Here is a 144,179-nt window from a genome sequence, read left to right as displayed (position 1 = left end):
GCCCGGATACCCCCCAAAGCACGTTCAAGTACTGCACTTTCATAGTGGTAGACGGCCCAACCGCTTACAACATGATCCTCAGCCGACCGGCCCTGGTAGATTTCGGCGCAGTCACGTCCATACGACACTTGTGCTTAAAGTTCCCAACCCAGGAAGCTGGAATAGGGACGGTGAGAGGAAATCAGGGGGAGGTGAGGCAATGTTACAACGTTGCAACCCACCTGCCCGTACTGATGGTCCGGGAAACCATTGAGCAAGAAATGGCTGAAGAAGATGCGCTGGATCCCCGCGTGGGGTCCAAAAAAATTGTAGAACCAATGGAGGATGTCGAGGAGATATCAGTGTGCGACCTCGACTCCACCAAAGTACTCCGACTAGGAAAAAGCCTAGACCTGGAGGAAAAAGAAAAAATAATAAAAACACTGAAGGGCGCCATCGACATTTTTGCATGGCGCTAAGAAGACATGACTGCCATAAGTCCCCATGTCATCACCCACGTCCTCAACGTCAACCCGGACATGCCGCCAGTCCAGCAAAAGCGACACCCCCTCGATTCAGTAAAGGCCGAGGCCTTAGAGAAAGAGGTGGACAAGCTTTTAACAAACAGCATGATCCGCGACGTATACTATCCGGAATGGCTAGCCAATCCGGTCCTGGTGCCGAAGCCTAACGGAACTTGGCGAGTTTGTATAGATTTCACCGATCTAAACAAAGCTTGTCCGAAGGACTGTTTTCCTCTGCCCAAGATCGATCAGATTTTAGATGCCACTTCAGGATTCAAGCTGCTGTCCTTCATGGACGCCTACGCCGGGTACAACCAAATAAAGATGCACACGGCGGACCAAGAGTGCACTAGCTTCAAGACCGATAAGGGGGTATACTGCTACCTGGTCATGCCTTTCGGACTGAAGAAAGCTGGTGCGACCTACCAAAGAATGGTCAACCGGATGTTCAAAGGCCTCTTGGGGCGAAACATGAAGGTGTACGTGGACGACATGCTCGTCAAGTCTAAAGCATGCAGTAGCCATGCAGACGACTTGGAAGAGTGTTTTGAGGTAGTCCGGAGATACGGAATGAAGCTCAACCCAAAGAAATGCACCTTTGGGGTCAAATCAGGAAAGTTCTTGGGCTTCATCGTCAGCCAGAGGGGGATTGAGGCAAACCCTGAAAAAATTCAAGCTCTCCTGAGCATGCCATCCCCCAAGAAGCATAAAGATGTGCAGAGCCTAACTGGAAAGGTTGCTGCCCTGAGCCGTTTTATCTCCCGATCTACAGACAAGTGCATTCCCTTCTTCAACATATTGAAGAAGTGTCAAAAGTTTGAATGGTCGGACAAGTGCGAGGAGGCATTCAAAAAGTTGAAAGAACACATGGCCAAGCCTCCAATCCTGTCAAAACTCGTTCTTGGAGAGGACCTGTTCCTATATCTGGCCATCTCCGAGCACGCGGTCAGCGCTGCCCTAGTCCGGGAAGAAGAGAAAACTCAACATCCTGTTGGGTTTTATGCCCTAAATAAAACTCATTTCAATATAATCAGATTTGTTTATTAATATAGATCAGAAATAACATTTAATGTTGCATGGTTCACATGATTTATTTCATGATTATATGTACATAATGTATAAATTCATCTGAAACCCTTTTCACATACTTGATCCTGTTTATTGTGCCGTCAACACATTGGAAAGTAAACATGACTATGTGAATAAAGTTTCCTAGATTTATCAGACACAGGGTTTTACTGATATGATAATCTACAACAAGAGTTTACTTGCATTTGGAGAAGTGCTATGTTCTTTCCAGAGCATTGGTTAAAGTAAAGCTCAGGTTGGATGCATGGAGTATGCATCGGAAGGGACAGATATTGAACTTTGACTTAGATTTATTAAACTTACCGTAATATCTATTCAAGTCAATATCGCCTAGTTGATCCTAGATCAAATGATCTTAATCCTGATATGATTAGGCTCAATCTCGAGAGGCTATTCGTGTTCTTTGATTTGTTAGTTAAGCCTACTTTTAGGTCAGGGTGATACGTACATTTTGGGAACACGGTAGTGCAATTGAGTGGGAGCGCTATCATAAACATGGAATCTATAGCTTCTATTTGGCGAATAGTAAGCAAAGGATGATCTCCTTCGAGCTTGACCAAACGAACATAAATGGTGGAGTACTCATTTCACATAAGCTAAAATATCATTTATACGTGGTCAAGTGTTTTAAGGAATAAATACATTGTAGGGTGTAACGGTAATTTAATCCCTTTTACAGTGTAGATCATTCATATAGAGGATCATTGATCAAATTAGGATTATAACAATGGATAACTAATGATGTGTCTATATGGTGGAACATATAGAGCATTCTATATACTGAGAGTGCAGTTCTAAGTTCTATGCGTGGATTCAACGAAGAATTAATAAGTCAGTGAATTTTAGTCCTAAATTCTTGATCTACTTATTGGAAGCTCGGTTATATAGACCCATGGTCCCCCCACTAGTTGAGATAATATTGCTTGTAAGACTCATGTAATTGGTTTTGATTAATCAATTATAATTCTCAAATTAGACTATGTCTATTTGTGAATTTTTCACTAAGTAAGGGCGAAATTGTAAAGAAAGTGTTATTAGGGGCATATTTGTTAATTATGATACTTTGTATGGTTCAATTAATAAATATGATAAATGACAATATTATTTAATAATTATTTATAGTTATTAAATAGTTAGAATTCGCATTTAAATGGTTGAATTAGAAAATTGGCGTTTTTGAGAAAATCAGATGCAGAAAAGGTAAACCTGCAAAATGGCAAAAAGCAAGGCCCAATCCACTAAGTGTAGGGCCAGCCACTTTTGTAGGAAATTTAAACTTATTTTTTCATTATTTTAATGCCAAATAATTCAAACCTAACCCTAGTGGAATGCTATAAATAGATAGTGAAGGCTTCAGGAAAATTACACTTAAATTTTCTATTTTTCCTTCAGAGAAAAACCTGAGCCTTTCTCTCTCCCTATCTTTAGCTACCACTTCTTCTTTCTTCTTCCTTTGAATTTCGAAATCCTTAGTGATTAGAGTAGTGCCCACACACATCAAGTGATACCTCAATCATAGTGAGGAAGATCGTGAAGAAAGATCATCAGCAAATGAGTTTCAGCATCAAAGATTCAGAGAAAGAGATCCAGGTTCAGATATTGATAATGCTCTGCTACAGAAAGGAATCAAGGGCTAGATATCTGAACGGAAGGAGTCATATTATTCCGCTGCACCCAATGTAAGGTTTCTTTAACTTTATATGTGTTTATTTCATCGTTTTAGAAAGTTCATATTTAGGATGTTAATAAACGTACTTGTGAGTAGATCTAAGATCCTGGTAAAATAAATTCCAACAACTGGTATCAGAGCCAGGTTAATTGATTTATTTGCAAGAAATTTGGACTTTAAAACGATTGTTTGTATGTTCTTTGGATGGTATCATGTTGTATTGAGTGTTATTTGATGATTGATTGATGTTTGTGAAATTTTCGTGAACAATAATTGTGATTTCGTTTCTGGAATTATTTTTATTGGATAGTATGGAAAAAATTAAGCAAGTTAGCCTTTTACAGAACTCAATTTGGATTTTATTTGAATTAGTTATGATTTTTTGAAGATTTGACAAAATCGGAAATTTGTCTTGATAGTTTCCTGCGATCGCAGAACTGTCCGTACAGTTTCGGATTTTTTCCTTTTTCTTCAATTTTTCATATTTTTTCATGGAATTAACTTCCAATTTTTTGTATGGTTTTGTATATATACTATTACTATTCCTAATTCAATTCTAATTATCATTTTGAATTAATTTAATTTTTTTTTAAATTAATTCAAGATATTAGTGTAATTTGAATTCGAATAGAATTAGTATTTATCTTTTTGCTTAAAAATCTATCTTATTTTTAAATTTGATTATATTTTTTTTTTCAAATTTAAGGTCAGATTTTTTAGATATTTGTAATATCTTTTAAGATATTTATAATATCTTTTAAGATATTTAAGATATTTTAAAAAAATATCTTTTAAGATATTTATAAAATCTTTTAAGATATTTTAAAATATCTTATCTTTTAAGATATTTAAAAATATCTTATCTTTTAAGATTTTTTTTAAATCTTTTTAAGATATTTTGACCTTATTTAAATTTAAAATAGATATTTATAATCATGTAATTTTAAATAGATATAAGATAAAAAGTAGGTTTAATTTTAATTTTTTTTTATTTTCGAAATTTAATTTTAAATTCCGAAATTAATTTTTTTTAAATTATTTTTCGAATATTTTTTTTAATTTAATTATTTATTTATTCGAAATTATTTATTTAAAATTAAATAAATCCTACTTCCAACTATCCAGCTAACCCTGTTGCAGGAGTATGTGTTTTAGCTTGTTTGTAAGTTTTCAAAACCTATTATTACTTGATTGCAAATAGCCATGGTTACTTTTTGCCAGATCTAATGATCTGATGGCTCCCTTGGTCAAGTTAATAATTTGTAACAGGTAAATTTTACAATCTTCTTTCATCTGTGTATGACCTAGCAATGATAGGACCCATCCAAAGTGTGCCTGTGTGAGCCTATGTGTTTAATTTGATTATAGATACATATAGGTTGTTGTTGCTAAAATAAATTATCATAGTTCTTGATAGAATTTATTTAGGCCCATTTAGTTATTGGGCTTACTCAATGAATAACAGTTGTTCTTATTAAGGTTAAATTCCTCTCTTTTGGGCCTTGTGTGAGAGTTGGGAGCCATAGAAGTGGGTACGACATACTGAACCCAGCACCCCCTCACACAAACCACCCCAATTGTGAAGGCCCATTTGCCTGATTTGAATAACTATACTAGGTTAATTACACTAGTTTAACCTAATAAAAATTGATTAGCAACATAATTAATTTCATTTATTTTGAAATTAATTTAAGAAAAATATAGTTGAAAGAATTTTTTTTATTCTAAGCTAAACTATATGTATTTTCTTGTATTTAATTAAATATAGAATTATAACCATCTAGATTCTTTCTGGAGCTTAATTTAAATTTTTCATTAAATATTCCTATTTAAGTTGATATTTAGTTATTGTTGACCGAGGTTTTCGGCAACTAATAAAATACGAATATAATAGTGAGCTATAAGAAACCGAGATGAAGACTTTTTTACGTGGTTGGAGCGTTAATGAGCCTTAGTCCACGAGCCACTGATATTTATGGATGTCTTTAATACAGATCTTACACTTGGGAGAATATTTCTCTCTTTAATACAAAGAATGTTCTTGGTGAGTTTTTTCTCTGTTTGCTCTTAAGCAGCCAAGATTCTCCGACCCCATTAAATGAGCTTTGAGGGGGTATTTATAGTGTTTTAGAGGGGCAATCCCTAGAATTGTACTTACACATGTGTCTGTAAGTATCCATAAAGTTGGGCATTTCCGATGAATATACCATGGGTGATGCATGGTCAAATCCCTAGGTGCTGTAGGGTTTTTATGGAGAATGTCCTTTTTGTCTTATGATTGACGTGACTCTTCGCAGAGTAGCCGTCGCTAGACTTAAATGATCATTCTTGTAGCGCCGCTTGTTTGGGGGATGTGCCGTCAGACTTTATTGCGTGTACAGTCCCAACACGCTTCCTCCCATGCAGCATTAAATGCGACTTGATGTCTCGGGAGAGACCTGACACATCCCGGAGTACCTTTGAGCTATGTTCGCTTCCGGGAGTACCTTGTACTCCGGGTGCATCTTCCGGGACCCATTTGATTAACGCTTCCTGGTGTCATACAAGGACTTAGCAGTTCTCTCTCAAGTAATTTGATCCACGTGTCCCTCCCTGACTGGTCCACGTATATTGGGCGATTTTAGGAGCAACATTTACCCCCCAAGCCTTGTTTACTTAGTAAAAATAAACCAAGGCTTGTCCAAGTACCTCCAGTTGACTACTCGTTTCCCCAGCTCGAGTCTCGAGCGCGTGGGGGACACATTAAATGAGGTTATTTAATGCGATACTACGTTGTTCGTAGGAATGTTTCCAGCCGCCTCCTCGGTCTTACGATACGACGTGGGGCGCGTGAAGGTGTGCCTAATAATGGCATTAAATGCAGTGATTCACTTTTGCAGAGGTCGATTCGTTTTACGCCCCCTGATTGATGCGGCGCATTGATGGTGTCAGACGGATACTCAAACGTTTGCACCGCCTTGATGGCGGATTGATCTGGCCCGTTGATCTATTGGGAATTCGAATCGCGTGCTTCCCTAACCGTACGATTGGTAGGTGAAGGCGCCTGTTCCTCATGCATTTTTGCCTATAAAAGCCACCACCTTTCCTTCATTTTGGTTACTTTCCATTCCTTACCATTTTTGCTTGAATTTCTCAGAGAGAAAATTTCCTCAAAGTAGCACAAACCGCCTTAACACTTGAACATTTTCTGTAATCTTCCAGTGTTCGATTTCACCAGTGCTTCTCAACTCTTGCTCAATCATACCCAGTACCCCCAGTTCAACAATCAACTGTAAGTTCTTCGAATCTTTAGACTCTAGTATGCTTACATTTATTTTGTTTGTTTTCTGGGTTCGTACTCAGAGATTTCTGGAGTGTGAGTGTTTGAGCTCTTTGAGTTCTGCTCTTACGCTTCACTGTATTAGTTGTAGTCGTACAGTTTTGTTTGAAGAAGGCCGTGTATCCTTCGTTTAGCATTTGCTTTAGGGCATAGGAAGACCTTTTTCTTTTCCTTTTTGCAAAACCGCTTTTACTGTGATTTTACTGCACCCGATACTTGTTCAGGGATTCTCTTTCGAGTTTCCCAGGTGACACGTGTCCGGAGGGGGCCTCTTTCCAGCGGTTAGGGGACCCCCACTCCCTTTTTTCCTGGTTTAGGGTTTGATATGGGGCCTAACTGCTGGGTTTTTTCTTTTCGTTTTTCTCAGAGCATATCATGTCCGCTTCTGGCTCAAAGTCCTCGAAGAAGAAGGGGAAGAGTATTGCCACCCTGGAGGAGGTTTCTCTGGGACTGTTGCCCGGGGAAGGGTACAAGTCCCGCGCCACTGGCTGGGAGGCGGCCGAGCTTCGATCGACCCTGACCTGCCCTCACCAGCTGGAGAACATCATTAACGTGGCTGGAATCAAACCCTCTACCTCAGGGACCTTCCACCGGCCTCCTCGTGACTCGGAGACACCCAACCTCAACTATGATGGCTTCGGGGCTTGGAGTCAGACCCATCTGATGGCCGGCGCAATGCTCCCGCTCCAGGACTATTTTGTTGATTTTCTTGTTTTTGTCGGCCTTGCGCCATACCAACTTATTCCTCAAGCATACCGCCTGCTCTCAGGCTTATTTATTTTTATGCCGCACGCGCCGGGGGTCTCCCGGCCGGCGGAGATTTTATAATTTTACGAACTTGTATCCGTCCCCAAGAAAGGGGACAAACTTAAGGACGGTTTTTATGGGTTCCGGATCCACCCTGCTAACGAAGGGGTGGTTCCGTATAATAGGCAGACTCATGTTAAGGAGTATCGCCACCGATTTTTCTTCTCCTCCGGTTTTAGGGCCGTGGACCACCCGGAGCTGCTCACGGAGTGGGTGCGGATCCCACCTTACCAGCGGACGCTCACCACTCAGGCGTTCCTTCGAAGGGCCCAAGCCTTCGCCTCTTACGACCATGCCGATCTTGACGTCGGGGGCTTGGTCACCACGGAGAATTGCAGAAAGGCCAAACTTATCCTTTCTCACCAATCCGTGGATGACTCCAACCTTTCCAAGGTTATCTGCCCTAACGTGAGGGCGCCAGTCGCGGAGAAGGCCTTCCGGGATGAGCTTATTGCTACGGCAGAGAAGAAGTATCAAGATTATCTCTACGGAAGGCCCGGGAGAAGGCGTATTCCGGTGCCCGTGCCTCTGGGAGAGGGCTCCGTGTGGGGAGCCCGGTGGTGCGAAGGAGCCAAGCTATCGGCGGGAAGTCCGAAGCTAAATTTTTTGATAAGATACTTCAAGAAGAGATTGGAGGTCCTTCCGCCGGGGGACCCCTTCGTCTTGAAGGTTCTTCCGAGAACCAGACTTCCCGGCCCCAGCCTTCAATCCCCGAACCAAACTCGGGCGCTCCCGGTGCTAGCACTTCTGGTGCTGGTGGTAAGTCTCCTTTGATAATTCAATATGTCCCTTCTGTTGATGAATATACCAGTCGTAGGCCCATAGGGTTCGACGAGCGTCTCCGTAGGTTTAAAATGCCGTCGACCCGGTGGGGGGATCATTTGAAGGAGTTTTATTTTACAAACTTAGGAGATTACCTAGGTCGGTCCCGGATGGGCCCCGGCCCTCCGGAACCTATTCCCTTAGGTCCGTCGGCTTACATAGCATCCAGCTGGTTTCGGCCCTCGGACAGTTATCTTGGAGATGATGCTGCCAGCATTAAAGTTCAGGACTTTGCTAGGGCCGAACTAGGGAGTCCGGGTAGGAGTAGTTTATTTACTGCGCCTTTTGTAAGTAGTTTCTCACGGACTTCTAACACTTGCTTGCTTTATTGGAACAGGTACCTCCATGGATGCCATCCTGGAACGGCTGGCTGGGGTCCATACTCCGGTGGCTCCTCCGGCTTTCACCCCCTCTCCCCCGGCCCCTTCCTTGAAGGTTTCTTCCGGCGCTCCTCCCGAAACCATCGACTTGGTGGATGACGAGGAGGTGCTTCCGGGAGAAGGCCGAGGAAAGGATGGGACTTCTCGGAGGAAGCCGCCGAGGGTGCTGGAGACCCTCAAGCTCTCCCAGTGGTAGCAGAGGAGGACGAGGAGGAGTCAGAAGTGGCTCTGATCCGCAAGCGCAAGGGCAAGATGATTGCCCAAGACGAGCCGAAGAGGCCTCGGAGGGCCGACACTCCCGCTCATGGCCTAGACGGCGGGGTGTCTCCAATGGAGGAAAATCCTGCTCCTCCTCGCATTGAGCTTACCCCGATTCGGGGGATGAGGCGAGCGGGGAGCTTCGCATAGCCAAGCACAACTACGCTATGGACGAGTACTCCGGGGATATGCCGATGTGGAGGCCCTTAGGAGGATCCCGCGGGGCGGAGGTTGAGGCGAGCATTAACCATCCGGAATATCATGATCCGTGGAACCTCAACCTGGATCCTTTGGCAGACTGGTTCCGTCCCCTCCTTGGGCCCACTCTGGCTCCTTTTGCTGCGGAAATGACCGGTGAGTTCGCCTCTCAGCTTACACGCTGTGCGCCCAAGCGGTTTGCCACTTGTGCCTCTCTGAACTCTATCTTCCAAGTCCAGGACCTCAGCCATTCCCTCACAGTGGTAAGTACTTTGCAATTTCTTACGTTTCCTTTTTGGTGTTTGTATTTTGTTTTCTTCCTTTGAGGAATTTTCCCTTACATCCCATTATGGCTCAGCTTGCAGCTGAGGCCGGTCGCCTCTCCAAGAACATCATAAGCCATGGCTTCGCTCTGTCCGATTTTGGGGACATGAACGACGTCAAGAAGGTCCTTCAAGACCTTACTGCGGAGAGGCTGATCTACCAGGAGGCCGCCGAGCGCCAGGAGGCTGCGGCCAAGGCTAAGGAAGAGAGGGCCAAGGCCAGGGAGGAGGAGGCTATCCGGAGGGAGGCTCAGGCGGAGGACATGATCCAGGCCGAGGCCCAGCGGAGAGGCAGGATGGAGGCCCATCATCAGGAGGAGCTGAGGGCTCAACCGGGGGCGCCGAGAAGGCCAGGCGGGACCTTCGGGAGGCCAGGGAGGCTTTGGACGAAATGGCCGCCAAGGTGAAGTCTCTAGAGGAGACTCACCAGTCGGATATTGAATCCAAGGCCGCTCTGGCTGCGGAGTTGAAGGAGCTTCGGGACTACAAAGATCAGTCTATTAGGAAGGCCAAGAGGGCCGAGCTCCTTTCTCCCGTCTCCTGCGCCCGGTGCCCGAAGCGCTTTGATGATGGTGTCTACATGGCTTGGGCCACCAACGATCAGAGCATCAAGCTTTCTTTCTATCCCAAACCCGAGGACATGATTGCCAAATTTCGGGAGAAGAAGAAGAGACTTGATGCTGAGCTTGAGGCACGGATCGGACCTCGTCTTCCGCCACGGGCTGACTGAGCTGCCCTATTATTGACCCAGATTATACCCGTTCTTTTCATAACTCTTTTTTTCCTTTGTACATATTTGCTGCTGCCTTAGAACAGTTTACTTACAGGCGGCAGTCTTTATTTAAAGGGGAGACAATTTAAGGCCTGTCCCCGGGCCATTTATATGTGTATGACCTAACCTTCGGGTTAGGATATTTTATTATATATATATTTTTTTTTATATATATATGTGCGATCTTTTTTCCACACTTCATATATTTCAACCTGTCCTTTGGCTCAGGATTTCATACTTACGCCTTTTATTCTTTGCGCATGTTTATGACCTGCCCTTTGGGTCAGGATATTTTACTTAGCTTGACCTGCCCTTCGGGTCAGGATGTTTTACTTAGCTTGACCTGCCCTTTGGGTCAGGATATTTTACTTAGCTTGACCTGCCCTTTGGGTCAGGATATTTTACTTAGCTTAACCTGCCCTTTGGGTCAGGATGTTTTACTTAGCTTGACCTGCCCTTTGGGTCAGGATATTTTTCTTAGCTTGTTTTTGTTTGTCCGTGCGGTATACCCTAGTACCCCCCTGAGTGGCATAGAAACTTTGTTTTTAAGGCACTCAGTTTTATTTAATATAGAGGAGGCATACATTTGGACGGTACAAACCCTTTAAACAAAAGCTAAGTTTAATTCGCTACTGGTAGTATTTTCTGAGGTGATCGGCATTCCAGGCTCTTGGGACAGTAGTTCCGTCCATTCTTTTCAGTTTGTAAGTGCCAGAGCCGATTTCGTCCTCGATTTCATATGGTCCTTCCCAATTTGGTCCAAGTACCCCCACTCCGGGTTCTTGGGTGGCTGGGAAGACCCTTCTTAGGACCATGTCACCGATAGCGAATTTTCTGTTTTTAACCTTGGAGTTAAAATACTTGGTCACCTTCTTTTGATAAGCGGCCATCCGTATTTGGGACTCATCCCGGAGTTCTTCGACTTGATCCAGCGCTTCTTGGAGCAGGGCCTGATTGGTGGCCGGATCATAAGTCGTTCTCCTGTGGGATGGGAATAATGTTTCCACCGGGACCATTGCTTCACAACCGTATGCCATTGAGAACGGCGAGTGACCGGTTGTGGTTCTGGGGGTCGTCCGGTAGGCCCACAATACCCTTGGCAATTCTTCAGGCCAGTTATTTTTACAAGCCAGCAGCTTCTTTTTCAAGGTGACCTTTAGGATTTTATTGACTGCCTCCGCCTGGCCGTTTGTTTGAGGCCGGGCTACCGCGGAGAAGCTTTTCACTACTCCGTGTCGGTTGCAGAAGTCAGTAAATTCCTCGCAATCAAATTGCTTTCCATTGTCTGAGACTATTTTGTGAGGTAAGCCGTATCGACACACTATGTTTTTGACAACAAAGTCCAACGCCTTCTTAGCGGTTATTGTCTTCATAGGCTCAGCCTCTGTCCATTTGGTGAAGTAGTCTACTGCTACTATTGCATACTTTACTCCTCCTTTTCCCGTAGGTAGAGACCCGATGAGATCTATGCCCCAGACCGCGAAGGGCCAGGGGCTTGTCATCAGCGTGATCTCATTTGGAGGAGCTCTCGGTATGTTCGCGTACCTTTGGCACGAGTCACACTTTTGGACATAGTCTATACAATCTTTTTTCATTGTTGGCCAGAAGTATCCCTGCCTCAATATTTTCTTTGAGAGGCTGGGTCCTCCCGTATGATCTCCACAGAACCCTTCGTGGACCTCCAGCATGATTTGTCTAGCTTCAGGGTCCGATACACACCTTAAATAAGGCATGCTGAGTCCTCTCCGGTAGAGAATTTGGTCCATCATTACATAACGATGAGCCTGATACTGAATCTTTCGAGACAGTGCCCTCTCTTGGGGCAACTCACCTGTGGTTATGTATTTTACGATGGGGACCATCCAGCTGGGTTCTTGCCCAACCGTTTGTGTGGTCTCTTTTATTTTGATGCTTGGCTCTGCCAAGCGTTCCACGGGTACCACCCCCAGTTCTTCGATTTCACTATCCGAGGCTAACTTAGCCAGACAGTCCGCGTGAGCGTTCTTTTCTCGGGGGATTCTTTCTATTTTGTAGTCCGTGAACTCGTGGAGCAGTTCCCGGACTATTGTTACGTACGCGGCCATTCTTTCGCCGCGGGTTTGGTATTCTCCGGAAACTTGGTTTACGACCAGCTGGGAATCACTGTAGATTTCCACCCTCTTGGCTCCTACAGCTTTAGCCAATCTTAGCCCTGCTATTAGAGCCTCATATTCGGCTTCATTGTTCGAAGCTGTGAAGTTGAATCGGAGTCTGCTGGAGCCGCAACCCGGGGGGTGATATCATAGCTACTCCGGCTTCCGAACCGTTTTCGTTTGAAGCTCCATCCACGAATACTCTCCAAGTGGGGATGGGTGGCTGCAGAGTATTGGCTGTTGCCTCGGCTTCATTACATTCGGTGATGAAGTACGCCAAGGCTTGGCCTTTTACGAAATCCGGGCACGTAATGCAAGTCAAACCGACTCGGTTCCATTGCCCATTTGAGGAGTCTTCGGAGGCTTCGGGTTTACGGAGGACTTGCCGGAGTGGATGATTGGTCAAAACTCTGATTGGATGGGCTTGGAAGTAGGGTCTCAACTTCCGTGATGCCATCAGGAGGCAGAATACCAGTTTTTCGATGACCGGGTACCTCGTCTCGGCTCCTATCATGCGTTTACTAACATAGTACACGGGATGCTGGACCTTTTCTTCCTCCCGGACCAATGCAGCACTGACCGCATGTTCGGAGACCGCCAAGTAAAGGAACAAGTCTTCTCCAAGGACGGGCTTTGATAGGATAGGAGGTTTTGCCATATGGTCTTTTAACCTTTTGAATGCCTCCTCGCATTCGTCTGTCCATTCGAACTTTTGGCATTTCTTCAGTATGTTGAAGAAGGGTATGCACTTGTCCGTGGATCGTGAGATGAAACGGCTCAACGCGGCTACCTTTCCGGTCAAACTTTGCACGTCCTTATGCTTCCTGGGGGATGGCATGTCCAAGAGAGCTTGAATTTTCTCCGGGTTCGCCTCAATCCCTCTCCGTCGACTATGAAGCCCAGGAATTTTCCCGACTTGACTCCGAAGGTACACTTCTTCGGATTGAGCTTCATGCCGTATCTCCGAACGACTTCGAAACATTCTTCTAAGTCGTCTGCATGGCTATTGCATGCTTTGGATTTGACGAGCATGTCGTCTACATATACTTCCATGTTTCGTCCCAGGAGGCCTTTAAACATCCGGTTAACCATTCTTTGATAGGTCGCTCCGGCGTTTTCGATCCGAAAGGCATGACTAGATAACGGTATACCCCTATCGGTCCCGAAGCTAGTGCACTCTGGTCCGCCGTATGCATCTTTATTTGATTGTACCCCGCATAGGCATCCATGAAAGATAACGAGTTTGAATCCGGAGGTGGCGTCCACCATCCGGTCAATCTGGGCGGCGGAAAGCGATCCTTTGGGCGAGCTTTGTTTAGATCTGTGAAATCTATGCAAACCCGCCAAGTTCCGTTCGGCTTGGGCACCGTGACCGGATTGGCCAGCCATTCGGATAGTATACGTCGCGGATCATCTTTGTTGGACAAAAGTTTATCCACCTCTTTCTCTAAGGCCTCGGCTTTCGCCGAGTCGAGCGGGCGTCTCTTTTGTTGTATAGGGGGCATGTCCGGATTGACGTTGAGGACATGGGTGATGACATGAGGGCTGATGCCGGTCATATCCTCTTGGCGCCACGCAAAAACATCAATGGCGCCCTTCAGTGTTTTTATTATTTTATCCTTTTCCTCCGGATCTAGGCCTCTCCCTATCCGGAGTACTTTGGTGGAGTCGTCGTCGCACACTGGTATCTCTTCGACGTCCTCCATTGGTTCTACGACCCTTTCGGATCCTATACGAGGATCCAACTCGTCTTCTTCAGCCTTCTCTACTTCGGGGGCCCCGGACCATGAGCAACGGCAAATGGGTGGCAACGTTGTAACATTGCCCGGCCTCTCCTGGTTTCCCCTCACCGTTCCGACTCCGGCTTCCTGGGTAGGAAATTTTAGGCATAGGTGTCGGATAGAAGTTATTGCACCGAAGTCGACGAGGGCCGGTCGGCCTAAGATTGCGTTGTAGGCTGTTGGACAGTCTACCACCACGAAGGTGCAGTACTTAAACGTGCTCTGTGGAGTGTCCGGGCACAGGGTAGCGGGAGCCCGACTTTTCCCATCGGGATTAGAGTTGTCCCGTTAAACCCTGTGAGCTGCGATCCGCTAGGAGAGAGGTCCCGGTCGGTCAGTCCTATCGCGGTGAAGGCCTCTTTGAAGAGCAAGTTCACGGAACTTCCATTATCAATCAGGACCCTGGCCACCACTTTATTTGCAATGGGGGTCTCTATGACCAGCGGGTCGTGATGAGGAAAACGCACCGTCTTGGCGTCTTCTTCCGTGAACGTTATGGGTTGGTCCATTAGCCGAGGCCTTTGAGCTGGGAGTTGAGTGACCTCCCACACTTCACTGTGCCTTGCGGCCTCGGCATATCTCTTTCGCTCCTTCCGAGTGTTTCCTCCGATATGGGGACCTCCGGAGATCATGGCTACCCGTCCATTAGGCCGAGGCGGTAGTCGGGTATATCTTGGGTGTCACTGCGGGAGCAATGGAGGCAATACTCTGCTTGTACCCCCGGTGTCCCCGAAGGCATGCCCCCGCCACCCGCCCCGGTTAAGGTGGGGTAACCTATTTTTGATCCACTCATAGAGGTGGCCCAACCGGATCGGATTCTCAATCTCATCCTTGAGATTTTTACACTCGTTGGTCTTGTGACCGATGTCATTGTGATATTCGCACCTTTTGCTCGGATCTCTCCGAGAGCTGTCCCTGTACAAAGGCTGGGGTCTCCGGTAATGCGTATTCTGCCTTGTGGCAAAATAGACACGTTCCTGAGAGTCCGTGAGCTCTGTGTACTGGGTGTATTGGGGTGTGTACCCCTTCTTTTGGCGCTTCTCTCCCGTTCGGTGTCTTGCCCTTGGAGGACCTCTTGCTTCTAGACCCTTGAGTGGGGCTGTTAAGCTAGCGGTTGGGGCAGCTCGTGAAGGAGCCCGTCCATTCACCCCGGACGGATTGCCGTAATGGGAAGATGCGGGGCGAGCTTGCCCTTGGTTGTACCGGGAGTGGCAGAAAACTGTATGCCACTAACCGGAGGGGTCGCGGTCGGGACAGTACCCGAGGGCGATACTCCTGGCATGTATCCTGCCATCCCGGTTGGATAATAGCCTCCGTAAGCCACAATCTGGGCTTCTTCGAGGTTAATATATTTTTGGACTCGCTTCTGGAAGTCCTGAAGGCTAGCAGCGCCTTCTTGCTGTAATTCGTTCCAGAAGGGAGTCCCAGTACGGATTCCTGCTTGGAGAAGCGCAAGCTGTTGTCCGTCGTCAACCTTCTTGGTCCTCGAGGCTTCCTCTCGGAACCTCTTGATGTAATTTTTCAAAGTCTCGGTGGGTAGTTGCTTGATGTTAGTCAAGGCACTAACTTCCAAATTTACCTTCCTGGCGGCGACAAATTGCCTCCGGAAGTTGGTTTGGAGTTTGTTCCAACATCCCACCGATCCTGGTTCTAGTTTCTTGAACCACTCCTCCGCCGAGCCGCTCAGAGTGAGGGGGAAGCATAGGCACTTGGCGTCATTGTCGACCCGCATGATCGTCATGACTCGATTGAATCGTGACGGGTGATCGCCGGGGTCGGAGTTCCCGCATATGCCGCCATTTCGGGCATTTTGAAGTTTTAGGGAGCTCCGCCTCCGGGATATGCTTGGCGCGGGGCTCCGGTCCTCACCGTCCGAGTCGGAGTCATCTCCCTTCGGCCTTCGGGAGACTCGGGCAATATCTTTTCGAAGGCTGGCAAGCTCTGCCATAATCCCTTCGTTTACAGTACCCGAGGAGACTTCGGGTCCGTATCTTTTGATCAAGGTGATCCCGGAGGTCACCTTGATTCCCATTGATTTGATTTCTCAAATCAACGGGTGGACATTTCTGTCCTCCTCTTCCTCTACCCCCCGGTTCTTGGTGCACGGAAACGCTCTTTCGGTCCCCTCGATCCTGAGGGCCAAGACTCCCTCTTCGGGGCTTGCCCCTCTGCGGACCTTTCCCTTTAGGGAAATCTGAGCGGACCTTGCGCGGATCCTGCGCCTTTTTCTTCCGACCAGGGGCAGAAGTAGGGTTTTTCGTTTGGTTTTCCTCAGCAGGGTGCCTTATAGGGCTAGGTTCCCTGGGCCTTTGTTGCTGGGAATTGGGCGACGACGTAGCTGGCTCCTCATCGAGTCCAGCGGCCATTGCCTTGGGATGCACGTGAATGCCAGCGGCCTCCATGGCTTTTTGCATGGCTAGCATCACCTCGTGCATTTTTTGATTTTGCACTTTCTGAGCTTCGATCTCAGCTTCGTGATCGATGGCTTTTTGCCTGAGGAGCACCAGCTCTTGGTAGCTTCCATCATCGTAAGCGTATTCGTCGAGGTGTTCCTCATGGTTCTCATCTGGAATTTCTTCCTCGGACTCCTCTGCTGCCCTTGAAGCTACATCCTCTTCGTTGGGATCTTGAGCGTCTTCTAGAGGGCGAGGGTGACGTGTAGCTCTTGTCTCCACCATTGTTGTGAAGTTAAATGCTTGTTGCGAAGCAGCTTTCCTCAGCTCTCAATGAAAGCACCAAAATGTTGACCGAGGTTTTCGGCAACTAATAAAATACGAATATAATAGTGAGCTATAAGAAAGCGAGATGAAGACTTTTTTACGTGGTTGGGGCGTTAATGAGCCTTAGTCCACGAGCCACTGATATTTATGGATGTCTTTAATACAGATCTTACACTTGGGAGAATATTTCTCTCTTTAATACAAAGAATGTTCTTGGTGAGTTTTTTCTCTGTTTGCTCTTAAGCAGCCAAGATTCTCCGACCCCATTAAATGAGCTTTGAGGGGGTATTTATAGTGTTTTAGAGGGGCAATCCCTAGAATTGTACTTACACATGTGTCTGTAAGTATCCATAAAGTTGGGCATTTCCGATGAATATACCATGGGTGATGCATGGTCAAATCCCTAGGTGCTGTAGGGTTTTTATGGAGAATGTCCTTTTTGTCTTATGATTGACGTGACTCTTCGCAGAGTAGCCGTCGCTAGACTTAAATGATCATTACTGTAGCGCTGCTGTTTGGGGGATGTGCCGTCAGACTTTATTGCGTGTACAGTCCCAACACGCTTCCTCCCATGCAGCATTAAATGCGACTTGATGTCTCGGGAGAGACCTGACACATCCCGGAGTACCTTTGAGCTATGTTCGCTTCCGGGAGTACCTTGTACTCCGGGTGCATCTTCCGGGACCCATTTGATTAACGCTTCCTGGTGTCATACAAGGACTTAGCAGTTCTCTCTCAAGTAATTTGATCCACGTGTCCCTCCCTGACTGGTCCACGTATATTGGGCGATTTTAGGAGCAACAGTTATCTACAACTAACCAACTTAAATCTGAATATCTTTTGAATTTCAAATTTCAAAATTAAGTTGAGGAATTTTAGGCATTGGTTATTAAGATTCTTTAGATATTTTTTAAGTTAATATTTTTTCGAATATTAACTTAAAATAGAATATTTTCAAATTAAGTGGTTACAACTTAATTTTTGATATTTAATTAAATTTAAATTTGAAAATATTTAAGTTCTAGATTTTTTCTAATACAACTTAAATTAGATATTTTTTCAAATTTTGTGGAAAAGATACTTAGTCAAATAAGATATTTTCTAGATAGTTATTTCTAGACTACTTATTATTTCTAATATTAAATAGGAAAATATTATAAATTGTGAAATTAATTATTTATATAATTAATTTTGGTACAATTTATTTTAAGTATATTTTTCCTAGTATTAAACTAGAGATTAATAATTAAGCCTTCTCTACACTTAATTATTTATTTCTTGAATTTAATACATTTAATTAATTTGAAAATAAAATATCTAAGTTGATTTAATCATCATACTTAAATATTTCTTTTTCATGACATTTAATTATAAAGAAAATTATTTTTAGTTGAAATTTAATTTTTCAACTAAATTTAAATAATTTTCAAAATATATTTTTTCTTTATTTTATTAATCAATTTTTCGAAATTGCATTTCTTAAATGCTAGAATTTCGAATTTTATCTTGAAAAATAGATTAAGTTGTAAATTAATTATTTATTTTAATTAATTCTTGGATCAACTTAAATCAATGATTTTTTCATTTATTGATTAATTTAAAATAAATTGAATTAAAGTATATTATTAGAAATAGAATTAATTAGTCAAAGGAAAATCTAGATAGGTGATATTTTTGCTTGAAGTATTTTTCTAGTGTATTTAATTAAATAGAAAATTAATATTTAAGTTGATTTTCATCATCATACTTAAATATTTGTAATTTTTCTTATATATTTAATTAAATAGGAAAATTATATTTTTTGTTGTAAATTAATTTTATTAATTAATTTTGGGCCAACATTAAATTAGAATAATTTTTCCAGGATTTATTTTTTATTTTAATATGCATTTTTCGAAAATTGTATTCTTATATACTTTAATTTTTCGAAATGCAATATATATTTATAGAAAATTAAATTTGAGTTGTAAATTAATTTAAATTAATTTTGTAACAACTTAAATATTTTTTTTCTAAATATTTATTGGAAATTATTACTAAGATGGAAATAATTCATGTTATTTTCATATCCATCTAAGTAAAATTTATAAATATTAAATTAAAATTTATATTTAGAATTTTTCATTCTAAATTGAAGATTTTAATTAAATAAATATATATTTAAAATAAATAGAATAAATAAAGAGAATAAAAGAAAATACAACTCTTTTCAAATAATGAGCTTTATTATAAGATATTCGATCTCCATTGTTGGTCTTACAAAAGTTAAATTTTTTCAATATAACCTCGAGACGCTAGACTTCGTCCCCCTATGGATGGTTATTCGTTGAACGCATTTAACACCGTAAGATTTCATTTGATAAGTGTTTTGTAAGTTTTCGTCTCTATTAGACTCTCCCCTACGGTGACTACTTAGAGATAAACTTATGAAACATGAAACAATGGTGGAAGCTCATAAAATGAGAATAACCTTGACTCTCGCCTACCGGGACAACGTTGGATTCTTATTTTGATCGAATAAAAGGTTGCTAGAATGGTTTCTATTTTAGATGAGCTGACAACTCTATTCAATAAATGATGCTTTGACTCTCGCCTACCGGGACACTGTATCAGTTTATTGAAAACCTTGGAAATTATTTAGGATTGTATGTTTTAGTATTTTCACTAGTCATTCCTACTTGCTATATGTTTATAATTTCTGAATTGTGTATGAATTTATATTGAACCATGTTATTTTCTGTTATTAAGTTGTAGTTTAATTTCGAATCTTCATTGTTGGTCCAACATGTTTGTTTATCTAATGAGATAAATCCCTAGTGGATTTTTACCATTAGACATACATAATAGTGTAAGATCTCAAAAGATAAATATTGTATATGCGACATCTAGCTGTTCATCAATTGATGACACCTTAGACTAGTATTTTTACGATATGAAACAAGAAGATTGTATAAATAAGATTACTTTGACTTTCGCTAATCGAAGCATCGTTGGATTCTTATTTATAAACGAAATTATCCTAATTCCTCTTAGCTTATTCATTTTGAATTAGCTTCAAAACATATCATTGGATGAATGGTCTATAAATCATTTCATGTCATTCTATATTTTCTCTTAAGAAATTAAATGATGTATATGATTATAATCCCGAAATTCTATTCCCAATTGATATAAATCCTCAATCCTAGAAATCTCCTACTTGTATGGGCAAATCTGACTTAGAGTTTGTATTAGTAGTGGTGGTCCAAGAAAGAATTACTCATTATATTTGGTTGAATTTAAGTCTTTGACTTTAATTTTAGAATCCAAACAGAAATTTTCTTATATTTCTAATTCCAGATACAATACAGTTACACTTTCTCAAGTGTTTAATATCCATCTTTTATTAATGGATTCAAACTGTATGGAATATGAGTTAGGTATTCTGTGACCAGGATCCACTTGCACTATTCTAAGAACTCTTTGATGTAACTAAACCTATGTCATCAAAAGACACTACCACATTTTTTTTTAATCTATGGCATTTGTATCTTGTTCATAGTGAATTTGACATGATCAATCTCTGCAAAGAGATAATATGCCTATATCCACTGAAAGTAGTTCATCTCATTCGCAGATGGATGTACATTCAGGGGTGGATATGAGTTTTTCGTTGTATTCTTAAGACGATAACTCTAGATTATACCTTTTAGCAAAGAAATTTGAAATGTTTGAAAAATTTCATTAATTTCTAGCAATGGTTAAAACCATTAAGGTAAGTGGTTAAAGATCTTGCGAACTGATAGGGGTGGAGAAATAGTTAGTAGATATGCAGTTCAAAGATCATTAAATTGATTTTTGAATTATATCCAAACTTACCTCCCCAGAAATTTCGATTTGCATATTGAGTGATGATTAGTTACTAGTCGTTGCCTAAGTCCTTCTATGGTAATACAATTTCAGAATGATGTAATGGTTGTATACTTAATGTAAATCATTACTAGATTCATGGATGACCTAATCAAAATCTTAAGAAAGGCTAGAACTGTTAACCATGGTTTGTTAGCTTTTCTAAGTGATTAGGGGTGGACCATCCCATTGTCAATAGATAAGAAAGTGTTTGTTCAAACAAATACTACTTTTCTAAGAAAATGACTAAGTCTGAAAAACAAGTAGCAAATAAAGGAGATATTTATTCTTGATTCCAAAAGTGTTCTATCATCTTATATAACATATGATGATCCCAATCGCCTCTCGTTGTCTTGTCACAACCGAAGAGATCAATACCATTTAGTTTTCTTCGACATAATTCACGGTACCTTGTCGTAGTGGGAGAGTTTCTAGGAACTCACCTTCTTATGACTTGGGAGACACAAGTGATTAAAATCCATTGTGAGTTTAAACAAGTAATGGATTGTCAAGATAAGAAACTAAGAAGAAAGCCAATAGAACTATGGTTTAATCCATTCACATGGAATAACCTAAAGTTTTCTATTACAAGGACATAAAAGGAAATTTTCGTTAATAAGTCTATTCTATGGACTTAACAAAACTTCCTGTTCCTAGTATTATAGGTTTGAGATTATCTAAACCTATGGCTTGTGGTATACCAGGTAATTACTTACTCTAATGCAAGCAACTTACTTTAGTAAGATGCTGAAGCATTTTCTTTCTAATGGCAATCTATAGAAGCTTCACAACTTCTTAGGTATAGATTTTATTTATCTAAGGAAAAGTCTTAACTATTCCAGAAAAGATAAAGCCATGAAAGAATTTCTTACATCAACAAGGTGAGAGGTCTTAGATATGCTTTTGTATGCCTTAGACCGGACACCGTTGTTGAGTGGGAGTAATGAGTAGGTATCGATTAATCCGGGAGAAGAACATTGGAAGACAATCAAGTAAATCCTAAGATAAAGAAGAGGAACTATATGTTAGTCTATAAGGGTGTGTTTAAAACTCTTAGACTACACCATATCGATTTCGAAATTTGCCTACGTGCTAGTAAATATTTCGATAAGATGGTGGTTACTCCGGGGGGAATAGTGATTTTGGAGAAGTGTAAAAACCTATCTGAAGTCTCTAGGTCTACCGAGAGAGAGACCGAATGTTAAAGTCATGCAGAAAGGTACTTATTCAGTCTAAGGAAAGTTCTATACATCTTTGGCACCATTCCAAATTGCCTTAAACTACTAGTGTTAATTTCCTGATTAACCAAAAGTAGTTGCCAAAGATATAGAATCCAGTATCCCAAGAGAGTAAACATATAGAGAGGAATTTCACATTATCAATGATTTTGTGATTAAGGAAGAGTAATAGTGGAGAAAAGGTTGTGGTTAATTCAACCTTTCAGATCCTATTACGAGGAGTTTACTACTACTACACTTGATTTGCATATCAAGGTGTTGAGATTATTTGAAACGCACTTTTTGTTTTATATTAGTGCAAGTGGGAGTTTGTTGGGTTTTATGCCCTAAATAAAACTCATTTCAATATAATCAGATTTGTTTATTAATATAGATCAGAAATAACATTTAATGTTGCATGGTTCACATGATTTATTTCATGATTATATGTACATAATGTATAAATTCATACCGAAACCCTTTTCACATACTTGATCCTGTTTATTGTGCCGTCAACACATTGGAAAGTAAACATGACTATGTGAATAAAGTTTCCTAGATTTATCAGACACAGGGTTTTACTGATATGATAATCTACAACAAGAGTTTACTTGCATTTGGAGAAGTGCTATGTTCTTTCCAGAGCATTGGTTAAAGTAAAGCTCAGGTTGGATGCATGGAGTATGCATCGGAAGGGACAGATATTGAACTTTGACTTAGATTTATTAAACTTACCGTAATATCTATTCAAGTCAATATCGCCTAGTTGATCCTAGATCAAATGATCTTAATCCTGATATGATTAGGCTCAATCTCGAGAGGCTATTCGTGTTCTTTGATTTGTTAGTTAAGCCTACTTTTAGGTCAGGGTGATACGTACATTTTGGGAACACGGTAGTGCAATTGAGTGGGAGCGCTATCATAAACATGGAATCTATAGCTTCTATTTGGCGAATAGTAAGCAAAGGATGATCTCCTTCGAGCTTGACCAAACGAACATAAATGGTGGAGTACTCATTTCACATAAGCTGAAATATCATTTATACGTGGTCAAGTGTTTTAAGGAATAAATACATTGTAGGGTGTAACGGTAATTTAATCCCTTTTACAGTGTAGATCATTCATATAGAGGATCATTGATCAAATTAGGATTATAACAATGGATAACTAATGATGTGTCTATATGGTGGAACATATAGAGCATTCTATATACTGAGAGTGCAGTTCTAAGTTCTATGCGTGGATTCAACGAAGAATTAATAAGTCAGTGAATTTTAGTCCTAAATTCTTGATCTACTTATTGGAAGCTCGGTTATATAGACCCATGGTCCCCCCACTAGTTGAGATAATATTGCTTGTAAGACTCATGTAATTGGTTTTGATTAATCAATTATAATTCTCAAATTAGACTATGTCTATTTGTGAATTTTTCACTAAGTAAGGGCGAAATTGTAAAGAAAGTGTTATTAGGGGCATATTTGTTAATTATGATACTTTGTATGGTTCAATTAATAAATATGATAAATGACAATATTATTTAATAATTATTTATAGTTATTAAATAGTTAGAATTCGCATTTAAATGGTTGAATTAGAAAATTGGCGTTTTTGAGAAAATCAGATGCAGAAAAGGTAAACCTGCAAAATGGCAAAAAGCAAGGCCCAATCCACTAAGTGTAGGGCCAGCCACTTTTGTAGGAAATTTAAACTTATTTTTTCATTATTTTAATGCCAAATAATTCAAACCTAACCCTAGTGGAATGCTATAAATAGATAGTGAAGGCTTCAGGAAAATTACACTTAAATTTTCTATTTTTCCTTCAGAGAAAAACATGAGCCTTTCTCTCTCCCTATCTTTAGCTACCACTTCTTCTTTCTTCTTCCTTTGAATTTCGAAATCCTTAGTGATTAGAGTAGTGCCCACACACATCAAGTGATACCTCAATCATAGTGAGGAAGATCGTGAAGAAAGATCATCAGCAAATGAGTTTCAGCATCAAAGATTCAGAGAAAGAGATCCAGGTTCAGATATTGATAATGCTCTGCTACAGAAAGGAATCAAGGGCTAGATATCTGAACGGAAGGAGTCATATTATTCCGCTGCACCCAATGTAAGGTTTCTTTAACTTTATATGTGTTTATTTCATCGTTTTAGAAAGTTCATATTTAGGATGTTAATAAACATACTTGTGAGTAGATCTAAGATCCTGGTAAAATAAATTCCAACACATCCCGTGTACTATGTCACCAAGCGCATGATAGGAGCGGAGACGCGGTACCCCATCATCGAAAAACTAGTTTTCTGCCTCCTAATTGCCTCAAGAAAATTAAGGTCAAATTTCCAAGCACACCCGATCAAGGTATTGACCAATCACTCGCTCTGGAAAGTCCTGCAAAAGCCAGAAGCGTCCGGAAGGCTCCTCAAATGGGCAATGGAGTTAAGTCAATTCGACTTACACTACATACCCCGCATCTCCATAAAAGGGCAAGCCTTGGCAAACTTCATCACTGGATGTAATGAAGCTGAGGCAACCGCGAATGCGCCGATACCATCGGTCCCCACATGGAGAGTATTTGTGGACGGAGCCTCCAATGAAAACGGATCCGGAGCGGGGATTGCGATGATATCCCCGACCAGACTTTGACTCCAGGCAGCCCTACGGTTCGACTTCTCAACTTCAAACAACGAAGCCGAATATGAAGCCTTGATAGTAGGACTGAGATTAGCAAAGGTCGGGGGGCCAAAAGAGTAGAAGCGTACAACGACTCCCAACTGGTTGTAAACCAAATATCGGGAGAGTATCAAACACGCGGTGAACGAATGGCCGCATATGTAACAATAGTCCGGGAACTGCTCCACGAGTTCATGGACTACAAAGTAGAAAGAATTCCCCGGGAAAATAACGCTCACGCGGACTGTCTGGCTAAGTTAGCTTCAGATAGCGAAATCGAAGGACTGGGGGTAGTACCCGTGGAACGCTTGGCAGAGCCAAGCATCAAAATAAAAGAGGCCAGAATAACGGTTGGGCAAGAACCCAACTGGATGGTCCCCATCATAGAATACATAACAAAAGGTGAGTTGCCCCAAGAAAGGGCACTGTCTAGAAAGATCCAGTATCAGGCTCATCGTTATGTAATGATGGATAAAATTCTCTACTGAACAGGACTCAGCATGCCTTATTTAAGGTGTGTATCGAACCCTGAAGCTAGCCAAATTATGCTAGAGGTCCACGAATGGTTCTGTGGAGATCATACAGGAGGACCCAGTCTCTCAAAGAAAATATTGAGACAGGGATACTTCTGGCCAGCAATGAAAAAACATTGCATAGACTACGTCCAAAAATGTGATTCGTGCCAAAGGTTCGCAAACATACCGAGAGCTCCTCCTAATGAAATAACCCTGATGACTGGTCCCTGGCCCTTCGCGGTCTAGGGAATAGATCTTATTGGGTCCCTGCCAACAGGAAAGGGAGGAGTAAAGTATGCAATAGTAGCAGTAGACTACTTCACCAAATGGACGGACGCTGAGCCCATGAAGACTATAACTGCTAAAAAAGCACTAGACTTTGTTATCAAAAACAAAGTGTGTCGATATGGCTTGCCTCATAAAATAGTCTCTGACAATAGAAAGCAATTTGATTGCGAAGAGTTCACTGACTTCTGCAACCAACACGGAATAGTAAAAAGCTTCTCCGCGGTGGCAAGGCCGCAAACAAACAGACAAGCAGAAGCAGTCAATAAAATTCTAAAGGTCACCTTAAAGAAAAAGCTACTGGCCTGCAAAAACAACTGGCCCGAAGAGTTGCCAAGAGTGTTATGTGCCTACCGGACGACCCCCAGAACCACGACCAGCCACTCGCCTTTCTGATGGCGTACGATTGTGAAGTAATGGTCCCGGTAGAAACGTTATTCCCGTCCCACAGGAGAACGACTTACGATCCAGCTACAAACCAAGCTTTGCTACAAGAAGCGCTGGATCAAGTTGAAGAACTTCGGGACGAGTCACAAATACGGATGGCAGCTTATCAAAAGAAGGTGACCAAATATTTTAACTCCAAAGTTAAAAACAAAAAATTTGCTATTGGGGATATGGTCTTAAGAAGAGTCTTCCCAGCCACCCAAGAACCCGGAGTGGGGGTACTTGGGCCAAATTGGGAAGGACCATATGAAATCGAGGAAGAAATCGGTTTAGGCACTTATAAGCTAAAAAGGATGGATGGAACCATTGTGCCAAGGGCCTGGACCGCCGATCACCTCCAAAAATATTACCAATAGTCCAAAAGTGTAACTTAGGCTTTGTTTAAAGGGTTTGTACCGTCTAAGTGTATGCAGCCTCTAAAATTTTAAATAAAACTGAGTGCCTTAAAAACAAAGTTTTCATGCCACTCAGGGGGGTACTAAGGCATACCACACGGACAGACGAAAAATAGGCCAAAAGTAAAACATCCTGACCCAAAGGGCAGGTCCAAAAAAAAAGCATATGTATAAACATCCTGACCCAAAGGGCAGGTCCGAAAAGAAAAAAAAAAGCATATGTATAAACATCCTGACCCAAAGGGCAGGTCCAAAAAGAAAAAATATGTGCATCAAAAAGGATCATATATATATAGAATTCCTGGCCCTAAGGGCAGGTTTAAAAAAATAATAATAAATATATACAAAGGGCCCAGGGACAGGCCTTAACTATTGTTTCCCCTCAAAAAATAAAACAGCTATTTAAAAAAAAAAAAGAGAGAGAGAGATTGTCTTAAATAAAAGAAAATTAGCTGTAAACAAAAAATAAAAGAAAAGATAAGAAAAATCTGGGTTGTAATGGGTTGGATTCGGAACGGCCTAGTCAATTCGAGGAGGAAGGCGAGGACGAATGCGCGCCTCCAGCATGGCGTCAAGCTTCTTCTTCTTCTCCCAGAATTTGGCAATCATCTCCATAGGTTTTGGGTAGAAGTCGAGCTTGATACTCTGGCCATTTGTTGACCAGTCCATGTAGACCCCATCGTCGAACCGCTTGATGCAACGGCTGCAGGAGACAGGAGAAAGGAGCTCATCTTTCTTAGCCTTCTTCGAGGCTTGGTCTTTAAAGTCCTTAAGCTCCTTCAGCTCCACGGCCAAGTTAGCCCTGGACTCCAAGTCCGCCTGGTGCAATTCCTCTAAAGACTTCACCTTGGCAGTCATTTCGTCTAAGGCCTCCTTAGCCTCCCGGAGCTCGCGTTTGGCCTTGGCAACAGCCTCGCCCTCCGCCCTCAGTGCTTCTCGGTACTTGGCCTCCAGCCTATCCTTCCGAAGGACCTCCTCTCGGATCATCGCCTCCGCTTGGGCTTCCCTTTGCTTAGCCTCTTCCTCGAACTTGGCCTTAGCAAGGGCCTCCCGCCGCGCAGCCTCCTCTTGGAACGCCCGCCTTTCAGCAGACAAATCCTGCAGGATCTTCACGGCTTCGTCTATGCCCCCAAATTCGGACAAGACAAAGCCGTGATTAACTATGTTTTTGGAAAGGCAGCCGGCTTCTGCAGGAAGCTAGAAAAGGAAGCAAGAGTGAGTAAAGGCCTTAAGAAAAATAATGAGAATAGGAGTAAACGACGGAATACTTACCACGGTCAAGGAGTGGCTGAGATCCTGAACTTGAAAGACGGAGTTCAAGGATGCACAAGCAGCGAACCGCTTAGGCGCGCACCGGGTTAGCTAGGAGACGTACTCAGCGGTCATCTCCGCGGCAAAAGGAGCCAAAAACGCCTGAGGAAACGATTGAACCAGTCCTCAGGGGGTCCAGGTTTAGATCCCACGGGTTCTGTTAGTTCTAATCGTTAAGGGAATTTTGCATCTCCTCTCGCAAAATCCTCCTCAAGGCCTCCACCTCAGCATGCCCCCGAGAGTACTCGTTAAGGGCATAATTGTACTTGGCTATCCGAAGCTCCTGCCTGGCCTCATCTCTGGGAACCGGAATCAGCACAATGTTAGGAGGCAGTGTAAATTCCTCCACCTCGGGAGGGATCCCGGAATCATGGCTCGGGGCCGGAGTGTCCACCCTCCGCGGCCGTTTAGGTGTCTCCTCAGTTATCATCTTGCCTTTGCGTTTGCGCACCAGAGCAACCTCTTTCTCTTCTTCACTTTCTTCAACTTCCCCAAGAAGAGCCCATTGCTCTTCTTGACCTTCTTTAGCTTCCTCAGGAAGTACCTCCTCCTCATCCACTAAGTCAATAGTGTCTGGAGGGGCACTGGAAGAAGCCTTCATGGGGGTGACCATCTGGGAAGAAGTTGGAGGAAGGAAAGCATCAGGACTGTGGGCTCCGGCAAGGGTGGCCAAAATCGCCTCCATGGGATTAGCTGCTGCAACAAGAGAAAAGAGTTAAGTGTTAGAATATCTGTGAAAGCAGCAAACACTTAAAAAGAAATCAAGCCAGCCCTACCCTGACTCTCTAATTCGGCCCTAGCAAAGTTCCGAATCTTAATATTGGCTGCATCATCCCCGAGATAGCTATCCGAGGGACGGAACCAGCTAGAAGAAAGATAGGCCAAAGGATCCAAGGGAACGGGCACCTGAGGTCCAGAACCCATCCGGGACCAACCTAAATAATCTCCTAAGTTGGAGAAATAATAATCCTTTGCATGATCCCCCCACCGGGTCGAGGGCATCCTAAACCTAAGGAGACGTTCATCGAACCCTACAGGCCTAAGGCTAGCATATTCGCGAACAGGAGGGACGTAATGTATTATTAAAGGGGACTTACCAGAGCCGGAAATGCTGGCATCAGGAGCCCCCGTATTCGGCACCTGGACGGTAGGCCTCGGCCTGGGAGCCATCTTCTCAACCGGGCTCCCAATGCGAAGGGGTCTCCCGCCGCCGTCTGGCACCTCCTCTCAACCGGGCTCCCAACGCGAAGGGGCCTCCCAGCAACCGCCTGGGCCTTAGTGTAAGCCTTCTCCTGGGCCTTCCGGTAGAGGTACTCTCGGTTTTTCTCCTCCGCGGTGGCAATAATCTCATCCCGGAAGGTCTTCTCCGTGGCCGAAACCCTTACATTTGGGTAGATAACCTTGGAAAGGTTGGAGTCCTCCATCGACTGGTTCCCCAGGATCATCTTGGCCTTCCGACAATTCTCTGTCATGACCAACCCCCCGACGTTGAGATCCTGCCTATCATAAGTTGCGAAGGACTTGGCCCGCTGAAGGAAGAGCTGAGTAGGCGCGGTCCGCTCGTACGGAGGGATCCTAACCCACTCCGTAAGAAGCTCCGAGTGTTCCACAGCTCGGAACTCGGAGGAGAAGAAGAAGCGATGGCGATACTCCTTCACGTGTTTTTGCTGATTGAAAGGGACCACACCCTCATTCAAAGGGTGGGCCCGGAAGTCGTAAAAACCATCCTTAAGTTTGTCCCCCTTCTTGGGGACAGAAACAAGTTCATAAAAGTACAAAATCTCTGTCGGACTAGGAGAGCCCCATCCCCGGGCAGAGTAAAAAATAAATAAGCCTGAAAGTAGGCGGTAAGCTTGTGGAATAAGTTGGTATGGCGCAAGGCCGAAAAATGCAAGGAAATTAATGAAATAATCCTGAAGGGGAAGCATAGCCCCAGTCATCAAATGCGTCTGGCTCCAAGCTCCGAACGCTCCGTAATTGTGATTGGGCGTCTCCGCATCGCGGGGCGGCCGGTGGTATGTCCCGGAAGTCGCGGGCTTAATGCCAGCCACAACCACAATGTTCTACAGTTGGTGAGGGCAAGTCAAAGTAGAGTGAAGCTCGGCCGCTTCCCATCCCGTAGCACGAGGTTTGTACCCGTCCTGGGCGACGGGACCCACCATAACCTCCTCTAAAGTTGCCAAGCGTTTTCCTCCCTTCTTGGAAGATTTGGAACCGGATGTAGGCATGTTGGTTCTGAAAAAGAGTTAAAATTCCAGTAGTCAGGCCCCATACCAAACCCTATGTCCGAAAAAGGGAATGGGGGTCCCCTAATCGATGGAAAGAGGCCCCCTTCGGACGGTTGTCAACAAGAAAGCCTTAGAAGGATTTCCTGGACAAAAGTCGGGTGCAAGAATCTCACAGATAGTGACATTACACATAAGCAAAGAAAGGAAAAGAAAGAGAAAGGGCAGAAATCGAGAAAGACAAAGTCTTCTCTGTACCCTTGAAGGCCAGCACGTAAAGAACAAATGGGCCTTTACAAAAAATAATGTGCAAAATAAGAGTGGCCCAAACACCAGAGAAGAGAAATCTAAGCATATTACGCAAAAACTCAAGGCAAAAAATTCCCAGAAACTTCGAACATTAAACCCAGAAAAACAGATGAACAGTAAAGCATGCCATGAACACAAACAGTAAAGTGAGGGATGCGAAAAACTTACATAAAGTGTTAGAACTGGGAGTTGCTGTTGATCGACGAAGAAGTGTAGACTGACAGTAACGAACGAAGGGTAATGCGAAATCTGTAAGTGTTTGGAGGTCTTCTGGTCTAAGGGTTTCTTTCTCTCTGGAAAACTCGAAGAAATTTGGTGAAAGGATGAAAGTAACCAAATGAAGGAAAGATGGTGGCTTTTATAGGCCAAGGTGCATGTGGAACAGGCGCGATCACCTACCAATCGAAAGGCTGGGGAGGCGCACGATTCGAATTCCCAAGATCCGACGGCTAGATTGATTTGTAATTAAGGCGGTGGAAACGTTTGAGTATCCGTCTGACACCCATTAATGCGCCGTATCAATTAATGGGCATGAAACGAATAAACGCCTGCAAAAAGTGAATTGCTGCAGTAATGATGATCATTAAATACGCCTTCACGCGCCCGAAGCACGTGCCAGGATACCAAGGAGTCGACCGGAGGCATCTAAACAAGCCTTGTTCATTTTTTTTTTTAAAATAAACAAGGCTTGGGGGGTAAATGTTGCCCCAGATTTTTCCCAATATACGTGGACCAACCAGACAATGACACGTGGACCAAAAGATCTTAACATTTGAATTAATTGCTAAGTCTTTATGAAGAAGGGCAACATCCGGGACATGCCTCCCGGAGAAGGCATACGAAGTCCCCTATGCTCCTGGAGGTCTAAGTAGCATCAAAGCATCTCTGCGAGGTGTGAAGCTTCCCCTGAGAAGTCATCTCGCATTTAATGCCGCGTGGGAGGAAACGTGTTGTGATTGCCATACACAATAACGTCTGACGACAGAACCCCCTATCTGCACCTACAGGGCTATGATCACTTAAGTCTATTGACGGCTACACTGCGAAGGGTCACGTCAGTCAAAAGGCAATAAGAACATTCAACATAAAATCCCTAAAGCACCAAGGGATTTGACCATGCATTACCCATGGTATATTCATTGGGAACACCCAACTTTATTGATAGGTACAGAAATACATGTACTATAATTCTGGGAATCACCCCACCAAAAATACTATAAATACCCCCACAAAGCTCATTAATGGGGTAGAGAATTTTGGGTTGCATATAAGTGCAAGAAGAGAAAATACTCACCAAGAACATTCTCTGTATTAAATACACTCATAAATACACAGACTCATGGACTAAGGCTCATTAACGCCCCAACCACGTAAAAATCCTTCTCTTAATTTCTTACAGCTCTTTAATCTTTCATTATTTTATTGGCTATCGAAAACCTCGGTCAACATTTTGGTGCTTTCATTGAGAGCTGAAGAAAGCTTCTGTAAACACACCACATATTACAACAATGGTGGAGACTCGAAGCACTCGTCAACCTCGCCCTCTAGAAGATGCTCAAGATCCGAATGAGGAAGACGTAGCCTCAAGAGCAGTTGAGGGCTCCGAGGAAGAAGAAGGAATTCTTGATGATGATTACGAGGGAAACCTCGATGAGTACGCCTACGATGACGGTAGCTACTCAGAGTTGGTGCTTATAAGACAAAAGGCTATCGATCATGAAGCCGAGATCCCAGCCCAAAAAGCGCAAAACCAAAAAATGCAAGAGGTAATGCTGGCCATGCAAAAAGCCATGGAGGCGGCTGGCATCCACGTGCATCCCAAGGCAATGTCTGTTGGACTTGGCAAGGAACCAGAGGAATCCTCACCCAGTACCCAACATCAAAAGTCTAGGGAGCCAAGCCCTATAAGGTATCCCACTGAAGGGAACCAAAAGAAAAACCCTACCTCTACCCCTGGGAGAAAGAAAATGGCGCAGGATTCGCGAAAGAAAACGTGTTGGGACTGCCACACGCAATAACGTCTGACGACACAACCCCCGATCTGCACCTACAGGGCTATGATCACTTAAGTCTATTGACGGCTACACTGCGAGGTCACGTCAGTCAAAAGGCAATAAGGACATTCCACATAAAATCCCTATAGCACCTAGGGATTTTACAATGCATTACCCATGGTATATTCATTGGGAACACCCAACTTTATTGATAGTTACAGAAATACATGTACTATAATTCTGGGAATCACCCCACCAAAAACACTATAAATACCCCCTCAAAGCTCATTAATGGGGTAGAGAATTTTGGGTTGCATAAGTGCAAGAAGAGTAAATACTCACCAAGAACATTCTCTGTATTAAATACAGTCATAAATACACAGACTCGTGGACTAAGGCTCATTAACGCCCCACCACGTAAAAATCTTTCTCTTAATTTCTTACAGCTCTTTAATCTATTATTATTTTATTGGTTGCCGAAAACTTCGGTCAACAATAGTAATCTTATTTTAAATCTAAATAAGGTCAAATTACTTAAAATAGAATATTTTATAAAAGGAATTTAATATCTAATCTTAGATTTAAAAATAAGATAAAATAATCAAATTTTAAAAAATAAGAAAAGAAGTAAGCAAAAATAGATTTTTTACCTACTTTCAAATTCAAATTACACTAATATCTAAAATTAATATTTTTAAAAAAAAATTAATTTATTTCTGATAATTAGATTGGAAATATAAAAAGTAAAAAACAAAATACAAAACTACACAAAAAATCGGAAGTTAATTCCATGAAATAGCATGAAAAATCGAAGAAAAACGAAAAAATTGTGAGCTGTACGGATGGTGTGCTTCGCAGGTGCACATTCTTGGGCGCAAGGGGCTGCTTGGGCGCACAAAGGGTGCTGCCAGTAGCCAGCCACGCGCACAAGGGTGTGTCACCACCCCCGATTTTTTTAAAACTTCAAAAAATCATAACTAATTTAAATAAAATCGAAATTGAGTTCTGTAAAAAAGGAAATTGCTTAATTTTTTCCAAACTATCCAATAAAAATAATTCCAGAAACGAAGATTTAATTATTTTTCCAGAATTTCACAAACATTAATCAATCATCAATACAACACATAGATCAACATGAAACCATCCAAATCAACACATATCATCGTTTTAATTCATATTTCATGAAAGTAAATCATTACCATGGCTCTGATACCAGTTGTTGGAAATATTTTATGAGGATCTAGATTTACTACCAAGTATGTTTTATTAACATCCTAATATGAATTCTAAAACGATGAAATAAACACATAAGAGTTTAAGAAAACCTTACATTGGGTGCAGCGAAATATAATGACTCCTTCCATTCAGATCTCTAGCCCTTGATTCCTTTCTGTAGCAGAGCATTATCAAGATCTGAATCTGGATCTCCTTCTCTCCTTCTTTGATGTTGATTATCCACAGTCTTACATACTATGGTTGAGGTACCACTTGATGTGTGTGGGCACTACTCTATCACTCAAAGATTTCGAAATTGAAGAGAGGAAAAGAGAGAGAAAGTGGCGTGTAGAAAGTTTGCTCTGAAGGAATGAGATGCAAGTGTATTGTTTCCTGAAGCAAACACTTTCTATTTATAGAATGCCCTCTAGGTTTAGGTTAGAATTGTATGACATTAAAATAATGAAAAATTAAAATGGTAAAAGCCTATGCATAGTGGGCGGCCCAGATAAGGAAATTGGGCCTCACTTTGTAACTTTCCCATTTTGTTATTTTTCATTCCCATTTTCTCAAAAATGCCAATTTTCCAATTTAACCATTTAAATGCCAATTCTAATTATTTAATAACTAAAAAATAATTAACAAATAATATTGTCATTTAATATATTTATTAATTTAGACATATAAAGTCTCTTAATTAATAGATAAACCTAGAATCTCTTTTATTTACAATTTTGCCCTTGCTTAGTCAAAATTCATAAAGTAGAGATAGTCCAACTTTTAGAATTATAATTGATTAATCAAAATCAATTAACTGAGTCTTACAAGCAGTATGGTCTCAACTAGTATGAGGACCATGGGTCTATATTTCCGAGCTTCCAATAAGTCGAACCGAATTTACCAAGTAAATTCCCTAACTTATTAATTCCTTATTGAATCCACACTTCGAACTTGGCATTGCACTCTCAGCCATATAGAACGCTCTATATGTTCCAGCATATAGATACGTCATTAGTTATCCATTGTTATAATCCTAATGTGATCAATGACCCTCTAATAGATGATCTACATTGAATAGGCACTAAGTTACCGTTACACCTTCAATGTATTTTATCCTTAAAACACTTAGCTCCGTATAAATGATATTTTAGCAAAGTGAAATGAGATCTCCACCATTTATCTCTGTTTAGCCAAGCTCAAAGGATATCATCGTTTCACTTCTAAATTCCTATAGAAGTTATAGACTCCATATTTATGTTAGCGCTCCCACTTAATTATACTATCATGTTCCCAAAATGTACGTATCACCCTGACCCAAAAGTAGGCTTAACTAATAAATCAAAGAACATGTATAGTACTCTTGAGATCGAACCTAAACATATCAGGATTAAGATCATTTGATCTAGGATCAACGGGTGATATTGAATTGAATAGATATTACGGTAAATTTTAATATATCTAATCAAAGTTCAATATCGGTCCCTTCCGATGTATACTCCATACACCCGATACTGGTAAACTTTGCCAATGCCCTGGAAAGGACATAACACTTTTCCAAGGTGTAAGAATACCTTCGCTGAATATCATGTCAATCTAAATCCAGTGAACTGACAAATCAGGAAATAAAATTTCGAACATATAATTAAGATTATATTCCACTATGCTGACAAAACTATAATCATTAACAAATTCATATGTTCTGGACTAAAATAGAATTCATACATTATATATATAATCATGAAATAAATCATGTGAACCGTGCAACATAAAATGTTATTTTTGATCTTTATTAATAAGTAAATATAATTATATTGAAATGGGTTTCATTTAGGGCACAAAACCCAACATGGATTGAGGCTGTAGGCTCGACGATGAACGAGTGACTCGTTTTGACACAGACGGAGGGGGTGATGACATAGAAGGACTAGCCTTTTTAGACAGGGGAGGAGCCTTACCTTGAAACGTACGAGGTTTCTAAATGATTGGCGATGAATGCGGAGACGGAGTGGACTCAGGACTCGAATGGCGAGCAGAACCATCAACCTCCGATTGGTAAAGGACGATGTCACGACATGGATTAGACATATTAGTCTCGACTGTAGATTTGACTGCATGATCAACAGTAGTTGACACTGATGGAACGAACATGGCAACAGGGGGTACTGGAATGGGAGTGGTATTCTCCATTTTAGAGAGAGTTGTGAATGTTGCTGGACTTAGGGTTTCTGAGAGTAAAGTGAAAGAGTGAGACTATTCACTTTCCTTAGGCCTTAAGTATAGGCACCCTGACACCAGCTGACCAGGCAAAGAAAACTAATGATGATTTTTTTAAAAAAATTTGAACTTTGCCAAATAAAATGTACACGCCCAAAATGAAGAATTTCCACCACATAATACGGCACACAAAACGAAACAAACTCAAAGTCATTAGGTAAAGAGAGTAGTATTGTGACCTAAAAAATTTCAAATATGCCTACAATATTTGCACACAACCCACACTTGAAACATCAGATAGAACGATAGACACTTAAAGATACTCAAAATTTTAGAAAAAAAAACAGGTAACAACTGATCGTTGAACATGAATAAAGCCTCTGAGTATTAAAAAGATGTACACCCTAAGCAACTGATCATTTCAGCACACCCATCCACAATGATACTCATGGGATCACTAAGACATGAATCTCCATACGTGTGTGAGCAGTGATCTCATGTGGTCCAGAAAGAGGGGAGATCTTCTAGACCACTCTCTCAATGAAACACAAACTGATATGTGAATATCTAAGAATGTTGTTTTTTATTTTTTTTACTGTTTTAGATAAAGCCTTTTTTTTTAAAAAAAAAAAAAAAACACTCTGGCTCTTTCTCTAGTACCCAAACATGGCTTTCACTCTCTTCCAGAGATGTAGTCGTCCTCTTTGATCTCCAAGAACAAATATAGAAGGAGCATACTACTTATTAGTAAAAGGTTTAAGAGAGCTCTTCCCATTGCATCTGGAAAAGGTAGCCTTTTTATCTCGGGAAGATTCAAGCTTATTATCATTCGAAGTAGCTTATAGGAGATGGAGATAGAAATGACAACACACTGCTCAAGGCACTTTTGAAGTAGAATAATACTCATAGGCAAAAAAAATTGATCAGATGACACTGGGAACAAATTAGATAGTACAGAGACCAATACATATTCTTAAGTTAGTAAAAGTTTGAGTATCTAAAGCTTTAGTGAAAAGGTCTGCTAATTGATTAGTTGTGGGCACATGAGATATTGACAACATATTTGAATCAACTAGATCACGTATAAAGTGGTTCCTGATGTCAAATTGTTTAGTCCGTGAATGTTGCACAGGGTTTTTAGAGATGTTTATGGCACTTGTACTGTCACAAAAAATGGTCAGTGTGTGTTGTGGGTGTCCATAATCAGTGAGGATTTTGTTCAGCCAGATTAATTGAGTGTAGCAGCTACCAGCTGCAATATATTCTGCTTCCGCAGTAGAAAGTGAGATCGACTGTTGTTTTTTACTATACCACGAGACTAGATTATTCCCAATGTGAAAACATCCCCCTGACGTGCTTTTCCTATCATCTAGACATCCTGCCCAATCAGAATCACTATATCCTACCAAAGTGGTATTCGTATCACAACTATACCAAAGACCATAGTTAACTGTCCCAGCTAGACATTTGAAAATTCTTTTGACCGCAGAGAGATGGGACTGTTTAGGATTGGCTTGATACCTGGCACATAAGCCTACACTGAAGGATATATCAGGTCGACTAGCTGTGAGATACAGTAATCCACCTATCATACTTCTGTATAGAGTGGGGTCTACAGGGTCACCAGACTCATCTCGTGACAATTTGGTTGTGGTGCCTATTGGTGTATGTGCATGCTTGACCTGTGAAAACCCAAACTTATCTAATATAGACTTGACATATTTTGATTGTGATATGAATGTGCCATGATCTAGTTGTTTTATTTGAAGTCCTAGAAAGAAATTAAGGTCACCTATCAAACTCATTTCAAACTTACTAGTCATTAAGGTGACAAATGTATGTACTTCACTTTGACAAGTTGAGCCAAAAATGATGTCATCAACATATATTTGGACAACAAAAATTCCTTTTTCAATATGTTTAATGAATAGAGTGTTATCTGCAGTACCTCTGATGAAGCCATGAGAAATAAGAAATGAGGTGAGTCGATCATACCAAGCACGTGGAGCCTGTTTCATTCCATATAGGGCTTTATTGAGCTTGTACACATGGTGGGGATGGTGTGGATCTTCAAATCCCTGCGGTTGTTTGACATAGACTTCCTCTTAAATTACCCCATTGAGAAAAGCACTCTTGACATCCATTTGGAAGATTTTAATCTTCATGAAGCATGCAATGATGAGTAGCAGTCTTATAGACTCTAATCTGGCCACTGGTGCAAAGGTCTCATCAAAGTCGATTCCCTCTACCTGACTGTATCCTTGAGCCACAAGCCTAGCTTTATTTCGAGTCACTGTCCCAAATTCATCTGACTTGTTTTTAAAGAGCCATTTTGTTCCTATAACATTTGCACCATCTGGCCGAGAGACCATTATCCAGACACCAAGTCTTTTAAAGTTTCCCATTTCATCCTGCATCGCAGCCAACCAGAACTCATCCAATAGGGCATTTCTGACACTTTTGGGCTCAATTTGTGATAGATAGCATGCAAATGCTAACAGGTTCTGCAGTTTTCATCTAGTGACCATGGTATCATTTGGATCTCCTATGACTGTGGCCTGAGGATGAGCTTTCTAAACCCAGGAGGGCGGTCCATTTTTATACAATTTGGCTTGTTGGGGTTCTTTGGTCAGGGCACTCTTAACTTCATTTCCTCTACCTGGGTCACTGACATTTGCTTGATCGTCACCTGATACACCTGGTTTTGTGTTTAGAGACTCTGTAGGAGTGTCAGGATACACTTGAGTTGGTCTAGTGATGACTGGTCTAGGTCCAGAGAGGACAGGGGCATCATCCTCGACACACACTTCTTCATGTCCTTCTAAGTCATCAAATTTTACGTTCATTGATTCGACCGCAGAGAGAGTCCTTTTATTGTATACCCTGTACGCACGACTGTTGATGGAGTACCCAAGAAACGTTCCTTCATCACTTCTGGGATCAAACTTGGCTAAGTGATCTCGATCATTCAGAACATAACATGTACATCCAAAAATGTGCATGTGGCTAACATTTGGGGGTCTCCCTTTCCATAGCTCATAAGCAGTCTGAGAAATACTAGTGCGAAGATGAACTCTATTGCACACATAGCAGGCAATATTGACTGCTTCAGCCCAAAACCGTTTTGAAATATCCTTGGCTTGCAACATGACTCGAGCAATTTCTTGGAGAGTTTTGTTTTTCTGCTCAACAACTCCATTCTGCTGAGGAGTTTTTAGGGCTGAAAATTCATGAAGAATTCCCATTCCATTTCAGAACTCGGAGAATATGGAATTTTCGAATTCTTTTCCATGGTCACTCCTCAGCCTAAATACTTTTCCAACTTTGGAGTCTTTCTCAGTTTGCAGTCTCAATATCAGGGCAGAGAATGATCCGAATGTCTTAGACTTCTTGTTGAAAATTTATTTTACCAGGATCTTAGATCTACTCACAAGTATGTTGTTTAACACCCTAAATATGAACTTTCTAAAACGATAAATTAAACACATATAAAGTTAAGAAAACCTTACATTGATGCAGTGGAATTAATGTCTCCTTCCACTCAGATCTCTAACCCTTGTATCCTTTCTGTCGCAGAGTATTATCAAGATCTGAGCCCGAATGTCCTTCTTCTTTGAGTTTGATCCTTCACAGTCTTCCAATCTATGATTGAGTTAATGCCTGTTGTGTGTGGGCACTCACTCTTTCACTAGGGTCACGAAATATCGAAGAGGAAAAGAGAGAAGGGGTTTCGGCCAATAGAAGAAAATAGGGAAGGCTCAGTTTTTCTGAAGAGAGAAATTTCTGTCAGATAACTTATGAATTGTGTTGTTTTGACTGAGCCATCACTTTCTATTTATAGGCAACTACTAGGTTTAGGTTAGCAATTATTTGGCATTAAAATAATGAAAATATTAATTTGAAAATCCACAATTAGTGGCCGGCCATGGTGTTATAATGGGCCCCACTTGATTTTGCAGTTTTAACAAATTTTATTTCTATTTTCTCAATAACGCCAATTTTCCAATTCTAACCATTTAAATGCCAAAACTAATTATTTAATAACTAAAATAGATTATTAAATAATATTGTCATTTAATGTAATTATTAACTAGACATATAAAGTCCATTAATAAATAAATAAACCTAGAATCTCTTTTCTTTACAATTTCACCCCTGCTTAGTGAAAATTCATAAAATTAGACATAGTCTAACTTTAGAATGATAATTGACTAATCACGAATCAATTATTGAGTCTTACAAGCAGAATGTTCTCGACTAGAATGGGGACCATGGATCTATATGCTGAGCTTCCAATAAGTAAACCAAATTTACCAAGGAAATTTCTACTTATTAATTCTTCGTTGAATCCACTCTTAGAACTTAGAATTGCACTCTCAGACTTATATAGAGCATATTATATGCTCCACGATATCAATATGCTATCTCATTTAACCATTGTTATAATCTTATTGTGATTTAAAGATCCTCTATATAGATGATCTACATCGAGATGGGATTTCTTTACCGTTCTCACCCCTCAATGTATTTTGCCCCTTAAAACACTTAGCTACCTGTAAATGGTGTTTAGTGATCTAATAATTAGTCAGTTAAACAAGAGCTCATCCATTTACTTCTATTTGCTAAGCTCGAATGGAATCATCACTTGACTTCTATACACCAGTAGAAGCTATAGATTCCATATTTATGTTTAGCACTCCCACTCAATCATACTATCATGTTCCCAAAATATACGTATCACCCTGACCTAAAAGTAGGCTTAACTAATAAATCAAAGAACATGAATAGCACTCCTAAGTTGAGCCTAAGCATATCAGGATTTAGATTATTTTAATCTTAAGATCAACTACTGATATTGACTTGGAAACATATATATATAACGGTAAGTTTGTAATATCTTAACTTAGTTACAATATCGGTCCAGTCAATGTATACTCCATACATTCGAAACTAGTATACTTTACTAATGTCCTGGAAAGAACATAACACTTACTCCAAGTGTAAGTACACATCATCGTTGATTATCACATTAGTGTAAATCCAATAACACTGATGAAATAGGGACCAAGTCTTTTGATTCATATGATCACAATCACATTCCACTTTGTTGACGATACTGTAATTGTGAATAAACATATGATCTGGATTTAACTGATTTTGTGTGTGTGAATGTATTAAACATATTAAACCATTAGCATGTAAAATTCATGCAAACATCAATCACTTCAAATTTCTTATATTGATAACTAATCAGATTGATAACTAAGACAACACACCCATCAGATGAAATTAAGCACTGAGTTTTAGTTAAACTTACAGAGAGGTTGTCGTCAAACAATTGACCGATGCTGATGAGGTTGGCTTTGAGTCCTTTCACATATAGGACGTTCATTAACTGAGCCACTCCATTCACGTTCACATCACCTCTCCCAGCAATCTGCCCTTTGTTACCATCGCCAAATGTCACGATTCCCCTTTTTCGTCTTTGTAGTTAACTAGCACTTTCTTATTTCCAGTCATGTGACGAGAACATCCACTGTCAAGATACCACTGCCCTTCAACAAAGGCAGACAGAGATAGCTTTGCAACTAATCCAACACTTGGATTTGGTTTGGACTTCATTTTCCATTCTCGACAAGGTTTGCGTCCATGTGACTTATTTGGTTGAGGGAAACTATTTGGTCGATTGAACATTGCTTTCAAGTAATTCTGCAATTTGTAGCACTTGGGACGAATGTGACCTCTCCTATTGCAGAAATGACATGTAGGAATGAAATTGTCATTCTGTGGCAGAAATCCTACATCAATCCTCCTTCCTTCAAACTTGAGTTTAGTGGGTCCAATTGGAACTTGTCTCTTCTCATATGAGTCTGATTAGTTAATGGTGGTTGGGACGTCAAGTAACTCATCTTCCTTCTTTGTTGAATCGACATTTGAGGGAAGTGAATTCTCAACAAACAGGTCATTACCTTGTTTATACAGGATCTTATAGCCTAAGGAGGTTCGATCACCATAAGGCTTCTGAAGCTGTAGAGTTTGATTGATAGCTGTTGTGCCTGGGGGAATGAATTGTAGAGCTTGCTTGGTTCTAATTAGATCAGGAATGAGTTTATAGATTTCATTCTCCTTTTCATCAACAAGTCTGTTGAGGTTTTTGAATGTGTCCTCTAACTTTCCTTTTTCAGTCTCCACTTGCTCTAGAGAACTTTTTAGACCACGGATCTGTTTAGTCATGTACTCCCATTGTGTAAACATTTCTTCATAAGCATTTTGTCGACCTACGCTATCAGCTTCTGATGAAGCGGAGACTGCATCATCTTTAGACTCAACTGGGTGACGGCTTCGGGCCATGAATGCCAGTACCTGCTTATCCTCATCTGATCCTTCACTGGCAGTGGAGTTCTTTTCTTCTTCACTATCACTCCAGGTTGCTGCAAGGGCCTTCTTCTTTTTGAGTGTGTTAGCGCACTCAGCCTGGATGTGGCCATATCCATCACACTCTCTGCACTTAATTCCTCGACTATTTTGATCAGTAGAAGGTTTCCTTGTTTGAAATTTACACCTTTGTTTTTCTTGAGAGAATTTTCTTTATCAGCTGGGAAATTTCTTCTGTAGTTCTTTTTCAAGAATTTCGCATAGTTTCTTGTTACCAAGGCAACGGTTTCGTCAGCAATGCCATTCAATTCTTCTAGAACTGGTTTCTTGTTTTCTTGATGAATAAGTGCAATACTCGCATCAGATTTGTCCTTCACTACATCCTTCTGTTTCTTGGTTTTCTTCCACCTGGACAGTGACAGCTCATAATTTTGCAAGGACCCGATGAGCTCAATGTTCCATAATTTTGGACATGAATCTTCTGGGGAGAACACCAATAACTTTTCGAACCAATTTTGAATAAGTTTTCCCCAGAGCATAAGATTCATTGGAGATATCACACAATTTTGCATGAAAATCTGCTACGGACTGATCCTCCTCCATGGTCAGATTTTCAAAAGCCTTGGCCAAGGCACGCAATCTTGATTTCTTGACAGCATCAGTTCCGTCGTTTTTAATTTTCAGCTTCTCCCATGCTTCTTTTGCAATTTCACAATTGGCAATGACCTTCAACTAATTCGTGGAGACAACATTAAACAGAGCATGAAGGGCCTTCGAGTTGAAATTAGCTCTTTCCATTTCAACTGTGGTCCATTGGCTCATGGGTTTGGGGATAAAGATTTCATTCTCCATCATCGTTGGTTTCCACCATCCTTCTTCTATGGACATCCATACTCTTTCATCTATAGCTCTCAAGAAAGCACGCATCTTGGTCTTCCAGTATGGATAGTTGGCTCCTTCCAACATCGGAGGTCTCGAGGTTGATCCTCCTTCTCTAAACATTTCCATCCTGCACAGAGGAGCAGAGAACAAACACACAATTGTTCAGTAGTTCTTCGAGAGAGAACTCAGAGGTGGTTAGTGCAACAAAATCAATCCTCAAATACGAATCAAGAATCAAGGATCAAGAATCAGACAAGTATAGGATCTAACAAAAAATTTTAGAAAATTTCAGGCTCTGATACAAATTGAAAGTACAACTTGTTGATTTTAATGATTCAGATTACCTAGTTGATTATCTTTGAGTAGATTGATTTCAACATATGAATTTCAGACTTGAATTGAGAATAAAACAGTAAAACACACAACGATTTACAAGCTTCATCTGCACTGAGAACACATCTCAGCCGACTAGTGCTTGGGTTCCCCGAACCAGGGTAATCTCATCTACTAATTCTCAAGAGTTTCGTATTACAATTTCCAATTCTCTCTAAAGGAATTTAATACAAACTTTACAGCAAATAGTAATGAATTACCAACAGCAATCAAGAATCTTGATTGCAAGTGCACAATCCCTTGTGCAGCAACTGAGTTCGTCTTCGACACTTCTTCAACCTGAAATCCCTTCAGATCTAATGACGAAGTTGACACTGAACTCCCTTCAGTTTGAACTCAGTAACTTCAGGCTCTGATCTTTCCACCATAGATGACCATCTTTAAGCTATACAATTAGACCTGTAGAAGCAACAACAAGAACAACAAGATACAACACTAACACCCACGATGAAACTGAACTAACTAACAATATCAATTTTATGGATAATCTGTTTACAGAATGAAACCGATTATTTATACCCAACAGAACAATCCACCTGGCACTAACTAACTCCTAACGATAAGTCATAACAGACTCACACCAATTTAACATTACGCAAGTGTGCAGATAAAACAGACTAAAAATCCAGACATGACTAGATATTCTATTAAAATAATCTATCACAAAATAATGACACTTACAGCTTCATTAGGAGAAAACAAACTATGGATCAGATTCGCATCCCAATCTCCAAAATTAGATCGCAAAAGTTTTATCGTACTACCGATCCCAAATAAATTTTGAGGCAAGATTCAGAAACTAGCCCACTTGTTTTCATAAATGGCAATATCTCTATTATCCCCTACTCTCTAAAGTGTCCCCCATCAAATAATTCTTTACCCTACAAAATGTTGTTCCAAACTTAAGGGCCTCTTTCAGATTTTATTGCCTTAAAAAGTCTATAGCGATGATATAAACTTAAAATAATTACAAGTTAAAAATTTTAAATATAATTCCTTATAATTGTATAACTAATTAGTTAGACGCCAATTTTGGGATTATATAATAGTGTAAAGATCAAGAAAAGCTTTATACGATGTCCGTGAGTCCGTGACCACCGTTTCAGGAATGTAAGAGAACTTTTTACTCAAGACCATGACACAACAAAACAAACAAGAAAACATCATACTCACCCAATTTTAATAAAATATTATAAATAAAAATCAAAACAAACATTGCATTGGAGTTTTAAACATCTTGTGTTTTTTTTTTCCTCTCTTTTTCCTTTTACACATTTCACCATAAAACCCAAAATCCATCCAGGATTTTTTTGTAACGTAACGCCATTCACCGTAAAAATAAAAAATAAAAAAGTATTAAAATAATTATCACAGACTCGTAGAGTTTAGCCATGTGAGCCCGCCAAGCCAAAGACTCTCTTTCTCTCTCTCTTACACACACACACACACACTCTTTCTATCTCTCAATGTACATTGTCTCACTTCCACGCAGTATAAATATGGGACATAAACCACAAGCTTTTTCCACCACCACTGCTGTTTCTCTCCTCTTAGACAAGTGTTTTGGTTTTTTTGGGGTCCAAAGTCCAAAATGGGGCTGCGGGTCCAACAAGCCCTGTTTCTTCTGTTTCTTCTCAAGGTTATGGTATTGTTTGTGGAAGAAGCAAAAGCAGAGCATGTTTTCTACAACGTGAGTAGATATAATGGAAGAAAGCAATTGAATGGTTGTAATTTGTTTCAAGGAAAATGGGTTTTTGACCCTTCTTATCCTCTCTACGATTCCTCTTGTCCCTTTATAGATCCTGAGTTTGATTGCCAAAAGTATGGTAGACCAGATAAACAGTATCTTAAGTACGCCTGGAAACCTGACTCTTGTGACTTGCCCAGGTATTTTATTTTATATATCCTTATATAAACACACACACACACACACACTAAGATAGTCTATTTTGTTGCAAAAACAGGGGAACATGTTTTTTGAATTGAATGTATCTTCAGATAATGACAGCATTTGATTTGTTCATGTTCCTTAAAATTTGGTCACCTTTATCAAAACACATATCTTTTTAAGCTCATCAGATTAAAGATACAAACCAGGTGTAGTTAGACTAGATGAGATCAGCTCTGTATAATATGTTTTGTATATAATGTATTTGGTATTGAAATATTGGTAGGTTTGATGGGGTAAATTTTCTAACGAAGTGGAGAGGTAAGAAGATAATGTTTGTGGGTGACTCACTGAGTTTGAACATGTGGGAATCGTTGGTGTGTATTATTCACTCGTCGGTGCCGAATGTGAAGACAAATTTCGTGAGAAGGACTCCTCTATCGTATGTGACCTTCCAGGTACTCTTAACTCTACCCACCACTACACTTTTTTTTTTTCTTCTCTTCTGTTCATTGCATGACTATGTCTGTAGGGTTTGTCTCTTTAATTTTTATTATTATAAAATTTGTTTTTCTTTTTGGAAGCTTTTACCTTCTTCAAAGAAAAAGAAAAATGTGAAAGAAGAGCCACATGTTTTTTCCGAGCCCACATTCCCGAGACCCCTTCAAAAGGAATACAATGATAATTAAAATACTAGTAATAGTATTATAAACAATTTATATACATATATAGATGTCGGGCAATTCTGAATAGTTACCAAAATCAATTTATATGTCCTTTTCATAGTAGCCTCAAAATATATGAAAATTGAATTATCACCAATTTGATTGGTTAAATATTACGTATTGTGTGATATAAATTAAATGAACGAAAAACTATCTCTGTTTCCTTTTATCTTTTTTCTTCTTTTTAAAGTTCGAGTTCATAATACTTATGTTTCTGCCCTAAAGAAATTGATGGAAGCTAGTTGAAAGGTTTCTTTTACTAGGTCAGAAGAATAATATTGTAACTGTCAAAACTCAAAAGTAATAAACAATTTGACAATGATGTAGGAGGAAAATTAAAAGTTCAATTATTTCGATAAGCATGTATATTATCTTTCCTTTTTCATTCGAATTCTCGACCATCGTGTAAATTTTATACTGAATTTAGTTCTGACTCCATATTTTTTAATTATACTCTAATAGGATAAAATAAATTTTATTTTAATAAAAAACTGTAAAAAATCAATACAAATATATAAAAAAAAAAATATGAAAAGTATATAAAAATTAAATTAAATATATAAATAAAAATATAAAAACTTATTAATTATATTAATGAATGGCAAAAAAAAAATAAAAAAAATAATATTTATGTAGTGTAAAATTTTACTCATATTATATTTTGTATTAAATTTGACAATTTGACACAATTTTTAATATGTGTCAAATTTAAACCACATTATATACCTATTTAATGAAAAATATAAAAATTATACTATATTTGATAAAAAAAAATAACTTTGTGATAAATTTTTATTAAATTATAATATTATGCTCTAATACATAATTTTAATATTTAATATAAAATTAATAATTTTATTTAAAAAATAAAAATTAATAACCTTATTATCAATTTTATTATTATTTTAATATATAAAATATTAAAAAAAAATAATATAAATGTTATATTTTAGCTTTCCACTAGAGTCCATGTAGATGGACTAACACATACATATACCGCACATTTTAGTTGATTGCCTTTCTTTTTTCTTTTCTTTTTTTTTTATATATTATTATTATTATTATTATTATTATTATCTTTCTCTTTTTTCGGTGGGTGGAAATGGCAGTTTTGAATTAGAACACTACATCAAACCTTGCTCTAATATTAATTGTCTAAATTATGTTATATTTATTAAAATGTGGAAAAAATGTTAAAATAAATACCTCTATGATATAGTAGGGCAGGAAATATTAATGGGGCATCTAGGATGCACCAAAGAAATTAAAAACTAAAAATGTATTAGTGTACCTTTACACACATTTTTTTATATGATATGATAATACAAATTATAGTTATTTATCATATAAATTTTAATAATTTATATATTAAAAAAATAATGTTCAAACAATTTCTTTGACACTAGTGTGTATCATAAAATAGAGAAATACCTATTATAAATCATTTGAATATGTTTTCAGTATTGTAAGTTAATTCAAGTTCTTTTAAAAAACATCCTAATAACTACAAAACAATGTACACTAATAAGTAAAAAAATTATAATTGTAACTTATGCGGTGAAAATTCTGAAAAAAAAAAAAAAAAAGAGAGAGAAAAAAATGCATTGGGATACCTTGTTGAGGTGGTGCTCTTTTTTTTTTTTTTTGGTATAATTTTTCAACATTAATTATTCAAATTTCTTACTTTTCTGCTTTAACGTGGAACTTTTTCTTTTTATTTTTTTTTTGTTAAGCGTTTTTCTTTGGAAATTCATTCCTTGAGTTAACATTACGAAATGAATTGCCTTTAAGTGCCATAATTATATTAGATAGAATGTTGAAGAATATTTAATTCTAAAGTACACAATTTCTTAATTAAAAGTTTTAAAACCTACTACAGAGTTCTTATACAAATGTTTACTAATTTTGAAAAGAAAAATTCTTATACAAATTAAATAAGCCAAGTGAGCCTTTACCTCTTTTATTATATTTCATTAAAAAAAAGGTGAAATAGGAATAATTTTAACTTAAGGGGTTTCTTTAGGAATATCGTAAATTAACATTGCTCAATGTAACACATTTTCCTCTCGAGAAAAAAAAAAAAAATCAGAAAGAATATTGAGCTATGTTATAAAAAAAATTAGAAAATGATGTAACAGAAATTAATTTTGCTATATGATAATAGTAGTTCATCATAAAAATCACTAGTTTTTATTTCAAACATCAAAAGAAAAAAAAGGCTCACTTTGCGTGGGATATGCAAGTTAGAAATATGGTACTTAATTTGTCAATCTGTTATTAAACTCACTAAACTCACATAATTAATAAAATCCTTAAAAGAGAGTAGCCATATTCGCCAATTTACAGGCTGTTATCAACCACTTGCCAACCTGTGCTCGTATGTGGGCAAGCAGCCTACTTCAATAATTTTGTTGATATAACTTTATTAATTTCATTCATAACCCACTAAGTCGACAATAAGTAGTACCTAAGTTTGGTCATACATTCAATGAACCCCTTTTCTTTTAATTAACATAAAAAGCTCCTTGTTAGACTAAACTTCTCTTTCAAAAAAAAAACAAAAAAAAACAAAAAAACAAAAACAGAAATCAGTTAAAACTTGTGGCTTTAGCAGCTCTAGTCTCCTTCCAAAAATAAATCAAATGGTTCTTTTTTCTTCTCTCTTCCCAATTTTTATTTGTTTCGTGGACGTTTGAGTATTTCGACGTACTTTGTATAGTTGTTATTTTATAAGATGTGGTTTCGTTCGTTAATACTTTTCTTAAGGGTTTGAAGTTTTAGACTTTTAAGAACACCTTTAGTTGTGGTTATTGAGGTCTCATTTTCAAAGGATGAAAAACTAGTGGCTCCCGAGTCTGTCACTGTCATTACACGAGCAAACTTACGAGTCCAATCGAATTAGTTTATATATATAAATGTATGTTCTGAGAATAACCATCAATAAAAGAATTGTCGTACTTGATTTTAATATCAGAAAACAAACTAAAAAAACTTAAAAGGACTTGTGTGTTTGCAATTGCAGGACTATGGAGTAACTTTGTTCCTCTACCGTACACCATATCTCGTGGATCTTGTGAAAGAATCCGTGGGGGTAGTACTGAGGCTAGATTCCATTGAGGATGGCAATGCTTGGAAAGGAATGGACGTTCTCATCTTCAATTCCTGGCATTGGTGGCTCCACAAAGGAAAATCTCAGCCGTATGTTTTTTTATTTGGATATATATACATATAATATATATATTTATATATATTATCTATATGTAATTTTGTGTAATTGGTTTTGGTTTGGCAGATGGGACTATTTGCGAGAGGGGACCAAATTGTACAAAGATATGGACAGGCTTACCGCATTTTTTAAAGGAATGAGTACATGGGCGAGATGGGTTGACCTCAATGTTGACCCTTCAACAACTAAAGTATTCTTCCAAGGAATATCTCCCACCCATTATCAGTAAGCACAGCTAAACCTTCACTTCATTTTTGTCATAACAATTTATTGAATTATTGACCTAAAAACAATGTTGTATTTTACTTTTTGTTAAATAAGCACAAGCAGCATAATTGCATATGTTAATAAGTATTCCACATAAACTGACAAAAAGTCCCTAACGAAACAGCTTAGTCAATAGAACAATCAGTATAAAATTGAGAAGCAAACATTAACATAAAGCAGTGTAGATAAACACGTGCAAACATTACTATAATGTAGAAGTGCTGTAGTGTAGATCAGACTTGTGCAAATGGACTAGTAACTAGTTTACGAATAATTTTGGCCAATAATAATAAATAATATATATTACTAGGCATGTCATTAATTTGAACGTTAATGTACTGATAATAATTTAAGACCATTAATGGCTATATTTGACCAATAATTCGCAAAAAATGAATATACATGGTACTTACATTGACAAAACCCATAAAAAAAAATAACAAAAGCAAATTTCTAAATAAAAAAAAAAAAAATAGAAATTAAGTGGCAAAAAAAAAAATCATTAGTGTAATTTCTACTATTTTTTAAGGTTGTGGTGCTATGAAAGAAAGATGTATTAGGTTGGCTGGATTAGGCATTAGTAAAATATATGAGGGCTGATCTGGGCCAATACCACTAGTTATGCTATGCTAAAATTAGTAGAAGTAGAACCTCAATTGAAATGATTTTGATGTTATTGTGAAACAGGGGACGGGAATGGAACCAGCCAAAGAAGAGCTGCAATGGAGAACTTGCACCATTATCTGGATCAATATACCCAGCCGGAGCACCGCCAGAAACCTCCATAGTTAGCAAAGTGCTGAGTAGTATCCAGAAACCAGTTTATCTGCTCGATATCACCACACTGTCACAGCTGAGGAAAGATGCTCATCCATCATCATACAGTGGGGACCATTCAGGCAATGACTGCAGCCATTGGTGTCTTCCAGGTTTGCCTGACACTTGGAACCAGCTCTTATATGCAGCACTTCTTTGAAGTTCAACCACAAGACCACAACATCTTCTGTCATTTATGTACAATAATTGTCTGTATACTAGCTCAGAGACTCAAAGAAAATCTCTCATTCACTTCCATTGGTAGGATGTATAATAATAAAACAGTGGAAAGAAAACCAACTGTAAAGTGATTGATTATAATTAACCAAAATGATGTATTGGGAATTGACAGATAGGAACCCATTTATCTACAATGCAAAGGCATTGTAATTGTGATTTCAGTAACCACTAGGTGGTGTAAGGATTTAGTTCAAAATAAACTTGGCTCATCTTATCCTAGTTGAAACTATTGTGTAAGTCCCTTTATTTTTCTAGCAGTGTTGATAATAAAACAATGTTCCCCCTCTTCAATGTTCATTATTTGTCTCTTAGTTTTGAATTTAGTAGATATCAAAGCCTGGTTATTCAGTACTTTAGAGAAAACAAGTTGCTAGTAACCAACATAAACCGCTGCATTTACTATGTAACAATCATCATTCTTATCTCCCATTTCCTCAACATGCACACCACTTGAGCATATTAGTCCTCCATCCACAACTTCAACATTCAGTATCTTACCACTGCATATCGTTCAAAACAAGAAAGATAATGGTCAAACAAATGATTAGCAAAGTTATTTGATATAGCCATTTCTAATTGCAAACCAAAGATTTTGTTCCACAACGAAGTAGAAAGGCCCAGACTTACACAGCTACATATTATATGATTACATCTTAATACAACAAGCTGTAGAAAGCACTAACAAACATAAGCATAGAACCATGGGATTTCAACTTGGCAAACAGAATGTATTAATTGAAGGGGGATCCTTCTCTTGACTGATCTTCTGTGTCTCTAAAAACCACGACAAACACTCTTCAAGCAGAGTAAAAAGGCATTGTCACAGAGCCATTTCCTTTCCTTGTTTTCACCTTGAGGACAAGGTGAGAATTTTATTCTCTTTTTTTTTTTTTTTTGGGGGGGGGAGGCTTTTTATTTTTATCAAGCTGGCTTTTACTGTTGTTTTCTCTTATTTTTTGTATATCCTAGCTGGCACCATTTTATGTTATCCAATACCTATAAATAAGGGAAATGGAATCACTTAAGGGTGTTTAATTTGGAAAATAACTGATAGACTATTTCCACTCTTACGATTATTCTATCATTAACATATCCACTAAAACAAAACTAGGAAAAAATTACTAAAAGACCTGAATACAAAATAACCCCTTGTCCAAAGCCGTTCCCTCGGTCTCCTAGAGTAAACAATGTGTATTGGGGCTTATCAGGAACTTGAATCTAAAAAGCAGTTCAAGAGTTTAAGAACAGACAACGGAAGAGAATATACCAGTAACAAAATTCATAGCTTCTATAAACAAGAAGATATCAAATGACCATTAACAATGGCTTAAAGTCCACAACAAAATGTGTATTGGGGGTATCGCCTGTCGGATCCCACTGCCCCCAATGTGATAATCAATAGAGACGTGATATGTTTAGAAGATAAAGTAGAACAAGAAGAAAATGATAGCACTTTATAAGAAAAACCAAAGACCATTATGACTCAAACTATTAACAAGAACTAGATTTCTACTGAAGCAGCACTAGAGCACAAACTAGAAGGGCAGCAAGCTGACTCAACTCCACAAGTTCGACGACCAATATGAGAAAGGAGAAAACAAGCTTGGCACTAAGACTATGTTATGGAGAGTAATGTTGCATACTGCCTACTTATAGGGGATGGAGAGCCATAAACTTCCCATGAGGCTACAAAAAGCCAAGAAGCATTGCTGTGGATGACAGCAATGCAAGAAGAAATGGAAGCTCTACATAAGAGCAGAACATGGGATCTTGTTCCAGTACCACACGGAAGGAAGGCCACTATGAACATATGAGTCTATAAGACCAAGTTGGCAATGACAAAGTTGAGTGATATCATGCTAGATTGGTGGTGAAAGGATTTCCTCCGATTGAAGGAATTAAGTTCAACAAGATATTTTTTCCTGTTTTTAGACTTGCAACAATTCAAGTGATCTTAACAATGTGTGCTACATTTAACTTGTACTTAAAGCAGTTAGATGTAAAAACTACAATTCTTCATGGAGAGCTTGAAGAAGAAATTTATATGCTTCAAAAAGGAGGATATGAAGAAAAAATAAAAGAGAGCTTCACTTGCAAGTTCAACAAATCTCTATACGATCTCAATCAGGTGCGATATGTTGGTATAAGAGATCTGAATCCATCAAGAACCTTGGATGTAACAGACTTAGTGTAGATCCTTGTGGCAAACAAGATTCTAGAGATGCGAATTCACCAAGACAGAAATAATGAGAAGATTGGACTTTCTCAAAAAAATTAACTCAACAAAATTTTGCATCGCTTTAATATGCAAATTTGTAAGCCAATTTCTACCTCTCTCTCTATTAATTTAAAGTTATTCTCAAATAGGAGTCCTAACAGTGAAGCTAGAGGATGGAAGTGTCTGGAGTATCGTATGCATAAACAATGGGTAGCTTAATTTTATGTTATGATTTGCACAAGACCAGACATTGCACAAGCAATGAGAGTGGTTAGTCGATACATGGCAAATCCCGGTATAGAACATTGGAGTGTTTGTAAAGAGGATCTTGAGATATGCTAAGGGTACTTCAAATGTTGCATTAAAGATGGAGAATTAGACTTTACTGTCAAGTGCTACGTTGTTTCAGATTATTCAGGTGATCTTGATAAAAGTGAAATCCACCACAGGTTATGTAAGTTAGGTTTTAAAACTACAGTCTATCGTGGCTATTTCAACGACGGAGGCAGAATATGTCACAACTACACAAGCTAGCAAAGAGATCATCTGGTTGCAAATGTTATTGGAGTAGTTTGAGCACAAACAAAAGAAGATTGCTTTGTTTTGTGATAGTCAAAGTGCCTTACACTTGACAAAGAATCCTTCACTCAAAGACAAAACACAAATAAGTTCAGTATTATTTTGTTCGTAAAAAGATTGAAGAAGTGTGGATATCCAAAAAAATCCATAGGAATGATAACTTATCAAATGCTACGACAAAACCGATCAATAATGACAAGTTTATATGATGTCGATCCTCTATTGGCCTAGCAGATACATAAGTTGCATAAAATGATAATAAGAAGTAATGACTTAAAGTGGGAGAAATAGTAAAGTTATATTTAATTAATCATTTATTTAGGAAATTCTTAATTTAGATTTACTAAATAAAATAATGATTTATATAATTGTTATTTCTAGGTTAGCTAACTATTTTCGTAGTTAATACACATTAGACATACCTATGAACTAAGATGATGTAATAATTTCTAAATCATCTTATAACCATTTCGTAGAAACTAACTTTCTTTTCTGTGTTTTCTTCTCATTGTGAGTGGTGTATCTTCTTCTTAACTACTAATATATTTTCTTTACCAATTCAAACTTCAACTTTAAGTTGTTGAGCACCCCAATCCCAACAAAGACTCCATTTGAAGATTTTTAGAATAATCGTATGTTTAATCGTCGAAAATAGTTGCATGTTAATACGCTAATTACAAAAGGTTGTACAATCAATTTGTCAACTAATATACTACAAATCAGAGGTATAAAACAAATAAATATAAACAATCTCAAATAATTTGGTTTTCCCTACTGATACCAAATTAAATACATAATATTTACTTAATTCTAGAATTTCTCTCAAGATGGATTATGTATACCAAACATTCCCAACTTCCTCAATAATTCATCAAAAGTAAATTCCTGGGAAGAGTTTTGGTGAAAATGCCGACTGTTTGAACTCTGAATGGAGTATAAATAGTTTGAATTGCAGCACTTTCAATTTTCTCAGTGACGAGAAGCCATTTTATGGGTTGTGCCACCTTCATTGTGGCAAGGCTCATTCAAGAAAACTTGTATACAAGCTGTGAACATTCCCTATGTTCACACCTCACCACTTTCATTATTCCCCAAGGATGTAACCACTTTCACATTTATAACTTGAAGTATAAAAGGGAAATTGGAAACTTTAAAGGACCATAGTTCCTGAAGTACTCCTCTCAGTTACATCTCATGCCCATTATGCATCACTGTAGACATTGATCTGTATGTTATTACTTTTCTGTAATAGAAGTCCTTTCATAGGATTCATCTTCAAGTACCTTAGGATTCTAGTAAAAACTTTCATGTGTTCTTCAGTAAGATTGTTCATGTACTGTCTGACAACACTAACTGGGAAACCAATGTCAGGTCTTGTATAAGATAGATAGATCAAGTTTCCAACTATAGCCTTTGATATCTCCCCATGTCCACTGGGGTCCTGCCGATTTCTTAACCAACTTTCTTGCTGGAATCCATTGAAATTGACAGCGGTTTGCATCCTAACATTCCAGTTTCTTTTAGTAAGTCTAGGACATACTTATGTTGTGAGACAAAGATGCCAAGTTTTGATCGAGCTATTTCTGTACGAAGAAAATGTCTAAGATTAAAAAGATTTTTAATATTGCTTTCCTTAGATAAAAATTCTTCCCACCACCTCCTCACATGTCAATCTTATGTCATCTGCATAAATAACTAGGATAGATATCCTTTTACTTTATGAGAACCTGACGAATAGAGTGGTCTATTTGACATTGAGCGTAGCCATTCTGAATGATTGACTTAGTAAATCTATCGAACCATGCTCACTGAGGATTGTTTAACACTACATAGATATTTCTTGAGTTTGCTAACTGTATCTTTGTTTGAAGAGTTCTCAAACCCCGGAGGATGCATTTGAGGTTAGGCTTTATATTTCAGCTTCCATGATGAAAGAGATGCTTGAAAGAAAAAACATAAAATTTGTGGCAGGTGTGATTATGGTAGGAATTTTTTTTATTAGAATTAGAAACACCCATACCATGAAAATTCGTATGTTTATTCCTCAAAAATAATTGCCCATTAATAGGCTAATTGCAAAAAGTTGTACAATCAGTTTTGTCAACTAATATCCTAAAAATTAGGGATATAAACTGTTAGGGAATTGGGATGCTCAACAACTTAGAGTTAAAAAATATTTTACTAGCTAAGAAGAAGATCCAATTCTTTCTCAATAAAAAGAAAACACGGAATAGAAATTAATTCTCTAAGAAATGGGATGATTATGAGATGACTTAAAAATGATTACAACATCTCAATTTATATGTTTGTCTAAAGCATATTAACAGCAAAAATAGTTAGGGAACCTATAAATATCAATTTATATAAGCCATTCTTAAATTTAGTTATAAACTAGATTAAGAATTTCCTTAATAAATAAATATAACTGTACTATTTTAATATTCTCCCACTTGAAGTCATATTTTCTTATTCCCATGTTATGTTTCTTACCTATCTGCTAAACCAACAGAGGATCGACATCATATGAACTTGTCATTATTGATCGGTTTTGGCAAACCATCTACTAGGCGGTCTTTCATATAGATTTTTTGGATATCCACACTTCCTTCTTCCACCTTTTCACTAAAAGAAATCTTTCTGGAACATGGGATGAAAAGAGTAAAGATCAAGCTACCTTTAGTAAATGACAATTTTTGCGTACGGCCACGCCATTTTGTTGTGGTGTATCTACACAAGAACTTTGATGAACAACTCCATTGGATTGCAAATAAGATCCAAGTACAGAATTGAAGAAGTCACGAGCATTGTCGGTTTTTAACACTTGGATGTTTGTTTGGAATTGAGTTTGGATCATTTTGTGGGAATTTTGAAAAATATGACTTGTTTCAGATTTTTCTTTCATGAGGAATGTCCAACTTAGGCGGCTGTGATCGTCAAATAGTATTAAAAACCAATGTGCCCCACTGATATTTTGAATTTTGGATGATCCCCATATATCCCCGTGAATAAGTGAGAATAGATGAGAGGGTTGATGGGGTCTTGGAATGAAAGAGTGACAAGAATGCTTAGAGAATTGACAAATATCACACCTGAGAGACCATATTGACAAATAGAGATGGGAATAAGTATTTAAGATATACAAAATTTAGATGACTTAGAAGGTAATGCCATAACATGATAGTATTGATTTTATTGGACTGGTTTACTAAGGAAAGAAATTGACCTTGGGAGAAACAACAACTATTTCCATGGTTAAACATGGGGTTGTCGATTTTTAGCAACAAGCCCTTACTGAACTCAGCATAGCCAATCATCTTCCCCTATTCCACATCCTAAAAAACACAAAACTTAGCAGCAAACTTAACTTCACAATTAAGATCACTACTCAATTTGAGTACAGAAAGTAAATTACAATCAAGCTTTGGAACGTAAAGGACAGAATTTAAGACAAGACTTGGTGAGATTGTTATAGTTCCAATTCCATCAATTCTTGAACACGAACCATCTGCTATGCGAACAGTACTTTCATGAGAGTATTTACTTAGAAAAGAAAATAGTAATCTATCACCTGACATATGGTCGGTCAGAAGCACCAGAATCCACAATCCAAGGGTTATGAGGAGTTTGAATAACCTGAAGTGCATGAGTATTGCATTGTCTTGCGACTAAAGAGATGGCTCTTAATGAGTTTTGTTCTAAAGACAACAAGACAAAACAAGTATCGAATCCCAGAGAAGACGAACAGAGAGAGACAACACCAGAAAAACATCGTTGGAGTCGGAGAAGAGCCAGAGATGGTGAAACCTGAGAGAGACGACGTGGAAAACATCGCGCCGTTGGAGACTGCCACGCGCGCCCACGTGCTAGCGCGTGGAGAGATTCGCGGCGGAGGGAGGTGCGTGGGGCCCACGCGCAACTCAGATGGACGCCGAATTTTTGAGTTTTTCCAATCGGAGGTGGGACAAGCTCCCTGGGTCGGAGGTGAGAATAGAAAACTCCTTTTAATTAGTTTTCTAAGATAGTGCCTCTAAACCCTAATTTAAGAAGAGAAGGAATGAGAAAAATAAAATGCTTTGAGAAGGTTTTACATGCTTTGATACCATGAAGCAAATGAGAGAAAATGATTTTTGTTTTCTGATGATCTATTTTAGTATATACAAAGGGTATATATAATACAATGTGAACACCTAGAACACTAGAGTAAATGAAAAAGCATTAAATGTAAATTTACATCTAATTTACAGCTAGCTTGATTTCTTACATGTGTTGATCATGCTATTATTATATGAGAAGCATGAAGTTCTGAAGTGATAAGAGGATGAGTTAATAGAAACTCTTAATGAGATCTATACTCTATGTGGAGTGGAGTACCGAGCTACAGGAGTACTCTTGATAGACTCACCTATGTGAATGTGGGAGTGGGGCCGCTTCCTATGGAATTTGGGGAAAAATTTCTAAAACGTTCACCATACTGGGATAGACGTACATGGCCATTAAAGCACAGGCTTTTTGATTACACCCTTCAAAAGAATGGTGCGTAGTATGATGTTAAAGATAGAGTTCAAGACTTCAAGTCACTCTAGTAAAATATAAATCGTATTCACTAAGATTCAAATCGAAAGATATTTTTATTTAAGCACTGTCTTATAGTTTTCTGATATTAAAAAAAATTTCAAGTGGGGGATTGTTGGAACTTAGTTAAAATTTTACAAAAATTTGAGAAGTGTAGTGTGTGATATTGATTTGAGTCACACTTGGGATAGGAACACTTCCTTGAAAGTGTATATAAAGTGTAACTTTGAGAATTGGGTTTGGGACCTAAGGGTCACTCAATTTTGTGCGAATGGGTGAGGACTCACACACCGGACCATCACACGCGTGCGCCGCTACTGCGGTCCGACCGTACCGTGTCGAGCTGAGCTGGCGCACGGGTTGTGATGTCACTTTATTTTTTACAGAAAAAAAAAATTATTTAATTAATAAATATTTTTATTTATTAATTAATTATTTTTCTTTAAACGCGTTTATAGAAGCAGTAAACGTGATACGTTTTAACTGCTAATGACCCATGAACCACGATTGAAATAACGTTCTTCTAACCGTTCTAATTTGATCGACTTAACATCTATTTAAGTCACACCTGACTTACAGCAAAATACAACTTTTCAACACAAAAAATTCCTTTCTGTTCAATCTCTTTATGATTTCTCAGAGCAAATATTTTTGGGGTGTTTCAGAGCGATATCGTTCGGTGCAGAATGAATTATATACATACAGAGGTTGTTTTATCCTGGAGACACTATGGTTGCTAGACTACCGTGCACACTTCGGGCAGAACCGCGAAACGTCTTAAAGAGAGCGACTTAGTCCGCGACTCAGCCACAAAAATACATTTGGTAATTCGTTCCAATTATATTTTTAATTTGGTTCAACAAATTCTAAAGCCTAATCCTCTACAAATTAATGAAAATAAAAATGCTAAGGCAATTTAATGAAAATTTGAAAGATATTCATCCTCTTTGATTGAGTGATTACGTAGGAATGATCAAAATAACTTCCTAATAGTTTAGGTAAGGAAACTACTGCATCCAGGTTATAGAAATATAAAGATACTCACTATGGAAAAACTGATTTAACTTTTTCAATATCCAAAGATTGTTGGAGAGGATGCGGCACTCCCAGCTTGATCTGTAATTTCATTTGATCAAATGAAACACCAGGTATGGACCCTGCATTTATACTGTATAATTAGCAGTGAAATAATTTCCAATAAAAAAAAACATTAAAACAACAGCTTAACAAGACTTAAAATCTTAAACCAGACCAAAAACCATCAATTCAGTGAAATTTCGGAACGTTGAACTAAAATTTCATGGTGTGATTATCCTCAAACAATTCTTCATTGACTGTCGCATCATAACATGATACTAATCATCAAACTCAAATCTCAAAGCACTCCTATCAATGCCAAGAACCTTCACAAGACCCATGAAGTAGATGACTCTACTTTGGTACATATCAGTTATAGTCAATTGTGTTGGTTTTAATAATTAGGATTTACTTGGACAGCAGCCAAGTGTATAACTAACTGGCTTTCTTCGACTCTGACCTACACTTAGGAATACATGTCAATAAGTCCTTGTAAAGGATGGGACAATATTTGAGCACAATGAGGATTTTCAGAACCTTGTTTTGTACTAGGTCTATTCCTGCTTCATATAATATCGGTTTGAACTAGGCCTTGCCTTGGATAAAACATTTTTTTCTTGATTCCAAACTACATAGAAATATATCATGTTTCAGTTTTAAGCTTCGTCTTCATTCTTGTATCCATCTTGTTTGTGATCAAGAGAATCTCAGAATTAACATCAATGTCTGCTTAAATTCTAGCAGAAGAACTACCTAAGCTACCCAAAATGTATTTAATTATAACCCACAAAAGAACCATATATCTCAATCACTTTACATCCCGGGAATGACAACAAGATTTATCAAATGCTACATTATAATGAAGAAACCCAAATCGGGCATTGACGAAAAAATACCTCTTCGAAAAGCAGGGATCGAATTGGAAGAAATGGCATCTCTACAAGCACGCATTGCAGCCGAAGTAATATTTTGGCTGTTTCACCTAATTTTAATTAAAGATCGATACTTTTAAAGTGAAAAGCGATGAAATCTATAATCCGAAGACTCACCCATGCTGGTCGTAGCCAACACCCATCTCGACGAAGAGGAGCTTCATCAATGGAGAGTCACTTTGGTTATCGGCGGCTCCACTATGCTCGGTGGAGACGGCTTCCATGGCCGATGGTTTGGCTGCGGTAGGAACTCTGAAATGGCGAGAAAATAGAGGAAGACGAAGACAAAATCGAGCTGAGGTGGAAAAGAGTGATGGGTTCGAAGGAGTTGAGTTGTAGAGAGAAGGAATCACAGTGGATGAGCAAGGCAACGGTAAACTTGAAACTAAGATGATACTCATTTCCAATTCCAAAGACGTAATAGTTTCCTTTTGGCCTTTACTATGTTTTCCATGGCCAATATTAATATTTCTTTACAATATTAGTGACAATTATTGTATTTTTAATAGGGAAATTTGAAATTTCATGCTTACAATACCTTAAAAAAATTTCCTTAAATTCATAGTTATTAAAATTGATTATATATGATTACATTACTAATTTTCCAAAAATATCCCACATTTGAAATCCCTAAACTCATCAGCATCTCTCTTCCTCTCTCTCAACTCACTCTCGCTCAACCCACCCGAAAACTCCAACCCCAGCTGACGGTGACGGCACAGCCGACTTCAACCCACGCTCGACCCAAGCGAACCACGGTGACTGGCCCAATCGACGGCGTAGAGCACTTCAACCCACGGTGGATCCACGGCGAACTGCTAAAATGTCGAAGGTATGTTGTGATTTCTTTGTTTTTTTTTTAGAAAGTGTTAAAGATTTATTTTGTTTGTGATTTTGTTTGGGATTGTTTGTGAAACCTATTATTTATTAGATTTAAGAAAATTTTTGTGGAATGGAAATTGGGTGGATTCGGATCTGTGAAAGGAGAAACCATTGGGGAAGAAGAAGGTCCGATGGGTCTGATGGTCCTGATGCCATGGGTCCGATGGTACCAATATGATAGCCATATGGATCCGATAGCTACCAATTGGACCCATAGAGCAAGACTGATTCTCTCAAAAGCTGAAGGTCTGATTGGACCGATAGGGTCCAATGGCTACCATATCGGGCCCATCAGACCCATCGGACCCGAGGTGTTTTTTTCTTGTTTTATTAATTATTAATTATTTAGTTATTGTTTTATGAATTATTTTATTTTTTATTGATTTATTAAGTATTGTTTAATTAATTATTATTTTATTAATAATTATTAATTATTGTTTTATTATTAATTATTAATTATTATTTTATTTTTTATTGTTTTATTAATTATTAATTTTTTTTATTGTTTTACTAATTATTGTTTCATTATTATTATTAATTATTGTTTTATTATTAATTATTAATTATTATTTTATTAATTATTAATGATAATTTTTTTATTAATTATTAATTATTGTTTTATTATTAATTATGAATTATTATTTTATTTTTTATTGTTTTATTAATTATTGGTTATGGTTTTATTATTAATTATTAATTGTTGTTTTATTAATTATTATTTTATTGTTTTGTTGATTTATTAATTATTGTTTTATTTTTTATTGTTTTATTAATAATTGTTTTATTCTTTATTGATTTATTAATTATTATTTTATTTTTTATTGTTTTATTAATAATTATTTTATTTTTTGTTGATTTAATTCTTGTTTTTTTTTTTCAGAGACCTCTACATCTAATAATTCTAGTGTCGAAGCATTACACAGGTCGTGTCACATGGCGCGGTGGTAGTTATTACTACCCGAATATTAAGGCTAAATTTAAAGAATTCAGACTATGGGATAGGGTGAGGAAATCCTCTTTCAAACAGTTTTTCGAGAGAGAGCCTTTGCAATTTTCAGGAGCTTTGATTCATCAATTGATGTTGCACAAAATCAAATCTGACAAGCTAGACGAGGTACATTTTTATGTGGGAAGGAAGAGATGTAGATTTGGTAAGGTGGAGTTTGGCTTGGTGCCCAGGTTAAACTTGTTGCACGGACCTACTGAGAAAGACATCAAAGAGAAAGGAAGTTCGGACTGTTTGATTATGGAATATTTCAATGGTAATCCTTCCATCAGCTTTGGCCAACTGCGCAGAGTTTTTGAGAGCTGCACAGAAGTTGATGATGTGTACAAGTTGGGGATGGCCTTGTTTGTTATGGGCGTCCTCATTGGTAAGGAGGAGAAGACTGTCGTTCCTCCTTTTGTCATATGAATGGTTGACAACCTTCCATTCTTCTACGAGTACCGGTGGGGAAAGATTTCGTACACCAAGCTGATGGAAACTTGTAATAAAGACTACGTGGATGTCAAGAATAAGATGCTGAAAAAGATTGAAAAGGGAGTTACTCAGAAGGAGGTAAAATACTCATCTTACAGCTATACTGCAGTGTTGCAGTATTGGGCATACGAGGCGATCGTGGAGTTGGGCAACGAGTATGCAGTGAAGAAGTTGCATCGCTTTTTGAGAATGCTGAACTGGGAGAGTAAGCCGAACACGACACCCGGGAAGGAAGAAGTGATAAGAGTATTTGCTAGAAATGTAAGTTTCTTACGCTTTATGTTTAATTCATGTTAATTTCCATATATTATATTAATATATTTGTTTTATTTTTCAGTTGACAGTTTACTCTATGTTATGTCCCCGAGCGAATGAGATTGAGTTTGTGAGTTACATCACTGGGGGTCAGCAGCTTTTATTTGTTGACTTGGAGAAACTTGTGTTGGGTGAGGATGGGCAACCAACACAGGGTGCTTTGCGAAGCCAGGCCGAAAAGCTTGCCTCGACATTGGAAGAACGAGTGGATGCAACCTGAATATTTAGAGACTCTACACCACCTCCACCGTCTCCACCACATGCACCGTCTTCAGTACCAGATGAGTCTGGTGTTGACCCATTTGCAGCATCACAGGATCGTCCTATTCGCCCGTCAACTTCTATTCCCAGCACCTCAGAGGCTCGTGATCCAATATACCCTGCCATTTTGGCAAGGTTGGAGACTGTGGAGAGGGGGAAAATTACTTTGAGGGAAGGGCAGACCGCTCTACTAAGAGGACAGACAGCGATTATGGATTAGCTGAAGACCATAATGAGACTCCTGCAAGATCCTGGAGGGTCGACACTGTTGGGTTTTATGCCCTAAATAAAACTCATTTCAATATAATCAGATTTACTTACTAATATAGATCAGAAATAACATTTAATGTTGCATGGTTCACATGATTTATTTCATGATTATATGTACATAATGTATGAATTTGTCTGAATTCCTTTTCACATACTTGATCATGTTTATTGTGCTGTCAACACATTGGAAAGTAAACATGACTATGTGAATAAATTTTCCTAGATTTATCAGACACAGGGTTTTACTGATATGATAATCTACAACAGAGTTTACTTGCATTTGGAGAAATGCTATGTTCTTTCCAGAACATTGGTTAAAGTAAAGCTCAGGTTGGATGCATGGAGTATACATCGGAAGGGACCGATATTGAACTTTGACTTAGATTTATTAAACTTACCGTAATATCTATTCAAGTCAATATCGCCTAGTTGATCCTAGATTAAATGATCTTAATCCTGTTATAATTAGGCTCGATCTCAAGAGGCTATTCGTGTTCTTTGATTTGTTAGTTAAGCCTACTTTTGGGTCAGGGCGATACGTACATTTTGGGAACACGGTAGTGCAATTGAGTGGGAGCGCTGACATAAACATGGAATCTATAGCTTCTATCTGGCGAATAGTAAGTAAAGGATGATCTCCTTCGAGCTTGACCAAACGAAAATAAATGGTGGAGATCTCATTTCACATAAGCTGAAATATCATTTATACGGGGTTAAGTGTTTTGAGGATTAAATACATTGTAGGGTGTAACGGTAATCTAATCCCTTTGCATTGTACATCATTCATATAGAGGATCATTGATCAAATTAGGATTATAACAATGGATAACTAATGATGTGTCTATATGGTGGAACATATAGAGCATTCTATATACTGAGAGTGCAATTCTAAGTTCTATGCGTGGATTCAACGAAGAATTAATAAGTCAGTGAATTTAGGTTATAAATTCTTAATCTGCTTATTGGAAGCTCGGTTATATAGACCCATGGTCCCCCCAATAGTTGAGATAATATTGCTTGTAAGACTCATATAATTGGTTTTGATTAATCAATTATAATTCTAAATTTAGACTATGTCTATTTGTGAATTTTTCACTAAGTAAGGGCGAAATTGTAAAGAAAGAGTTTTAGGGGCATATTTGTTAATTATGATACTTTGTATGGTTCAATTAATAAATATGATAAATGACAATATTATTTAATAATTATTTATAGTTATTAAATAGTTAGAATTGGCATTTAAATGGTTGAATTAGAAAATTGGCGTTTTTGAGAAAATCAGATGCAAAAAAGATAAAACTGCAAAATTGCAAAAAGTGAGGCCCAAATCCATACAGATAAATATTGTATATGCAACATCTAGCTGTTCATCAATTGATGACACCTTAGACTAGTATTTTTACAATATGAAACAAGAAGATTGTATAAATAAGATTACTTTGACTCTCGCTAATCGAAGCATCGTTGGATTCTTATTTATAAACGAAATTATCCTAATTCCTCTTAGCTTATTCATTTCGAATTAGCTCAATAACATATCATTGGATGAATGGTCAATATGTCATTTCATGTCATTCTAATTTTTCTCTTCAGAAAATAAATGACGCATATGATTATAATCCCGAAATTCTATTCACAATTGATATAAATCCTTAATCTTAAAAATCTCCTACTTGTATGGGCAAATTTGACTTAGAGTTTAAATAAGTACTGGTGGTCCAAGATAGAATTACTCATTATATTTGGTATAAATTTAAGTCTTTGACTTTAATTTTAGATTCCAAACATAAATTTTCTTATATTTCTAATTCTAGGATGCAATACAGTTACACTTTCACAAGTGTTTAATATCCATCTTCTGTTAATGGTTTCAAACTGTATGGAATATGAGTTTAGCATTCTGTGACCAAGATCCACTTGCACTATTCTAAGAACTCTTTTATGTAACTAAACCTAAGTCATCAAAAAGACACAACCACATTTTCATTAATCTATGGCATTTGTATCTTGTTCATAGTGGTTTTGACAAGATCCATCTCTGCAATAAGTTAATATGCCTATATCCACTGAAAGTAGTTCATCTCATTCGCAGATGGATGTACATTCAGGGGTGGATATGAGTTATTCGTTGTATTCTTAAAACGATAACTCTAGATTATACCTTATACAAAGAAATTTGAAATGTTTGAAAAATTTCTTAATTTCTAGCAATGATGGAAAACCATTAAGGTAAGTGGTTAAAGATCTTGCGAACTGATAGGGGTGGAGAAATAGTTAGTAGATATGCAGTTCAAAGATCATTAAATTGATTTTGAATTATATCCAAACTTACCTCCCCAGAAATTTCAATTTGCATATTGATGATTAGTTACTAGCCGTTGCCTAAAATCCTTCTATGGTAATACAATTTCAGAATGATGTAATGGTTGTATACTTAATGTAAATCATTACTAGATTCATTGATGACCTAATCAAAATCTTATAAAAAGCTAGAACTGTTAACCATGGTTTGTTAGCTATTCTAAGTGATTAGGGGTGGACCATCCCATAGTCAATAGATAAGAAAGTGTTTATTTAAACAAATACTACTTTTCTAAGAAAATGACTAAGTCTGAAAATAAAGTAGCAAATAAAGGAGATATTTTTTCTTGATTCCAAAAGTGTTCTATCATCTTATTTGACATATGATGATCCCACTGCCTCTGTTGTCTTGTCACAACCAAAGAGGTTAATACCATTTAGTTTTCTTAGACATAATTCACGGTACCTTGTTGTAGTGGGAGAGTTCCTAGAAACTTCACTTCTTATGACTTGGAAGACACTAATGATTAAAATCCATTGTAAGTGTAAACAAGTAATGGATTGTCAAGATAAGAAACTAAGAAGAAAAGCCAAATAGAACTTTGGTTTAATCCATTCACATGGAGTAACCTAAATTTTTCTATTACAAGGACATAAAAGGAAATTTTCGTTTATAAGTCTATTCAATGGACTTAACAAAACTCCCTGTTCCTAGTATTATAGGTTTGAGTTTAATTAAACCTATGGCTTGTGGTATACCTGCTAATTACTTACTCTAATGCAAGCAACTTACTTTAGTAAGATGCTGAAGCATTTTCTTTCTAATGGCAATCTATAGAAGCTTCTCGACTTCTAGGCATAGATTTTATTTATCTAAGGAAAAGTCTCAACTATTCGAGAAAAGATAAAGCCATGAAAGAATTTCTTAAATCAACAGTGAGAGGTCTTAGATATGCTTTTGTATGCCTTAGACCAGACACCTGCTGTTGAGTGGGAGTAATGAGTAGGTATCAGATTAATCCAGGAGAAGAACATTGGAAGACAATCAAGTAAATCTTAAGATAAAGAAGAGGAACTATATGTTAGTCTATAAGGGTGTGTTTAAAACTCTTAGACTACAGCACATCAGATTTCGAAATTTGCCTTTGTGCTAGAAAATCTTTCTGATAAGATGGTGATTACTTTGGGGGTGGAATAGTGATTTTGGAGAAGTGTAAAAACTTATCTGAAGTCTCTAGGTCTACCAGAAAGGGACTGAATGTTAAAATTGCAGGAAAGGTACTTATTCAGTCTAAGGAAAGTTCTATACATTTTTGGCACCATTCCAAATTGCCTTAACTACTAGTGTTAATTTCCTGATTAACCAAAAGTAGTTGCCAAAGGTATAGAATCCAGTATCAGAAGAAGAGTAGACATATAGAGAGAAATTTCACATTATCAATGATTTTGTGATTAAGGAAGAGTAATGGTGGAGAAAAGGTTGTGTTTAGTTCAACCTTTCAGATCCTATTACGAGGAGTTTACTACTACTACACTTGATTTGTATATCAAGGTGTTGAGATTATTTGAAATGCACTTTTTTGTTTTATATTAGTGCAAGTGGGAGTTTGTTGGGTTTTATGCCCTAAATAAAACTCATTTCAATATAATCAGATTTACTTATTAATATAGATCAGAAATAACATTTAATGTTGCATGGTTCACATGATTTATTTCATGATTATATGTACATAATGTATGAATTCGTCTGAAACCCTTTTCACATACTTGATCCTGTTTATTGTGTTGTCAACACATTAGAAAGTAAACATGACTATGTGAATAAAGTTTCCTAGATTTATCAGACACAAGGTTTTATTGATATGATAATCTACAACACAGTTTACTTGCATTTGGAGAAATGCTATGTTCTTTCCAGAACATTGGTTAAAGTAAAGCTCAGGTTGGATGCATGGAGTATGCATCGGAAGGGACCGATATTGAACTTTGACTTAGATTTATTAAACTTACCGTAATATCTATTCAAGTCAATATCGCCTAGTTGATCCTAGATTAAATGATCTTAATCCTGTTATGATTAGGCTCGATCTCAAGAGGCTATTCGTGTTCTTTGATTTGTAAGTTAAGCCTACTTTTAGGTCAGGGTGATACGTACATTTTGGGAACACGGTAGTGCAATTGAGTGGGAGCGCTAACATAAACATGGAATCTATAGCTTCTATCTGGCGAATAGTAAGTAAAGGATGATCTCCTTTGAGCTTGACCAAACGAAAATAAATGGTGGAGATCTCATTTCACATAAGCTGAAATATCATTTATACGGGGTTAAGTGTTCTAAGGATTAAATACATTGTAGGGTATATCGGTAATCTAATCCCTTTACAATGTAGATCATTCATATAGAGGATAATTGATCAAATTAGGATTATAACAATGGATAACTAATGATGTGTCTATATGGTGGAACATATAGAGCATTCTATATACTGAGAGTGCAATTCTAAGTTCTATGCGTGGATTCAACGAAGAATTAATAAGTCAGTGAATTTAGGTTATAAATTCTTAATCTGCTTATTGGAAGCTCGGTTATATAGACCCATGGTCCCCCCAATAGTTGAGATAATATTGCTTGTAAGACTCATATAATTGGTTTTGATTAATCAATTATAATTCTAAATTTAGACTATGTCTATTTGTGAATTTTTCACTAAGTAAGGGCGAAATTGTAAAGAAAGAGTTTTAGGGGCATATTTGTTAATTATGATACTTTGTATGGTTCAATTAATAAATATGATAAATGACAATATTATTTAATAATTATTTATAGTTATTAAATAGTTAGAATTGGCATTTAAATGGTTGAATTCGAAAATTGGCGTTTTTGAGAAAATCAGATGCAAAAAAGATAAAACTGCAAAATTGCAAAAAGTGAGGCCCAAATCCATACAGATAGGGCCGGCCAATTTTGTAAGGTTTTCCCTCTGATATTTTCATTATGTTAATGCCAAATAATTCAAACCTAACCCTAGTGGAATGCTATAAATAGATAGTGAAGGCTTCAGGAAATATATACACTAAATTTCTACACTTTTCATTCAGAAAAAACTGAGCCTCTCTCTCTCCCTATCTTTGGTCGACCACTCCCTCTCTCTCTTCCTCCTTGAGATTTCTAAATTCTTAGTGATTAGAGTAGTGCCCACACACAGCAAGTGATACCTCAATCATAGTGAGGAAGATCGTGAAGAAAGACTTTCAGCAAGAAGGAGTTTCAGCACTAAAGAATCAGAGAAATAGATCCAGGTTCAGATATTGATAATGCTCTGCTACAGAAAGGAATCAAGGGCTAGATATCTGAACGGAAGGAGTCATTATATTCCGCTGCACCCAATGTAAGGTTTACTAAACTTTATATGTGTTTATTTCATCGTTTTAGAAAGTTCATATTTAGGGTGTTAATCAACATACTTGTGAGTAGATCTAACATCCTGGTAAAATAATTTCCAACAGACACCATATTCACAGTCACAGCCACAGCTACAACCAGAAGAAGAGGCTCAGTCACCGGAAAATGAAATCATTCTCCCAAATGATTATAAACCAGATGATGATGACATGTTCTGTACACCTGAGAACACGAATATCACCAGCATCGGGGATACTCAGGATTCTGAGGTACAGGTGTTAGAGACAGCTCCAAAGCTAGTGGAGAACCGGAGGAAGAGAAAGCGGCCTAGGTGGTTCGATGAGTACACTGAAATGAAAAAGAAGTCTAGGGCATCAAAGACACTTGTGAATGCGAACCCACTTAGAGTGGTTGATCGGAAGCTGCTCAGGACTTTTCACAGTTTGGTACACGGCCAGATTGGGAACAAGTACCCAAGAGAGTGCTTCTCCGGTAGACACGATTCAGCTTGGTTCCTCGAACTACATACTGCAAAGACATGGCTTGGAGACGATATAAGTTTTTAAGACTTTTTTACTTCTTTGGTTTTTAAAGACTTTATCTAACTTTTTTTATTTAATCTCTAACATATTTAATTTTCATGTTTTAGCATTTGGATGCGGCATTTCATTTGATGAGGAGGTGACAACACTTTTATCCGGAGGTGTACCCAAATAGATGTGTCATCATGCTGTGTATTTTCCCATTAGGAGTTATTGGTCGGTGGGAAGCTGCGGGTGATGACCACACTAACTTTCAGTGGGATGAGGGCATATTGGATTTGATTCGAGGGGATAAAGGTCAATACTTGGACAGTTTGAAGAATAAGGAGAGAATATATATGGTCCTCTTCTTCGATAGTGCAACGCATTGGGTGACACTAGCGGTAGATCTGGATCATTGGTTGTTGAACATATTTAATCGAGCCTCGGATCGATTTCCCCGAATGAATTGAAGAGTCACTTGGCAAAGTGGGAAAAGATACTACCAACTTTGATGCTGCAGGCTGGCCTATTTGAGAGTCATGACATGATCCTCCTGCCTCAATGGACCGCCTCAGAGAGCCAGGTTAGAAGTCTTACTTCAAAAGTCATCGACTGGAGCATTGTTCGACAGACAGAATCAAGGTAACTTAATTACAATTTATTTTTTATTATTTAACTTGAATTTAATTTGCATACTTTTATTTATTTACTTTTTATTGTCTCATATAGCAGTGACTGCGGGATGTATGATAGAGCACATCGAGCATAGTATGCTAGAGACTACGTTTGATAATGTGAACGATGACAATATGAAGAAATTTAGAGAGCGATGGTGTGTAGATTTGTTTTACCAGAATTTAGCATGAACAATTATGTTTTTTTTAATTGGTATTTATTAAGATAACAATGTAACTAGTTTCTTTTATTGGTATGTTTATGTTCTTTTATTAGTTCATAAAAATTTTAGGCGTTTCTTTCATGCAACAAATTATAATAATTATGTAAACATAAAATATCACAAATTCTAATGTTTAAAGTAGTCCAACATTAATTCAATAACAATAGATAATAGTCCAAGACATCACAATACAAATAAACTAAAAATTCATTTTAAACCTCGGTAGGTGCAAGTGCTTCTGTTGTGCCCCTTGGCACCGCACTTGCTACAATTTCATGATTTGATAATCCTTTCACCATTACAAGCAGTTTGAGTTGGATTTTATGCCCTAAATAAAACTCCATTTCAATGTAATCCATTTTATTCAACATCAATATAGAAACATAAGTATTTTTCATTCATTTGTGTATGTTTTGGTTCATCTTATCAATTGCTTGTTTATTTGATTTATAAATTCACCTGAAACCCTTTTCACATACTTGATCCTGTTTATTGTGTTGTCAACCTATTGGAAAGTAAACATGACTATGTGAATAAAGTTTCCTAGATTTATCAGACACAGGGTTTTACTGATATCATAATCTACAACAGAGTTTACTTGCATTTGGAGAAATGCTATGTTCTTTCCAGAGCATTGGTTAAAGTAAAGCTCAGGTTGGATGCATGGAGTATGCATCAGAAGGGACCGATATTGAACTTTGACTTAGATTTATTAAACTTACCGTAAAATCTATTCAAGTCAATATCGACTAGTTGATCCTAGATCAAATGATCTTAATCCTGTTATGATTAAGCTCAATCTCAAGAGGTTATTCGTGTTCTTTGATTTGTTAGTTAAGCCTACTTTTGGGTCAGGGGGATACGTACATTTTGGGAACACGGTAGTACAATTGAGTGGGAGCGCTAACATAAACATGGAATCTATAGCTTCTATCTGGCGAATAGTAAGTAAAGGATGATCTCCTTCGAGCTTGACCAAACGAAAATAAATGGTGGAGTACTTATTTCACATAAGCTGAAATATCATTTACACGGGGTTAAGTGTTTTAAGGATAAAATACATTGTAGGGTGTAACTGTAATCTAATCCCTTTACAGTGTAGATCATTCATATAGAGGATCATTGATCAAATTAGGATTATAACAATGGATAACTAATGATGTGTCTATATGGTGGAACATATAGAGCATTCTATATACTGAGAGTGCAATTCTAAGTTCTATGCGTGGATTCAACGAAGAATTAATAAGTCAGTGAATTTAGGTTATAAATTCTTGATCTGCTTATTGGAAGCTCGGTTATATAGACCCATGGTCCCCCCACTAGTTGAGATAATATTGCTTGTAAGACTCATATAATTGGTTTTGATTAATCAATTATAATTCTCAAATTAGACTATGTCTGTTTGTGAATTTTTTCACTAAGTAAGGGCGAAATTGTAAAGAAAGAGTTTTTAAGGCATATTTGTTAATTATGATACTTTGTATGGTTCAATTAATAAATATGATAAATGACAATATTATTTAATAATTATTTATAGTTATTAAATAGTTAGAATTTGCATTTAAATGGTTGAATTTGGAAAATTGGCGTTTTTGAGAAAATGAGATGCAAAAAAGATAAAACTGCAAAATTGCAAGAAGTGAGGCCCAAATCCACATTGCCTAGGCCGGCCACTTTTATATGTTTTTTTCATCTGATATTTTCATTATTTTGATGCCAAATAATTCAAACCTAACCCTAGTGGAATGCTAGAAATAGATAGTGAAGGCTTCAGGAAATTTACACTTAACTTTCACACTTTTACTTCTGAATTCCTTCAGAGAAAAACCTGAGCCTTCTCTCTCTAACCTAGCCGCCACCCATACTCTCTTCTTCTTCCTTGAAATTTCGAAACCACTTAGTGATTAGAGTAGTGCCCGCACACAGCAAGTGATACCTCAATCATAGTGAGGAAGATCGTGAAGAAAGACATTCAACAAGAAGGAGTTTCAGCACTAAAGAAGGAGAGAAAGAGATCCAGGTTCAGATCTTGATAATACTTTGCGACAGAAAGGATACAAGGGTTAGAGATCTGAACGGAAGGAGACATAATATTCCGCTGCACCCAATGTAAGGTTTCTCATACTTTATATGTGTTTATTTCATAATCGTTTTAGAAGTTCATATATAGGGTGTTAATCAACATACTTGTGAGTAGATCTAAGATCCTGGTAAAATAATTTCCAACAGTTTGGTTGTTCTTAATTCTTCCAACCTTTTGCTTCTTGGGTCACCCTATTGGTTTCTTCTCAACAGGCACTCCAACTGTCATGTTCTTTATGTCATCAGGCAATTCCCAATCATCCTCGTCACCAACTGGCATAGTTGTACCTTCATATGTCATCCTCCAATATTCTGTTGTGTAATATGGCGAGCATAGTGCGTACATGCTAATATTTTGCTCCTGAGATGCAGCACATGCATGAGGACAAGGAAACTTCATGCACTGGAACAAACCGCAAGTGCAAGTTTGTTCCTGCAAGTCCACTATGCCACCGGTCTGAACTGTTCCTCCAGGGTGAACCTGCAACGTGTAAGGTCCACATGAGTCAACGTTCAAATATCGAGATTTTTCAAAATGCAATGCCAAGTCCTCCTCCATTTCTGGTGCTAGGGGTTTCGTCCACTTGTCAGCTTTTTCTTTTCGTGAAGCAAACCACTTTTTGACTTTGGACCTCAGGAATGCTACAGCAGCAGTGATCGGGAAGTCTCTTGCGTCCTTAGTTGTGTTGTTGAAGCTCTCAGCCCAGTTGCTCATCGTTACATTGTAACGTACCCCTAGAAAGTACGACCAGACCCATTTTTCAAATCCAATTTCCTTGAGATATTGTGCAACCACAACATTCATTGCCCGACTGTTCTCAAATTCTTTGTGCAACTCTGATTTTGAATACGTGTAGGTGTTGGGAATTATTTTACCAGGATCTAGATTTACTAACAAGTATGTTGGATTAACAACATAATATGAATTCTAAAACAATGAAAATAAACACATATAAAGTTAGAAAACCTTACAGTGGGTGCAGCGGAATAATATGACTCCTTCCGTTCAGATCTCTAGCCCTTGATTCCTTTCTGTAGCAGAGCATCACCAAGATCTGAACCTGGATCTTCTTTTCTCCTTCTTTGATGCAGAAATTCCATAGTCTTACATACTATGATTGAGATACCACTTGATGTGTGTGGGCACTACTCATCTCACAAGGATTTCAAAATTTTCTCTCTTTTTCTCTCTTAATTTCGTGGCTTATGGCTTACAAGAGAAGAGAACAAAGGTTGCTTTATATAGGGAGAAGGGAGAGCACAACTTTCCAAATAAAACAGTTTCCTTAATTACTGTGTAATCAATTAACTGCCTTATTTAGTGTGATCAACCACTTTCCTATTTTTGCTAGGCTTTGATTAGCAATTACATGGCAATTAAAATTGAAAATAATAATTGGGAAACACACAAAGAGGTGCCGGCCATAGGGTGATATGGGCCTCACTTGGATTTTGCAGTTTCCTCAATTTTATTTCAATTTCTCCAAAAATGCTATTTTTCCAATTCTAATCATTTAAATGCCAAAACTAATTATTTAATAACTAAAATAGATTATTAAATAATATTGTCATTTAAAATAATTATTAATTAGACATACAAAGTCTCTTAATTAATAATTAAACCTAGAAACCCTTTTCTTTACGATTTCATCCTTAAACTGTGAGAATTCATAAAGTAGACATAGTCTAACTTTTAGAATTATAATTGATTAATTAAAATCAATTAACTGAGTCTTACAAGCAGTATGGCCTCAACTAGTATGGGGACCATGGGTCTATATAACCGAGCTTCCAATAAGTCGAACCGAATTTACCAAGTAAATTCCCTAACTTATTAATTCCTCATTGAATCCACACTTAGAACTTGGAATTGCACTCTCAGTCATATAGAAACGCTCTATATGTTCCACGATATAGACACGTCATTAGTTATCCATTGTTATAACCCTAATGTGATCAATGATCCTCTATATAGATGATTTACACTGTACAGGGATTAAATTACCGTAACATCCTACAATGTATTTTATCCTTAAAACACTTAACCCTGTATAAATGATATTTCACCTAAGTGAAATGAGATCTCCACCATTTATCTTCGTTTGGTTAAGCTCGAAGGAAATCATCTTTTACTTCTATTTTCCAGATAAAAGCTATAGATTCCATATTTATGTTAGCGCTCCCACTCAATTGCATTACCGTGTTCCCAAAATGTACGTATCACCCTGATACAAAACTAGGCTTAACTAACAAATCAAAGAACACGAATAACACTCTTGAAATTGAGCCTAACCATATCAGGATTTCGATCATGTGATCTAGGATCAACAGGTGATATTGAATTGAATAGATATTACGGTAAATTTTAACATATCTAATCAAAGTTCAATATCGGTCCCTTCTGATGTATACTCCATACATCCGATACTGGTAAACTTTGCCAATGTCCTGGAAAGGACATAACACTTTTCCAAGGTGTAAGAATACCTATCGCTGATTATACCATGTCAGTCTAAATCCAGTGTTCTGACAAATCAGGGAATCAACTTTTGAACATACAATAAAGATTATATTCCACTGTGCTGACAACACTATAATCTTTAACCAACTCATATGTTCTGGACTTAAAAAGAATTCATACATTATATACCTATAATCATGAAATAAATCATGTGAACCATGCAACATAAAATGTTATTTCTGATCTTTATTAATAAGTAAATCTGATTATATGAAATGAGTTTTATTTAGGGCATAAAACCCAACAGTAGGCACATTTGTAAATGTGATTCGTTAAGACATCGGTCTTGAACTTGTGGTTGACGTTCATAATAATGTGGTGGTAGCATGCACCGTGGTGTGCATCAGGGAACACGATATTTAAAGCACGAACAATGCTTTGATGCCTATCCGAAATAAAGGCTAAGTTCTCAACATCACCAATCGTTTATTTCAATTTTCTCATAAAATAGGTCCAGGAATTGTGGTTTTCACTGTCAACAATGCAAAAGCTATCGGAAAGATATGACTCCCTGCATCCAGTGCCACTTGTAACACCCTAACTAGCATAGGCTTGTTAGCGTGATTTTAAACGTACCGTGCTGCTCGTGCTAATCAACGAGGTTATCGAAAATCGTGAATAATTAAAATTTACTGATTTAATTAGAAACTTAAAGTACTACATATATAAAATTCCAGGATCCCGTTTACAAAATACTTTTTAAAAGTTTGCTATACACATAAACAAAAGTTTGTTGCCCAGCGACTATACAACAAAAGCTTCGATGTCCCAAAGATTGTACGCTCCAGGCCTAACCGCCCCGACATGCACAATCTTCACCTGCTTGCTCTCACGGCTCCTCAGCTTTAGCCTTGCCCTTACCTACAGATGAAGATAGCCTTGTGAGTCGACAGACTCAGTAAGAAAAGCATAACATATAACATACAAATAACCCGGGTTATAACCTAGCGCCCATACAATTGATCATAACCCTAATCCTCGTGTCCCACACGGTGCTGAGTCTAGAACGTTCATAAGACAATACTATCGACCATAATGTCAGCCTATACTCAATATGTTAGTCATACTCTAGCCGTATTGATGTGACAACATCGATTAGTATTTTAGCCAACATACATTTATCAGTAATCAGTAGAACTCTATGTATACTATTACCGCTATCAATGTAATCTAACAAGCATAAACAACATGTACGCTAAACATATAATAACATGGAAGAGGTTTCAATGGTTACATTTTTATTGTAACCATCATGGTTACATTTTTTTAAGCCATTAGATTACTATTAAATGGTTGTGATTAATTTAGAAATTAAATAAAAATAAATAATAAATAACTTGTAACCTGAAAGTGACCTAATCATTTATTTCCTTATAAAACTTTAATTAAGATTAATTATATTTTAAAATTAAATTAATTATAATTATTAATTAATTTTTTGCAATTTATTACTATATAAGGATCTTTTAGCAATTTATTTTTTTATACTTAAATTATTTACAATTTTATAGCAAAACTTTTTATAATTTAAAAGTATACACATATAATTTCATAATTTAAATTTTATTATACTTGTAATCTTAATTTTAAATTATTGCACTTAATTATTTAATTTTTTTATTTAAATATTTAAAAAGTAAAAAATGAAATAAGTTGAAGGATTTTTTTTTAAAAAAAATGGCTGCACTTGTTATCGATTCATTAACTTTAGGCCTCATACTTAATTCATATAATTGTAACAAAATAATTAAATATCATTTAAAAATAATTAATTATTTGAAAATTTATTATAAGAAGAGAATTTTAATTTGTTTCAAAAGAAGTTTAATTTTTGTAAAAAAAATAAATTTTATTGTAAATATTATAATTAAATGGTTTAATTATTAAAATAATTCAAGTAAGGATTTAAATATAAATATTAATTGCTAAAAGAGGTCTTGTTAAATATTAATTAATTATTTCAAGAAAATAATTAATTATAATTAAATAATTTTAAAAAAGGAATATTTACTATTTAATTAATTATTTTAAGAAAATAGTTAATTATAATTAATTAAATCTAAAAAAGGAAAGTCTACCTATTAGTAACCTGCTATTACAGGTTTAAAAAAAAAATGTAACCATATGGTTACGATAAAAATGTAACCATTGAATAGTCACCCATAATAACATATGCATGATATTATACTAATCTTACCTCAATTCCAAATTCAGGTGTGCCGGTCAACCTGAGTGGAACAACAACTCGGCGAGTTAAAGGCTCCAAAATCACATCGATAATAACACGAATAAGTTACACGCTAAATCACACCCGAGACTTAGGTTTAAAACCAAACCCCTATCTACAACAACTTAATATAGCAATACTCTAAACTAGCAGGGAACCAACCAACCAGAAACCTGAAACTAGGACGAATCGACGAGCTGAAATTTTTGGGGAATCCTGCTGCAAAAACCGGTTACTCGGTTTTACAGGCTCTTGTAAAATCGGCTACCCGATTTTTTCAAAAAACCCAAAAAATTTTTAAAGCTCCACCAAATTAATTCCAAACCAACTCAAACCTTCCAGACCTGCATATTATACCCCAATAAACTATTTCGAAGCAATAAAACAATTACCAAGCTCAGAATTCAAAAACACCATTAATGAGCCAAGCTTGAGTTCTAAAACTCAAAGCTTGCTCAATCAACACCACATCCCTTACAACCACTTCAATTCAACACATATAAACATATTTTAACTTAGAAATCAACCACACACAAGAACAGCCACAACAGTAGCAAAAACCATGAAACATGCATTTTCCAATTTCTTACAATTCAAGAAAACTAAAGAAAAGAATTGTAAAAAGGTTACCTTGGCTTAGATCCTCTAAAATATGATAGAAACCTCAGCAAATTGAAGAACAAAAAGAAACCCTAGCTGCCTTAGGATTTTTGAGAGAGAGAGAGAGGAGAGAGAGAGAGAGAGAGAGAGAGAGAGAGAGAGAGAGAGAGAGAGAGAGAGAGAGAGAGAGAGAGAGAGAGAGAGAGAGAGAGAGAGAGAGAGAGAGAATGGCTTTCTCTTGATTTTTTTCTTATTTGAAGATAAATGAGTAAATACATTTTGTTTTATTTAGAAAATATATCAACTAACTTAGTTAAAAAAAAAAAAGATTTATTAACTTAGGCAAACTCACAAAATGACAAAAGGCTAATGGGGCAAAATGGCCATTTTGCCCCTCCCACACAAAATCATAAAATGGCACTTAGGGGTAATTTGGGAAATTCTAAAATCTCGATCATTCTCGACATTCCCAATGTCTAAACTATTGTCCCGCTATACTAAAAATACTAAGATGTGATTCTAATAGCCAAACACTGCGTTCCAATGTTGCGGGACACAAAAAATGCAAAAATTATAAAATTTCTATATGTGATAAAAAATGCATTCTGAATTCAAATAAACTATCATAAATAATTAATTCAATATTAATAAACTGTTGCCCCTGATTTTGCCCAATATACGTGGACCAACCAGACAAGGACACGTGGATCAAGCAATTTATGATTCAAAATATTTGCTAAGTCTTTACGCTATAAGGCAGCGTCCGGGGCGTAGCTCCCGGAGAAGGCATATGAAACCCTATACGCTCCTGGAAGCTCGAGTAACGCTAAGGCATCTCCACAGGGTGTCAAGTTTCTCCTGAGCAATCAAGTCGCATTTAATGTCGCATGGGAGGAAACGTGTTGGGACTGCTACACGCAATAAAGTCTGACGGCACAACCTCCAACCAGCAACTACAAAGTAACGATCATTTAAGTCTAACGACGGCTACACTGTGAAAAGTCACATCAGTCAAAAGACAATAAGGACATTCCACATAAAAGCCCTACAGCACCTAGGGATTTGACCATGCATTACTCATGGTATATTCATTGGGAATGCCCAACTTTATGGATACTTACAGATACATTTGTACAATACTTCTGGGGATCACCCCACCAAAAACACTATAAATACCCCCTCAAAGCTCATTAAATGGGGTCGAGAATCTTGGGCTGCATAAGAGCAAGAAGAGTAAATACTTACCAAGAACATTCTCTGTATTTATAAGAGTGAAACACTCACCAAATACATTCTCTGTATTAAATACATCCATAAATAACAAAGACTCGTGGACTAAGGCTCATTAACGCCCCAACCACGTAAAAATCCTTCTATAAATTTCTTATAGCTCTATAAACTTATAATATTTTATTAGTTGCCGAAAACCTCGGTCAACATTTTGGTGCTTTAATTGAGAGCTGAAGAAAGCTACTGCAAACGAACACTTGACTTCACAAAAATGGTGGAGACTAGAAGTACTCGTCAGCCTCGCCCACTAGAAGATGCTCAAGATCCAAATGAGGAAGATGTAGCCTCAAGAGCAGCTGAGGGTTCTGAGGAAGAAGAAGGAATTCCCGATGATGACTACGAGGGAAACCTCGATGAGTATGCCTACGACGAAGGTAGCTACTCAGAGTTGGTGCTTCTCAGACAGAAAGCTATCGATCACAAAGCCGAGATCGAAGCTCAGAAAGCATAAAACCAAAAAATGCAAGAAGTGATGCTAGCCATGCAGAAGGCCATGGAGGCGGCTGGCATTCACGTGCATCCCAAGGCAGTGGCTGCTGGCCTTGGCAAGGAACCAGAGGAATCCTCGCCTAGTACCCAACAGCAGAAGTCTAGGGAGCCTAGCCCCATAAGGTATCCTGCTGAAGGGAACCAAACGAAAAACCCTACCTCTACTCTAGGGTGAAAGAAAAAGGCGCAGGATCTGCGAAAGGTCCGCTCAGATTTCCCTCAAGGGAAAGGTCCGCAGAGGGGCAAGCTCCGAAAATGGAGTCTTGGCCCTCAGGATCGAGAGGACCAAAAAAGTGTTTCCGTGCACCAAGAGCCCGGAGGTAGAGGAAGAAGAGGACAGAGATGTCCTCCCGTTGATCTGAGAAATCAAATCAATGGGAACCAATGTGACCTCCGGGGTCACCTTGACCAAAAAAGATACGGACCCGCGGTCTCCACGGGAACGTTGAATGAAGGATTATGGCAGAACTCGCCATACTTTGAAAAGACATTGCCCGAGTCTCCCGAAGGCAAAAAGGGGATGACTCCGACTCAGATTGCGAGGACCGGGAGCCATGTGCTAAGCACATCCTGGAGGCGGAGCTCCCCAAGAACTTTAAGATGCCCGAAATGGCAGCTTATACCGGGAACTCTGATCCAAGCGACCACTTCTCGCGGTTCAACCGTGTCACGACGGTCATGAGAGTCAGCAATGACGCAAAGTGTCTGTGCTTCCCGCTTACTTTAAGTGGGTCCGCAGAGGAATGGTTCAAGAAACTGGAACCAGGATCCGTGGGCTGTTGGAACAAGTTACAGACCAATTTCCGGAGACAGTTTGTCGCCGCAAGAAAGGTCAACCTGGAGGTCAGTGCCTTGACTAACATCAAGCAACTGCCCACCGAGACCTTGAAGAACTATATAAAGAGGTTCCGAGAGGAAGCCTCGAAAACTAAGAAAGTTGATGACGGACAACAGCTTGCGCTTCTCCAAGCAGGCATCCGTACAGGGACTCCCTTCTGGAATGAACTACAACAAGAGGGGGCTGGTAGCCTTCAGGACTTCCAGAAGAGAGTCCAAAAATATATCAACCTCGAAGAAGCCCAAATAGTGGCTTATGGAGGATACTATCCCATCGGGATAGCAGGGTACATGCCCGGAGTACCGCCCTCGGGTACTGCCCCGACCGCGGCTCCACCGATAAGCGGCATACAATTCTCTGCCACCCCCGGATATAGTCAGGGCCAGGCCTTGGCGCCAGCATCATCCCATTTTGGAAACCCCTCAGGGATGAATGGACAAGCTCCTTCACACTCAGCTCCGACCGCTAGCCTGGCAGGCCCTTCCCAGGGTTCGAGGAGTAAAAGATCCTCCAAAGGTAGCACCCGGACGGGGGAGAAGCGCCAGAAGAGGGGGTACACTCCCCAGTACACCCAATACACGGAGCTGACGGACTCCCAAGAGCGTGTGTACTTTATTACTAGGCAAAATACGCACTACCGGAGACCACAACCGTTGTACAAAGATAGCTCCCGGAGAGATCCGAGCAAAAGATGCGAGTACCACAATGACATTGGTCATAGCACCAATGAATGCAAGAATCTCAAGGACGAGATCGAAAACCTGATCCGATTGGGCCACCTCTATGAGTGGATCAAGAATAGGCTGCCTCACCTCAATCCGGGCCAGGGGACAGGGGGTGTGCCCCAGGGAACACCGGGGGGTACAGCAGGAGCGTTGGCTCCAGCTGCTCCCGCGGGCGACGCCCAACACATCCCCGGTCTGCCGCCCAGACCTAACGGGAAGGTAGCCATGATCTCCGGAGGTCCCCATATTGGAGGAACTACTCCCAAGGAGCTAAAGCGGTGTGCGGGGGCCGTGAAACACAATGAGGTTTGGGAGGTTACTCAACTCCCAGCTCAAAGGCCCCGGCTGATGGACCAACCCATCACGTTCACGGAAGAAGACGCCAAGACAGTGCGCTTCCCTCATCATGACCCATTAGTCATAGAGACCCCCATCGCTAATAAAGTGGTGGCCAGAGTCTTAATTGACAATGGAAGTTCCATGAACCTACTCTTCAAGGAGGCCTTCATTGCCATAGGCTTGACGGACCGAGACCTCTCACCCAGTGGGTCCCAACTCACAGGGTTTAATGGAACGACGCTTATCCCGATGGGAAAAGTAAGACTTCCAGTCACCTTGTGTCCGGACACCCCCCAGAGCACATTCAAATACTGCACTTTTGTGGTGGTGGACTGTCCGACCGCTTATAACGCGATCCTCGACCGACCGACCTTGGTAGATTTTGGCGCAGTCATGTCCATTCGGCACCTGTGCCTAAAGTTCCCTACCCAGGAAGCTGGGATCGGAACGGTGAGAGGAAACCAGGGGGAAGCAAGGCAATGTTACAATGTTGCGACCCACCTACCTGTACTGATGGTTCGGGAAACCATTGAGCCAGAAATGGCTGAGGAAGATGAGTTGGACCCCCGCGTGGGGTCTGAAAAAATTGTGGAACCAATGGAGGACGTCGAGGAATTATCAGTGTGCGACCTCGACTCCACCAAAGTACTCCGGCTGGGAAAGAACCTAGATCCAGAGGAAAAAGAAAAAAATAATAAAAACACTAAAGGGCGCCATCGACATCTTTGCATGGCGCCAAGAGGACATGATTGACATAAGTCCCCATGTCATCACCCACGTCCTCAACGTCAATCCGGACATGCCGCCAGTCCAGCAAAAGCGACGCCCACTCGACTTGGTGAAAGCCGAGGCTCTGGAGAAAGAGGTGGATAAGCTTTTGACCAACGACATGATCTGCGACGTATACTATCCGGAATGGCTAGCCAATCCGGTCCTGGTGCCCAAGCCGAACAGAACTTGTCGGGTTTGTATAGATTTCACTGACCTAAACAAAGCTTGTCCGAAGGACTGCTTCCCGCTGCCCAGGATCGACCAGATGGTAGACGCCACTTCTGGATTCAAATTACTATCCTTCATGGACGTCTATGCCGGGTATAATCAAATAAAGATGCATACGGCAGACCAAGAGTGCACTACCTTCAGGACCGATAAGGGAGTATACTGTTACCTAGTCATGCCCTTCGGACTGAAGAACGCCGGAGCGACCTACCAAAGAATGGTCAACCGGATGTTCAAAGGCCTCCTAGGGCGAAACATGGAGGTTTACGTAGATGATATGCTCGTCAAGTCCAAAGCATGCAGTAGCCATGCGGACGACTTGGAGGAGTGTTTCGAAGTAGTCCGGAGATACGGCATGAAGCTCAACCCAAAGAAATGCACCTTTGGGGTCAAATCAAGGAAGTTCTCGGGCTTCATCGTTAGCCAGAGGGGAATTGAGGCAAACCCAGAGAAAATCCAAGCTCTCCTGAACATGCCATCCCCCAAAAACATAAAGATGTGCAGAGCCTAACCGGAAAGGTTGCTGCCCTGAGCCGTTTTATCTCCCAGTCTACAGACAAGTGCATCCCCTTCCTCAACATATTGAAGAAGTGTCAGAAGTTTGAGTGGTCGGATGAATGCGAGGAGGCATTTAAGAAACTAAAAGAACAAATTGCCAAGCCCCCTATCCTGTCAAAACCTGTCCTCGGAGAAGACCTATTTCTATACTTGGCAGTCTCCGAGCACGCGGTTAGTGCTGCCCTAGTCCGGGAAGAAGAGAAAACTCAACATCCCGTGTACTATGTTAGCAAGCGCATGATAGGAGCAGAAACGAGGTACCCCATCATCGAAAAGTTGGTCTTTTGCCTCCTAATGGCCTCGAGAAAATTGAGGCCATACTTCCAAGCACATCCGATCAAGGTGCTACCCAACCACCCGCTCCAGCAAGTCCTCCAAAAACCTGAAGCACCCGGAAGGCTCCTCAAGTGGGCAATGGAGTTAAGTCAATTCGACTTGCACTACATTCCCTGAATCTCCATAAAGGGCCAAGCCTTGGTAGACTTCATTACCGAATGCAACGAAGCCGAGACAACCGCAAATATGCCGGTACCATCGATCCCCACATGGAGAGTGTTTGTGGACGGAGCCTCCAATGAAAATGGGTCCGGAGCAGGAGTGGCAATGATATCCCCGACCGGACTACGACTCCAGGAGGCCCTCCGGTTCGACTTCCCGGCTTCGAACAATGAGGCCGAATATGAAGCCCTATTAGCAGGGCTAAAATTAGCAAAAGTCGTAGGAGCCAAAAGGGTGGAAGTCTACAGTGATTCCCAGCTGGTCGTAAATCAGATATCGGGAGAGTACCAAACACGCGGCGAGCGAATGGCCGCATATGTAACAATAGTCCGGGAGCTGCTCCACGAGTTCACGGACTACAAAATAGAAAGAATCCCCCAGGAAAAGAACGCTCACGCGGATTGTCTTGCTAAGTTAGCTTCAGACAGTGAAATCGAAGGGTTGGGGGTAGTACCAGTGGAACGCTTGGCAGAGCCAAGCATCAAAATAAAAGAGGCCACAATAACGGTTGGGCAAGAACCCAGCTGGATGGTCCCCATCATAGAATACATAACAAAAGGTGAGTTGCCCCAAGAAAGGGCACTATCTCGAAAGATTCAGTATCAGGCTCATCGTTATGTGATGATGGATCAAATTCTCTACCGAAGAGGACTCAGCATGCCTTATTTAAGGTGTGTATCAGACCCTGAAGCTAGACAAATCATGCTAGAGGTCCACGAAGGGTTCTGTGGAGATCATACGGGAGGACCCAGTCTCTCAAAGAAAATATTGAGACAGGGATACTTCTGGCCAACAATGAAAAAAGATTGTATAGACTACGTCCAAAAGTGTGATTCGTGCCAAAGGTTCGCGAACATACCGAGAGCTCCTCCAAATGAAATCACACTGATGACTAGTCCCTGGCCCTTCGCGGTTTGGGGAATAGATCTTATTGGGTCCCTGCCAACAGGAAAGGGAGGAGTAAAGTATGCAATAGTAGCAGTAGACTACTTCACCAAATGGACGGAGGCTAAGCCCATGAAGACTACAACTGCTAAAAAAGCACTAGACTTTGTTATCAAAAACATAGTGTGTCGATATGGCCTGCCTCACAAAATAGTCTCTGACAATGGAAAGCAATTTGATTGTGAAGAATTTACTGACTTCTGCAACCAACACGGAGTAGTGAAAAGCTTCTTCGCGGTGGCCCGACCGCAAACAAACGGTCAAGCAGAAGCAGTCAATAAAATCCTAAAGGTCACCCTAAAGAAAAAGCTGCTGGCCTGCAAAAACAACTGGCCCGAAGAGTTGCCAAGAGTGTTATGGGCCTACCGGATGACCCCCAGAATCACGACCGGCCACTCGCCTTTTTCAATGGCATACGGTTGCGAAGCGATAGTCCCGGTAGAAACGTTATTCCCGTCCCACATGAGAACGACTTACGATCCAGCCACAAATCAGGCTTTACTTCAAGAAGCTCTGGATCAAGTTGAAGAACTCCGGGACGAGTCTCAAATACGGATGGCAGCTTATCAAAAGAAGGTGACCAAGTATTTTAACTCCAAAGTTAAAAACAGAAAGTTTGCTATTGGGGATGTGGTCTTAAGAAGAGTCTTCCCAGCCACCCAGGAACCCGGAGTTGGGGTACTTGGGCCAAATTGGGAAGGACCATATGAAATCGAGGACGAAATCGGTTCAGGCACTTACAAGCTAAAAAGGATGGACGGAACCATTATGCCAAGAGCCTGGAATGCCGATCACCTCAGAAAATATTACCAATAGCCAAAAATGTAACTTAGATTTTGTTTAAAGAGTTTGTACCGTCTAAATGTATACAGCCTCCGCATGATAAATAAAACTGAGTGCCTTAAAAACAAAGTTTCTATGCCACTCAGGGGGGTACTAAGGTATACCACACGGATAGACAAAAAACAAACTAAGTAAAATATCTTGACCCAAAGGGCATGTCAAAAAAGAGTATGCACAAAAAAGAAAAATGAAAAGAATAAGTATAAACATCCTCTTCCAAAGGACAGGTCCAAAAGAAAGATATGTGCATCAAAAAAGATCATATATAAATATAAAAATCCTAGCCCTAAGGGCAGGTCAAAATATATACAAATGGCCTGGGGACAGGCCTTAAATATTGTCTCCCCTTTAAATAAAAAAGAAACAGCTATGTAAATATTTTCTTAAGTACAAGAAAAATAGCTGTAAATAAACAAATATAAAAAAAAGAGTGAAATCCTGGTTGTACTGGGTCAAACTCGGAGCGACCTAATCGATGCGAGGAGGAAGGCGAGGTCCGATGCGTGCCTCCACCATGGCATCAAGCTTTTTCTTCTTCTCCCGGAACTTTGCGATCATCTCCTCGGGTTTGGGGTAGAAGGTAAGCTTGATGTTCTGGTCATTTGTAGACCAGGCCATGAAGACACCGTCATCAAAACGCTTGGCGCACCGGCTGCAGGAGACAGGAGAAAGAAGCTCATCTCTTTTTGCCTTCTTTGAGGCTTGGTCTTTGAAGTCTCTAAGCTCCTTCAGCTCCGCGGCCAGGGTGGCCCTGGATTCCAAGTTTGCCTGGTGAGTTTCCTCTAAGGACCTCACCTTGGCAGCCATTTCCTCCAAGGCTTCCCTGGCCTCCCGAAGCTCTCGCCTGGCCTTAGCAGTGGCTTCGCCCTCCGTCCTCAGCTCCTCTTGGTGCCTGGCCTCCAGCCTGTCTCTCCGAAGGGCCTCCTCCCGGATCATTGCCTCCGCCTGTGCTTCCCTTCGCTTGGCCTCTTCCTCATTGGCCTTGGCAACGGCCTCCCGGCGCTCAGCAGCCTCCTGATGAAGCCGCCTCTCAGCAGTAAGATCTTGAAGGATCTTCCTAACTTCATCCATGTCCCCAAAATCGGACAGGACGAAGACATGGTTGATTATGTTCTTGGAAAGGCGGCCGACTTCAGCAGCAAGCTGGGAAAGGATACAAGTATAAGTAAGAATCTCCAAAAAAAAATATAATAATAAGGAGAGAAGTAAACTACAAAATACTTACCACAGTGAAGGAGTGGCTGAGGTCCTGGACTTGGAAGATGGAGTTCAAGGATGCACAAGCAGCGAACCGCTTAGGTGCACACCGGGTAAGCTGGGATGCAAACTCGCCAGTCATCTCCGCGGCAAAGGGAGCTAATGTGGGCCCGAGGAAATGACCGAACCAGTCCGACAAGGGATCCAAATTTAGATCCCACGGATTCTGGTATGCTGGGTTGTTGAGAGTATTTTGCATCTCAACTCGTAAGATCCTCTTAAGGGCCTCCACCTCAGCATACCCCCGGGAATATTCGTCCATGGCGTAGTTGTGTTTAGTTATCCAGAGCTCCTGTCTCGCCTCATCTCCAGGAACCAGAGTCAGCACAATATTGGGAGGGGCAGTGTGTTCCTCCATGGGAGAGACCCCGCCATCAAGACCGTGGGCCGGAGTGTCAGCTCTCCGTTGCCGTTTGGGCTCCTCCTGGGCAACCATTTTGCCCTTGCGTTTGCGAATCAGAGCAACTTCTTGCTCTTCTTCACTTTCTTCAACTTCCTCAGGAAGAGCCCGGTGTCCTCCTTCACCTTCTTCAACTTCCTCAGAAAATCCCCATTGCTTTTCTTGACCTTCTCTCGGGAGCACCTCCTCATCCACTAAGTCAATAGTGTCTGGAGGAGCACTGGAAGAAGCCTTTAGAGGGGGGGGGGGGCATCTGGGAAGAAGTAAAGGGAGGGGGAGCTTCTGGAGTGTGAACTCTGGCAAGTTCGGCCAAAATGGCGTCCATGGAAACGCCTGCTACAACAAACGCTCAAATATAGCAAACAAGCTAGTCCTACCCTGACTCTCTAATTCGGCCCTAGCAAAGTTCCGAATCTTAATGCTGGCAGCATCGTCTCCGAGATAGCTGTCCGAAAGCCGGAACCAGCTGGATGAAATATAAGCTGAAGGGTCTAAGGGGACGGGCTCCGGAGGACCAGAACCCATCTGGGACCGACCTAGGAAATCTCCTAAGTTGGAAAAATAAAACTCCTTCATATGGTCTCCCCACCAGGTCGAGGGCATCCTAAACCTATAAAGACGCTCATCGAACCCTACAGGCCTAAGACTGGCGTACTTGCTAACAGAAGGGACGTAATGAACTGCTAAAGGAGACTTACCACCGGAGCCGGAAGTGCTGGAGCCAGGAGCCCTAGGGTTCGGCTCCTGAGCCGAAGGCTTTGGAGCCCTTCTCTCCGCTGAGTCCCCAATATGAAGGGGCTTCCCAACGATCGCCTGGCTTCTCCTCTCGACCGGGCTCCCCACGCGAAGTGGCCTCCCGGAAGCTGCTTGAGCCTTGGAGTAGGCTTTCTCCTGAGCCTTCCGGTAGAGATAGTCCTGGTACTTCTTCTCGGCAGTGGCAATGATCTCGTCCCAAAAGGTCTTCTCCGCAGCAGGCACCCTCACATTGGGACAGATAACCTGGGAAAGGTTAGAGTCCTCCACGGATTGGTGCGGCAGGATGAGTTTTGCCTTCCGACAATTCTCCGTCGTAACCAGGCCCCCGACATCGAGGTCCGCCCCGTCATAAGAGGCGAAGGCCTGGGCTCTCCGAAGAAAGACCTGAGTAGGCGCGGTCCGTTCGTAAGGTGGAATCCTAACCCACTCCGTGAGGAGTTCCGGATGTTCCACCGCCCGGAACCCGGAAGAGAAGAAAAAACGATGGCGATACTCCTTGACATGAGTTTGCCTATTATAAGGGACCACCCCATCATTGGCAGGGTGGGCCTGGAACCCATAAAAACCGTCCTTAAGTTTGTCCCCCTTCTTGGGGACAGAAACAAGTTCATAAAAATACAATATCTCCGCCGGGCTGGGAGAGCCCCATCCCCGGGCGGAGTAAAAAATAAATAAGCCTAAGAGCAGGCGGTATGCTTGAGGAATAAGTTGGTATGGCGCAAGGCCGACAAAAACTAAAAAATTAACAAAGTAGTCTTGGAGAGGAAGCATGGCCCCGGCCATCAAGTGCGTCTGGCTCCAGGCCCCTAAGCCGCCGTAGTTGTGATTGGGCGTCTCCGCATCACGAGGTGGCCAGTGGTAGGTCCTGGATGTGGAAGGCTTGATTCCAGCTACCTCCACGATTTTCTCCAACTGATGGGGACAAGTTAGAGTAGAGTGAAGCTCTGCCGCCTCCCATCCGGTGGCCCGAGACTTGTACCCCTCCTGGGTAACGGGACCCAGCGAGACCTCTTCGAGGGTAGCCAGACACTTACCACTCTTCTTGGATGACTTTAAGCCAGAAGCAGACATGTTTCGATTCTGTAAAAAGAATTAAGATTCCAGCAGTTAGGCCCCATACCAAACCCTAAACCAAGAAAAAGGGAATGGGGGTTCCTTAACCGCTGGAAAGAGGCCCCCTCCGGACACCTGTCAAACAGGAAATCTAGAAGGATTCCCTGGACAAGAGTCGGGCGCAATAAATTCACAGAAGACGGCATTACGCACCAAAGAAAAAGAAAGGGCAGAAAGTCGAAAGAAAGCAATCTCTCCTATGCCCTAAACGACCAGTATACGAAGAATGTATGGTCTTTTGCAAAAAACAGTAACAAATGCGTGACAAGTGCAATCCTATCACTAGAAATGGTGAACCTAGACCTATTACGTGAAGAATCTAAAAGTTTGCATTCCCAGAAACTTCAAATACAAAACCCAGAAAAAACAAGCAGATAAGTAAATGCATGCCATGCACATTAACAATAAAGCAAGGGGTGCAAGAGACTTACAGTAAAGTGTTGAGACTGGGGGTCCTGCTGTAAATCAAACGAAGACAAGAAGGATTGACAGTAATGAACGAAGATGAACTGGGAAAAATCGCAAAGTGTTCGACAGTGTTTTTCTTGGTCTGAGAATTTTTCTCTCTGGGAAATTTGAGCAAAGTTGGCAAGAAATGGGAAGTAACCGAAATGAAGGAAAGGTGGTGGCTTTTATAGGCAAAACTGCATGAGGAACAGGCACTATCACCTACCAATCGAACGGTGGGGGAAACGCACGATTCGAATTCTCAAAGATCGACGGACCAGATTGACTCGCAATTAAGGCAGTGGAAACGTTTGAGTATCCGTCTGACACCATTAATGCCCCGTATCAATCAATGGGCGTGAAACAAATCAACCCCTGCAAAAGTGAATCGCTGCATTAAAAGCCATCATTAAATGCGCCCTCACACGCTCAAAGCTCGTGCCAGGAAACCGAGGAGTCAACCGAAAGCACTTGAGCAAGCCTTGTTTTACTTTTCAAATAAACAAGGCTTGGGGGGTAAATGTTGCCCCTGATTTTGCCCAATATACGTGGACCAACCAGGAAAGGACACATGGATCAAGCAATTTATGATTCAAAATATTTGCTAAGTCTTTACGCTATAAGGCAGCGTCCGGGACGTAGCTCCCGGAGAAGGCATATGAAACCCTATACTCTCCCGGAAGCTCGAGTAACGCTAAGGCATCTCCGCGGGGTGTCAGGTTTCTCCTGAGCAATCAAGTCGCATTTAATGCCGCATGGGAGGAAACGTGTTGGGACTGCTACACGCAATAAAGTCTGATGGCACAACCTCCAACCAGCAGCTACAAAGTAATGATCATTTAAGTCTAACGACGGCTACACTGTGAAGAGTCACATCAGTCAAAAGACAATAAGGACATTCCACATAAAAGCCCTACAGCACCTAGGGATTTGACCATGCATTACTCATTGTATATTCATTGGGAATGCCCAACTTTATGAATACTTACAGATACATTTGTACAATACTTCTGGGGATCACCCCACCAAAAACACTATAAATACCCCCTCAAAGCTCATTAAATGGGGTCGAGAATCTTGGGCTGCGTAAGAGCAAGAAGAGTAAATACTCACCAAGAACATTCTCTGTATTTATAAGAGTGAAACACTCACCAAATACATTCTCTGTATTAAATACATCCATAAATAACAAAGACTCGTGGACTAAGGCTCATTAACGCCCCAACCACGTAAAAATCCTTCTCTAAATTTCTTACAGCTCTATAAACTTATAATATTTTATTAGTTGCCAAAAACCTCGGTCAACATAAACAATCTTCATAATTAGGCCCTTATTATCTGCTAATTTCCAAATTAAAGATAGGCGGTCTTTACACCACTACACACAACATTTGCCCACCATACCTAGTCTTCTAGAGACCCATCAACGCATACAATAGGTCAACAAAACCTAAACCTCCGAATACAAGGACCTAGAGAGAAGAAACAATACTTGTAGCGACCATCTTCTACCACAAAATCCGTGATGGTACCTGGATTTCTCAACTGTTAGCATGTGCAAGTAACTAGGTAATTTCGAGTACGAATCTTTAGGTGTACCCCGAACTAGGTGTAGTGCCTTCTCTCTGGACCTACATGCCTTTTCATAACTCATTTGGATCCCGTAATCCTTCTGCATACTTTTTCTTATATCAGAGGCGAAGTGATCCGAGCCGTCAGTTGCGAACTTATTTTTAATTAGATGGGAAACTATCAAAGGTGGTGCTTAATGGTTATCTTTTCCTCGAAGATCAAGAGAACATGTATGTACATTATGAAATGTACTCTCCTCAAACATGTTAGAAAGTACGTTCTTCTTTGCTCTTAATCTCCACCCACAGTTTGTATCCTTACATGTGACGTACCAAATATCAGTACCGGACTTTCTAACGTAGTAGTCAAACCCTTTCTTCATTACATACAAGCCAACAACCATCTTTAAATGCTCTTTGTCTCTAAAAAACTTTCCTACATGTAATTCCCCGTCTGCTGTGCCACCTGTAGATATATAATGATTATGATCCTTGATGTCTTCTCTTGTATACATTTTCTCCTTGAATTTACCGTAACTTGTCAAAGAAGAAAATGGATCACTAAATTTGGTCACATTGGTCCCTCGAGCATCAGTAGGACCACTAATATCATTGGTCTCTCTACCATTATTAGGACATGTACTGTCAGTGGTTCCTCTAGCATTACTGGTTTCGCTTGGACGACTACTACTAGTTCATGTGTTTTGCGATTTTCTCTACGGGGCACTCTTTTCCGTGTCGGTGGCCTCGGCGGTATTTGGTACGATAGTGGAGTCAAGTTGAAAGCTAAAGCATGAGGGGCCTCTGTACCTTGGTCGTCTCTTAAGCCATCATTTCCCTCAACATAACATTCAGGGTCTGGACCATCAAAAAAACCATCAATGAAGGGCATTTATGCTACAATATCAGCACTCGATATCATAGTGTTTAATTCATGTGATACATCGACAACCAACACCTTTGGATTTGTTTCTGGAACAAAACTCCCAACCTCGCTACGATTGTCCTTAACAGAACTTAGTGTGGGACTAGGATCCACGCAAACATTCTTCTTTAACAAAGTCACAAACAAAGGAATAAATTCATCTGGCTTCTTCGCAAGTGTAGATAAAAAGTACCTTGCACGCTTATCATTTCCAATAACTTCAGGGTAATACTCATAGCCTTTCATGTACTTGTAATTTACTTCCAATTTCAAGTCATACTCCACTTTCTCAACATCCAGTTCTTCATACAAAACATCAACCAAACCTGAGTAGCTTAGGTTTGGATCAATGTCAAATGTCAAATTTTTGCCCCGTTTATAAACCCAATCTTTACCATCAAGCTCCCAAACACCATTATACATAACACATGCATTAAGAGTTGAACCTGTCACATACATTTTAAAAAATACAATTATAATTTAGAACAAAAATCTGTTGGAAATATTTTACCAGGATCTAGATTTACTACCATGTATGTTTCATTAACATCGTAATATGAATTCTAAAACAACGAAATAAACACATATAAAGTTTAGGAAACCTTACATTGGGTGCAGCAAAATATAATGACTCCTTCCGTTCAAATCTCTAGCCCTTGATTCCTTTCTGTAGCAGAGCATAATCAAGATCTGAACCTGGATCTCTTTCTCTCCTTCCTTTGATGTTGATTCTCCTTCTTGATTGGATTCTACACAATCTTCCACACTATGATTGCGATACCACTTGATGTGTGTGGGCACTACTCTATCACAAGGGGATTTCGAAATTGAAGAAAAGAGAAGAGAGGGGCGGCTAGGAATCAGGTTTTCTTTGAGAGAAAATAAGATGCAAGTCATAGTTTCCTGAAGCCATCACTTTCTATTTATAGAATGCCATTAGGTTTAGGTTAGAATTGTATGACATTAAAATAATGAAAAAAATATAAATGGTAATTACTATACAAAGTGGCCGGCCATATAAGGGATAATGGGCCTCACTTTGCAATCTTTGCAATTTTGTAATTTTTCAATCCCATTTTCTCAAAAATGCCAATTTTCCAATTTTAACAGTTTAAATGTCAATTCTAATTATTTAATAACTAAAAATTAATTATTAAATAATATTGTCATTTAATATATTTATTAATTAGACATATAAAGTCTCTTAATTAACAAATAAAACCTAGAATCTCTTTTTTTTTTTTTTTACAATTTTGCCCTTACTTAGTGAAAATTCATAAGGTAGACATAGTCTAACTTTAGAATTATAATTGATTAATCAAAATCAATTAACTGAGTCTTACAAGCAGTATGGTCTCAACTAGTATGGGGACCATGGGCCTATATAACCGAGCTTCCAATAAGTCGAACCGAATTTACCAAGTAAATTCCCTAACTTATTAATTCCTTATTGAATCCACACTTAGAACTTGGAATTGCACTCTCAGTCATATAGAACGCTCTATATGTTCCACGATTAGATATGCTATTAGTTATCCATTGTTATAATCCTAATTTGATCAATGACCCTCTAATGGATGCTCTACATTGAATAGGAACTAAATTACCGTTACACCTTCAATTTATTTTATCCTTAAATCACTTAGCTCTGTATAAATGATATTTCAGCGAAGTGAAATGAGATCTCCACCATTTATCTCTGTTTAGCCAAGCTCGAAGGATATCATCGTTTCACTTCTAAATTCCTATAGAAGTTATAGACTCCATATTTATGTTAGCGCTCCCACTCAATTATACTATCATGTTCCAAAAATGTACGTATCACCCTGACCCAAAAGTAGGCTTAACTAACAAATCAAAGAACATGTATAATACTCTTGAGATCGAACCTAACCATATCAGGATTAAGATCATTTTATCTAGGATCAACAGGTGATATTGAATTGAATAGATATTACGGTAAATTTTAATATATCTAATCAAAGTTCAATATCAGTCCCTTACGATGTATACTCCATACATCCGATACTGGTAAACTTTGCTAATGCCCTGAAAAGGACATAACACTTATCAAAGGTGTAAGAATACCTATCGCTGATTATCATGTCAGTGCAAATCCAGTGAACTGACAAATCAGGGAATAAACTTTCGAACATATAATTAAGATTATATTCCACTGTGCTGACAACACTATAATCATTAACAAATTGATATGTTCTGGACTTAAATAGAATTCATACATTATGTACATAATCTTGAAATAAATCATGTGAACCACGCAACATAAAATGTTATTTCTGATCTTTATTAATAAGTAAATCTGATTATATTGAAATGGGTTTTATTTAGGGCACAAAACCCAACAACATCTCACCGAAAAAAAATCTTGAAATGCAATAAATATGAAAACAAAATCAGGCCTGATCCCAAAAATAAAAACCAAAAAACCAATTTTTTGGGGCCCAATCAAACCCAAATCAGGCCCAATCGGACCCAAGTCGGACTCCCATCGGACTAAGCCAAAAAAAAAAACCAAAAAATGACATTTTTATGTGGTGCCATCAGACCCATATCGGGTCTCCATCGGACCCCATCGGATTCGGCCACAAAAAAAAAATAACATTTTTAGGGGTACCATTGGACCCCTATCGGGTCTCCATCGGACACCATCGGACTTGGCCACAAAAACCAAAAAAATAACATTTTAGGGGGTACCATCAGACCCGTATCAGGTCTCCATCTGACCCCATCAAGCTTTTACCCATGTCAGCTCTTTTTTAAAATACATCGGGCTAACATCGAACCCCATCGGGCTAGACGAAAAAAATTGTAGAAATCAGGAAAAATCCAGTTTTCACAGGCAGTAAACATTTTTAACACAAAAAATAGCAAAATAACAGCAATAATCCACAGATCAAGCATCAAAACAACACTTTAAACTAAATATAATAACAACAAACTAGATTACACAAACAAAAAAAATTATCCATGAGTTAGTGTATGATGCTCGTCCAAAAATGATAGAAATTATGTGGTGAGTCTTGTGTAGTAGCTGCTAGTGTAGTGAGGTGAAAAGAATGAGAATAGAGAAGAGCGAAAATTTGAGCTTCCCTTGTGACGTAGCTTTGGGCAGCAACACTTAGAGAAAATAAGAGAGAGGGAAAGAGAGAAGAAGTGAGAGGGGGTGAAGTAAATAAAGAAGGTATTTTGAGCATAATAGAAAAGTGGTCATATATTTTAAATATTGGGTATTGTGAGTTTTGAGGAAATTTTTTAACTAAATGCAAGCATAGAAATTAGAATTTCCCTTTTAATATTGAGATCTCCATTCGAATAATAAGATATTTTTTGAATTTAAATATAAAATTATTTAAACTGTTTATTCATTTCATGAATATATTTTTCAAATAATGTTACAAATTAATTTTTTAGTATTTTAATCCTATAATATTACAAATTTATTACATTATATTTTAGTTATTTAAAAAAAATATTCAAATATAAAGAATAATTAATTTAAAAAAAATTAAGTATTGCATTTTTTGATATTGATAAATCAAGATACTTAACTTGAAGCATATAATCACATGATTATTTTTTATTAATAAGTAAATAAGATTACATTGAAATAGGGTTTTATCTAGGGCATAAAATCTCAGCAAACTTCCATTTGAACTAACATAAAACTATTAGTATATTTTCATTAATCTTATATTCTTAATGTGCTTCTCAAATATAGTCTCTGATTGTGTCTTCATAAATAGATCAACTAGATTTTTTTCAATGTCAATCTTCTCCACTAGATTGTCTCCTCTCGCCATAGACTCCCTAATGATATGATATTTTCTCTCTATGGCTCTTTACTGTTGGCAATTGCAACATTTTTGTCACAAAGCAACACTAGTGGCTTATCCATATTTGAAATAATGCCAAGCTCTGTAAAAAACTTTTTAAGCCAGATCAATTCTTTAGCTACCTCAGCGGCCGCTATGTACTCAGACTCCATGGTGGAATTAGAGATTGCAGACTACTTGATGATTCTCGAAATCATTACTCCACCCAAGAGTAAACACAATCCCACATGTAGACTTCATATCATCGATACAATCTTAGAAATCTGAGTTAGTGTAGGCTAAAGTGTTCAAAGCACCACCCTTATAGACTAACATGTAGTTTTTGGTCCATATCAATACTTCAGAATGTGCTTAACTGTCATCCAATGTTCTTTTCCTGGATTTGATTGATACATGCTCACAATTCCCACCACATAGCAAATATTCGGTCTATTGCACAACATAGCGTACATTAGACTTCCTACTACTGAAGCATAGGGTATTTTTCTCATGTCTTCTTCCCAATCTGGTTCAAGTGGGACATTATTTCTTAGATAGACGTATACCATGTCTGAAAGGCATATAATCTCCTTTGGAGTTAGTCATAGAGAAGCACTCTAGCACCTTATCAACGTAAGTTACTTGTGAGAGAGCAAGTGATCTGTTCTTCCGGTCTTTAATAATTTTGATCCAAAGAACATAAATAGCTTCACACAAGTCTTTCATCTCTAGCTAAGTGCTAAGCCATTCCAAATATAATAACTTCTGACATTGTTTCTAATGATCAAGATGTCATCCATATAAGGGACCAGGAATACTACCACTTGATTCTTCTTGAGTAGGTAAACACAAGGTTCATCTTCGTTTTGGTTAAAACTAAGGGTTTTGACGGTCTCATCAAACCTTTTGTTCCAGGAACGAGAAGCGTGCTTTAGTCCATAAATCGACCTATTAGCTTGCAGACTTTCCCTTCCTATCTTGGAACCTTGAACCATTCTAGTTGCTCCATATAGATGGTTTCATTAAGAATTCCGTTAAGGAAAGTTATCTTGACGTCCATCTACCAAATCTCATAATTGAGAGTAACAACTATGGATTGAAGTGTCCCAATGGATTTGAACATGAAGACTGGACTAAAAGTATCCTCATACTCCACACCTTCTATTTGGGTATAACCCTTTACTACGAGTCTAGCTTTATAAGTTCGAATTGTCCACTAACTCCTCTTTCTTTTTGTAGATCCATTTGCACCCTATGGCCTTAATGCCATTTGGTGCAACTACAATGTCCTAGACTGTTGGAATTATTTTACCAGGATCTAGATTTACTAACAAGTATGTTATTAACATCCTAAATATTAACTTCTAAAACGATATGAAATAAACACATATAAAGTATCAGGAACCTTACAGTGGTTGCAGCGGAATATAATGTCTCTTTCCACTCAGATCTCTAACCCTTGTATCCTTTCTGTAGCAGAGTATCACCAAGATCTGAGTCTGAATATCCTTCTCTTGAAAATGGATTCTTCACAGCCTTACACACTATGATTGAGTACCACTTGATGCGTGTTGGCACTCACTCTTTCACTATAGGCTTTAGTTTTGAAGAGAGGAAGAGAGAGAGAGAGAGAGAGAGGTTTCGGCTAGGTATAGGAAGAGAGGCTCAAATTTTTATTGAAGGAATAAGATGCATCATCTTTTCCCTTAAGCCATCACTACCTATTTATAGAAAACCACTTAGGGTTAGGTTAGATTTAATTAGCATTGAAAAAATAGAAAAATAAAGTGGCAAATCCCTTGTGAAGTGGCCGGCCATGGATTGCTATTAGGCCCCCAATGTACAATTTTTCCATTTTTCTTATTTTCTTCTTATTTTCTCAAAAATGTCAATTTTCTAATTTAACCACTTAAATGCCAAAACTAATTATTTAATAACTAAAATTAAATTATTAAATAATATTGTCATTTAATATATTTATTAATTAGACTTAACAAAGTCTCTTAATTAACAAATAAACCCTAGAAACTCTTTCTTCACAATTAAGCCCTTGCTTAGTGAAAATTCATAAACTAGACATAGTCTAATTTTAGAATTATAATTGATTAATTAAAATCAATTAACTGAGTCTTACAAGTAGTATTGTCTCAACTAGTATGGGGACCATGGGCCTATATATCTGAGCTTTCAATAAGCAGCTCTAGAATTTACCAAGTAAATTCACTGACTTATTAATTCCTTGTTGCATCCACGAAAGAAGTTTGAATTGCACTCTCGGTTATATAGAACGCTCTATATGTTCCACGATATAGATACGCTATTAGTTATTCATTGTTATAATCCCAATAATCAATGATCCTCTATAGATGATTTACATTCTATAGGGATTATTTTAAAACACTTAGCCACCTATAAATGATATTTTAGTGACATTAAATTAATCCTTATACATTGAAGGGTGTGACGGTAAATGGGTATCAATGTCAAGTTCAATTAAATGATCTTTGAACTGCATATCCATATATTCTCCACCCCTATCAGTTCACAAGATCTTTAAGGTTTTACCTAATTGGTTTTGAGCCAACGCTAGAAATTCCTGAAACTTTTCAAACGTTTCAGATTTCTTATGCACAAGGTAAATATGACCATATCTAGAGTAATCATCAATGAAAGTGACAAAGTACTCATAAGCACCTCTAGCTTTGACATTCAGTGGTCCACAAAGATCTGAATGTACTATGCCTAGTGGTTCTTTGGCACGCTCTCCCTTTGCAGAGAAAGAACGTTTTGTCATTTTACCTTCTAGGCAAGATTCACAAACTAGTAATTCACCTAAGGTGACATTTTTCAGTGGACCACCTTTGGTTAATCTGTGAAGTCTATCATAGCCTATATGACCAAGACGTAAGTGCCATAGATATGTTTCGTCTTCATTATCGATCTTTTGCTTTTTATGGTTTCTAGGTTTAGCTACTTTAAACAGTTCGTTATGAAGCGCAAATGGTTCATCTGGTCTTAGAACATAAAGCCCATATTCCATAGATGCAACACAAATTTGAATGTCATTTCGAGAAATGGTAGAACCAGAACTCGAAAAATCTAATTTGTATTGTTGCAATTGTAAGCATGACATAGAAATCAAGTTTCTACTGAAATTTGGAATGAATAAGACATTGTCTAATTCCAAAATTCTGTTTTGAAACTTGAGTTTGGATTTTCCTCTAGCTCTAACCGATACCGTATCGCCATTACCAACTTTAAGTTTCAACTCTTCGGACTTCAAATAATTCCAGTTTTCAAGCAATTTCAATGATCAACTGACATGGTTTGTAGATCCAGAATCAAGAATCCAGATGGATTTATCATTCTCTAAAACACACGTTTCAAAAGCTAAAGCATCATTGCTTAACTATTTTTGGATTGTTCTTATTGCTGGTTCAATCTGTTGGGAAGTGAAATCACTTTCTCTATTCTTCTTAACTGAGCTTGAAGTAGTAGGATTGTCGGAGCTATGAACTCTTTGCTCTTTAGATTGAACAATTCCAAGCTTAGCTGCTTTCTAGAATTTCATGTTCATCATGAGCAAGTGTGAATTATTACTCTGACCAGGAGTCTTCTTCACACCTTCGAGTTCATTCCTAAAGACATATTCTAGATGAGTGTTGGGATGTGGGTTGTACATTTTTGACACTACAGATATCAATAAACAGAAGTAAATCATTTGGTTCAATAAATTCATACACAAGTTCAGAAAATAACAAGTAATCAGATATGTTCGCAAAAATACTAAAAACTAAACATATTTATTATTTTCCAAGGTTTCCAACATAATGAAATGCAGTGTCCCGGTAGGCGAGAGTCAAAGATAACATTAGTTGAATAGAGTAGTCAGCTCATCTAAAATGGATACCATTTTAGCAACCTTTTATTTGATCAAAATGAGAATCCAACATTGTCCCGGTGGCAAGAGTCAAGATTATTCTCATTTTATGAGCTTCCACCATTGTTTCATGTTATGTAAGTTTATCTCTAAGTAGTCACTGTAGGGGAGGTCTAATAGAGACGAAAACTTACAAAATACTTATCATATAAGATCTTACGGTGTTAAATGCTTTCAACGAATAACCATCCATAAGGAGGACGAAGTCTAGCGTCTCGAGGTTATATTGAAAACATTTAACTATTGTAAGACCAACAATGGAGATCAAATATCTCTTGATTAAAGCTCATTATTTAAAATAATATTTATTTAATCATTTATTTTAATCCATATATTTTAATAATGAAAATTAATTAATTTAAAGTTGGTCCAAAATTAATTAAAAATTAATTTTTAACTTTAATTTAATTTTCAAAAATCATTATATAATAATATATAGAATTTCGAAAATTTTAAAAAATATAATAAAATAAATACTTGAAAAATATCTAATTTAAGTTGCTCTAAAATAACAAAATTTTCAACTTAAATTATTTTTCAAAATTTAATTAAATAACAAATTAAGTTACTAACCACTTAATTTGAAAAATATTCCATTTTAAGTTGATCCAAAATTAACAAACTTTCAACTTAAAAAATATTCCACGAATCTATCAATAACTAATTCCTAGAATACATCAACTTAATTTTTGAATTTCAAAAATATTCAAATTCAAGTTGATCCAAAATTAGTTATAAATATATTTAATGAAATATTAAATAATTAAGCTTGAGAAGAATCTAATTAGTTATTAATTCTTTATTTAATTAAATATAGAAAAATACATTTAGTTTATCTTGAATTTGAATTTCATTAAACTAAGTGTGTTTTTCTAAATTAATTTCAAAATATTCAAATGAAAAATTAATTTCATATATTTCGAAATTGATTATGTTGCTAATCAATTTTATTAGGTTAGACTAGTTTAATTAACCTTGTACAGTTATTCAAATAAGGCAAATGGGCCTTCACAGTTGGGGTTGTTCATGTGAGGGAGGGCTGGGTTCAGTATGTTGTACCCACTGCTATGGCCCCCTAACTCTCACACAAGGCCCAAAAGAGAGGAATTTAACCTTAAAATGAACAACTGTTATTAATTGAATAGGCCCAAACACTAATTGGGCCTAAATAAAATCTATCATGGTGTGACATTTTATTTAGCAACCTAGTCCATTTTAATTACAAAAATTAAATGGGCTACCTATATGTATCTAAGCCCAAAGCAAACATATAGGCTCACACAGGCCCACAGATTTGGATGGATCCTATCATGTTACTAGGTTATACATAGATGAAAGAAGAATGTGAAATTTACCTGTTACAAAATATTGGTTTGACCTATTGACAATTGAACTATGGGTTAAAATCAGATTATTAGATCTGTCAACAAGTTAACCATGTCAATTTAGATCAAGCAATAATAGGTTCTATAAAACTTGTTTTGACAATCAAACAATATAAAACACATATACCTACAACAAGTTGGATAGTTGGATATAGGGTTTATTTAATTTTAATTTAATTTAATAATTTCAATAAATAAATAAATAAATAAATAATATATTTTCTTTTCAGAATATATGAATATATAAATAAATTAAAAAAAATTTAAAATTAAACCTATAAATTTGAAAAATTAGGTTTCAACTAACCTAAGTATCTTTTTCAAAAAAAATGCTAACAACTTTTCAAATTTCACGTTATTTATTAAAAATTAAATATCCAATAAAATAAAATAATAATTTAATATCATTTTTATGACTTTACAATTTAATTTAAATAAAAAATAACAAAATTTAAAAGTTAGCATAATATCTATTTCTATTTAAAATATCATGATTAAAATAATCTTATTTTAAATTTCAAATAAGGTCATTTTATTAAAAAAAATTTAAATCTAAATATCTGACCATAAATTTAAAAATAAGATAAAATAATTAAATTTTTAAAAATAAGATAATTAATTAAGCAAAAAAGATAGATTTTTACCTATTTTCAAATTCAAATTTCACTAATATCTTAAATTAATTTTAAAAAAAAAATAATTAATTTAATTCTGATAATTAGATTTGAAAATTAAAAAATCAAAATCAAAATACAAAACTACACAAAAAATTCGAAATTAATTCCATGAAAAAATGAAAAAATTGGAAAAAATTACATTTGGTGCGGATGGTATGTAGTGCATACCATCCGCGCGCGCGTGGTTGGTGTCATGGGCGAGGATTGCCGCACACAGAGGCTGCATGCAGCCTGTCCGCGCGCTTGGGGGGGGGGGAATTTTCAGACACCATGGACGTGTTCCTTCGAACAGCCCGTGCCTGAAATAGGGGAGACACCCGTGTGTCACGTGCATCCGCGCGTGCATGGGTGTGTCACCACCCTTGATTTTTTTTCGATTTTAAAAAATTCATAACTAATTCAAATAAAATCAAAATTAAGTTCTATAAAAAAAGTAAATTGCTTAATTTTTGCCAAACTATCCAACAAAAATAATTCCAGAACGAAAATTTAATTATTTTTCATCAAAATTTTGCAAACATCAATCAATCATCAAATAACACACAGATCAACATGAAACAATCTAAATTACACATAAATCGTTTTAAGTCCAAATTTCTTGAAAGTAAATCAATTATCATGGCTCTGATACCAGTTGTTGGAATTATTTTACCAGGATCTAGATTTACTAACAAGTATGTTATTAACATCATAAATATGAACTTCTAAAACGATATGAAATAAACACATATAAAGTATCAGGAACCTTACAGTGATTGCAGCTGAATATAATTTCTCCTTCCACTCAGATCTCTAACCCTTGTATCCTTTCTGTAGCAGAGTATCACCAAGATCTGAGTCCAAATCTCCTTCTCTTGAAATTGGATTCTTCACAGCCTTACACACTATGATTGAGTACCACTTGATGTGTGTGGGCACTCACTCTTTCATTATAGGCTTCGGTTTTGAAGAGAGGAAGAGAGAGAGAGAGAGAGAGAGAGAGAGAGAGAGAGGTTTCGGCTAGGTATAGGAAGAAAGGCTCAAATTTTTACTGAAGGAGTGAGAGGCATCATCTTTTCCCGTAAGCCATCACTACTTATTTATCAGAAACTACTTAGGGTTAGGTTATATTTAATTAGCATTAAAAAAAATAGAAAAATAAAGTGGCAAATCCCTTGTGAAGTGGCCGGCAATGGATTGCTATTGGGCCCCACTTTGTAATTTTACCATTTTTCTCATTTTCATTCTTATTTTCTAAAAAATGCCAATTTTCTAATTTAACCACTTAAATGCCAAAACTAATTATTTAATAACTAAAATTAAATTATTAAATAATATTGTCATTAATATATTTATTAATTAGACTTAACAAAGTTTCTTAATTAACAAATAAACTCTAAAAACTCTTTCTTTACAATTAAGCCCTTGCTTAGTGAAAATTCATAAACTAGACATAGTCTCATTTTAGAATTATAATTGATTAATCAAAATCAATTAACTGAGTCTTATAAGTAGTATTGTCTCAACTAGTATGGGGACCATAGGCCTATATATCTGAGCTTTCAATAAGCAGCTCTATATATCTGAGCTTCCAATAAGCAGCTCTAGAATTTACCAAGTAAATTCACTGACTTATTAATTCCTTCTTGCATCCACCATAGAACTTTGAATTGCACTCTCAGTTATATAGAACGCTCTATATGTTCCACCTATAAATGATATTTCAGTGAACTAACATAATCACTGAAATGAGTACTCAACCATTTATCTCTGTTTAGCCAAGCTTGAAGAAAATCATCATTTCACTTCTATGTCCTAATAGAAGCTATAGATTCCATATCTATGTTTAGCGCTCCCACTCAATTGCACTACCATGTTCCCAAAATGTACGTATCACCCTGACTAAAAAGGGGGCTTAACTAACAAATCAAAGAACATGTATAATACTCTTGAGATCGAACATAACCATGTCAAGATTAAGATGATTTGATCTAGGATCAACTAGGTGATATTGAATTGAATAGATATTACAGTAAATTTATCATATCTGATTCAAAGTTCAATATCGGTCCCTTCCAATGCATACTCCATGCATCCAACCCAAGCTTTACTTTAACCAATGCCCTGGAAAGGACATAGCACTTATCCAAGTTGCAAGTAAACTATGTTGTAGATTATTATATCAGTTAAACCCAGTGTGCTGATAAATCTAGGTATATATATTTAATCACACAATCTTGATTACTTTCCACTGTTCTGACGACACAATAATCAATAACATAAATGTGATAAGGATTTGGATGAATTTATAAATTAAATAAACATATAAATAAAAACATGAACCAAATGACACATTAAATAAGTGATGAATATACTTATGTTTCTTTATTGATATTTAAATGATAGAGATTAGATTGAAATAGAGTTTTATTTATTTGGTTCTCATGGAATCCACTTCTTCTTTAATTTCTTCTTTGACTGTTAAAACTGATCTGGCCGAGCCATTATAGCATTTTCTAATGTTTTTTTATCACTTTTTGTTGGATTATATTTTAACAGGATCTATATGTTGGGTTTTGTGCCCTAAATAAAACCCATTACAATCTAATTAGTTATCAATTTAGAATCTTGAAGTGATTTATGTATGTTACATTTTTATGGTTTAATATATATATGCACAAAATCAGTTAAATCCAGAACATGTAGTTATTCACAATTACAGTATTGTCAACAGAGTGGAATGTGATTGTGATTATATAATTCAAAAGATTTGGTCCCTGTTCATTAGTGTTTTTGGATTTACACTGATGTGATAATCAGCGATGAAGTATACTTACACTTGGAGTAAGTGTTATGTTCTTTCCAGAACATTGCTAAATTATACTAGTTTCGAATGTATGGAGTATACATTGGACTGGACTGATATTGAACTTGGTCAAAGATATTGTAAACTTACCGTTGTATCGTTCCAAGTCAATATCAGAAGTTGATCTTAGATTAAGAGAATCTAAATCCTGATATGCTCAGGCTCAATCTGAGGAGTGCTATTCATGTTCTTTGATTTATTAGTTAAGCCTACTTTTGGGTCAGGATGATACGTATATTTTGGGAACATGATAGCATAACTGAGTGGGAGTGCTGAACATAAATATGGAATCTATAGCTTCTACTGGTGTATAGAAGTAAAGTGATGATTCCCTTCGAGCATAGTTAAATAGAAGTAAATGGATGAGCTCTTGTTTCAGTGACCATATATTAGATCACTAAAACATCATTTACAGGTAACTAAGTGTTTTAAGGGGCAAAACACATTGAGGGGTGTAAACGGTAAATTGGTCCCATCTCGATGTAAATCATCTATATAGAGGATCTCTTAATCACATTAAGATTATAACAATGGTTAAATGATATAGCATATTGATATCGTGAAACATATAATATGCTCTATATAAGTCTGAGAGTGCAATTCCAAGTTCTAAGAGTGGATTCAACAAGGAATTAATAAGTTAGGGATTTACTTGGTAAATCGGTTCAACTTATTGGAACCTCATCATATAGATCCATGGTCCCCATTCTAGTTGAGACTATACTGATTGTAAGACTCTATAATTGATTTATAATTGATCAATTATAGTTCTAAAAATTAGACTATGTCTAATTTGTGAATTCTCACAGTTTAAGGATGAAATTGTAAATAAAAGGGTTTCTAGGTTTAATTATTAATTAAGAGACTTTATATGTCTAATTAATAATGATATATTAAACGACAATTTTATTTAATAATCTATTTTAGTTATTAAATAATTAGTTTTGGCATTTAAATGATTAGAATTGGAAAAATGGTATTTTTCGAGAAATAGAAATAAAATTGAGGAAACTGCAAACTCCATGTGAGGCCCATACACACCATGGCCGGCCACATGCTTGCATGTTTCCCAATTTTTATTTTCAATTTTAATTGCCATGTAATTGCTAATCAAAGCCTAACAATAATAGGAAAGTGGTGGATCACACTAAATAAGGCAGTTAATCAATTACACAGTAAAAGAGGAAACTGCTTATTTGGATAGTTGTGCTCTCCCTTCTCCCTATATATAGCAGCCCTTGTTCTCTTCTCTTGCATGCTTGATAACCCATGAAAATAAGAGAGAAAAGAAGAGAGAAAATTTCGAATCCCTTGTGAGAGAGAAGTGCCCACACACATCACTCAGTACCTCAATCATAGTTTGTAAGACTGTGAAGGATTACATCCAACTAAAGGACATTCGGGCTGAGATCTAGATTATACTCTGCTACAGACATGAATCAAGGGTTAGAGATCTGAGTGGAAGGAGACACTTAATTCCGCTGCCATCACTGTAAGTTATTCTTAACTTTTATGTGTTTAGTTTATCGTTTTAGAAGTTCATATTTAGGTTGTTAAATCAACATACTTGTGAATAGATCTAAGGTCCTGGTAAAATTTATTCCAATAACTGGCACCAGAGCCATGGTAATTGATTTGCTTGCAAGAAATTTGGACTTAAAACGATTTGTTTGTGATTTGGATGGTTTCATGATGTGTCATATTGATGTTTGTGAATTCAGGGAAAAATAATTGATTATCTGTACCTGAAATTATTTTTATTGGATAGTTTGAAAAATTCTAAGCAATTTACCTTTTTTACAGAATTTGATTTCGATTTAATTTCAATTAGTTATGAATTTTTGAAAATCGAGAAAAATCGGGGTGGTGATCACCCTACCCACGCGCGCGGAAGGGCTGCTTGCAGCATCCCAGCGCCGAGGAAACTCGGCAGATCACCCTATATACGCGCGCGGATGCAACGCATACCATCCGTACAGTGTGCAATTTTTCTTCGTTTTCTTCAATTTTTCATACTATTTCATGGAATTAACTTCCGATTTTTTGTGTAGTTTTGTAATTTGATTTTTGTTTTTCAATTTTCAAATCTAATTATCAGAAATAAATTAATTTTATTTTAAAATTAATTTTAGATATTAGTGTAATTTGAATTTGAAAATAGGATAAAATCAATTATTGCTTACCTCTTTTCTTATTTCTTTTAAATTTTGATTATTTTATCTTATTTTTAAATATAAGGTCAGAAATTTTTTTATAAAAATATTTTTTTTAGTAATTTGACTTTATGTAGAATAAGATTACTATAATCATGGTATTTTAAAAGGGGAAATAAGATATTTTTGTTTAACTTTTAAATTTTGTTATTTTTACTTAAATTAAATTATAAAATCAGAAAAGGGTATGTATTTACCATTTTCTATTTTATTGAATGTTTAATTTACTAAATAACATGAAATTTAAAATGAAAGTTAGCAAATTTCTTTTGAAATGATATTTAGGTTACTCAAAACCTAATTTTTTAAAATTGTAGGTTTAATTTTAAATTTTTTTTTTATTTCATTCTTTAAAACCGAAATTTATGTTTTTTAATTTTTTTTCGAAATAAAGTTTAATATTTAAAATTAAATAAATCCTACTTCTAACTATCCAAATCTAACTTGTTGCAGGAGTATGCGTTTTAGATTTTTTGTAAGTTTTCTAAAACCTATTATTGCTTGATCTAAATTGCCAGGGTTAACTTGTTGACAGATCCAATGATTTGATTTTAACCCATGGTTCAATTGTCAATAGGTCAAGTAAATAATTTGTAACAGGTAATTTTTTACATTCTTCTTTCATCTGTGTATGACCTAGTAACATGATAGGATCCATCCAAATCTGTGTGCCTGTGTGAGCCTATATGTTTAATTTCTGTTATAGACACATATAGGTTGTTGTTGCTAAATAAAATGTCATAATTTGATAGATTTTATTTAGGCTCATTTAGTTAATGGGCCTATTCAATTAATAACAGTTGTTCATTTTAAGGTTAAATTCCTCTCTTTTGGGCATTGTGTGAGAGTTGGGAGCCTAAGAAGTGGGTACGACATATTGAACCCAGCCCCCCCTCACATGAACAACCCTAATTGTGAAGGCCCATTTGCCTGATTTGGATAACTGTGCTAGGTTAATTAAACTAGTTTGACCTAATAAAATTTAATAGCAACATAATTAATTTCTTCGAAATTAATTTAAGAAAAACATAGTTTAAGGAATTTTATTTCTAGATAAACTATTTGTATTTTTTCTTGTATTTAATTAAATAAAGAATTTTAACTAACTAGATTCTTTCTGAAACTTACTTTTATTATTTCATTAAATATTCCTATTTAGGTTATGAATTAGTTATTACTAATTTTCTTTTTTAACTTAAATTTGAATATATTTTGAATTTAATATTAAGTTGAGGAATTCTAGGAATTAGTTATTGAAGATTCTTAAAAGATAAATTTTAAGTTGGTTTTAAACTTAAAATGGAATATCTTTAAATTAGGTAGTTACCACCTAATTTTGATATTTAATTAAATTTTATTTGGAAAATTTTAAGTTGTAGATTCTTTCTATAATAACTTAAATCAGATATTTTCCAAATCTTGAAAAGATACTTAGTTAAATTGAGATATTTTCTAGATAGTTATTTCTATACTAATTATTATTTCTAATATAGGAAAATATCATTGATTATAAAATTAATTGTTTAATAATTAATTTTGGTACAATTCAATTAAGGATATTTTTCCTTGTATTAAATTGGATATTAATAATCAAGCCTTCTCTACACTTAATTATTTATTTCCTGAATTTAATACATTTAATTAAATTGAAAATTAAATATCTAAGTTGATTTTCATAATGATACTTAGATATTGTTATTTTCATGATATTTAATTAAATAGAAAATTATTTTAAGTTGGGTATTTCTAGAACAACTTAAATTTGAATAATTTTCAAGATATATTTTATTTATTTTATTAATCATTTTTCAAAATTGCATTTGATTATGCAAGATGATTTTGAATTTATCTTGAAAGATAGATTAAAGTTGTAAATTAATTATTTTCATTAATTTTGAATCAACTTAAATCAATGATACTTTCATTTAATGATTAATTTAAAATAAAGGAACTAAAATATAATATTAGAAATTGAATTAATTATTCAAGAAAATCTAGATAGATAGTATTTTTTTTGAAGTATTTTTTCTAGTAAAGTTTGATTTATTTTAATGTATTTCGAAAATTGTATATTTTTGGAAATACAATATATATATTTGTAGAAAATTTTAATTTGAGTTGCAAATTAATTTAAATTAATACAACTTAAATTAAGTAATTTTCTTAATATTTGTTGGAGAATTAATACTAAGATGGAAATAATTCATTTTATTTTCTTAACCATCTAAGTTTAATTTTACAAATATTAAATTAAATTTTATTTAGAGTTTTATTCTAAATTTAAAATTTAATAAATATATATATAGATTTAAAATAAATAGATAATAGAAGAAAATACATTTTAAATAATGAGCTTTATAATTTTAAGATATTCGATCTCCATTGTTGGTTTTACATAGCTATTGTTTTAGTGAGTAATCCTCCCTAATGGAGGAACGTTCATTAGCAAGTTAGCGCCGTTTAATCTCGAAAGATAAGTATATTTGTCAGTTTTTTATATTATTATTGATCACCCTAATGGTGGCGACTGTATAAGACTTACAAACGTATGAAACAATGGTGGAAGCTCATGAAATAGGAATGACCTTGACTCTCGCCTAAACGGGACAACGTCGGATTCTCTTTTCGATCGAATAAAAGGTTGCTAGAATGTTTGTCATTTTAGATGAGCTGACAACTCTATTCAATGGATGATAGCTTTGACTCTCGCCTAAACGGGACACTGATATCAGTTTGTTGAAAACCTTGGAAATTATTTAGGATTGAATTTTTTTAGTATTTTCTCTAGTCATTCCTACTTGCTATGTGCTAATAATTTCTGAATAAGATTTTGTGTTAAACCATAATTGATATCTATTTATTATCTTGTAGTATCCTGAATTGCAATGTCGAATCCCATGTTATCACTGTTGACTGAAAATAAGCTAAATGGAGCTAACTTCCCATAATGGAGAGAGAACATTAATATTGCTCTCATAGGTGAAAGTGCCCTGTTTGTGTTGACTGAGCCGTCCCCTGAGCAGCCAGGTGACAACGCAACCAAAGCTGTTAAAGCGAAGTTCGAGCGTAGGCAGAATGCTAACAATAAAGCTCGTTACTTCATGCTTTCCAGCATGGTTGACACCTTGAAAACAAGGTTTGCTAACACTGTCACGGCTGCAGAAATCATGACGCAGTTAACTGAGCTATTTGGTATGGCATCTATCCACTCTCGCTTTGACGCGACTAAGAAATTCATCAATGCAAGGATGGAACCCCATCAGAATGTGCGTGATCACCTTCTCTAGATGGCAAGTTATTTCCAGGAAGCCCAGAATCATGGTGCTGAAATGGATCAGACCACTCAAGTGAGTTTCATCTTGAATAGTCTGACTCCAGACTATCTAGCCTATACATCAAATTATGTCATGAATAAGAAGGAACAAGACTTTCATACGTTAGTCAACGACCTTCAGACATATGAAAATTTGATTGGAGGTCCCAAGAAAAGAGGGAATAAACCTCAGAATTCTGGAAATGGTAATAAGACGAGTAATCCTGAGGCACACGTTGCTTCAACTTCCAAATTCAATAATAAGAAGAAGTAGAAAAATGCCAAGAAGTGAGCTCAAGCTGCGAAAGCAGCTAAGAATAAAAAGGCTGGAGCTTCTGGCAATACACCGAAAGGAAAATGTTTCTACTGCAATGAAAAGGGCTATTGGAAATCCCAATGTCCTAAACTTCTTGCAAAGAAACAAGGTATTTCTTTATAAATTGATGTGTTTTAGTGAATTATTATCCATTTGGATTATTAATTCTGGACTACTAACCTTGTTTATTATTCTTCTTATAGCTCAAGCTTCTTAAACTCAGATGCTGTTTTAGCGAGTTGGATCTGAAAGCTGGATGGTGGATGGAGGTCGTCTATGATAAAGAAGAAGCTCACTTATTTTTTTTTGAATTAATTGTTTAATTTTTCAAACAATTTAGATTTCAAGTTTGGGATTTTATTCCCTGTTTGGTTCTCATAATATTACAAACAATTTTTGGTTTATAATAAAATTTATTTTTAATTGCAATTTATGAGTTGAGCTTCAGTACTTTATCTTATAAATCGATTACCAATCGTTATATTTATTATGTTTGTATGTGCATGTGTTTTTATTATTGATACAAATTCTATAGTTATTTAAACTCCTTACAGAGTTATTACTACATAAACATTAGAGATTATTTCTATGTTTATGAATAATTGTTAATTCTAAAACAATTATTGAGAATTTGTTTAATAAAAAGATCTTTTGATCTGATAGGGGTGGAGAAAAGTTAAGAATAATATGCAGTTCAACGATCTTTTATATCTAATGAACTCTGGATTATATTCAACTCCACATACTCTCTATCACACTTAGGGAATCATGATCTTTACGACCTTTAGGGGTGGATCATAATCTCTATATACTCAGGGGTGGACTTTATTCCACAGTACTCTTTGTGACACATAAATTTAAACATGGAAATAATATAATAAATTAGCTATTATCAGAATAAATCCTTGATCTTGATTATATGTTCCAGTTTAGATTTACTGTTGTAATAGTTAATGATACCATTAAAGTTCTTTGATAATGTATCACATTACCTTAGTTGAGTGGGAGAATAATAAAATTCTTTACCCATCTTTGTTTGGTTGATATTTGTGATAGGAACTTAAGAACACCTCTGATAAAACAAATCTAACCATTCACATAGATAGAAATAACTTATCAGAATTATGAGAATAAGATAGAAGAATTCTTGCATAGTCTATTCGAATGACTTGAGTCAAGATTTCTAATCCTCATAACATTTTATGGTATCTTGACTTGATTGCTTAATCTCTAAAAAGTATTTTACACTTCAAATACTAGACTGCTATGTTGTTGACCTAGTCTTAGAGAAACTTACAGTTTCAGACTAAGATAATAAGTCACAACGAGATACCCCTCAAAACAATAGTAAAAGGTTAAAAGTTTCTAACCAGACATCTACTATTGAGTGGGAGCCATCTGAGAAGTAATCAAATGGGGAACATTAGGGGACAATCAAGAAAGATTTATGAAAGTGACCTATATGTTAGATATTAAGGAACCATGCATTAGTGATCCTAATATCCACACCGACTCATAAAGAATTTTGAGATGGTGGTTACTCTTGGGGTGGAGGAATCATTGTAGAAGAGTGTAAAAACCCATCTATAATAATTCAAGCTTCATCAGAGAAGATATAACTTTGTAAATTCAAAATTTCCAGAAAGTTATTTTACTGAAGAAAATTCTACACTGCATTATCTCAATTCCAAATTTTAAAATTTGAGAGATATGTCTTCTGTTTGTTCAGATGTACTTAATGGGCAGTAAGGATTTCAGTATCCCTTGATGAGTAAAGTGTAACGCCCCGATTTCCCGAGACGTCACACTAGCTAGTCCATTTAAAACCATTTAAGATAAAGACAATAAAAGACTTCTTTAATGAAAAATAACTAAGCATGAGATCTCATTATTTTTAAAACAAAACATTTATTTATTCATAACCTTAAAATATAAAGCTTTACAAAAACTATTTGAATCATAATCTTAAATGAAATATTTTTAAACCAAAACATCGTGACAATCCCCTAACATGTAATCCACGCCTCGAGCTCGCCACCCTCACTATATAGTTTTGCCTTTACCTGCACACAGAGTACCCGTGAGCTAACGCCCAGTAAGAAGAGCTATGTAGGACATAACCCCCCAACCAGATAACATAGTCATAAGTATAACAATATCACAACATCAAATCAATTCATACCATACTTGCATACATATACCAACATATCATATCACATACTATTCTCAAATACAATATAACATCATATCACAATGTAATCTTAATGCATGCTATACTCACACATATAACACATAGTATTTTATCGCACATTGTTCTCACATACGATAATCTACTCCCACTCATGTTGATCAGACATGAAGTGTAACTTGCCCTGCCTTGTGCTGTTCTCACACTCGGCATCCAATAGGGCAATCCCTTTTCACAAGTTGTACTCACCCATGAAAGGATAACCTGCAAGTAAACCCATACAAGCAGCCAAAAATATATCCTGCAGTGCTATGCTCACACCAGCAGCAGAAAACCTATCCAATAAGTGCTATCCTCACACAAACAGTCAAAAGCCTTATCACTATCACACACTAATAACATTAGCATAAAACAACAATCTACCATAGAATAAAACATGTAAATACAAACCCATAATACAGTTGTATGTTTCAACATACACCCTGTGCACAGATGTCCACTCTTCTTACCTCAGTTATTAAGAACACCTTCTTGCTACTCCAAGAACCTCAATGAATTTTCTTGTTGAGGACAAGATCCTCAAATCCCACTGTTTAAGACTTGTTATCTCGTCACTACTACCTATAACAACACATGGTTCAAGGCCCTAACATTAAAATTCGTACTCTTACAGTACAGCAGAAAGATCACTATTTTTGACCAACAAATATACTAATTCAGTGAAAGTTGTCTTCATAAAAATTATAGGAAATTTTATTATCTTTCCAATGATATAAAGATCATTAAAAATGGATTAAAACTGAGGGAGTTATGATTATTTTACTGAAACTATTTCTGAGAAAGAATATGGAGTAACGAATTACACAACTTAGCAAAAATATAAACTTTTGACATTGAATGGTTCAGAACTAGAAGATAACATCTTCATCAAAGTTTTAGGAAATTAAATTTCATTTCCAATGATACCAAAGTCTTTTAAATTGGAATTATATTCAAGGAGATATTACAATTTTACCAAAACAGTTTTGCAAGAACAAGATTCAAGAAACGAATCACATGATATTGAATAAAACTAACTTTTTGACATAGTATGACTTCGAATTAATAAAAAGTTTCTTCATAAAACTTATGGGAAATCGAATAAGCTTTCCAACGATACAAAAATCTCTAAAAACAGATCAATATCAAGAGAGATATCATCACTTTACTGAAACTTGTTTTTCTGAAAATGAAAAAATATAATAGGTCCGAACCCTAGATAACATTTAGCATTATTGAGCAAGAAAATATTTCATACCTCTTCACAACTTTCTATATGATGTCTCAAGCCCGCAAGCCTTGATTATAAATCCAAAACTTTAAGAATGAAGGTAGAAAATAAGAAGAACTGTGGAAGGTTTGAGAGGAGCAAACATGAAGAAGAATGAGACTTTGACTAATTGGTTTGGAGAGGAAAAATAAAACTATGATAGTTTAGGGTTTGATAAAAAGATTATGAGATATCGTATTCTGATAGGTTTTGGTTAACTAAAAATAATAATATAAAATAAAATGCTAAAATATTATTAAATCAACAAATATCTAAATTTTTAAATTTTAAAAGTAAGCCCTTTATTTCGTAACTTTAGGCTCAGTTTTCACCTAGAAAAATTCCGAATTAAGATATAACTATTTCTACAAAATTTATAGATCTTTGAATTATCTTTCCAACGCCACTAGAATCACCTAAATCAGAGCTCTAAAACTCTAGATATGATCATTTTAGTAAAATAGTTTTTAATCCTGCGAATTTATCAAAACCTACGAATTTTTGTGACATTAATTCCATTATAATGTTATTTAATGCACTCATACAATAAATTAAACCCACTAAATAATCTATAAAACTCTAATAGACTCATATTGAGCTTTAATTGAGTAATTATCCTAATTCGTAAAAACACCAAAATTTTACATTGACACTTACTATAATTTCAACTATGTTTAGAAATCTATCAATGCTATTTTAAGCAATAGTCTCTATTCACTATTAGTAGAAATAAATAAATACTTATTCTCACACAAATTGTATAACAAATAAAATTTAAAATATATGTATATTTTTACCGGGTATTACATTCTACCCTCCTTAAAGAAATTTCGTCCTCGAAATTTAACTACCAAATACACGAGGGACTTCATGTTTGTCACCACTTATTACATGACCTCCTTATCTACCTTATGGACCCAACAAATATGTACTTAACTTTTATCTTATTGGTCAAACTACAACACATATAACATATACAGTCTAATTTAAGTATTGTTATTCCTTTATACATTACTTAAATAACAAAACATACTCCATCCCAATAACTTACATATATGTGCTTTAAATACATAAGTTTTGCAATAACATGCTCGTAATTTTGTAAAAAAATTCTTCTCTTATGAACATCCTTATATGCCACTTGAGAACACATTATACAATACAAAAATAACGAACAACAAGGAGTAGGGTAGAAGAACTTATGCAAACTTCTCTTTAATTGTTCCCATTCTTTCATTGAATGTTAATTTTTATTTTTTTTTTAACTTAATTTCCTCCATAAAGCTACAATTCCGTTATTATAGTTACGTAGCATAATTATTAAGAATGTTGCCCTACACATAACGATCCAATATATCATCAACAAACCGATGTCATTCAAACAGACCACATGTCTTCTATAAATTACATGAACTACATGTGAGCTAAAGATCGTTAAAGGTCTTCTTACACATGCGAGCTAGCCAATATATAGGCTTAGAAGCATACAAGTTAACATACTCTCAGGAATGAGCTACATGCATATCACTATAAAAGAAACATTTACTAATCCATCCAACTAATGAAATATGAATAAAATTTTCTATCAAAATCACTCTTTCTAAGAATAACTCGAGAACGAAAATCGCTTAATCCAATTCTCATATATATTTTTCTTTACTCGCTTAATCATATACCATTTATTTGTACTAAACGAAACCATTACATATATGTAGGGATCACAACCCTAACATCATACTCATAGCACAATCATAGCAATAACATATAAAAATTATTTCAATCATATCATGTCTTTACCATAACATTGGCATATCATAGCCATTCCTTACATAACCTGGGCCTAGCCTGGCCTTACAATATCCTGGGCCTAATCTGCCCATATAATAACCTGGGCCTATGTAGCCCTACCATTGTTATAAGATAGGGTATCTCTATATTCAATAGTAACATCACTGTATCATACCCCACTATAACAATGTCATACACGAATCAGACAAATGTAGGGTAGGGTATCTCTACATTCAACGGCCTTATCCCGTATCATACCCCACCATAATAATTTCAAACACGACTCAGAAAAATGCAGGGTAGGGTATCTCTACATTCAACGGCCTTACCCCGTATCATACCCCACCATGGTCCCTCACTTTACCTGAGACGTTAGCATACAACTTGCAGCATACAACACACAATATATGAATGCAACATACAACATATACAAGTCAAAACAACCCTAATCAATATATCAATTCATAAACTCATATTGTGTCCATACCACACATTCTCAGTACCACATACATTTTCATAATAACAAAGCATAAACCATATTCCAATACATAAAGAGTTTAAATTTATGCAAACAAACACAAACAAAACTATCTAATTTCCTTACGAATCACGGGGCTACTGACTGTCACAATCTATTCTTCTATTATAACCTTAATGATTAGATTTCACCCTTAACCAAAATTCAACTTAATTATTTCTAATAAAAGAGTAGAGCTTAAAATTATCTATCCATTAACACTTAAAAAAAACAAACTTAAGAACGTACCAATAGTTATATATGTCTAATTTATTAAACCTGAAACATACACTCTCGTTAGAAATACTAATATAACAACTAAATTCCTTTTTTTTTCCTAACATACTCTATTCCAATCTGCTTATAACACAATTCCTTTTGAAAAACACTCTTCTTATGCTCCTTATTTATGAAAATAAGTACAACTTATCAATAATCAAACTTAAATTACGTAATATAGCAATACCTTGAATTTTTTTTTTCCAAAAATATCTCATAGATCGAATCCTACCCATAAAATTTTAAGACATATTCTTCTAAACACAAAGAAAACTTCTAGTTACACTAAAGATGTAACGCAACATAAAATATGTAAGACTAACATGAACAGATTAACTAAAACTTACAGTACAGTGAGTCGAGCTCGTCTTGTGGCAATGAACTTTACATGTTAGGGTCAACCACATCCTTTAGGACCGTATTGCTCTGATACCATATTGTAACGCCCCGATTTCCCGAGACGTCACACTAGCTAGTCCATTTAAAACCATTTAAGATAAAGACAATAAAAGACTTCTTTAATGAAAAATAACTAAGCATGAGATCTCATTATTTTTAAAACAAAACATTTATTTATTCATAACCTTAAAATATAAAGCTTTACAAAAACTATTTGAATCATAATCTTAAATGAAATATTTTTAAACCAAAACATCGTGACAATCCCCTAACATGTAATCCACGCCTCGAGCTCGCCACCCTCACTATATAGTTTTGCCTTTACCTGCACACAGAGTACCCGTGAGCTAACGCCCAGTAAGAAGAGCTATGTAGGACATAACCCCCCAACCAGATAACATAGTCATAAGTATAACAATATCACAACATCAAATCAATTCATACCATATTTGCATACATATACCAACATATCATATCACATACTATTCTCAAATACAATATAACATCATATCACAATGTAATCTTAATGCATGCTATACTCACACATATAACACATAGTATTTTATCGCACATTGTTCTCACATACGATAATCTACTCCCACTCATGTTGATCAGACATGAAGTGTAACTTGCCCTGCCTTGTGCTGTTCTCACACTCGGCATCCAATAGGGCAATCCCTTTTCACAAGTTGTACTCACCCATGAAAGGATAACCTGCAAGTAAACCCATACAAGCAGCCAAAAATATATCCTGCAGTGCTATGCTCACACCAAAGACGAGAAAACCTATCCAATAAGTGCTATCCTCACACAAACAGTCAAAAGCCTTATCACTATCACACACTAATAACATTAGCATAAAACAACAATCTACCATAGAATAAAACATGTAAATACAAACCCATAATACAGTTGTATGTTTCAACATACACCCTGTGCACAGATGTCCACTCTTCTTACCTCAGTAATTAAGAACACCTTCTTGCTACTCCAAGAACCTCAATGAATTTTCTTGTTGAGGACAAGATCCTCAAATCCCACTGTTTAAGACTTGTTATCTCGTCACTACTACCTATAACAACACATGGTTCAAGGCCCTAACATTAAAATTCGTACTCTTACAGTACAGCAGAAAGATCACTATTTTTGGCCAACAAATATACTAATTCAGTGAAAGTTGTCTTCATAAAAATTATAGGAAATTTTATTATCTTTCCAATGATATAAAGATCATTAAAAATGGATTAAAACTGAGGGAGTTCTGATTGTTTTACTGAAACTATTTCTGAGAAAGAATATGGAGTAACGAATTACACAACTTAGCAAAAATATAAACTTTTGACATTGAATGGTTCAGAACTAGAAGATAACATCTTCATCAAAGTTTTAGGAAATTAAATTTCTTTTCCAATGATACCAAAGTGTTTTAAATTGGAATTATATTCAAGGAGATATTACAATTTTACCAAAACAGTTTTGCAAGAACAAGATTCAAGAAACGAATCACATGATATTGAATAAAACTAACTTTTTGACATAGTATGACTTCGAATTAATAAAAAGTTTCTTCATAAAACTTATGGGAAATCGAATAAGCTTTCCAAAGATACAAAAATCTCTAAAAACAGATCAATATCAAGAGAGATATCATCACTTTACTGAAACTTGTTTTTCTGAAAACGAAAAAATATAATAGGTCCGAACCCTAGATAACATTTAGCATTATTGAGCAAGAAAATATTTCATACCTCTTCACAACTTTCTATATGATGTCTCAAGCCCGCAAGCCTTGATTATAAATCCAAAACTTTAAGAATGAAGGTAGAAAATAAGAAGAACTGTGGAAGGTTTGAGAGGAGCAAACATGAAGAAGAATGAGACTTTGACTAATTGGTTTGGAGAGGAAAAATAAAACTATGATAGTTTAGGGTTTGATAAAAAGATTATGAGATATCGTATTCTGATAGGTTTAGGTTAACTAAAAATAATAATATATAATAAAATGCTAAAATATTATTAAATCAACAAATATCTAAATTTTTAAATTTTAAAAGTAAGCCCTTTATTTCGTAACTTTAGGCTCAGTTTTCACCTAGAAAAATTCCGAATTATGATATAACTATTTCTACCAAATTTATAGATCTTTGAATTATCTTTCCAACGCCACTAGAATCACCTAAATCAGAGCTCTAAAACTCTAGATATGATCATTTTAGTAAAATAGTTTTTAATCCTGCGAATTTATCAAAACCTACGAATTTTTGTGACATTAATTCCATTATAATGTTAATTAATGCACTCATACAATAAATTAAACCCACTAAATAATCTATAAAACTCTAATAGACTTTCATATTGGGCTTTATTTGAGTAATTATCCTAATTCGTAAAAACACCAAAATTTTACATTGACACTTACTATAATTTCAACTATGTTTAGAAATCTATCAATACTATTTTAAGCAATAGTCTCTATTCACTATTAGTAGAAATAAATAAATACTTATTCTCACACAAATTGTATAACAAATAAAATTTAAAATATATGTATATTTTTACCGGGTATTACATAAAGCATATAGTTAAGGATGTTTCATAAGTTTTCTGAACCTGGTTCCAGAAATATGGGTGGATTCAAATATACTACACTTGATCAGAGGATCGAGGTAAAAGATTGATTATAATGCACAACTCGTTTTATGTTAGTGCAAGTGGGAGTTTGTTGGGTTCTGTGCCCCAAATAAAACTCATTACAATCTGATTAGTTATCAATTTAGAATCTTGAAGTGATTTATGTATGTTACATGTTTATGATTTAATATATATATATATATGCACAATATCAGTTAAATCCAGAACATATAGTTATTCACAATTACAGTATTGTCAACACAGTGGAATGTGATTGTGATTATATGATTCAAAAGATTTGGTCCCTGTTCATCAGTGTTTTGGATTTACATTGATGTGATAATCAGCGATGAAATAGTTACACTTGGAGTAAGTGTTATGTTCTTTCCAGGACAGTGGTAAAGTATACTAGTTTCGAATGTATGGAGTATACATTGGACTGGACCGATATTGAACTTGGTCAAAGATATTGTAAACTGACCGTTGTATCTTTCTAAGTCAATATCAGAAGTTGATCTTAGATTAAGAGAATCTGAATCCTGATATGCTCAGGCTCAATCTGAATAGTGCTATACATGTTCTTTGATTTATTAGTTAAGCCTACTTTTGGGTCAGGGTGATACGTATATTTTGGGAACATGATAGCATAACTGAGTGGGAGTGCTGAACATAAATATGGAATCTATAGCTTCTACTGGTGTATAGAAGTAAAGTGATGATTCCATTCGAGCTTAGTTAAATAGAAGTAAATGGATGAGCTCTTGTTTCAGTGACTATATATTAGATCACTAAAACATCATTTACAGGTAACTAAGTGTTTTAAGGGGCAAAATACATTGAGGGGTGTAAACGGTAAATTGGTCCCATCTCGATGTAAATCATCTATATAGAGGATCTCTTAATCACATTAAGATTATAACAATGGTTAAATGAGATAGCATATTGATATCGTGAAACATATAATATGCTCTATATAAGTCTGAGAGTGCAATTCCAATTTGTAAGAGTGGATTCAACAAGGAATTAATAAGTTAGGGATTTACTTGGTAAATCGGTTCAACTTATTGGAAGCTCAGCATATAGATCCATGGTCCCCATTCTAGTTGAGACTATACTGATTGTAAGACTCTATAATTGATCAATTATAATTCTAAAAGTTAGACTATGTCTAATTTGTGAATTCTCATAGTTTAAGGATGAAATTGTAAATAAAAGGGTTTCTAGGTTTAATTATTAATTAAGAGACTTTATATGTCTAATTAATAATTATATATTAAACGACAATATTATTTAATAATCTATTTTAGTTATTAAATAATTAGTTTTGGCATTTAAATGATTAGAATTGGAAAAATGACATTTTTGGAGAAATAGAAATAAAATTGAGGAAACTGCAAAATCCATGTGAGGCCCATACACACCATGGCCGACCACATGCTTGCATGTTTCCCAATTATTATTTTCAATTTTAATTGCCATGTAATTGCTAATCAAAGCCTAGCAATAATAGGAAAATGATGGATCACACTAAATAAGGCAGTTAATCAATTACACAGTAAAAGAGGAAACTGCTTATTTGGAAAGTTGTGCTCTCCCTTCTCCCTATATATAGCAGCCCTTGTTCTCTTCTCTTGCATGCTTGATAACCCACGAAAATAAGAGAGAAAAGAAGAGAGAAAATTTCGAATCCCTTGTGAGAGAGAAGTGCCCACACACATCACTCTGTACCTCAATCATAGTTTGGAGGACTGTGAATGATCACATCCAACTGAAGGACATTCGGGGTCAGATCTTGATTATACTCTGCTATAGACAGGAATCAAGGGTTAGAGATCTGAGTGGAAGGAGACACTTAATTCCGATGCCATCGCTGTAAGTTATTCTTAACTTTTATGTGTTTAGTTTATCGTTTTAGAAGTTTATATTTAGGTTGTTAAATCAACATACTTGTGAGTAGATCTAAAGTCCTGGTAAAATTTATTCCAACACTATATTTACTACCATGCATGTTATTTAACATCCTAAATATGAATTTCTAAAAATAATGTAATTTTACAGTGGTTCCAGCGGAATTAAATGACTCATTCTGCTAAAATCTCAAACCGTTGTATCCTTTCGGTAGTAGAGTATCACCAAGATCCGAACCCGATTCTCCTTCTCTTGAATTTAGATTCTTCACAGTCTTACACACTATGATTGAGGACTTACTTGATGTGTGTGGGCATGCACTCAATCACTAAGGCTTGAAATTGTTTGTGAAGAGAAGCTATAGTGTTTCGAAAATTGAAGTGAAAGAAGAAGGAAGAGGTCCCATCAAACCTAGAGAGAAAACTAGGTTTTTAGCTTTGGAGGCATTTGTTGGATAATGAGACCATAGCCTTTCTTTTATACAATTCTCCAATAGGGTTAGGGTTAAATTATTATGAATAAAAAATTGATAATAAATAGAGTGAAAATTAGCACATATGGCCGACCACTTAATGGGCCCCATACAAATTTAGTTTTTGCCATTTTTCTCAACTATTTTATCTATTTTTTCACAAATACCAATTTTTGCAACCTCAACCCTATAAATGCCAAAACTATTTATTTAATAATTAAAATAACTATCAAATAAAATTTTCATTTATAATATTTATTAATTAGACTCCATAAAGTTTCTTAATTAACAAATAAACCCCAAAACACTATTTCTTCACAATCAAGCCATATCTTAGTGAAAAAATTCATAAACTAGACATAGTCTAATTTTAGAATTATAATTGATTAACTAAAATCAATTAACTAAGTCTTACAAGAAGTTTGTCTCAACTAGTATGGGGACCATGGGCCTATATAATCGAGCTTCCAATAAGCAGATCTAGAATTTACCGAGTAAATTCACTAACTTATTAATTCCTCATTGCATCCATCATAGAACTTGGAATTGCACTCTCAGTTACATAGAACGCTCTTTATGTTCCACGATATAGATACGCTATTAATTATCCATTGTTATAATCCAATAATCAATGATCCGCTATGGATGATCTACATTGCATTGGGACAAAATTACCGTTACACCCTTTCAATGTATTTTATCCTTAAAACACCTGGCCATCTATAAATGATATTTTAGTGAACTAATATAATCACTAAAATGAGCGCTCTATCATTTATCCCTATTTAGCCTAGCTCAAAGAAAATCATCGTTTCACTTCTATGTCTGGATACAAGCTATAGATTCCATATCTATGATTAGTGCTCCCTCTCAATTATACTACCATGTTCCCAAAATGTACGTATCACCCAGAAAAAAAGGTAGGCTTATCTAACAAGTCAAAGTACACAAATAACACTCTTGAGATCGAACCTAATCATGTCAGGATTAAGATCATTTGATATAGGATCAACTAGGTGATATTGAATTGAATAGATATTACGGTAAATTTATCATATCTAATCCAAGTTCAATATCAGTCCCTTCCAATGTATACTCCATACATCCGATACTGGTAAACTTTGCCAATGCCCTGGAAAGGACATAGCACTTATCCAAGGTGTAAGTATACCTATCGCTGATTATCATGCCAGTCTGAATCCAGTGAACTGACAAATCAGGGAATTAAACTTTTTGAACATATAATCATGATTATATTCCACTGTGTTGACAACAATATAATCATGAACAAATACATACGTTCTCGACTTAATAGAATTTATACATTAAATATAATCATGAAATAAATCATATGTACCATGCAACATAAAATGCGATTTTCTGATTTTTGTTAATTAGTTTATCTGATTATATTGAAATGGATTTTATTTAGGGCATAAAACCCAACAAACTCCCACATGCACTAATATAAAACAAACAGTGCATTTCAAATAATCTCAACACCTTGATATCAAAATCAAGTGTAGTATGTTGTATTCTCTCCGTAATAGAATCTGACAGGTTGTATTCAATACAACCTTTCCTCCACCATTACATTTCCCTAATCACAAAACCCTTGATATTGTGAAATTCTTCTCTATATGTCTACTCCTTTAGGGATATTGGATTCTTTACTTTTGGCAACTACTTCTGCGTTAGTCAGGAAGTAACACTAGTAGTTAATAAATGTTGGAACAATGCCAAAAAAAAAATGTATAGAACTTTCCTTAGACTGAATAAGTATCTTTCTTGCAACTTTAACATTCAGTCTCTCTGGTAGACTTAGAGACTTTATATAGGTTTTTACACTTCTCCAAAATCACTACTCCACTCCCAGAGTAATCACCATCTCATCAGCAGACTTTGTAGCACTAAGGCAAGTCTAGAAATCTGATTTGGTGTAGTGTAAGAGTATTAAATACACCCTTATCGACTAACATATAGTTCCTCATCTTGATCTTAAGATTCACTTGATTGTCTTCCAATGTTCCTTTCTGGATTAATCTGATACCTACTCATTATTCCCACTCAACAGCCGGTGTCTGGTCTAATGCATACTAAAGCATATCTTACACCTCTCACTGTTGATCGGAATTCTTTCATTGGCTTTATCTTTTCTGGAATAGTTGAAACTTTTCCTTAGATAAATAAAATCTATATCTAGAAGTCGAGAAGCTTCTATAGATTGCCATTAGAAAAATGCTCCAGCATCTTACTAAAGTAAGTTGCTTGCACTAGAGTAAGTAAATTACCAGGCATACCAAAAGCTATAGGTTTAGATAATCTCAAACCTATAATACCAGGAGCAGGAAGCTTTGTTAAGTCCATTGAATAAACTTATTTTCAAATTTTCCTTTCTTGTTCTTGTAATAAAAAAAAACTTTTGTAACTCCATATGAATGGTTTTGACCATAGTTCTCTTGGCTTTACTTCTTAGTTCCCTATTCTGACAATCCATTACTTGTTTAAACTAACAATGGATTTCATCACAAGTGTCTTCCAAGTCATAACAGGGTGAGTTCCTTGGAACCCTCCCACTATGACAAGGTACGGTGACATTTTGTCTAAGAACATAAGTGGTATTGTCCTCATTGGTTGTGTCAAGACAACAAGGTAGTGGGATCATCTTATATAGAATAAGATGATAGAACACTTTTGGATCAAGAAGAAAAAAAAACATCTCTCTATTTTGCTACTTTGTTTTCAAAGTTAGTCATTTTCTTTAGAAAACTAGTATTTGTTGAAACAAACACTTTCTTATCTAATGACTATGGGATGGTCCACCCCTAATCACTTAGAATGGCTATCAAACATGCAAACCTTGGTTAAGAGTTCTAGCTTTTCTTAAGATTACGATTAGGTCATCCATGAATCTAGTAATGTTTTACACTAAGTACACAACCATTTCATCATTCTTAAATTTTCCTATCACTAGGGTGCTTCCTTAGAAGGACTTAGGCAACGGCTGGTAACTAATCATAGACCTTATACTCTCATGAGCAATATGGAAATTGAATTTCTGGGGAGGTAAGTTTGGATATAATTCGAAAAATCAACTTAATGATCTTTGAACTGCATGTCTACCAAATATTTCTCCACCCCTATCAGTTCGCAAGATCTTTAACCATTACCTTAACGGTTTTCCACCATTGCTAGAAATTCATGAATTTTTTTAAACATTTCAAATTTCTTTTGCATAAGGTAAAATCAAAAGTGATCGTCTTAAGAATATAACGAAAACTCATATCCACCCCTTAATGTACATCTGTAAAGCCCGCTTAGTTAATTTGGAAATTACCAGTTAATTATGATTATTTATGAAATTATTTATAGCTATTTAAATAATTTATTATACTGTTATTTATGGAATTCAGAAATGCATGGTTATTTTATTCAGTAGTTTTCATTTTTTGCATTTCCGGTGCCCGTTATTTTGGAACTCGGCGTTTGGCTTAGTAGAAATCACAACTTAGCATGTTATTAGTTTGGGACTGGTTTTAGACATTGGGAATGTCGGGAATGGTCGGGAATTTAGAATTTCCCCAAAATACCTCCTTTAGCTTGATTTATGTGGTTTTATGTCTCCCGTCAGCTAAAGGATTATGAACAGCGATACCCGACTCAAGGTCTAGAGTTGGCCGCAGTGGTTTTTGCATTGAAGATTTGGCGGCATTACCTTTACGGAGAGAAGTGTGAGATCTACCGACCATAAAAGTCTCAAATATTTCTTTACTCAGAAGGATTTGAATATGAGACAAAGGCGTTGGTTGGAATTAGTGAAAGATTACGATTGTGAGATCCCCTATCACCCCGGAAAAGCCAATGTAGTGGCCGATGCCCTGAGCAGAAAGGGTCCCGGGCAAGTAGCTAGTATGGTTCAAATCTCACCTCAGTTAGCAGAGGATACGGTTAGATCCAGCATTGAGTTTGTGGTAGGTCAGCTTCCCAACTTAAACGCTGCAATCTGATCTGTTGGAAAGAATAAAAGTCGCTCAGATGACAGATCCAGAGTTAGTAAAGGTCCGAGATGAGGTGTTGGCTGGTCAAGCCAAGGACTTTTCAGTGTCAGACAGTGGGATGCTTTTGTATAAAGCCAGGGTTTGTGTTCCGAATAGTGTGGAACTTAGGAATGAGATCTTTGAGGAGGCTCATTCTACCCCGTATTCTCTGCATCCCGGCACCACCAAGATGTACCAAGATTTGAAACCGTACTTCTGGTGGAGCGGTATGAAGAAGAATTTGGTAGAATTCGTATCGAGATGCCTCACTTGTCAGCAGATTAAGGCTGAACATCGAGACCACAGGGGTTGTTGCAGCCTCTAACCCTACCAGAATGGAAATGGGAAGATATTACGATGGATTTTGTGGTCGGGTTACCTAGGACCACGGGTTTATTTGATTCCATCTGGGTAGTGGTGGATCGATTTACGAAATCTGCTCATTTTCTGCCGGTTAGAACAACATTCACAGTGGATCAGTTGGCAGAATTGTATGTTAGGGAGATCGTAAGACTTCACGGAGTACCGAAGTCTATAGTTTCGGATAGGGATCCGAAGTTCACCTCCAAATTTTGGCAAAGTTTGCAGCGAGCAATGGGTACAAGGCTGAAATTTAGTACAACATTTCATCCTCAGACAGATGGTCAGTCCGAAAGGACAATTCAGATATTGGAGGACATGTTGAGAGCCAGTGTTATGGATTTTGAAGGCTCATGGAATAAGTATCTACCGTTGATAGAATTTTCGTACAACAACAATTATCAGAGTACGATAGGAATGGCTCCCTATGAACTGTTATACGGTAGGAAATGTAGATCCCCTATCCACTGGGATGAGACAGGGGAGAGGAAATACCTAGGTCCAGAGTCAGTACAGCGGACCAATGAGGCAATAGAGAAGATAAAAGCTAGAATGCTTGCCTCACAGAAAGGCATGTAAGAGTTATGCAGATCCGAAACGCAGAGATGTTGAGTTCCAAGTAGGGGACCATGTGTTTTTACGGATATCTCCGATGAAGGGGATTAAACGTTTCGGGAAAAGAGGCAAGTTATGCCCTAGATTTACAGGACCTTTCGAGATTCTCGAGAAGATAGGTCAAGTGGCATATCGGTTAGCATTGCCTCCAGCCTTATCAGCAGTTCACAACGTATTCCATGTCTCGATGTTGAGAAAATACGTTTCAGATCCCTCTCATATACTCAGTTATGAGAGTCTTGAGCTACAGCCAGACATGACGTATGAGGAACAGCCAGTGCAGATCCTGGATAGAAAGGATAAAGCCCTTCGGAATAAGACCATAGCATTGGTCAAGGTTCTCTGGAGAAACAGCAAGGTGGAGGAAGCCACCTGGGAGCTAGAGTCAGATATGAGAGCTCAATATCCAGAGTTATTCAGGTTAGATTTCGGGGACGAAATCCTTTTAAGGGGGGGGGGGGGGGATAGTTGTAAGGCCCGCTTAGTTAATTTGGAAATTACCAGTTAATTATGATTATTTATGAAATTATTTATAGCTATTTAAATAATTTATTATACTGTTATTTATGGAATTCAGAAATGCATGGTTATGTTATTCAGTAGTTTTCATTTTTTGCATTTCCGGTGCCCGGTATTTTGGAACTCGGCGTTTGGCTCAGTAGAAATCACAACTTAGCATGTTATTAGTTTGGGACTGGTTTTAGACATTGGGAATGTCGGGAATGGTCGGGAATTTAGAATTTCCCCAAAATACCCCCTTTAGCTTGATTTATGTGGTTTTATGGTGGAGGGGCAAAATGGTCTTTTTGCCCCATTAGTGTTTTGTCTTATGTGATTTTATTAAATGAAATAAATGTTTATTTTATGTGTAATTGGCTGAAGTAAAATGGTATAATTGGCTTTTAATTCATTTTCCTTTCATTTCAACACTTAGTAAGAAAATAGAAAATTTTGAAAAAAGAAACTCTCTCAAGCTCTCTCTTTTCGGCCAAGGCTTGGCTGCTAGGGCTGGGATTTTTCCTGCTCAATCTTGTGATTTTCATCCTCTTTTTGTGTAATCTAATCAATGTTTGATCTCTTAGAACTTTCCCTTTGTGTTTTCTTGAATTTTATGAAAATTTGATGAAATGCATGCATGATAAATTGAAGTGGTTGCTGCTGTGTTTTGTTGTTAATTTCTGTGGTGTAAGCATGTTAATTTGAGGTGAATTAAGCTGTTAGAAATGCATGTATAGTACCTTGTTTCAAGTTTGGAATTTCTAGCTCAAAAATATGATTTTTGGTGAAAATGTTGTGAATCTGTTTCTGTGTTGTTGTTATTGTTTTTAATTGTTTTCAGAGGCTTAGTTAAGCTTGATTAAGTAGAATTAAGCTAGTGGAATGCATGATTAGGTGGTTTTGCTCAAGTTTGAGTTTAGAACTCAAAGCTTGAGCTCCAATGGCATTTTTCGTGTTTGAGGTTTCTGGGTTGTTTTAATGCCTTGGAAATGTTATTTGGGATATATGGAATAGGTCTGGAAGGTTTGAATCAATTTGGGGTTGATTTGAGCAAGATATGAAAATTTGATTGTTGCTGCCTGCGAGGAACCGGAATTCCGGTTGTGCATCCAGAATTCCGGATGGGGGTCCTGAATTTCCCAGAACCAGAATTCCGGTTGGGCAACCGGTCTGCCGGTTGGGGAATTTTCAGAACCCGTGTTTTTCCTCGTTTTTATGTTTTAAGGGGTATTGCCATGCTTTTTATCGATAGGGAAACTTTTAGTTCCTAGTTTAAGTCCCCGGGAAGTGATTTAGCGTGTCACTTATAGTGTTGTGATTTTTATGGTTTAGGAGCCTGTAATCCGCCGCTCAGCTAAAGTTCCAGTCAGGTTGACGGGCACACCTGAATTCGGAATCCAGGTAAGATTAGTATAACAGTATGCATATGTAGATTACATGTTTAGCGTGCATGTAGGAAGCCTATTAGATTACATTAGATATGTATGTTGGCTTCGAACCATCCAACCCTGTCACGTCGGTACAGGCTGGAGTATGACCGGCGAGTATGACCGGTTCGACCGATCAGCCGACACTTGGTTGGTGGTTCCGTACTATTGACGTATCTCGTCGGTACAGCCGGAGTATGACCAGCCGGAGTATGACCGGTTCGACCGATGAGGAGGATATAGTAACACGTCCAGACAGCCGGAGTATGACCAAAGAATGGAGTATGACCGGTTCGACCGATCAGGTTGTTACGTGTCAATAGTACTGTCCCTATGAACGTTCAGAACTCAGTACCATGTTGGACATGGCAGTAGTGGCTCAGTACCGTGTTGGACACGGCAGTAGCGAGACTCAGTATCGTGTTGGACACGGCAGTTAGAATTATGTATGAGTATTATTATGCTTTTTTTACTGATTTTGTCGACTCACAGTTCTACGTTTATGTGTAGGTAAAGGCAAGGCTAAAGCTGATGGACCGTGAGCGAGCTTGTGAAGATTGTACATGTCGGGGCGGTTAGGCCTGGAGCGTACGATCATCGGGACAGCGAGGCTGATTTTTGTAACTGGTCGTTAGACGACATTTATTTTATGTATCAGTTAAACAGTTAAATCTTTTTGTAAATGATTTTATAATCGGGATCCCGAGCCTTTTGTAATATTGTTTTATAAGTTTAATTAAAAAGCAAAATTTTAATTAATCACGTTTTTCCATAAACCTCGTTGATTAGCAACGAGCTGCACAGCATGTTTAAAAATCACGTAATACGCCTATGTTAGTTAGGGTGTTACAACATCCATTTTCGAATATAGATGATCTTACTTTCAATAGATGTAGGCATATTGACTCTTTGCAGAGAATGATCTTGTCAAAACCACTATGAACAAGATACAAATACCATAGATTTATAAAATATGTGGTTGTGGTCTTTCGATGACTTAGGTCTAGTTACAAGATAAAGTTCTTAGAATAGTCCAAATGGATTCTTGTCACAGAATACTAAACTCAAATCCACACATAAACATACAGTTTGAATCCATTAACAGAAAATGGATATTAAAAAAAAACTTGTGAAAGTCATACTGTAATGTGTAATGTGTTCTAGGAAATAGAAATACAAAATTTCTATTTAGAATCTAAAATTTAAAGTCAAAGACTTAAATTTAACCAAATATACATGAGTAATTATTCTCTCTTGGACCATCACTTCTAATCTAACTCTAAGTATAAATTGCCTACAGTAAACATATATACAATAAGAGATTTAAGATCGAGGATTTATATCATTTCGGGATAGAATGTCAGGAATATAATCATATCCGCCATTCAATTTCTTAAGAGAAAACAGAATAATATCATAATCAAATGATTTATAAATCATTCATCCAATGATATATTATTTAAGCTAATTCGAAATGAATAAGTTAAGAGGAAAAATTAAAGGATAATTTCGAATTTAAAATAAGAATCCAACGATGTCTCGATTGGAAAGAGTCAAAATTATTTTTACTTTCTTTTATGAACTTCTTCATTGTTTCATATTGTAAATACTTGTCTAAGGTGTCATCTATTGATGAACAGCTAGACGTTGCATTTACAAATATTTATCTATCGAGATCTAACACTATTATGTTTGTCTAATGGATGAAAATTCATTAGGATTTGTCCTATTAAAAACAACAAGCTAAGTTAGACCAACAATGAAGATTCGAAATTAAACTACAATTGATAACAGAAAATAACATGGTTCAATGTAAATTCATACACAATTCAGAAATTATTAAGCATTTAGCAAGTAGGAATGACTAGTGAAAATATAAAACTTACAATCCTAAATAATTTCCAAGGTTTCCAACAAACTGAGACCAGTGTCCCGTTTAGGCGAGAGTCAAGGATATCATCAATTGATTAGAATAGTCAGCTCATCTAAAATGACAAACATTCTAGCAACCTTTTATTCGATCAAGATGAGAGTCCAGTCTTGTCTCGTTTAGGCAAGAGTCAAGGCCATTCTATCTTATGAGCTTCCACCATTGTTTCATACTTTTGTAAGTCTTACTCTTAGCAGCCACCATTAGGGTGATCAGTACTAGGAATAAAACACTTACAAATAATACTTATCTTTCGAGATTCTACGGCGTTAATTTTTTTTTTTTTTGATGAATCAGAGAAGTTGTATTGCTCACAATCAAAGTTTTTACAAACTAAATGTACCCCTCAAGGGCCAAGAATAACTATACAAATATCACCTATCACTATTCTTTTATTTACAATCTTTACAACATTTGGAACCATTCTTTGTCTTCTTCTTTCACTCGTTCTGGCCAACAAAGTGAAATCCTTTGCTTCATAGTATTCTTAACTCGTTGAATCAACTGCTCGGGATGAACCTGGTCATTGCTCCAGATTATGGCATTTTGGTGTCCACAAAGTGTATACTAGACCAGCAATGGAGGCAACATAGGTTTGCTTCCGAAACTTGCTCATTTTAGCTCTTCCTATCCACCTAATTATTCTAGGTAAATCAGTAGCAGTAGCATGCCATTGCAGCCACTCTTTTACTACACTTAAGCATTCTGCAGCAACTAAACAATCAAAGAACAAATGGGAGCTTGTTTCTTCGGTTTGACAGTAAAGAACACATTGCGTATCACCAGTAATTCCCATTCAAACCAACCTGTCCTTTGTTTTAAGTCTTCCTTGAATTGCAACCAATGTGATGAAGCTGTGTTTGGGGATGTTTGATCTCCCCCAAACATATTGACTCTAGCTCACCTTTTCTAGATTCAGCCTCAACAATTGGTAGCCTTTGGCAACATGATAAGGCTGAAGAGCATGCAACTGACCTGCACAAATATCTCTGAACTGTTCTTTCAGCAAAACAAGCCTTCTCCAATACCAACTCCCTTGGATAGGAGTTAAATTGCTAATGAACATTCATTCATTAGGGTTGACTACTCACTAAAACAAGAACTATGTAGAACCAACAATGGAGATCGAATATTCTTATAATAAAGCTCATTATTTGAAGTGTATTTTCATCTAATATTTATTTTAAAATATATATTTATTTAATTAAAATTACAAATTTAGAAAACTATAAATATAAATTTTAATTTAATATTTATAAAATTATATTTAGATTGATCTGAAAATAAATAAAATTATTTTCCATCTTAGTAATAATTTTCAATAAATATTTCAAAAATTATTCAATTTAAGTTGATCCAAAATTAATTTTCAACTAAAATTTAATTTTCTATAAATATATATAGCAAAATTCGAAAATCCAATGTATTTAAAATTAAATACATTTTCGAAATTGTCCTAAAATAAAATAATAAATCCTAAAAAAATATTCTAATTTATGTTGGTCCAAAATTAAGTAATAAATTAATTTTCAACAAAAATATAATTTTACCATTTAATTAAATATTAAGAAAATTATGAAATATTAATTTTCTATTTAGTTAAATATAACTAGAAAAATACTTCAAGCAAATAAAAAATAACTATATAGATTTTCACTAATTAATTTCTTTATTTTCTAATTAAAATACAATATACTTTAGTCCATTTATTTTAATTAATCATTAATGAAAAAATTACTTGATTTAAGTTGATCTAAAATTAAATTTCATCTTTAATCTATTTTTCAAAAAAATTCAAAATTATCTACATTTAAATAATTGCAATTTCGAAATTTTTGGTGGGAAAAATGATTAATAAAATAAAATAAAATATATTTTGAAAATTATTCTAATTCAAGTCATTCTGAAATTAAAATTTCCAACTTCAAAATAATTTTCTATTTAATTAAATATTCTGAAAATAACTAATATTTAAGTATCAAGAATAAAATCAACTTAAATATTTAATTTTCAATTTAATTAAATGTATTAAATATAAGATTTAAATAATTAGGTTTAAAATCAACTTAATTATTAGTTTTAATTTAATACTAGAAAAAAATATTCTAATTTAAGTTGGTCCAAAATTAATTCATAAATAATTAATTTTTAACTCAAAAATATTTTCCTAATTAATTAAATATTAGAAAATATAATTAGTTACTAGAAATAACTATCCACAATATATCTCATTAACTAAGTATTTTTCTAAAATTAACTTTAAAATATCCAATGAAAAATAAATTTCATATATTTTAAAGTTAATTATGTTTCTAATTCAATTTTAATGAGGTTAGACTAATATAATTAACCTAATACAATTATTTAAATAAGGCAAATGAGCCTTCATAATTGGGATGGTTCATGTGAGGGAGAGCTGTGTTCAGTATGTCGTATCCACTACTATTAGCCTCCTAACTCTCACACAAGGCCCAAAGGAGAGGAATTTAACCATTAAATAAATAATTATTATTCATGGAATAAGCCCAATACTAATTAAACTTAAATGGGCTTCCTATATGCATCTAAGCCCAAAAGCAAACACATAGGCTCACACAGATCAAATGATTTGGATGGACCCTATCATGTTACTAGGTTTACACAGATAAAAGAAATTGCAAAATTTACCTGTTACAAATTATTTATAATATCTATTGACAATTGGACTATGATTAAAATCTCATCATTGGATCTGTCAACAAGTTAATCATAACAATTTAGATCAAATAAATAATAGGTTTGTAAAAAAAAAATTGATTAAATAAATAAACAAACATTACAAACAAACATGTAATAGATAACTGGAAAGTAGGTTATGATATTTCTATTTTAAAACTAATATTTAAAATATATCTTAACTAGAATTTAAAATTTAAGTTGTTAAAGAAATTTGAAAAATATTTATAGTCTAACAAATCTCCTAAATATCCTAAATTCTAACTTAAATTCAAATATCTAACCAATTTTCAAATGTTCAAGTTTATTTAAATAATTTAAATTAATTAAATATCTAACAAGATAATATAATATAATATCTTGAAATTAAAATTTAGATATTTTTAATATTATATTCTTAATCTTATAATTTAATAAATTAAATATTACAAAAATAAACAATTTTAAAATAAGATACTTTATGGTTAGGATATTATAAATTTTATTTAAATAAAATAATTAAATAAAATAAAATATCCTAAGTTTGAAAATTTTATGGTTAGAAACCCTAAAATTTCTATTCAAACCTAGATTAACAAATTTTCAAAATTTCATATTATTTTGCCAAAAATTAATTTTAATAAAAAAATATCTAATAAGATAAAATTTCAAAACTAACATTTTTTCAAATCTTATAATTTAATTTAATAAAATATATTTTTTAAAAAAATAACAAATTTTGAAAAAACTAATATGGTTAGCAAATTTTTAAATTTAAACTAGATTATTTCTAAAATTTATTATATTTTAATATCAAATTAAGATCATTTCAAATTTTAATAATAAAATAAGTAATATCTGATCTTATAATCAAAATAAATAAAATAATCAAAATTTCAAAATTAACCATAAGGCTATTTTTGTGGAAAAATCAAAATTTTAAATTCAAAGGCTACTAATATCTAAAACTAATTGTAATTAATTAAAAAATTAATAAAAATTAATTTATTCTGATAATTAGATTTTTAATTGAAAATTTAGATTCTACACAAAATTCTACCAAAATTTAAATTTTGTTTCAATGAAAAACGATTTTTGAATCAAAAGTTATGATGAAAATAAGTGTGGTGCACATGGGTATGCATTGCGTACCCTTGCGCGCGCGGAACGAAGGTGATGGCTGAGACAGGAGGCTGCATGGAGCCTCTGTGGACGAGAAACCTCGGTGTGAGGGGGGGTAAGCTTATGTCATTAATTTCTCGTCTACTTTCTAATAAAAATATTTCCAGAACAAAAAAAAAAATTATAACATACATTGTGATTTCCATGTAATCATCAAATAAGCACATAAACCATCACGAAACCATCAAAATCAACACAAACATCGTTTTAAATCCATATTTCATGAAAGTAAATCATTACCATGGCTCTGAGGCCAGTTTTTTGATTATATTTTACCAGAATCTAAATTTACTACCATGTATGTTATTTAACATCCTAAATATGAATTTCTAAAAACAATGTAATTTAAACACATATAAAGTTTGAGAAACCATACAGTGGTTGCAGCAAAATTAAATAACTCCTTTCACTCAGATCTCTAACCCTTGTATTCATTCTGTAGCAGAGTATCACCAAGATCTGACCCCGATTCTCCTTCTCTTGAATTTGGAATCTTCACAGTCTTACACACTATGATTGAGGACTTACTTGATATGTGTGGGCATGCACTCAATCACAAAGGCTTGAAATTGTTTGTGAAGAGAGGCTATAGTGTTTCAAAAATTGAAGAGAAAGAAGAAGGAAGAGGTCCCATCAAACCTAGAGAGAAAACTAGGTTTTTAGCTTTGGAGGCATTAGTTGGATAATGAGACCATAGCCTTCCTTTTATACAATTCTCCAATAGGGTTAGGGTTGAATTATTAGGAATAAAAAATTGATAAAAAAAATGAAAATTAGCACATATGGCCGGTCACTTAATGGGCCCCATAAAAATTTGGTTTTGGCTATTTTTCTCAACTATTTTATCTATTTTTTACAAATACTATTTTTTGCAACTTCAACCCTATAAATGCCAAAACTATTTATTTAATAATTAAAATAACTATCAAATAAAATTTTCATTTATAATATTTATTAATTAGACTCCATAAAGTCTATTAATTAACAAATAAACCCCAAAACACTATTTCTTCACAATCAAGCCATATCTTAGTGAAAAAATTCATGAACTAGACATAGTTTAATTTTCGAATTATAATTGATTAACTAAAATCAATTAACTGTGTTTTACAAGCAGTTTGTCTCAACTAGTATGGGGACCATGGACCTATATAACCGAGCTTCCAATAAGCAGATCTTGAATTTACTAAGTAAATTCACTAACTTATTAATTCCTCATTGCTTCCACCTTAGAATTGCACTCACAGTTACATAGAACGCTCTATATGTTCCACGATATAGATACACTATTAATTATCCATTGTTATAATCCTAATAAGCAATGATCCTCTATAGATGATCTACATTGCATAGGGACAAAATTACCGTTACACCCTTTCAATGTATTTTATCCTTAAAACACTTGGCCACCTATAAATGATATTTTAGTGAACTAATATAATCACCAAAATGAGCGCTCTATCATTTATCCCTATTTAGCCTAGCTCAAAGGAAATCATCGTTTCACTTCTATGTCCGGATACAGGCTATAGATTCCATATCTATGATTAGCGTTCCTACTCAATTGTACTACCATGTTCCCAAAATGTACGTATCACCCAGACCAAAAGGTAGGCTTAACTAACAAATCAAAGAACACAAATAACACTCTTGAGATCGAACCTAATCATGTCAGGATTAAGATCATTTGATCTAGGATCAACTAGGTGATATTGAATTAAATAGATATTATGGTAAATTTATTATATCTAATCCAAGTTCAATATTTGTCCCTTCCAATGTATACTCCATACATCTGATACTGTTAAACTTTGCCATTCCCTGGAAAGGACATACTGTTGGAAGTTATTTTACCAGGATCTTAGATCTACTCACAAGTATGTTGATTTAACAACCTAAATATGAACTTCTAAAACGATATGAAATTAAACACATAAGAGTATCAGAAATCTTACAGTGATTGCAGCGGAATATATATGTCTCCTCCCACTCAGATCTCTAACCCTTGATTCCTTTCTGTAGCAGAGTATAATCAAGATCTGAGCCCGAAAGTCCTTCTTTGTTGTCTCTGAATTCTACACAGCCTTCCTCACTATGATTGAGGTATTACTTGATGTGTGTGGGCACTACTCTAGCACTCATATATTTCGAAACAGTGAAGGTATAGAGAGAGAGAGGGTGGCGGCTCAGAGAGAATTTTCTGAGAGAAAATTCTTTCAGAATAATGCTGAGAAAAGCTTTTTCAGAGATACAGAGATGTGTGAAAATCTGAAGCCTTTTCCTTCTATTTATAGAAGACCACCAAGGGCTATGATTGACATTTTGAACTGAGAAAATCAAGGGAAAAGGAAGGTAAAGGGGCCGGCCTAGGCAATGTGGAACAAGGCTTGCCTCTTTTCCAACTTTCCTTTTTCCTACACTTGATAGTTTCCCTTTTTGTGAAATATTGCCATTTCCATTGTTCAACCATATTAATGATAAATCTAATTACTTAATAATTAAAAATAATTATCAAATAATATATTATCATTTATTTTATTAATAATGAAACTAATTAAAGTTTCCTAATTAATAAATATGCCCTTCAAAATCTCTATTTACTGTTTTGCCCTTAATGAGTGCCAAATTCTCAAACTAACAAGCTTATCTTGAGAATTCTTAATTGATTAATTAAAATCAATTAAATGAGTCCTACAAGTAATATCATCTCAACTAGTGAGGGGACCATGGGTCTATATATCCGAGCTTCCAATCAACAGATCTTGAATTTACCACTTAAATTCACTGACTTATTAATTCTTCGTTGAATCCACACATAGAACTCAAAATTGCACTCTCAGTATATAGAATGCTCTATATGTTCCACCACATAGACACATTATTAGTTATCCATTGTTATAATCCTAATGTGATCAATGATCCTCTATATGGATGATCTACACTGTAAAGGGACTTAAATTACCGTAACACCCTACAATGTATTTTATCCTTAAAACACTTAACCCTGTATAAATGATATTTCAACTAAGTGAAATGAGTACTCAATCATTTATCTCGTTTGGTTAAGCTCGAAGGAGATCACCCTTTGCTTACTATTCGCCAGATAGAAGCTATAGATTCCATATTTATGTTAGCGCTCCCACTCAATCGCACTACCGTGTTCCCAAAATGTATGTATTGCCCAGACTACAGTTTTAGGCTTAACTAACAAATCAAAGAACACGAATAACACTCTTGAAATTAAGCCTAACCATATCAGGATTTAGATCATGTGATCTAGGATCAACTTCTGATATTGAATTGAATAAATGTTTACGGTAAGTTTCAAAATCTAATTCAAAGTTCAATATCGGTCCATTCCAATGCATACTCCATGCATCCAACCTGAGCTTTACTTTAACCTATGTTCTGGAAAGAACATAACATTTCTCCAAATGTAAGTAAACTCTGTTGTAGATTGTCATATCAGTGAAACCCAGTGTTCTGATAAATCTAGGAATACTTTATTCACATAGTCATGTTTATTTTCCACTGTGTTGACAACACAATAAACATGTTCAAGTATGTGAAAGGGGTTTGGATGAATTTATAAACCAAATAGACAAGCTATTGATTAAGTGAACCAAAACATACACAAGTGAATGGAAAAATTACTTCTGTTACTTTATTGATATAGAATAATCTGGATTACATTGAAACAGAGTTTTATTTAGGGCATAAAACCCAACAAACTCCCACTTGCACTAATATAAAACAAATCAGTACATTTCAATTAATCCTATATTCTGACGGTGCTTTTCGAATGAAGTTACTGCCAAGACTTTGGTGAATGGATCAGCCAAGTTATCCTGCGTATCCACTTTCTCCACCAGTACATCCCCTCTTGCCACATATTCTTTGATAATATGATACTTTCTTTCTATGTGTTTACTTCTCTTGTGGCTCCGAGGTTCCTTACTGTTGGCTATAGCTCCAGTGTTATCACAGAGCAAGACTAGAGGCCTTTCCATTCCAGGAACTACACCAAGACTGGTGAAGAACTTCCTAAGCCAGACAACCTCTTTAGCTGCTTCAGCCGCAGCTATGTATTCTGCCTCCAAGGTAGAATCCGAAATCGCAGTTTGTTTAGCACTTCTCCAAACTACTGCTCCACCCCTAAGAGTAAACACCATCCCAGATGTAGATTTCCTGTCTTCAAGACATCCCTGGAAATCTGAGTCTGTATAGCCTAAGGGATTCAAAGCACCACCCTTGTAGACTAATACATAATCTCTTGTACTCTTTAGGTATTTCAAAATATACTTAACCGCGTTCCAATGTACCCTTCTTGGATTTGACTGATACCTGCTCACGATTCCAACTGCATAGCAGATGTCAGGTCTAGTGCATAGCATAGCATACATCAGACTCCCAACTGCAGAAGCATAAGGAATTTTTGCCATGTCTTCTATCTCTTGAGGATCAGTAGGACACTGTTCCTTAGATAGACGGATACCATGTCTAGAGAGCATGTTTGCCCCTTTGGTATTGGTCATGGAAAATCTCTCAAGAACTTTGTCAATGTAAGCTGTTTGAGAGAGAGCAAGGGATCTGTTCTTTCGGTTTCTGACAATCTGAATACCAAGAACATAGGCTGCCTCACCCAAGTCTTTCATGTCGAATTGAGTGTCAAGCCATTCCTTGATGTGAGTCATTTTCTTGACATTGTTTCCAATGATCAAAATGTCATCAACATAAAGGACCAGGAATACTACTACTTGGTTTTCCTTGAGTTGGTAAACACAAGGTTCATCTTCATTCTGATGAAAGCCGTAGGTCTTGATGATCTCATCAAACCTTTTGTTCCATGAGCGAGAAGCTTGCTTAAGCCCATATATGGACCTATTTAATTTGCAAACTTTATTCTCCTGCCCAGGAAGAACATAACCTTCTGGTTGCTCCATATAGATGGTTTCTTCAAGAAGCCCATTAAGAAAGGCTGTCTTGACATCCATTTGCCAGATTTCATAATCTAAAGCGACAGCTATGGAGAGAAGAATTCGGATGGATTTGAGCATGGCAACAGGACTAAAAGTTTCCTCATAGTCCACACCTTCTCTTTGGGTATAACCCTTGGCGACCAGTCTAGCTTTGAAAGTTTCGACTTCGCCTCCAGCACCCCTTTTCTTTTTGTAGACCCATTTACATCCAATTGGACGAAAATCTTCAGGTGGTTCTACATATTCCCAGACTTTGTTCTTCTTCATGGAATCCATTTCTGAATCCATACCGGCTGACCATCGCTTCCGTTGCGGACTTGCCATTGCCTGTTTATAGGTCAATGGGTTGTCATCAATACCGTCACCAACGACCATATTGATTTCACCATCCAAGCCATAACGAGACGGTTTCGTAGAAACCCTCCCACTACGACAAGGAGCGGTGATTTTCTGAACAGGAGCTCTAGTAGTAGTTTTCTTAGTTGCTACAACTGAGGGAGTGGGATGTTCCTCTTCTTGAGTAGAAGAAGATGGTACATTTGAAGGAACAGTATCTGTGAGCATTTCCTCTAGTACAATTTCACTTTTTGGTTTGTTGTCTTTCATATAGTTCTCTTCAAGGAAAGTAGCATTTGTGGAGACAAACACTTTGTTATCCTTGTGACTATAGAATAGTCCACCCCTAGTCTCTTTAGAATTCCCGACAAACATGCAAACCTCAGTTAGCGATTCCAGTTTGCTTTCTTTCTTTCTTAAGACGTGAGCAGGGCACCCCCAAATCCTATAATGGCGCAAACTAGGTGTGCGACCATTCCATAGTTCGACGGGTGTCTTAGGGACTGCTTTAGATGGAACAACATTCAAAATGTCGTTTGCCATTTGAATAGCATATCCCTAGAAGGACGTAGACAGAGTTGAGTAACTCAGCATAGACCTAACCATTTCTAAGAGAGTGCGATTTCTTCTTTCTACAACTCCATTCTGCTGTGGAGTGCTAGGGGTAGTATATTGGGATTCAATTCCAAGTTCAATTAAATGATCTTTGAACTGCATATCCATATATTCTCCACCCCTATCAGTTCGCAAGATCTTTAATGTTTTACCCAATTGGTTTTGAGCCAAAGCATGAAATTCCTGAAACTTGTCAAAAGTTTGATTTCTTTGCATTAGGTAAAGAAAACTATATCTAGAGAAATCGTCAATGAAAGTGACGAAATACTCATAACCTCCTCTGGCTTTTACATTCAGCGGTCCGCAAACATCTGAATGTACTAACCCTAGGGGTTCTTTGGCACGCTCTCCCTTTGCAGAGAAAGAACGTTTGGTCATTTTACCTTCTAGGCAAGACTCGCAGACTGGCAGCTCTCCTAAGACGACATTTTTCAATGGACCGTCTTTGGTTAGCCTATTGAGTCTATCAAAGCCTATATGACCTAAACGTAAATGCCATAGATAAGTTTGATCATCATTATCAATCTCTTTTCTCTTAAGGCTTCTAGGTCTAGCTACATTGAAAAGTTCAGTATTTAGTGAGATTTGAGTATCAGGTCTTAAAACATAAAGCCCTCGTTCCATGTTTGCAACACATATATGAAATCCATTACGAGAAATTGAACAATTTGAACTCGAAAAATTCAATATATAAAATTGTGTCTGTAAACATGAAACACTAATCAAGTTTCTACTAAAATTAGGAATATATAAAACATTCTCTAAAAGTAAAAACTTCTTAGAATTAAACTTGATTCGGGCTATTCCTCTTGCTTTAACTGATACCAACTCGCCATTTCCAACTTTAAGCTTTAACTCATCTGGGTGAAGATTCTCCCAAGTTTCAAGCAACTGTAGTGAAGAACATACATGGTTAGTAGATCCAGAATCAACAATCCAGGAGGATTTGTCGTTCTCTAAAACACATGATTCAAATACAAAAGCATCACCTTCGTTTGAATTGTCTAGAAGCCTGGGACATTGTTCTTCTTTATGTCCCTTTCCATTACAATTCGCACATAGAACATGATGTCTGACATTTGTACTTGAAGAAGCAGCTTTGTTGGAGCCCTCATGCTTAATCTTCTTCCTCTGATTAAAACTTGCAATGCTAGCAGGTCTCATTGCAATCAGATCCCGCTCATGGGCCCTCAACTCAGACTCGAGTTTGTCCATGTCGGAGGAGTTAGGATTGTTCAATAAGTAATATAGAACAAAACTGTTATACTCCTGAGGAAGACTATAAAGTATGAGTTTCACCCATTGTTCCTTTGATAAATCAATTCCTAGTTGATTTGCCTTTTGGAATTTCAGATTCATCAACAATAGGTGTGAGTTAATGCAACTACCAGGATGCATTTTCACACTATTGAGTTCTTTTGCAAAGATACTAACTAGGAGTGGATCGGGATGAGGGTTATTCATATTGGCACTACAACATATCAATAAACAGAAGTAAGGTTTCGGTTCTATAAATTCATACACAGGTTCAGAAAACAAACAATCACTTATGTTATAAAAATACTAAATCTAACATAGTTTATTTTCCAAGGTTTCCAACGAACTGATACAGTGTTCCGTTTAGGCGAGAGTCAAAGCATCATCCATTGAATAGAGTTGTCAATTCATCTAAAATGTCAAACATTCTAGCAACCTTTTATTCGATCAAGATTGGAATTCAGCGTTGTCCCGTTTAGGCGAGAGTCAAGGCAATTCTATCTTATGAGCTTCTACCATTGTTTCGCATTCTTATAAGTCTTACATGGTTGCCACCATTAGGGTGGTCATGAACCATATAAATAAACCTATAAGAACACTTATCTTTCGAGATTAAACGGCGCTAACTTGCTAATGAACGTTCCTCCATTAGGGAGGATTACTCACTAAAACAATAGCTATGTAAAACCAACAATGGAGATCGAATTTCTCTTTGATTAAAGCTCATTATTTAAACATGTATTTTGTCTAATCATTTATATTCCATATCTCAATAATGAAATATTACAAATTAAAGTAAAAACTTTAATCAAATTTCAAAAATGGAATAATTTTGAAAAATATCTCATTTAAGTTGTTTAGAAAATCTAAATACCCAACTTAAAATATTCTTCAAACAATGACTTAATTAAATATTACCAATTATGTAGTAACCACTTAATTTAGAAGATATTCCATTTTAAGTTCCCATATTTAGAAAATATCAACTTAAAAAATATCTAAAGAATCTTAATAACCAATTTCCAAAATTCTTCAACTTAATTTATAATAGGAAATTCAAAAATATTCAAATCTAAGTTGATTTGATAGATTTAACTAAATCTCAACTTAAATAGGAATATTTAATGAAATTATAAAATTAAGATTCAGAAAGAATTTATATGGTTATAATTCCATATTTAATTAAAACAAGAAAAATACATATAGCTTTCTAGAATATGACTATTCAAACTATGTTTTTCTTAAATTAATTTCAAGGAACCATGAAATTAATTATGTTGCTAATCAATCTTTTATTAGGTCAAACTAATATAATTAACCTATCACAGTTATCCAAATCAGGCAAATGGGCCTTCACAATTGGGGTTGTTCATGTGAGGGGGAGCTGGGTCCAGTATGTCGCACCCACTTCTAAGGCTCCCAACTCTCACACAAGGCCCAAAAGAGAGGAATTTAACCTTACAATGAATAACTGTTATTAATTGAATAAGCTCACAACTAAATGAGCCTAAATAAAATCTATCAGTTATGATATTTTATTTAGCAACAACCACCTATATGTATCTATAATAGAAATTAAACATATAGGCTCACACAGGCATACACATTTGGATGGATCCTATCATGTTGCTAAGTCATACACAGATGAAAGAAGTTTGTAAAAATTACCTGTTACAAATTATTTACTTGATCTATCGTCAATTGAACCTTTGGTTAAAATTAGATCAACTGATCTATCATCAATTTAACCAAGGCAATTTAGATCAAGCAATAATAGGTTTTAGAAAACTTACAAACAATCTAAAACACATACTCCTGCAACAAGGTTAGATTTGGATAGTTGGATGTAGGATTTATTTAATTTTAATTATTTATTTCGAAAAATAAAAATAAAATTAAACCTACCATTTTGAAAAATTAGGTTTTGGGTAACCTAAATGCAATTTCAAAATAAATTGCTAACTTTCCTTTTAAATTTCATGTTATTTAATAAATTAAAAAATAAAATAGAAAATGGTAAATACATACCCTTTTCTTGTTTTACAATTTAATTTAATTGAAAAATAACAAAATTTAAAAAGTTAACAAAAGCACCTTATTTCCTCTTTTAAAATTATCATGATTATTGTGATCTTATTTTAATTAAGGTCAAGTTACCAAAAAAAATAATATCTGACCTTAAAAAAAAATAAAATAATCAAATTTGAAAGGAAATAAGAAAAAGGTAAGCAAAACTTGATTTTTTCCTATTTTCAAAATAAAATTACACTAATATCTAAAATTAATTTTAAAAAATTAAAATTAATTTATTTCTGATAATTAGATTTGAAATTTGAAAAACAAAAATCAACATACAAAACTACACAAAAAATCGGAATTTAATTCCATGAAATAGCATGAAAAATCGAAAAAATTGGAAAATTGGATGAACTGTACGGATGGCATGCTGTGCATGGCCATCCGCGCGCACAGCATTTTTCCCAGAATTCACAAACAACATTCAAACATCAATATGACACTCAAAGCAACATGATACCATCCAAAACACAAGCAAATCGTTTTAAGTCCAAATTTCTTGCAAGAAAATCAATTACCATGGCTCTGGTGCCAGTTGTTGGAAGTTATTTTACCAGGATCTTAGATCTACTCACAAGTATGTTGATTTAACAACCTAAATATGAACTTCTAAAACGATATGAAATTAAACACATAAGAGTATCAGAAATCTTACAGTGATTGCAGCGGAATATATATGTCTCCTCCCACTCAGATCTCTAACCCTTGATTCCTTTCTGTAGCAGAGTATAATCAAGATCTGAGCCCGAA

At 36.6% G+C, this 144,179-nt stretch overlaps 5 protein-coding genes across 5 annotated transcripts; 2 read left to right on the top strand and 3 right to left on the bottom strand.

The window, feature by feature from the left end:
• Nucleotides 1–9,041: 9,041 nt before the first annotated feature.
• On the top strand, nucleotides 9,042–10,229 carry LOC133039691 (uncharacterized). Its single transcript, XM_061118604.1, has 3 exons — nucleotides 9,042–9,308; nucleotides 9,404–9,722; nucleotides 10,180–10,229. Exons 1-3 carry the CDS (start codon nucleotides 9,042–9,044, stop codon nucleotides 10,227–10,229), a joined length of 636 nt encoding a protein of 211 aa, XP_060974587.1.
• Nucleotides 10,230–40,923: 30,694 nt separating this feature from the next.
• LOC115696583 (uncharacterized) lies at nucleotides 40,924–43,799 on the bottom strand. The gene is made up of 8 exons (XM_030623476.2): nucleotides 43,792–43,799; nucleotides 43,510–43,598; nucleotides 43,286–43,424; nucleotides 42,730–42,844; nucleotides 42,398–42,567; nucleotides 42,021–42,243; nucleotides 41,366–41,934; nucleotides 40,924–41,206 (listed from the first exon to the last, which is right to left on the bottom strand). Exons 1-8 carry the CDS (start codon nucleotides 43,797–43,799, stop codon nucleotides 40,924–40,926), a joined length of 1,596 nt encoding a protein of 531 aa, XP_030479336.2.
• A 530-nt stretch (nucleotides 43,800–44,329) lies between these two features.
• Nucleotides 44,330–50,569, top strand: LOC115698007 (protein trichome birefringence-like 38). Its single transcript, XM_030625186.2, has 5 exons — nucleotides 44,330–44,997; nucleotides 45,285–45,456; nucleotides 48,746–48,921; nucleotides 49,016–49,174; nucleotides 49,904–50,569. Exons 1-5 carry the CDS (start codon nucleotides 44,702–44,704, stop codon nucleotides 50,190–50,192), a joined length of 1,092 nt encoding a protein of 363 aa, XP_030481046.1. The 5' UTR covers nucleotides 44,330–44,701; the 3' UTR covers nucleotides 50,193–50,569.
• LOC115698008 (uncharacterized) lies at nucleotides 50,324–60,205 on the bottom strand. Its single transcript, XM_030625188.2, has 4 exons — nucleotides 59,768–60,205; nucleotides 59,615–59,691; nucleotides 58,687–58,798; nucleotides 50,324–50,772 (listed from the first exon to the last, which is right to left on the bottom strand). Exons 1-4 carry the CDS (start codon nucleotides 60,049–60,051, stop codon nucleotides 50,643–50,645), a joined length of 603 nt encoding a protein of 200 aa, XP_030481048.1. The 5' UTR covers nucleotides 60,052–60,205; the 3' UTR covers nucleotides 50,324–50,642.
• A 12,051-nt stretch (nucleotides 60,206–72,256) lies between these two features.
• Nucleotides 72,257–72,784, bottom strand: LOC115696582 (uncharacterized). The gene has a single exon (XM_030623474.1). The coding sequence runs from the start codon at nucleotides 72,782–72,784 to the stop codon at nucleotides 72,257–72,259; it is 528 nt and encodes a 175-aa protein (XP_030479334.1).
• Nucleotides 72,785–144,179: the final 71,395 nt, after the last annotated feature.

Source organism: Cannabis sativa, chromosome 7, assembly GCF_029168945.1.
Source record: "Cannabis sativa cultivar Pink pepper isolate KNU-18-1 chromosome 7, ASM2916894v1, whole genome shotgun sequence".
NCBI lineage: Eukaryota > Viridiplantae > Streptophyta > Magnoliopsida > Rosales > Cannabaceae > Cannabis > Cannabis sativa.
This window is presented reverse-complemented; position numbering and strand designations above follow the sequence as displayed.

Coding starts and splice junctions, on each gene's coding strand:
- LOC133039691 (XM_061118604.1), top strand. CDS start 9,042: ATGTGGAGGCCCTTAGGAGGATCCCGCGGGGCGGAGGTTGAGGCGAGC. Junction 9,309..9,403: donor TCAGCCATTCCCTCACAGTG/GTAAGTACTTTG, acceptor ATTATGGCTCAG/CTTGCAGCTGAGGCCGGTCG. Junction 9,723..10,179: donor GGGGGCGCCGAGAAGGCCAG/GCGGGACCTTCG, acceptor CTGCTGCCTTAG/AACAGTTTACTTACAGGCGG.
- LOC115696583 (XM_030623476.2), bottom strand. Junction 42,568..42,729: donor TGAGAGCTATAGATGAAAGA/GTATGGATGTCC, acceptor TCCACGAATTAG/TTGAAGGTCATTGCCAATTG. Junction 41,935..42,020: donor CTCTCAAGAAAAACAAAGGT/GTAAATTTCAAA, acceptor GGCCACATCCAG/GCTGAGTGCGCTAACACACT.
- LOC115698008 (XM_030625188.2), bottom strand. CDS start 60,051: ATGAGTATCATCTTAGTTTCAAGTTTACCGTTGCCTTGCTCATCCACT. Junction 59,692..59,767: donor GTTGGCTACGACCAGCATGG/GTGAGTCTTCGG, acceptor TAGGTGAAACAG/CCAAAATATTACTTCGGCTG. Junction 58,799..59,614: donor GATCCCTGCTTTTCGAAGAG/GTATTTTTTCGT, acceptor GTATAAATGCAG/GGTCCATACCTGGTGTTTCA.
- LOC115696582 (XM_030623474.1), bottom strand. CDS start 72,784: ATGAGCAACTGGGCTGAGAGCTTCAACAACACAACTAAGGACGCAAGA.
- LOC115698007 (XM_030625186.2), top strand. CDS start 44,702: ATGGGGCTGCGGGTCCAACAAGCCCTGTTTCTTCTGTTTCTTCTCAAG. Junction 44,998..45,284: donor GACTCTTGTGACTTGCCCAG/GTATTTTATTTT, acceptor AAATATTGGTAG/GTTTGATGGGGTAAATTTTC. Junction 48,922..49,015: donor CACAAAGGAAAATCTCAGCC/GTATGTTTTTTT, acceptor TTGGTTTGGCAG/ATGGGACTATTTGCGAGAGG.